This window comes from Platalea leucorodia (assembly GCF_965183815.1).
Source record: "Platalea leucorodia genome assembly, chromosome: 8".
Classification (NCBI taxonomy): domain Eukaryota; kingdom Metazoa; phylum Chordata; class Aves; order Pelecaniformes; family Threskiornithidae; genus Platalea; species Platalea leucorodia.
The window spans coordinates 37,090,159-37,200,894 of NC_138830.1; the positions used below are offsets into that span (position 1 = coordinate 37,090,159).

The 110,736-nt window shown below is 38.6% G+C and overlaps 4 protein-coding genes across 11 annotated transcripts; 3 read left to right on the forward strand and 1 right to left on the reverse strand.

The window, feature by feature from the left end:
- Positions 1–9,727: 9,727 nt before the first annotated feature.
- LOC309594273 (receptor-interacting serine/threonine-protein kinase 2-like) lies at positions 9,728–30,016 on the forward strand. Of its 3 annotated transcripts, XM_082319810.1 has the most exons (13): positions 9,734–9,833; positions 12,324–12,489; positions 14,739–14,892; positions 16,333–16,488; positions 16,630–16,778; positions 18,645–18,694; positions 19,833–19,994; positions 20,753–20,838; positions 22,411–22,479; positions 23,274–23,439; positions 24,336–24,491; positions 25,833–26,134; positions 28,991–30,016. In XM_082319810.1, exons 2-13 carry the CDS (start codon positions 12,338–12,340, stop codon positions 29,009–29,011), a joined length of 1,623 nt encoding a protein of 540 aa, XP_082175936.1. In that variant the 5' UTR covers positions 9,734–9,833; positions 12,324–12,337; the 3' UTR covers positions 29,012–30,016. The 3 variants fall into 3 exon arrangements, with proteins under 3 accessions (XP_082175938.1, XP_082175936.1, XP_082175937.1); XM_082319811.1 differs by lacking the exon at positions 28,991–30,016 and having other exon boundaries at positions 19,863–19,994; positions 25,833–28,868; XM_082319812.1 differs by lacking the exons at positions 12,324–12,489; positions 28,991–30,016 and having other exon boundaries at positions 9,728–9,833; positions 25,833–28,868.
- Positions 9,827–106,312, forward strand: PRMT7 (protein arginine methyltransferase 7). 4 transcript variants are annotated; one of them, XM_082319808.1, is made up of 18 exons: positions 9,827–9,837; positions 86,525–86,755; positions 87,575–87,611; positions 89,560–89,709; positions 91,161–91,269; positions 91,628–91,740; positions 92,998–93,239; positions 93,382–93,559; positions 94,684–94,811; positions 95,608–95,749; positions 96,265–96,348; positions 97,584–97,631; positions 98,796–98,885; positions 99,551–99,712; positions 102,163–102,237; positions 103,029–103,189; positions 104,343–104,439; positions 105,019–106,312. In XM_082319808.1, exons 2-18 carry the CDS (start codon positions 86,661–86,663, stop codon positions 105,175–105,177), a joined length of 2,070 nt encoding a protein of 689 aa, XP_082175934.1. In that variant the 5' UTR covers positions 9,827–9,837; positions 86,525–86,660; the 3' UTR covers positions 105,178–106,312. The 4 variants fall into 4 exon arrangements, with proteins under 4 accessions (XP_082175934.1, XP_082175932.1, XP_082175931.1 ...); XM_082319806.1 differs by lacking the exon at positions 9,827–9,837 and adding an exon at positions 85,926–85,974 and having other exon boundaries at positions 86,582–86,755; positions 105,019–106,311; XM_082319805.1 differs by lacking the exon at positions 9,827–9,837 and having other exon boundaries at positions 85,994–86,755.
- SLC7A6 (solute carrier family 7 member 6) lies at positions 42,006–78,540 on the forward strand. The gene is made up of 10 exons (XM_082319175.1): positions 42,006–42,065; positions 47,600–48,172; positions 51,925–52,050; positions 53,868–54,012; positions 56,569–56,692; positions 73,807–73,910; positions 74,968–75,064; positions 75,321–75,470; positions 76,202–76,385; positions 77,784–78,540. Exons 2-10 carry the CDS (start codon positions 47,641–47,643, stop codon positions 77,876–77,878), a joined length of 1,557 nt encoding a protein of 518 aa, XP_082175301.1. The 5' UTR covers positions 42,006–42,065; positions 47,600–47,640; the 3' UTR covers positions 77,879–78,540.
- SLC7A6OS (solute carrier family 7 member 6 opposite strand) lies at positions 79,899–85,893 on the reverse strand. Of its 3 annotated transcripts, XR_014229003.1 has the most exons (6): positions 85,711–85,893; positions 84,407–84,784; positions 82,317–82,517; positions 81,309–81,438; positions 80,637–80,849; positions 79,899–80,191 (listed from the first exon to the last, which is right to left on the reverse strand). XR_014229003.1 is itself a non-coding variant. In XM_082319841.1 (5 exons), exons 1-5 carry the CDS (start codon positions 85,867–85,869, stop codon positions 80,728–80,730), a joined length of 987 nt encoding a protein of 328 aa, XP_082175967.1. In that variant the 5' UTR covers positions 85,870–85,893; the 3' UTR covers positions 80,612–80,727. The 3 variants fall into 3 exon arrangements, 2 of the variants coding, with proteins under 2 accessions (XP_082175967.1, XP_082175966.1); XM_082319841.1 differs by lacking the exon at positions 79,899–80,191 and having other exon boundaries at positions 80,612–80,849; positions 82,317–82,514; XM_082319840.1 differs by lacking the exon at positions 79,899–80,191 and having other exon boundaries at positions 80,612–80,849.
- Positions 106,313–110,736: the final 4,424 nt, after the last annotated feature.

Sequence of the window (110,736 nt, forward strand, 5' to 3'; positions counted from 1 at the left end):
GTGTATTTGGGTTCAGCCTGGTATCTTGCTGATTGGGATTTGCCCTCAGACTTGCCCCTTTGCTCAGGCCTTGCATGTTGACTACTAGACTTGCTATGTTCTGCTCTAATTGCTTGGGTACTGCAGTCTTTTCTGGTAAAGACATGGTCCCTGCCTGCACCCTGTCCCCCATGGCTCCTGCTCACCTTCCCTTGCAGAGCAGCCTACTCTTGGAGCTCTCTGATGCTAAAAATCATGAACATTGACTAAAAGGAGCAACACAGTAACTTTCTTTTGGTTAAACAAACATTCTAATGGATATAGAATAATATCAATATAGGATAAATGATTATGGTAGCCTTTCTCTTACAGTTTGTTTTTGTTTCTCTGAACAAAAGAAGTAGAATCAAGATCATGTGAAGTTAGGTGAGACAAAGAGCAGCTGGGATTGACAGAATTGAAAACTTATTTGAATTATAAGTAGTTGTATTGGTGTTGAAACTAATATAGCATGATTTTCTGAAGACTTGCATTTTGTGCTTAATTTTTTCAAATTCTGGTATATTGAAGCTGCAGTATGAACATAGTGACAAGTAGGTATCTCAAGTATGAGACTCTTTAGAGCCTCATAAGAACTTATCTCCTGCTGTAAGTCTGCTGACTCATCTTCATGTGTGCTCTCTCTTTCTGTCTTCTACCAAGCTCCTTATTTTCAAACAACTTTGGGAAGTCAGTATCTTTGGGAATCTTCTTCCTGAGTAAAACATAGTTTAGACTTCTAAAATTATTACAATACTATGGAAAGGGTACAGACTGAGATGTGCTATGATGGCTTTAGCACTGTGTTCCTTGTAGACCAAGCTTTAGGGAAGCTCATGAACTGTTGCTTGTAAATTCTGAGAATTCAATTATACTTAGAATTGCTATTAATAAACTGTGATATATAATGGTAGGACTTAATATTTCTGTCTATCGTTGTCTGCCTTTCTGATTGCTTCATTCACTTCTATTTCCATCTATGGTATGTTTCTAACACATGTATCACAACATGACACTGCAGAGAGACTCTAACTGCACTTTTGAAAGCATCAGGAACTGAGCTTTTACAGTTAACAGAAGCATAGTGAAGTTGCTAGTTCCAATAATTTTTGACTCTACTAAAGACGTAGGACAGGAACATTAAGCAACTGCTCTCTGCAGGCAAGCAAGAAAAGGCAGTGATGAAATTCATGTGAGCCTCTGACCCCAACTTCCTCATGACATTGTGGGGAGGGAAAAAACCCTATGGAAAAAACCCTTAGATAACCAAAATTAAGGTTATCTTGATGAAGCCATGTGTAACAACTCAAATTGGGTTGACAGGCCCAATTTACCTCTTTATTATGTATTAGTGACAACAGGTATTATATGTAATTTAAAACTTAAACATTTAGAAAATGATAAAGCTAAAATTTAGGTGAACCTTTGCAAGCTAACTGCCTGTATCCTACTCTATAGTCTGGAGAAAATAAGTACAGAAAAACAATATATATTTTTTTTCTAGACAATACTGTATCACAGGAAAGTTAAAAGCACAAGACTAGATAAAATTCATGATGCTAGTATAATACTTCAAAAATATATATGGCCATAATATATAATATTTAGTACCTAATAAATTATTTTTGAGTTTGATCTTTCTGATGGCTCTGCTTTCTAATATTGTTAAGCAAGACAGCAGCTAGTGATGCAAGTGCATGTACAAATCTGAGCCAGCTGTGGAAATCCCTGTTTTAGATTACATTAATAGTCTTTGTAATCAAGACTAGAAGGCAAAGATACTAAAAAAAAAAAAAAAACAAACACACACCAAAACAAAAAAACCTCAGTTGCTTAACCATGAATATGTCCATATTTATTTCATTATTTTTATTACAATGTTGTTTGCATGTATCACTTTTCACTTGGGAGGTAACAACAGACAGGTTTCTGGAAACAGGCAGTCCGAGCAAAAGCAAGCAATTTAAGCAGTGCTACTTTTCTTGCTATTAGATTTGAATGTTACACATGTAAAACTATCTGTAGAGAAAATAATCTCAAATGGGCCTCCCTTCCTCTTGATGCCTCTTGAGATAAATTTCATCTCCACCAACCTTCTTACCTGAATGTGTACATAGCTAGCCAGACTCACTAGAAGTCCTTCGTCTTATATAATAAAATGCACCAGATTGTAGCAAGTGTTTTCCACACCAAGATTTAAAATATTTGATGGCTTTGTGTGGCAGCCCTAGCAAAAGATCTAAAAAAAAAAACCCCTCAGTTTACTTTTCTTAGTGGAGATTTTTCCTAATTTTTTCAACAGTGTGAAGCTAATTAATAACAATGTTAAGCAGTTGAAAATGTTTGATGTCACGTCCTTTCTTAGAACTACATTTCACAGTTATTTTGCAGAAAGTTTTTGGTTTTTTTTTTTTTCCAAAAACCAGAACAACTGTAATCAAGCTGTGCTTATAGGACCATATCCAGCTGGGCTTTAAACATCTTTAAGGATGGAGACTTCAGCCTCTCTGGACAACCTGTTCCAGTGTTCAATCACCTTTATAGTGTTTTCCTATGTTTAAACAGTTTCCTGTATTTCATATTTCTGCCCGTTGCCTTTTGTCCGTTCACTGGGCAACACTGAGTCTTGCTCCATCTTCTTTACTTTCTCCCATCAGGTGTTTATATACATCAGTAAGATCCCTCTAAGCCTTATCTTGAAGCTAAGCAATCTTCATTCTCTCAGCCTCTCCTTCTATGTCAGATACTCCAATTGCTTAATTATCTAATAATCTTCCTGACCTTTTGCTAGACTCACTCCAGTATGTCCATGTCTTTCTTGTACTGGGAAGCCCGGACCTAGGGATGCAACTCCAGATGTGGTCTCCCTGGTGCTGAGCAAGATGTCTCTTGACCTACTGGCAACATTCTTCCTAATGCAGCCCAGGATGCTTGTTGTCCTTCTTTGCCACAAAGGCACATTGCTGGCTCACATCCAGCTACTTATCTACTAGGGACCCCAAGGTTCGCTTCTGCAGAGCTGCCTTCCAGCTGGTTGGCCCCCAGCATGTACTGGCGCCTGGGGTTATTCCTGCCAGGTGTGGAACTTGGCATTTCCCTTTGAACTTCATGGGACCCCTGTTTGCTCGTTCCTTCATCCTGTTGAGTTGCTTCTGAGTGGCAGCACAACCACTGCCTATTAATCCAGAGAGTCACTAAATTTGGTGTACACACTGCCAAATGTATGCTGTTGTATTTTGCTTTAAGAGGAAAATATTATCTGGAGACGTGCATACCACTGTGCAAATATACTTAATGCCAGCTGCTTCTCACAGTCACGAACCTGAGCCTACATCTACCATCTACGTAAGCTGGAAAGACCATGGCTTTTCCTGAAACCTGTCAGTGTCAGGGGTCATCAGCTTCTCTTGCACAATTTCTAAATGTTTCCTTTTTAATGATTTCCATACAGCTGCCTGTTTTGCTACCTGCTCTCCTGTGCTACTGAAGCCCAGAGGAAGCGGGTGGATATGTCACTTCAGGACATGGATAAGCCTTGGCTGTTTTTTGACTCTCTCAGTACAATGGGGGAATTTGCAACAGGTAATTTTTTTTGTTGCTACTTCCTGGAAAGAACACAATAGAACAAAGTCCACTCTGTACAGCCTGTTTTCACTCATGCCACACTGCTATTTTCAGCTTTAAAAAACAAAAGGCAAAAAAGTACTTAAAGTGATATTATTAGAACAGTTTACTTTTCAGTTATGTTCATCTGCCTGTATTAAAATGGATAGTTAGATAATTGAGAAGTTAAAAAGTCAGAATATCAGTCCCAAAAGAAGATTATGCTGCATTATTGCGACATTTTCTTAAACCATGTGACTATTAACTATTATATTTTTGGCTCAAGTGTCTTTGCTACAGATGAAATGCTGGCTTCCAAAGAAAGCTAGCAAGATAGCTAAACAGGCAACACACTACTGAGGACAGACAGCACCTGGGTTCTCCAGCCTGTTTGGACGCTGCCTCCACGTCTCTCTCGCTGTCTGTCCCTGTTCTATCATCACTTTCACAGGTGAAATTACAGTGGTCTTCGTGGGCTAAACAATTAAAAATTTACTGAAAGAAAGTGCTAAGCAAAAGCCAAAGATTGCAATGTTTAGCCTCCTTTGAGGAGTTTGTATGCCATGTTGCCATCTCAAAACATTCAAAAATACAGCGTCTCAAACTAATATGTTTTCAATGAGACTATGCGTAATAAAAACCAATGTCTTGTGTTCTTTTTAGTTGTCTTCCAAACTGTTGGGTCTGTAATGAATACAGTTTCACAGGGTTTTGATCTGGCAGCCTCCAAATGAAAGCTCAAACTTGCACTTAGCCCCTTGATTACTGCAAGATCTGTTAAAACTATTTTATCAACAAATTTTGAAGTTCCATATGTAGATTTTTTGGTATAAAAAGACCTGCTTTCTCTTTTTTAAGGTGCTATCTTTTCATATCACTCATGCAAGTCATGGATTCTAGCCTGGCTAAAATTTCTCAGGTTGACAAAGGCTTCTTTGATCTGCAAAGGGCAATGACAGTTGTGGTTGCAAAGACTGTTGGGAAACCAAGGTAAATTTTCCTTTTTTTTTTTTTTAACATCTTCTGTGTTAGTTGACTGCTTTCTACAGAAGAGAAGGAAGTACTCATCTCTAGCAGTGTTGGACTTAATTCCAGTTTAGTGTGTTAATGACCAAATTCAATTAATATGAACTCAACAGAAGTCAATTTTAGTAGAGCACAGTTTCACCATAAGCAGAGTGTTCACCCAGATGACTGAAAATCCACTGATGTTTACTGCAGCAATTCAGAATTCTTCCTCCATGTCACTAAATGCAAGTGGCCTACAAGCAGACTTGATTATACCAACACTTAAAAGGACCAATCTGATTTTTCAGGTGCCTTTAATATACGTGTTGTTACAACTTTGAAAAAAACAAACAAAAAATCCCAAAACAAACCAACCCAAACCAGCCCCACAATGGGAAAACAACATTTAATTTAGATTTTGTTTTCAAATTCCTTGCTGATTATTTGTGCTCACTTGCATATTTTCATATTTCAGAATTGTCAGGTAGAGAAAACACAACACTTACGATCAAGCCAATTAAAAAACTTGCCCACTTTCCAGTGGAAAATCCAGGAGGCAGGCACGGTGTTGGTAAAGATGTTAGTGCTGTGCTCTTCTATACGATGGGCTTCTTTTGGAGATTTGATGCATATGGATGTGCTCTCTCCTTGGAACAGGTATCCTTAGGGGAGCAAGGAGGGAGTGCATGCTATGCTCCTTTGCAGTTTGAGTTTTCCTTGGTATGTGTATAGGCTTTGAAAGACTGCTTATATTCTCTTACATTGCTATGCTGTACATTCACAGCAAGGTCATACAATCTAGGCCTCTGTCATTTCACCATTAGCTTACTGGAACTATTTATCTGCAGGCACATAATTGATGCACCTGGAGGTTTAGCATTTCTCCACCCTGTCTTAATACTGTTTAGTACATCATGTTCCAAAACAGATCACAAATGTTTGGGATGTGGACTAGAGCACTTTTTACAAACCATTTAACAAGTTGAGGTACGATACCCTAAGCTCTCTGAAGTCTAGGAGTTCTTCATCTTGTTGTTCATATTTACATGAATTATGATTTGTGTGATACCTGTTTGATTCCACTATTTAAAACAGTTTGGCAAAGAATTAATAAATTTCTGTGGTACAATTTAATTAGCAGAGGTGCTTGTCAGTGCTCATTTTACAGAAACTGCCTAAGGCCAGCAGCTGTGATACTCTTGTTTAGTCATGACATTAATGACAAGGTGAATGTTACAACTATTTTCCAAAATAGCATGGTATGGGTGTTTGAGGAAACAATTTTCTTAAACAAAAAAAGGAAGCCTTAGTTCAACTGCAAATCCATGAAATGGACACCATAATTTTGTATTTTGAAGTATCCCATTACAGTGGGCAAGCATTGTGCCTGTTTGGAGTCCTATATTCTAGAGCAAGATGATTATATCGTTGGCTGCACTCAGGCACTATAGCTTAGGTTTTATAAAGGTGAAATACAAAGCATTTGAATCCCACAAATTTGAAGCCTAATGACATTTTAATATACACTTCTTGCAAGACCTCCTGAAATACACAAGGTGCCAAAGAACCAGCACCTTAGAACATACCTCTTTGCCAAAAGTTATCCTGTACAGATGCTCAACTGGAATAACCAGATTGAGAAATGATGATGCAAACTCTTCTGAAATATCGAAGTGTGGTATTTACTGAACATGCATCAGAGGCTTTGGTATTTGGGTCATCATAATGCTTCGATCTTCTGGTACTATGTCATTCTTTTATTGCACATACTCGCTCTATTAATGCTTTGTCTTATGCTGTGGTCCTTTAATGCTGCTTCTTGTAAAGCTCCCATTTTGTTTTAAATTTGACTGTAACTGGGTTCACTCTGCATGACTATTATGAGGGGGAGACGTATAAACCACTCATGTCTTGAACTGTGTTATCCTTTAGGCATCACTATTATTCCTACTTTCAGGATGTTAAGAACATGTTTCTATTCCCTATATACTATCCGAGGTTGTGAGTGAGCCACAAAAACAAGTTTGGAATGAAAAAGCAAATGCTCTAGTTCTTCTTGCATTGTTATGGTTAGATTTTAAAAGACCTTCTTTGGACACTTTGAAAAGTTCAAATATGGTGTTTGTTTCTGTTTGTTCTTTGATGCTCAGAGGCTCAGAGTTTTGTTTGTCTCCTGAATGAAATAAAAACTGGTCTTTGTTTTTGAGATCCATGGCTCTTCTGAAAGACTTGTGCTGTCATTTAGCATGAACAAATGTACATATGAGAAATAACATACTGTGTCTGAATTCTTCCTGCAGTTATAGTCAGACACTGTCTGCTGTGTGTAATTCCAATTGTGCTGAGATGGCTGGATTCATTCACTAAATAAGGAATCCTGCAGACACTCACATAATGGTCATCTTAAGTACTCTTCACATTACCTTCCTCTTCATTGTTGTTTCCCCTTGCATATGGTCAGAAGTGTACTCTCTGGCATTTCTGTTAAGGTCTCAGTCTTTCCTGTCCTAGACAATAGCATGCAGTCTCTAGGCATCAAGCAGCTACTGTTTTTGGCAAGACTTGTCTGTACTTCTCCAGTATCTATATATTTAAGTATCTGTAGGGCAATGAACGAATCCTATGCATAGGAGATTAGAAAGATTCAGTGTCTGTCTTACCCATTATTCCTTGCTGCAAGGTTTTCTTCCAAGTATTTTCCATAATTAAAAAAACCCAACAACTTACAGTCAAACTAAACTTTAGTTTTCTTAATTTTGTCTAATTACTGCACAAGACAGCCCTTGTGTGAGCCTATAAAGTTTTTTTCTTTGCCCATTATTTATAAGCTTTCATATTATGTGAGAGGCTCTAAATTTCTCTGGATAAATTATGTGTAGGTAAAATACTAACTGGTTCTTTCTAATTAACATGTTCAGTAATAATGATGTTTAATTAGTTCAGACCTGCACTGCAAATTGGCCTGTATGTTTCTGGTTTCTCCAAATATGGATTAAAATTAAGCTTTATAGTTTTATACTGAGGTTTTTTTAAGCTGAAAACAACAGTCAAAAGGAGTACAGAAATGCAGGATTGTTCTAGTACTCTGCTTCCCCAGCATGTGATATTCTAAAAATACAGAAGTACCTAAGACTACTTTAAGTGTCAAAGAATTTCTGCAAAATTAAGTCCTTCAAACTGTCTACAAAGCTCCCCTTAAGAAGTTTCTTTAATTAGCTGTAAGGATTTTGAACAGCTGTGATTCTGCTGCAGTACAGTCTAAGCGTGACAGGGTAATACCTTAAGCAAGGGAAAACATTTTTAATGTACTTTTAACAGAAATTTAGACTATGGACATAAATGAATGCATTGTTGATAAATCAAAGCCAAGGGGAGGAGCATCCTGTGGCCACAACAACTTGACATGCTTCCAGCCTTCTCCAGGACTGTTACAGCCCACTTGTTTTACCTTTGCTACTTCAGCTCCCTCACACTCATTTCACTCTTGGAGGGGTGTGCTGGGCAGAGAAAGCTGATGCTGGTCAGATAGCTACAGCTGTCAGGAAATAATGCATTGTACATGAAGGTGTACTCCACACTTCCTACTGTGCTTCCTCCCAGGCCATGGAGCCCTAGCCACATGATTTTTAGATATAAGGGACTTTCCTGTGATCACAGGAGGATTAGGTAACTGCCCTACTGCTTGTTCCTTCCCTCTTGGGGGGTTAGGATTTGATCCAAAACCAACAGATGCCTGTGGACAGAATCTCATTGACTGACACTGTTTTTTAAAGTCAGACTCTATAAATAAAGACAGTCTTCACAGAGTGGAAAGTCTGAATAGATGTGATCAACTGAAATGACTGCTTTCTCCTGAAGTCTCCACTCTACATCCGGCAGTCCCATCAGCCTTCAGTGTGAAGGTATATGCCGGGGCCTAGCAGGAACACATTTAGGCCTTACAGAGTTTTCACAAAATTAAAGATATTCTGGACTTTTGGCATTTTCTAGCCCAGCCTCCTGCTCAAAGCAGGACCACCAGCAGTACTGAATCATGTCAGCCCTGGCTTTGCCTAGCTGAATCTAGAAAACCTTAAAGGATGGAGACTCTGCAACCTGAGTGGCCCATTCCACTACTGCATTACCCACCTGGTGGAAAAAATTTTTCTAGCATCTAGCCTGAACCTCTGAAGTAGACATCTACCTATGCCACTGGTTGTTATCTGCCACTATGGAGAAGAATTTGGCTCTGTCTTCATAACTGACCTTCAAGTAGCTGCAGGCTTCTAGTAGACACACACACACACACACACACCCCCTTAGCCTCCTTCACCTAACTAAACCAGACTGGCTCCCTCAACCTCTCCTTGTAAGGTATGTGTTCTGGGACCCCATCTTGGTAGTTGTCTACTGCACCCTCTCCAGTTTCTCAACATTTTCTTTGAAATGAGGGCCCTAAAGCTGGCTACAGTATTTCAGATGCAGCCTCACCATTTCTGAGTACTGAGGCATAATGACTTCTCTCACTTTGCTGACTGCATTTCTAATGTAGCCTAGTATGCAATTTTCCCCACTTGCGATGAGAGCACACTGTTGGCTCATGATCAACTTAGCTTCCGCTATAACCCCTACCTCCTTTTCAGCAGGGCTACTTGAGAGTCAATTGTTCCTAACTTCTTTGCAACCTAATGTTACTGCTATGCTTACCTACTCTCTAACCAGAAAACCAGCATTTTTCATCCTGTTTTAAGATCAACTTGACTTAAAGTTTAAAGGGATTTTGTACTTGTGCGGTTGGCTTGATCTGCTGTAGAGATAAGCATCAGCTGCACGATCTGCATACAGCTCTACACACTTCCGTATCTGGGCTGTATACAGTATGGTGTTTTTCACTGTTACATAGCTTTCCCTCTTGGCATTCCTCGTTGTGGAAAAAGCAGCTATCCAACCTTTTTTTCTGTAATTGCTCTCATTAATTAAAGGCAGTTAATAAATGAGCCTGTGAAAACCTATCTGCAGTCACTAAAGAGTTACAGTTTGTATACCCGACCAGGAAATTTTAGATGTTTGCAGGCAGCCAATAAAAGGAGAGATCAACCACGCAGCTGACTCACGGGCAGGAACGCTTGAGCTGTGTTTGAATGCAGTTCAAAGCCGACTCGCACTTGGTATCTGCAGCAGTTTCACTCCATCATTCCATAGTTTTTATGCCCATATTTCCAGAGGTAAGTTGATTTTTGTTTCCAATTTCTTTTAGTGAGACATCTGAATATTAACACAACATAGAGTTTCTCTCATACAGAGGAAAACATCTTTGCCATAAATTATTTTTTAAAAAATATCTTTAAAATTAGAAACTTGAAATAAATGGGTTTATAGCAGTCTCCCTCCTGCCCCTGCCTGTCCAACTAGGGGAAGACAACAAAGTTGTCTGAGCCTTTTAGTGTCTTACTAAAAATAATATGAAACCTTTTATTGCAAAGGTCACCTAAGAAATATTGGTTTTGTGGTTTGGTAGCGAGTTTCTAAAAAGGGTCTAGGAGAAAAAGCACTCAGAAGAGCAGAACTATTGAAAAAATGGCTTTGGTACCAAACTTGCAATCTAGGGGGTAGAGAGAGACTTTGTTATCTGTAATTCCATGATAGTCCCATATTCCATGATTAGTGCCTCCAACTTAGGAATCTGGGTAGCACCCTGGATAAATAAAAATCTCTCATATTAGGGTTAAACTCTTCTGGAGATTATCAGCAAATCACTCTAAGTCTAGGTGTGGAAAAAGATGTACAAACTCAGACACAGGGACAATGGTGCTTGGCATGCCATGGTTTGTAACAGAGAAAGATTGAAGTGGTTTTAATTTCATTTTTTAGAAAGTCTCTAGTTAAATCAGGTTTTGCAAATCCAAAATAGGAACTGATGGCTAGGTTTTATTTTTATCTAAGTAGTTGGTTAGCAAGAGTTTGAACTGTTATAGCTTTACTTGACTCAATTTTAAATAGAAACACATACTTTCAGGAATGGTTTAGATACTACATTCATTGTTTGATCTTCCTTGTACTATGTTTGGAGATAAGTAAATTATTTTTGCTATTTAAATGATTATTTATCATAGTATATAAGAAAAATGAGATATAATTTTGTTCCTGCCAGCCTTCTGATTACCTCCTTTATATTTAGGATTTGTAGATCTGTGTGGTCTGTCTTTGCAACTTTAAAGGATAAATGGCTCATTTGGAAATTTCTCTTCATTCAGAGAAATCTTCTCAAATTTTATGAAACTCTTAACCTGCCTGTCAGCCTCATACTATATTGGATCTATTCTGTAAGGAAACTCTAAGTGAGGCACCTAAGGTAGCTATTGCTTTCAAACTACAATAATCTAACAAAAGCAAAAAAATTCAGTTGAGCTTTCCTATCAAAATCAAATACTGTTGAAGCTGAACTGGTAAATCAGCAGCTGAATTTTTATTTGCATTTGATTGTGGCTAGATGCAAAACTGAGCTTAGTACTTCTCTGGGATTGTGAACATGCCTGCATGGCACAGCTTAGTTACTGAAACTAACTGAAAATAAGTTGGTCATGAACTAGAAGCAGTTCAGTCATGAGCATAGGCTAATTTATCTTCAGGCTTTTGTTTCTACTTTACTTATGGAGAACAAGTGATCTGCTCAAAGTCAGAAGACTTTCAAGCCTTCTGCATCCCAGGAGCTCTTTTTGTAGAGCTCATCTTCTAGAAGGACACAATTCACACTCAACAGTCCTTACTGGTTACTTCAAATTTTTCGCCCTGTTACTTCAGTTCCCTCATGTGTTTTCTTTTCTAGCCCTGGTCTACCGGACCCTGAAGGGAGTATTTCAGTTTGAGTTCTTCTGACTCACTGACCACTGATCTTGCAGTAATCCTTACCAATGGTTTTATCCCATCTGTTTTCTTTGCGTGCTCATTTTCCTCTTTCACCACTGACTTCTGGTTATTCTCTAGTCTAATGCAGCTTCACAGATATAATTAAAAATGTTAGTCATGTAGTAACACGGTGATGCTTTGCAGAGGTTATCTCTAATCCATGTGCATTGCCATGCAATGTGTCTGAAACATTCAGATGGCCCTAGAGAGTTACAGTATAGACAGAGTATTGGCCAAATTAGTGGCTGCTATAAAGACACAGCTTCATTTAGCAGAGTTCTGCCAGCTTACAGCAGCAAGAATTTTGTCTTTTACCTTGCTTTTCTGCTGACATGTGATGTTGTATTAAAGAAGATATGCAAGAACGATGCAGAACAGACCAGACTTGCATGAGTTACTGAATTGCATTTTTTCATGAGAAGCAGGAAAACTGTATTTCTGTCTAGTATGTAACTGTAAGATACTAGTTTGTTGTCTATGTAGTTCAGTATCACTTCAAAATCACATTTTGTATTATAAATAATGGCCCCACATTGCAAAGTCATCAGATGGAAATAATAATGAGCAATTAATTAGCACCTTGCAGCCTCAGATGGCAAGTTATGGCCCAGACACTCCTTTGCAATTAGTGCATTTTTCCTGTCTTTATAAGGAAAGTCTGACACAGAGTGGTAAAAGGAAGCCTGTTGGATTAGGATAATAGTTATTTGGGAAGTAAGGGGTGGTGCAATTTCACTGTGCTTTGTTAGTAGTGACAAAAAGTAGTTCTTAAAACTGTTTTTTTTCTTTCTGCCATTTTTTCCCCCAAGCCAGCCATCAAGAAATGGCCAAATCATTACCTGTAGTAGCCCAGGAAGATTTGGATAGCTTTACCTTGACCAAGACAGGCTCAGGCTTTGCACTCAAAGCCTTTCATATTTCTTGGAACACTCACATCTCAGTGAAGCTGCTGACCAGCCAGGACACTACAGAGAGGTATGTGTCTTATTTGGCCAACTAACCACGCAGATGGGCAGCACAGACCTGCAGCAATGGCACCAGAATAAATTGTGGCATGCCCAGGATCATCTGATCCCTAAACACATCTCCATTCCTAGAAATCCCAACTAGCCAAGAGGCAACTTGCAGGCAGTTATACTAAGAAACAAGCTCTATTTTTTTTTTTTACAATTTTTTATAAAAGTAGAGCTTAATCCTGAAGTCACTAATTATCTCTACTATAATAATGTCTACAAACCCCGATCAGTAATACTCAGCATGCTATGATATTACTTCTTTCTGGAGGTCCCTGAAGAGATCTCAGTTGAATTTAATCTAAAACAGCATGTACAGATGAGAGAGTAGAAAAATGGGAGGAGGGAGGGATAATGGTCAGGGTTACAGGGCAGTGAGATGTGTACATGTCCTAATTATAAAAACAAATGAGCAGTAACTGATGGGCGTCAGCCTACTGACAACACAATTCCACTGTGTGACAAAAACACAGAAAGTTTCCAAGAATAACCACAAGTTACTTTCGATGAAGCAAGACCAAAGCATTTTAGGGAGTGCACTGACCTGACTGTTTATCAAAAAAGGAGTGTCTGATGTGCATCTACGGACTAATCACTCTTGTTAACTGAGAATGCTGCCATTCAGGTGGCTTTTGTTACAAGTGAAATACAGAAGTATCCTACTCGAATACATAGTGTCTAATTTGTTCCATTATAAAGGCCAGGGAGGAAAAAACAGTATTTCATACAAATATTTTTAAATTGACAGTTTAAATTGTCAGTGATACTTCAAAAACCAAATGCCAGAATTTGGGAACAGTTAAAAATTGTAAGGTTTTTTTTTTGTGGGTGGGGGGGTTGCTTGTTTTTTAGACAATAGATGTCCAGTAATTTTGTAATCATAACTAGTATTTGTTTGGTAGCTTGTCTAGAGAAAAAAGTTGCCTCTGTCCCCTGTCCACATTTTCTTTAAATCAAACAAACAAGCCCCGAAACAAAATAGTTAAAGTTACAGAAATCAACATTTTACTTTGCTTTGAATTTAACATGCTATCCTGATTTGGCATCTTTTGATTCAAACCTGCTCCCTAAAACTAAAGCCACTGTTCCGCTTTTCTCTTTCTACCATTCTGATCTCTTGTTTACACTACATGGTGTATAGGAAAGCTGAGAGAATAAACTCTGTTTTACTGCAAAATGTTTAACTGTGTGCTGATGATAAATATTTAGATTTGTGGAAGTAAGTGTTAAAACAGGTGGGGCTGTGAATTACTTCTAGTGATTAGTTTACAGGCTTGTGAATCAACACAGTAAATACGAGAAACTGAAACTAAAGTCTCAAGGTAAAGGCAGGTTAGAATAATGAGAACGAGCTCCAGGTCTGTTGAAGTCAACTGAATTTTGAATGAATTTCAATGAATTTTCAGCTCACAAGTACCATACAGTAGAGATAATCAGATCTTTAAAATCAAACATACAATTAACAAAAATTGAACCTGTAGCAGAAGTTCAGTTATTTCCATGAAAATGCACAATTGAATTGCCAGTTCAGTGTTTCCTGTGCACGAAGAAGTAACTGCTTGAAGTCCTTAGACAACAAAACTTTATTCTTCTGATCATGATCAAAGCAAAGCTTTGTTATCTTGGTAAATAAACTGTTTGAACTCAGGTCTACAATCCAACCACAGCTAAGCTTGAATCAAATTTGGCAAAGTCTCTAGAGTGGTAGTACTTACATCAAATCTGAATTTGGCTTCACTTTTATATCATGCTATGATAGCATATATCATTTATATAACATGGTCCCATTAGATAAGCTTGGAAAATCATAATTTCCTTGTAAATGTGGATCTCACTAATAGCAAAAGGATACAATAGAAGTTCTTGGGGACAGTAAGGAGAAAAAAATTGATTTTGCTTAATCTAGCATTTCATATAATTCAGCTTTCTCCTGCCTTCACACTTCAGTCCTGCTTTAAACTGTGCTCTTATGCTCATATAAAAGCATCCAGAGGTCTTTCACATTTTATTAGAAAAATACACTACACAAGGGATTGCTTCATTTTCTTAGAATTGTTTGGAAGAGAATATAATATTGGTTTTATTGGTAGAATTATATTAGCTTGTGTTCAACCATATGGTTATCTCTCATTTCCATATCCTACACTATGTCATCTCTAGCTGAAATTCCCTTCAGTCTAATCTGCCTCTAACCCTTGCTATTTTTTACAGGGAGTGGAAGTTGCTACTTCAGGATATAGCAAATGTCAGGCGCTATGAGTCTGAACGTCTCCTGCCTTCTCTTGGGATTTACCAGTACCATGGACTAGTGGGGATAGTGACTGAATGGATGAACAATGGATCCCTCCACTCACTCATCCATGAGGTACATAAAAGAAGTCATCTCTTATAGGACTGTGATGGTTTAACACCAGCTAGCAACTAAGCACCGCACAGCTGCCCACTCACTCTCCCACATCACTGGTGGGATGGGGGAGAGAATCATAAGGGTAAAAGTGAGAAAACTCATGAGTTGAGATGAAGACAGTTCAATAGTTAATAGTCACTGAGAGCTATTGTAACTAGCCTGGAGGAGAAGGTGAAGGAGCAAGGGAAAGCGTCCCTCCTTGCCTCCCCTATAAACTGTCCCTCCAAGGAGAAAAGGTAAAGGGTGTAATTATTAATAGTTTCTAAGAGATGATTCCTGAAGTACAGAGATGACGGCAATGCTGAGTAAAAATACCAGATTAGCCTCACGACCAGTAATTGTATCATCTCATAAGCCAGTGTTACTCAGTACAGCAAAATAATAACCTTGACCCAGCCCCCCGAGATGATAAACAGCACAACAGGGAACATGTACAGCAAGTAAGGCATTACATAACACAACTCTGAGACCAAGCACAACAACTCTGAGACCAAATGAATCACCATTGCGACCAGCGACTATCAACCTAATAATGAATGCTTATCATAAATTTGTTTTCACATGGTCTGGTCAGATCTGTCGTTATCTCAACCCTTCAAGCCCCATGCTGGGTGCCTGAAGGAGCAGGGGAAAATATATTGTCCTGGTTTTGGCTGGGATAGAGTTAATTTTCTTCCTAGCAGCTGGTGTAGTGCTGCGTTTTGGATTTAGGATGAGAATAATGTTCAGAACACACTGATGTTTTAGTTGTTGCTGAGCAGTGCTTACACTAAGTCAAGGACTTTTCAGCTTCTCATACTGCCCTGCCAGTGAGGAGGCTGGGGGTGCACAAACAGCTGGGAGGGGACGCAGCCAGGACAGCTGACCCAAATGGATATTTCATACTATATGACGTCATGCTGAACAAAAAAAATGGGGGGAGTTGGCCAGGGGGGATGTTTGGAATGATGGCATGTCTTCCCAAGTAACCATTACGCGTGATGGAGGCCTGCTTTCCTGAAGATGGCTGAACACCTGCCTGCTGATGGGAAGGAGTGAATGAATTCCTTGTTTTGCTTTGCTTGTGCATGTGGCTTTTCCTTTACGTATTAAACTGTCTTTATCTCAACCCATGAGTTTTCTCACTTTTACCCTTCTGGTTCTCTCCCCCATCCCACCCAGGGGGGAGTGAGCAAGCGGCTGTGTGGTGCTTAGCTGCCAGCTGGGGTTAAACCATGACAGTGACAAAATTAATTACAAGGTCAGCCAAAAGAGAACAATCAAGCATGTAAATTATGGACAGTAGTCACAGTCAATCTGTTCTTTAGCTTCTGTATTGTACTTCTGTTTATTGTCAAATGAAAATGTGAATAGTAACAATTTCACACTACCAAGTGACCCATATTTTGTGTTAATTAGCATCAGCTGTATCCAGAACTTCCATTTCCCTTGCTCATACGGATCCTGTTGGATGTGGCTGAAGGGCTGCATTACCTTCACAGCCTTGAGCCTGCTTTCTGCCACTGCAGCCTGAAACCTCCCAATGTGCTTTTGGATACGCAGTACAGAGCCAAGGTGAGAGCTTCTACTTTTAGCCTATTAATGTAAAATCCAGTGATTGTCCTATTGTTGCATGTATTTATCCTAATAGTGAACATTTAATACCAAGACTTGAGGTATTGTTACTAAAATTTACTTTTTCTCCCATCTCTGTAGATATCAGATTATGGTCTAACCAACTGGAGGAAACATCAACTGAGGTCAGACCTGCAGAACTGCAATCAGAGAAACTGCCAGGATTTAGTGTACCTCCCTCCTGAAATACTTGAAGGAGGCCTTCCTTCCCAGGAGGGTGATATTTACAGGTGAATGGGATTTCTAAGGACAGGTCATACCTAGTCCTTGCTACATTCTACAATGTTGCCAAAATACATATTTTCAAAGACACTACAGTAAAAATGCCAGATCTACATAATGCAGTATGATAGTGCTCCGCATGAGGCCAATTACAGCAGTGAATTAAATTTGAAATTCCCTGTATTTGGTGAATACCAAGGTTAAGAATTGTTCTCAAAGGTCATCATATAAATATTTATATAATGGACTTAAATGTTTAAAAAGTGTAACATAGCTGCAAAAACTTTTTAATATACATTTAAAACCTAATAACTACAATTCACATGGTTTCTAAGCATGAACTGTTGTTGGCTTTAGTTTTGGGAAGAACTGTTGATGCCCAGATGAGGCCCAGGTAAATACAAGACCTTTCTCTCAATAGTGTCTCATTAAGGTCCCATGGAATCTCTGCTGGAATAACTTAGTGAGCCACTCAAGCATTCATACTTTTTAACTAAGGTGATTTATACAAAGGAGGAAGATGATTACCTACTGCCACATGTCCCTTTTGGATATGTTACATGCTTCGTAGTTGCCTCAATAAATGAGACAACCTCAAACCGCAACTGTTGTCTGTATGGACATTCATCTTTACAACCGGCATACAGAGCCTGTGGACGAACATTATAAATAACTTCTAAGCATGACCACTCTTCTGCTCTCAGAGCTTTTATGAAGGCAACAAATTTAAACTCCTCCTTTATTGTCACAGAGGCAGGCTCTAAGATGAGTCAATGCATACACTTGAGGAGACCTATAAATGATATGACTAATCTGACGTTGTTCATAAACATAAGATTTTTGTGCAGGAAGAGTGGCGGCTTACTTTCAGGTGGCATAATTAATCTTCCAGCATGTCATTCTTGTATAATTTTAGATGCTCAGATGTGATTCAGTGCATAAGATAGGTGCATGTCTACACAGTGGTGCAACAGAGAAAACAAAAGTACGTGTCATATATGAAATATTACTTAAGTACATGTAAGTTACATGTGTGTCCACATCACATTAATACTTTCCTAGAGAGTATTTAAGTAAAAGGACTTTCAGATTTTATGTGGAAATAACGCAGAAGAGCAGGTTCTTTTAAACACTGTAATTCAGCACTACAGCAAGATATATGAGTAAGCAGATAAATTTATCCTAGAACTGCTTCTTTACCTTTTGATTGCTTTGCTTCTAACTCATCCACAGACTGCTTTCTCTCTTTTCAGCAGCCTCCTTGCTTCTGCCTCTGATTTTGCAGATTGAGCTTTTAATCAAACTGTAATTTATACCATTTGAGTTGTGGGTTATATATGTAGATCTATGGTATCACTGGAATACTTGGGATGTTAGAAAAGGAAAAAGACATTTGGAGCACCATCAAAATTTGCTGAAGAAAATAGACACACAGTGGCTCAGAATCAAATTTTTGCTGGATTAACTGATGCACTTGTCAGTACCTGCTGAAAAGTCCATCTCTTTCAGTTGCTATTTAAATTACTTGAAAACAAAACAAAAATGATAGAGAAAGGAGAACAGAAGGTTCTGAAATTCACAAGAGCAAATGGAGATAAGGTGGTAACCTGAAGTGTAATTCTAATTGATCCTATGTTTAAAGAAAATTTAAAACAATTAATTCTAAGTGATTTATTATTTTACAAGAACAGTTCAGTTGAAAACTGGAACTTAATAATGCAGGAAAAAGGATCTCATCAAATTAGGAAAGATTTGGATAGACTTTGTCTTGAGAACCTCCTTTCTCTTAAACCCATAAACTTGCTCTTGGAAATGAGAACATAGATATGGATTGCAAACTAATGAACGGTCCTTCACTGTTCTTTTTTTTTCAGTTTTGGAATACTGTGTTGGGAGAGCCTAAGTAGACGGAAACCTTTTGAAGGTATTTCTCTCTCTTGTTCACGTCATGTGTTGCCCTAATATTTTCCACAAATTCCCTTATTGTAGGGAAATTATGATACAAACAGCACTGTCTTTTCAGATGTCCCTTTGCCTTATACTACTGTTACAGCATATAGCTCCACATTATGGGATGTAAAGATTAGAATCCCTTAACAAATCCTCAGTGTTTCCAAAGAAGCTGATCTTTCTGCAGAGGAAAGGTGTAGCTTCTTACCCCACTTGTATCATCTCTCTCTGCTTGCTGAAGCACTCTGTTGTTGAGCTGGGTTTTCTGGTTACCTTTAGTGAGAAAGAATACCACTTCATATTTGACAGTTGTAATTTTAAAATCAGGGAACACTTTAGTGACAAGCAGCTAACTGGATGAGCAAGAATGCTAATTTTTAAAGTTGCCATGAGTTTCAAATCCCGATCAAGAACTGCCAGTTCACGCTGAATTCTCTTAAGTAAGCAGGGAATCTTACTTTCTTAGATGACAGTGTGAGCAGTTTTAAAGAACTTAGTTTGCAAAGCATTGTATAATAATTGTCACAGTCTAGGAATGATCCCTGTTTCATGGAGGTGGAGATCAATGAAAGGCTGCTTTGCTATGGGCTCAGTTCTGCATGGCAAAACTGACTGAAGGACCCCTGTATTTTACAGGCTGATGACCTTTTAGAAATACTGCATAGAATAGTACCTTAATGTTCTTACAGCTTCTGGCTGCCATCTCGTGGCAGCCCAAAGTAGACTTTTTTTTTTTTTTTTTTTGTACAATAGGAGTTATATTCTTATAATACAGGTGTAAGGCTTTATATAAAACTGTGTGCTTAGAATATACCCATAATAATTACATGTATTCCTGAGGTATCTGTGCAGGTAGTTTACAATGCGTGTTTACGTATCTATTTGTGACTTGTTATTGGGACAGAGTTCTTTATCCTGAAATGTCCTGTTGCAATAAGTAGCTATATTGTTACAGGTTAGCATATCTATTTACAAGACTGTTGACACATTTTTGCTTTCAAAAAAGCAGTCTTTGTTTTAGAATATACAAAATAACTTCTGCTGAATATCATTTTAAGAGAGTTCTGAGGTCTGTAATATTTTTTGCAGTGACGTTTTCCTATAAATTGCAGGTCAAACAACCCTGCTGGATGTTTTGACAGGAATCCACAGCAGTTTGCGGCCTGGCATTTCAGAAAAGTTTATACCAAGCAATTTGCCTGAGAGGAATAGACTGTTGCACCTTATCGCTCTGTGCTGGCATCAAGAACCAGACTATAGACCACGTACCGCGGGTAAGGTTCAGGATTTGCTTTCTTTGCAAGATTTGTAATGGAGACAGTCTTGCTGGGAACATTGCTTTAGCACTCTAAATCAATGACAGAACAACTGAAGTGGAAGCAGTTTTTAGATCATCAGAGTACTGTAGATGGTTTTTCTAACTGAAGTTTCCTACCAGAAATGGCTTGCTTATCTCCAAAATTGTGTTTAGTATAAAGTAAAAATGAGTACAAATAAAGGAAGGAATATTATCAGCTATATATACTAGTTTAACAAAGATCAACCTGTCTTCAGCATTTCTTGACTCCAATGAATAACCAGTTCCCTTTGAAGTGTGCTATCATGGTTTACTTTAGTGGAACTGTTATGTTTATCATCTGTTTCTAAAAAGATAGCCAAGAAATGTTAAAATTGTAATATTTGAGGACTTTTGAGCAAATTCTCAACGTTGAAGTGCTGAGTAAGCAATTTGCTTATAGCTTTATTGTGATAGATTTATACAGTCATGTGTAAATCTTTTGCAAATAAGTTCACTACATTTGTATGAACATTTAAGAAAATGTGATTTTAATGTGCCTGTAACTGTTCTTTAAAATCAGTTGAAAAAGGAAACCAAGAGGAGATATGAGATGCAAGTTGTATTAAACTAATTTCATCTAGTTCATCCAGCTACTCAACATAATAGTAAAGGTAGCTGCAATATGCTGATGCCTTAATACATACACACTTTCATATGCAATGTGACATTTAAAATGCTTTATTACCCCTGCAGAATGTGTAGACCTTCTAAATGGAATTTTTACTAGTATAAATAAGGAGGCAATTTCCACTGCAATCTACAATCTGATGGATGCAAAGGTTAGTGCAAAATTAAGTTTTGTCCTCCTACAAGAACATTAATTGATTCTTTCAATTGCAATCTTTGTGGTCCAAAACCAGGAAAGGTTTTGTCTTCGTTGTTTTATTGGACATGCCAGAGCTGAAGAGTACCCTTTGGCACTTCAGGTTCATTCAGGAATTATAGAAAATAGATATTGCAAGGTTCTCGAGAAACCATGTAAACTTCTACCTTGAGATTATAAAAATATGATAGCTTCTTTCCAGTCACCAGCTGTAGTCAGACTGGTGAGCCTATGTGAGTGAGAACAAATATCAGCCTCAAGCAGATCAGATTAGGGCTAGAATCAAGGACAATTTTTGTTTTATGTACTGACAAGAAGATATTTATTCCAGAACCTGGACAGTGTTAGTACCTGCTGCAGCAATACTAGTACCAGCACTTTTTTTATATGCCTCACTGCTGCTGACTTGACGTGCTTCAGGCACAAGACACTGCTTGTCCTAGGGTCTAAGAGGGTTCTCTGATACCACAGGAATGGATGGGGAACAGCCAACAGCTGAGGGATACAGCTAACTCCATATATGTCTACATTGCCATGGGAAATCTGGCACAAATCTGATCTGCCACAAATATAGCTATATCCTATCTAGTTAACTTAGTCATAGTGGGAAAACTAGTGACACATGCTTCAGCCCTTGAACAAGTATTCTGACTCCATTTACACCCATGCTGTGCTTTCGATTTCATTGCTGTGCTTTCGATTTCATTGCTGTGCTTTCGATTTCATTGCTGTGCTTATGTGAATTGTTTATGTTAATACACGCTAGATTATTTCTACATGTTGCAATCACATTCTGGGATCATAGAACAGAGCTGATCAATATTTTAATAGGTGGCACAGTTATAGTCCAAGTCATTTTTACTACTGTTGAAGTTTATTTAGGATTGTACTGGCAAATATTCCATAATCTAATGCTTCAGTCTCCCTTGAGCAACGTTTTATTTTTCTACTTGCCAAATTAGCAAAGAGCACTATTTATTGTTCAAACAACTGAAATGATATGTCCAAAATGACTGTGAAAACGCTACTGGAGATTCTTGAAAATGGATTGATTCGTAAGTGTTGAAGTATATAAACTAAAAATAGTTGAACAAATCTGCTGCAGATGTACAGAATGGAAAAAAATTACAAGTATTGACATATCCTTATTGCAGACAGTTTGGCATACTAAACACAGGATGGCCCTGCTGTTTGGATACTTAAAGGAAAACATGTTATAGCTAGCCCAATCTCTCTCTCTCTCAATACAGGGCTATTTTCACCTTCCCCTGCATGATTCAAAATTGGGTTTTAAAATAAATTTGAAACAGCAGAAACGGTAACAGAGTAGAGTTGTGTCAGATTCTATGCCCACTTACATGCGTTAAAATGCAAAATTGCTCTGTGCAATTCACTGTTACTATATATCAGCCTACCTGAGAGCATAATATATATTACCAGCATAAATTGTCAGTGTCTTGCTCCTGACAACTGTGAATTGAACAAACCATATGTATACTTACTAGAGTTACTGTGCTATTTTTTCCAGGAGACAGCACTTAATGCAGGCAAAGGTTCAGAAATATACACACTGCAGACAGGCATATGCAATTCAGAGGTGAGTACATGGCATGAGAGTCTTACGAGAGTACTTCATAAGCCGCTTGTTTCTCCTGCCAGCCCTGACAATGTATAATGCAAACACTGTGGGGCAAAATGTTCCTAACCCTTTTTATCCCTAACCAGGATAACTCCGTCCAGTTAACCAACAAAACCCACTATTTTTACCTTCTTCCAAGCAGCTGACTCTGATGTTTCTCTTGCAAAAACAACCTCCTCCACTTAAGAGTTGCTTTGAACCTCTCCTTCTTGAAGAGGTCCTAATGAAATGGCAAAAATCTAACCTTTCTTGTGATGTGTTCAAAATGATGGCTGGAAAAAGTCCTAGGCTGAATTCTAGCCTTTTCAACCAATTTTCTTAGATCAAGGCCAACTGCTTTGTGATCACTCCAAAATACAGTTAGCTCCCATTTTCAAAGTGATTTTGGCACTTGTGGCAGGCCTGCCAATACTGAAAGACACAGAGACAGAACTGAAGCTCACATGCCTAGACCAGAGCGAGCTTTAAACAGTCTGGTGACACCATGGCTGCCGGCAGCACAGGCTGCAAGAAGCAATCTAGGACTGCAGTAAACCCTAGGACAGTTAAGCCTATGGATCTCTGCTGCCACAGTGACCCAAGGTAACCAGTTAAAGTTGAATTAAGTATGTCTGTAGGCTCAACAGCTGCATACCCACCCTGCCCTGCAATGTGATACTACTGCCTTATATTCCAAGAGAAAACTGCTTAGAAAAGGTTTTGGAACAAAAGTTTCCAAGAATATAATTCTTCTCTATTTTGATCTTTTTCAGGTCGTCTGTTCACGAAAACCCAACCACATAATCAGCAAGAAAACTCCTTTTGTAGTGCCAAGCTTGTCAACTATTCTACTTGATAGCAGTGCAAATAATGCAAAAGAAAATATTCTTGAGACGGGTCTGTCAAATACTGTCCCACAGAACACAACAACAAAGAAGGGTCTGTACCTTGAAACATATTCAGCTCCAACTATTCTAAGAAAAGGATAAATATTACTAGTTGTTCCATATACATGTTATTTTCCACATAAAACTGTTCCTTGTCAGAGTACAGCTGTGCCCTCTACTGGTATTATCTGAAGCATGAGTTCACTGCAGAAAACCGGAGGTGCCACAATAGCTTTTGATTAAGTGTATAGATCAAAAAGCCTCTTTTGTTAAACTTTTTTAGAACTCTGACCTGTAATGTACAACTGCCTTTCCCTCACATATCAAATATTGCCTGTTGCTTTTGGCAGAACAAGTCCCTCCTGGGAATGACGCTGCCTTGTGCCACCAGGAATAACGGGTTTTTTGTAATTTGCTAATAAGAAAAGGAGACGTTTCAAAATGACTGTGTAGCCAGGTACATGTGAATGATTCCTGGTAATCCTACGTAAATAACTTCCTTTTCCTTTCCGATGTGGATTTGTCCTGTCAAAGTGTTTAAATTTGCGTCAAGTTTTTCCTTAAAAGCTTTTTCTGTACTCCTCATGCCTTTGGATACAAAAGTTGAGCCATAGAAGTCAATTCACTTACAGCAACATCTGCATTTCCAAGTATTTTAGTTGCGAACAATGCTGTCAGACTTATGGACAGAACAGAATGTTCCATAACTTCAGAAACAAATTCCTACAGACAGTCTGAAAAAGTCAGATGTGTGTAGTAATACATGCCAAAATCTTCCTAGGAATAATTATGTATTAACAAGGGCCCAAAGAACAGCTAGTAATAAGTAAGCGCTCTCAAGTTAGTTTCCACTTCAGCTCCAGTCCTCTGCAGTGGCTGACATATGTATAATGTTCTGTTGTTGTTCAATTCAGGGGTCTCATCTTACTCATCTTAAACTTTTTCTAGGTCACCCAGGCTCTGACAGTAGAAAATCAAATTCCTTTTGCACAATTCCTTTAGCTGGTGCCACTACAGGAAAAGAAAGCAGTCAGCATAAGGACCCACCACTGGCTCTTAAGCACAGACCACAGCCTATGCATCCTGAACAAGCAGCAGTGACAGGTAAGACCCCATTTCCAGTTTGAGGTAGCAATATTCTCCTCAGTCAGATCCTGGTGATTAAATTGTTTAAAGTTTGGAGGACACAGATCTCTCTAAATTTTGTGCACATTTTCAGGTATTTAGTGTAACAACTTCTTCAAACTTGATACAAATGTCTCATGAGTCTATTTGCATATAGCTGCTCCTATGTTCTCAGAAGTTCAGGCATTGGCCACTGAGAACATCAGTTTGTTCTTCTCCAGGGTCATATTCAGGCTGAAAACAGTTACGAAAAAAACATAATAAAAATACAAAAGATATAGCACACATTGAATGTGAAAGACAGTAGCTGTTTATGTCTGGGATTTTTTTTTTTTATTTTAAGCTATGTATTCTATACCTCTACAGAAGTAGCTATTGACTACAGAAACAGGTGACTAGGAGGAAGGAGGACCATTCATTTCCTTATTTACATGGTCTTAGTTTTTCCTACTGAACAGAGGCAGAAAAAGCCAGCTTCTGATTTGTGAAGCCTGCCTCTGCCTTTACGTAAAAAGCTCATAAAGCTTCTTGCTAACTTTTGCAAGCTGGCCTATGACAGCTCTCGCATCTAGCTGGCCATCCTTCCCCACTTCCATTTCCTTCTGAATGGTGACGTAACTTCTGGATAAATCAACAGATTAGTTCATGTAGGAAAAGTTCATCACAGAACTCTACTGGCAACAATCAGAAATCAGAATGACAGAGGCATGGTCTCCAAAGCAACAATGGCTTTTGGTTATTAATTTTCTCTTGGTGTATGGTATTTACTGCATGCTAAAACCCTAATGGCAGTACTAAGTATTCTAATCCGTTTGTGAAAAGAGACAGAACCCAAAGTTCTTGATCATTTTGCCAAGAGTATTACTTTTGTTACTAGTTTGGCTTTGACATAGATTCAAGTTCCCAGTTTCACAATACATGTTTCAAAAAGTCCTGCTACCCTGAACTACCTATTATCTGTTCTTCCACTTTCTGCAGGGCAAAGTTTTCTCATCTATGTTGAGCCAAGCTGCTTTGCATAAAGTTTGATGCAGATGTTAGATGAACAGCACGGGACCTGAAAACCTATTCCCCTTACACAATCTGAGCACTTAATAATCTTTAGAAACACTTATTTTCTGTAATCTGATCTTCATGAGTTTTGAACAAAAGATGAAAGTACATTGGACTAGTTTTAAACAAAGAATGCAAATAAACTACCTCTTCCTACTCCTTTCCTCTACTGAGGTTGTATTTCTGGTGTTGATGCTATCACTTGCTAACAACTTCTGGAAGAAAAGAGCACTTAGTTTATCTCTTTTTTTTTCCTTTTCACTCAAGATCCTTGCTGCAAAGGACACTCCTGTCAAATACTAGCCTGCCAGAGACAGACCATACTGAGCTGCATGACAGAAGGACGTCTCAACCACATCCTTGATGTCCTTCGCTCACAGCAAACGTTGTCCCGAATGGATTATGAAACAATTACCTCTTACCCCACAGTGACTGGCCGTGCTCGGGCATTGTTGGACACTTGCCTTTGCCTTGGAGAGAGTGCAGCACAGGTTGTAGTGACTGCACTTTCAGTGACCAAATGTAGTCCTCTGGGACGAGGCAGCTGTTGCCCAGACTGTCCTTCTAAGGTAAATAGGCTGTTGTTATGACTTAACTTTTTTGCAGCTTATTACATGGATCAGAGCACTGGTAATTTGGAATGGCAATGATTCACATTAATTCCTCATAACCCACTGACTGAAGTCAATCCTTCCTACAGCCCATGATTTTAGTCCTCTAGTGGAAAAAGCTAGCTGGATTAAAAGGTCAAGTCAACCACTGCCTGCAGGAATTATCGAGACTGGTTTAACAAATTCTAATTTGGACCTCAGAGATGGGAGGAGTGCAATGTGTGCCAGAGCAAATATAGTTCAAGTCAGATGACACCTTATTTCCTTGATATTTTTTTTTTTTAAGAAGGGAGGAAAATGCATTGTGACCTTTTGGAGGTCACACTATGGAAGAATGGCTGTTATGAAATCCTTCCAAATAAGGATAGCAAACAACAGGGTACTGGATGAGGAGAAAAAAATTACTGCCTTTCACTGAGCTCATATCTGAGCCAGCTGTTAGAGTGAAAGGCTTAAGAGAATCGAGAAATATTTCTTCAACAGGGCCTTAAGTAAGACCTGGAAATTTTATATTATGCATGTAAATTATTTTATTTTCACTCACAAATGGTCATACACTCTCAAAATGGGGCACTGAGAGCAGCACTTTGGAGAGGTGGGGCTTAAAGTATATACTAAACGGAAAAACGTTAATACCTTACATCCGTGTAGTTCTCTAAGTATGTCTGCAGTTCAAATGTAAAATTAAACCAGGAAGAAGAGGTGCCAAGCTGATCATTTGAAACAGTGGTTCTGCTGAACTGCAAAGGAAAGTAGTAAGATTATTTTGATTATAATGAAAATGAGGTTATATAAAATGCTGTTTTTTTGAAGGCACAGTGGGATTCTTTCAAGCTTCATGGCACTGGATTAATATGAGAACTTGTTATACAATCCACAAGTATATCAAATGTAAACCCACATTACTCTGTTTCCCTATGTTGCATTTGTTCTCCCTGCAGTTTCAAACTGCTTATTGAAGACAGGTTGCAATTTTAAATACAGTGACGATGTGTTTTCTAGGCACATCTAACATATAAGAAATTTGTCATATCACATACTACAATGCTGCTGGAACCATAAACTTTTTTTTTACGTAAATTCATTAAACTTTAAGACTGCCTTGAGATAATATACTGTTACGATTAAAAGCAATGTCTATCAGAATATGTTGAAAATAGTTTTGCCTATTAAAGGAGCTAAACATCTACTTCACCGTTGAGTCTTTTTCAATGTACACTTTAAATGGGAACTTTCAAGAGACTAGATCAGTTTCTGCTAAAAAAGGATGTCTTGCTTGTGAGGAAAATAACTGCTGTCATGGTGTTTTGCCTGTTTAGAAGGCATAAAATAATTGGAGTAAAACAGATAATCATTCACCTGTGGAAATATTTACAGACTTTTAAGAGGAAAATTGGCAATATTGTTGAAACTTAATTATCAGCTTTCAAAAATTATTCCATTCAGTTGTTCTGCTGGATGCTTTATACTTCCATGAAAGATGTGCCAGCTGGCAGGCTACGCTGATTTTTGTCATTATGCTTTTGACACAGAAACAGTTTTGGCTCTTTTCTTGAAACAGCTGCCTACTTGAGAATATCATTTGATGCCAGACCTAAGCCCAGTCTTAACTGTTAATTGCAGAACTGGCATCAAACCAGTGGGAGCCCAAGTCATCTGTTTTTCCAGACAGATTTTTGTTCTCCTCATATTTAGCTTTCCAATTTAAGTATTTGTAATAGGATGTGACCTTAGAGTTAGATTTATTACTATCATGCTTACCCAAATTTTTAAAAGATAACCCAAGAAGACGGTTTGTAACCAATTACAAAACAAAGGCAAATTTGTTACTTCAGGCACAAAAGAGCCTGAATAGAATTCTTCAAATATGTTATTTAATAATTAACACTATCCACAATCAGATTTTTGCCACCTTGCTCAACTGAAATCAATGCATGAGTTTGAGATTTTTTTGTACTGATACTTTGGCTAAAAGCATTGTCATAACTAGCTATGCTACTGCCAAAGCCTTGCTATAAACATACTTAAGCTGATGTAGCCACATGCATAGACTTCATAACTCTCCCTTGTGTAATATCAACATTTAAATTTTGGGGTTTGTTGACAGTTGCAGCTGTTGGGAATCTTTACGTGTAGTATTTTGAAGGGATGCTACTAGTTTATTGAAATGAAATTGCTGTTGATATAAAAGGTTTTGATACAAAACTAGAATACGGTGACCTGAAACTAACATCATTTCATTTCATCTCACCAAAAATACATACTCTCATAAGGCCTAAAATGTGTTGACATTAATGTAATGTTCACTGATGTGAAATATCAAACTGCTTAAAGCTTATGGCATTCCGCTTGTATCCAAGCTAGTTCATTAGCTAAGATTTTTATTGCCCTTGCCTCTGTTCTGCTGTTCTCTTGATATCCCAAAACAATATAGAATAAATGACACTGAGCAAGAGTAAAGATAGAAGCAGCAAACTGTTCTTTAGTATCTATGGGAAAGAAACAAGGCGTGAATCTGAACACCATCTAGACTCCCAGGAAAGAAAGATAAAACATGGGTAACTCTAGAAAACAGCAAAGGTAATAATAAAAAGAAGTCACTTCAGGACTGACCATACAAAGTCATTAGGAAAACTCTCTCTTGCACTTACTCAGAAAAGACAAAACTAGAATTAATAGATGTTAAAAGTGATAAGTCACATTCAAATTCTATGAAGCTATTTAGATTTATTAAAGGAACAGTAAGTGGAGTAGGTAGATGGTTATTTTTCTGTCTTGATTGTAATATATTTTTCTTCTTTATGCTTGTTGCAGCTCTCTTTTGCTGACTTGTAAAAAGACGACTGTCCCTTGACCTTTTTCCTATCTATATAATACCTTTATCTTAGCTGGGATACTTCCTGCAATGTAAGAACATCTACAGTAGAAATTGTTTGAGGTTAATTTGTGGAAAATTAATCTGAGGTACTGGAATGAAAAGCCTAAGAGATTAGTCCTTCCAGTAGATAGCAAAGCAAACAAAGCTATAAATACCACTCAATAGTTGTCACCAGTGCCTGTTAAAAACAGAGTTCCAGAGAACAACAAAGGAAGACAAGAAGTGCATATTCATAAAATACTAATCTACAAAATTTTTAAAAGTGCATTAATGGACTGCTAACGTACCCAGAAGAATTTTACACCAGGTAGGTAGTCTAAAATGTACAAAAACTAAAGCACTAACCAAAACATACTAAACCTCAAGGATTTTTATTTTATTGTTTCAAGTCTGAATTCTACATAACCTTGTAACCATTTTCATGCTTGCACAGGTTTACTCACTTGAGCTAGTCATGTAAAGATTTGTAAGGAAGGTTAAGTGCATATATAAATACTTGTGGGACTGGTATGTTAAGGAAGGACCCAACCATCATCAAGGCAAGCATAGAGAATTTAGGTTTCTTTACTGCTATTTATTGATTATAGTGCTATGCAGCTATTAACTATGCTCTCCTCCAGTAATAAATGTTGCCTCTAGGACTGCTGGGGTGTTTTATGCATGAAGAAATCTTGTCTTGTGCTACATTCCCTTTCATTCTTTTCCTGTGCCCTTTTCAAAATATTATACCGGAGCTCAAAAGGCCTTAGGATAGTTTTGATTTTGTTCTTTATCAAAGGAAGTAATCCCTTGCTTGCCTTGCCTGGAACTACATTCCCTGTACTTAGTGCACAGTTGACTTGACAGCTGGTATGTCAGCAGAGTTAAACAAAACTCATGGATTTTGAAGGTAAGTCCACCATAAATTAAACTACCTGACAAGGTCTGCAAAGAACATATTTAATGAGTTATGTTGTATTAAAGTTAGCGTAGCTGCAAGAATACATTAATTGTACAGTTAAATTCAGTATGTGTTAAAGAAAGGCTGCTGGTAGCTGCAGCACTGCATTTTGCTCAATCCCAACATGACAAAAATAGCATACAAGAAACTCAGATGTACTATTTCCAGCTCTTGTGCTGATATGACAGAAATTTGTGATCAGTATTTTGTTATTTCCTGCCTTTATTTATCTTTGCCAAGAATACATCCCAAGTAAGAGATCTACAGTGTCAAACTGCCATCTTCACTGGGCTTTAAGGTTGACCTTTCCTCTTCCACAGAAGTAAGAGATGCATGAGTTGAAGAAACTGTGGACTCCTTCAATTCAGGCTGAATTAAATGGCAGTGATTTAGAATAAAAACTTCTGCACCCCTTGAAATGTGATAACATTCCAAAGTATTGCAACACCTATTTCCAGCTGTTGGTCTTGAACTTTCCACATAGCAACAGCAATATCCATACAAGCAGAAAGCACAGCTGAATTTCACCCCTTCAGAAGTAACCTGGCTGTACTCCAGAAAGTTCTGTACAGCTAGTCCTTTTTTAGATTTCAAGGAAAAGCGTTCATATTAGGTAACAGAATGACTACCAACATTATCTTTCTTTTCCTTTCACCAAAAAGGGCTCAAAGCTTTTTTTCAGCTCATTAGAATGCTACCTGGGGAAAAAAAAGCTGAGAGAAGTGACTAAGGAATACATCTGGAAAATAACAGAAAAAAAACCAAATGTATGAGACTTGACCTTGGAATAGCTGCAAAATATGTTCCCAACAGAATTGTCTTTATGCCCCTTAAATGTGCTGTGATAATGTCCTGTCAGAAAACAACAGGAAACTAGAAGGAGAAAACAGTGAGGTGAGTGCCTGCTGTGTTCACTGGTGTGTGTGCAAGGTGCTGAAGTAACGATTGTTTTCTATTCCACGCTGGCAGTAATGATTGTTTTCTATTCCATGCTGGCAATGTTTTAGCTGGAAAACAGTATTCAGCTCTAACCACAGACTGAGGAGAGCCTAGAGAGAGAGAAAGGCTGATAAGCAGTGAGGAAGCCTGATGTGTAAGGACAAGTTGCTAAAATTGTGTTTGTTTGGTCTAGCAAAGAGGAGGCGAAGCGAAGATATGAGAGTCTCGAGCAGAGGTAGCGAACATGCAGTGATGAAACAGAGGACCTGGTACCAACCAGTTGTCTATTCGTATGGCTTCATGATTCTGGATTGGCTTTCAAGAAGCAATTAGCAATATTAGCAATATTAGCAATATTAGCAATTATTAGCAATTAGCAATATTAGCAATTATTAGCAATTAGCAATATTCATGGAACTTTTTTACCTGAACAAGAGCTCTTTAGTTGACAAAATTAATATATACAACAGTGATTTGCTAAGCCTTTTTCCTCAGCCTGTTCAGTTTATTTATGCAAAATACAAATGTTTAAAGTGATTTAAGGGAGAAATGAATGCCTTTTTGCTGGGAGTTACATAACATTAATATTTATAACTGCCCTGTAACTCCATCACTATTTGTTTCACTAAAATCTACCTTTGAAGTCATGTGACTGTTAGTAAGTCCGCTATCAGGAAGACGGAATAGAGAAAACCTGAATTAAAGAGCCCTGGGGATTATTTCCACCCTCTACAGTGTTTCCGTGAATTCTAAAAAGAAAAGAAGGCGCTTCTACATTTTTGCTTCTCTGCAGATCATGCTTGGTCATCTTCCCTCAAATACAATAAAATCTTTTCCATCTTTATGAAAAGCCAATCTTTATCAAGCAAGATTTCTGTCAATCCCTTAAATGTTTGCTGAAAGTGCCACTAAAACATGTAATCTTTTTCTTTTAGAAAAATTAATTAAAACTATTTCAAATTCTTTATTACCCTGAACCTTCTCGTCTTCCCTTTGTCTATTTTTACAGTGGGATTTTCTTCGCATTAATGTATTTTCCTCCCTCTTTTTGCATGAAACCACAGGAACATAAAGAAAAACTTACAACATACAATGTTAAAATGCAAACAAAATCGGGGGAGGGGGGGGAAACATTATTTGTGCTGAACTGCTATGACCTCACACAGAAATTTGATTATTTTTCTGATAGACTGCATGTCTCAGACAAGTTTTACTAAACCCTGTATGAGACAAAGATCTACAGCCAAAGAAATATTTCAACTCAGGGAAGATTTCTGCAAAATGAACAAATACTCCTGTCTCCTCCCTTCTGCTCTGACTCCTGAAGAACTGGTTCAAATGCAGTCTGGCATCTCTGGCTAAAACCTGTTCTCTCTGCTAAAATCAATTGTATGCTGGTATTCAAAGCTGCAGATTTGTTTGTTTTACAGAGGTCTCTCACTTAGGTATAGAATTAATGAAACATTCAAGAGAAGAGAGATTTGGTTGCTGTTTTATATTATGTCTTCCAAAACCAAAATTGGATAGTCTTTAATTTCATTTTCTATATGAGATAAATAATAGGGTTTGATCTCCTCAGCTGCTGCATTTTATTTTATTTTAATGTGTTTAGTAGGAATGTTTTCTGCTATTCCATTACTAGTATATCAATATAGCAATTTAATTTGTTCTTAGCTGGTCTGAGACAATTTTTTTTTTAATCTGATAGCAGCTTTCAGTTTCTTCACCCAAACTAGCCCCCAGCAGTGAAAGCTGCAATTTCTTGTTCAGTGTTCCTTATATTCATCTTCCGTAGCAAGATAAGGTACACCACACACTGTGGCCAGGCCTCTCCTGCTTATAACAGTGCCATTTAACTGTACCAATTACTGTGCACAGTGACAACTGCAGAGGTACAGGTTCACGGATTTGTTACTTTAAGGTATGCTTGGGCATGTAGAGAGGATTTTTCTTGTCTGTTTTCACAGCTATTTAATCACAGATGTTTTTTCTTGGACAAAGTAAGCCTGTTTAAAGAACAAGATAAAATATAATTATCAGAATTTCACAGCTGTAATTTTACTGTACAGTATATACTGGATTTAACTCCAAGAGCATGCAATGCAGCTGTCTTCTGATTGTTTCAGTACAACCACCCAAGGTAAAGCTGTCTGCTTTTTATTTTAGTGACATAACATTATGGGAAACTATAACGTACGGTATTGCAGCATAGAATAATCCAAAAGAACAATTTCTCCAGTGATACAACACTTCAGTAATAAAATTTGTCCTTTGCAGTAAGAACAAATACAGAATTGCTGATGTACTGTGACACTGAGCAGTCTACGTGATCAACTGACTTAAGCGGGAGGTGAGGACGCTTACAGGACTCTAACCATAAAGTTTGTTGCATGAGATGACACTGATGACCCATCTTAACAATTAACCTGGCCATCTCCTATAGTTTCAAAATAAGCTGAGGTCTTCCAAGTTTTCCCTTACTAGTGACATCAAGGTAAAAATATCTCCCTGACCTCTACAAGCAGTAATGTGACACCCATAACCATGAGGTTTAGTTTCTGTTATCATACTGCCTGAGCTCCGACATAGAAGCCCAAGTGCTTGCTCTCACTTCACTTACTCTTCCAGATTCATGTGAAAGTAAAAACAACACTGTTACCAATTTTGCATAAGTGATCATGTCTCATTAAATCAGTGTTACTGGTATTCAAAACGCTTAGCTTGTGGGATGTAAGCTAATAAAAATAGTACTTAAAAAAACAGCAGTAAACTTTAACAAAAGTAACTACTTTCTTCTGGAACTAAAATATATGTATACATACACACAGCACAGCTTTGAGTATTTTCAAAAGTTTGATTTATGGTACTTCACAGTACGCGACTGGGAGGCTGAAAAGGCCTTTCATAGTTTTGTGGATCTTGCGTAACTTGGGAAACTCTTGGTAGTTCTTAATTAGTCCACTATGATTTGCTCTGTGGGACACTATGCACCAAGTAATTGAGAGCCAAGTGTGGAACAAAGGAGCAAAGTGCAAAACACACACAAATAGACTGCTGAGAAATCATTTCTGAAAAGTTAGCAAAGCCAACCATAATTTTAATTTTAGGGCTGAATAACTTCTAATATTAGCAAAGAATGGATTAGAAATTGGAACAACTGTGCTGGCAGCCAAAAGACTAAATCCATTAATAGGGCTATCCTATTTATTGCAAAGGCAAGTGGACTGGCTGGCAATAAATCCTCCTGTGTTTCAATAAAATGCAATTTCCCTAAGCTTCAAGACTCTCTTAATGTTAAAATATTTTACATCTCAATTTTTAAGGTGTATTTCTAAATACTGAGACATTACGAAAATCTTACTCATGGAACATGCAGTCTTCGGCAAAAACTTCAAGGGGGTTCTGATCTTGTATTTGTGAAACAACATGGTTCTGTTTATTTTACAAGGAATGCCTATGCTATATAAACTTAAGAATTAGAACTTGTTTAATTGTCACTATTCCCACATGTTTAAAGGAGTACACATTAGTCTCTTCACTTTTCAGGCAAATCACTTCACTTAACAGGTCCACATACATAGGCATATTTGATTTGCATGCATCGTGTGGGAATCTATACAGAAAGGTCTTTGGGTTTATGTTTGGAAAACTTTACTTTTAAAGACATCCGAAATTTGGAGCAAGTACAACTACAGAATCCTGCAGAAGTCTCAAAGTTTTGGGAATAAAGGCCGTCCTTATCATTTGTTTACCCAACAATTGTTCCCACCACTGCAAAGTATTGTGCTATTGTAAGTTTTCTAAATAAAATGTGAGGGAACTCTTTTATGAAAGGTACAAATTTGTTTGTATTGTACAAACATTTCAGGGTAATTCAGTAATTAGGAGAAAAGTAACAGGAGTGCACTGAAAGCAAAGATGCATCAGTGGGGTCAGTAGTGGTGGAGTGGTACTGTAGCATCCTGAATTCAAAGTAGCTCTGCTAAGGAACATCTGGTTGAATTTAAATTGCAAAGTTTGGACTCAGCATGATAATACAAACGAAATTATGACATTGGCTTCAGCCTCTAGTAACTAGCTGCTTGCAAATAGGGTATCAATGTAACTACTGATGAGTATTATCAGAATCTTCTAAGCTTCCATACTCCTGCTTTTAATCAGAGAGAGAGACAGGCACCACAAGTGAAGAAAGTATATCAAAAAAGGACTGAGAATAATATAGCAGAATCTGTAACAGAAAGGAATTTTGCTGTTTTGAAGAAAGTCTGAGCAGTCGTATTAGAAGGCTGAAAGTTGCATAATATAAAAAACCAACAGATGTCTTCAAACTGTCTTGTCCAAAAGAAATTTATCTAAACACTGTGAAACTGGGTTACAAATGCTACCACTAAGGACTTCACAATCTATGCATACCCACATACTAATTTGGGACCTGAAACAAGAAAAAAATGTTTATTCTTCAGAAGCTATTTTTTACAGCTAGAAATCCTCTTTAGCTTGTTTTTATACATAATCACTTTTATTAGCCTTCAAAACAGACCCAAGCAAAGAGCATTATCTTTAAAAATCCCTGCAGCTTTTTAAGTCTTGGTGAAACAATGATTCTAACTCCTATGTTGTTTTGCAAGAAAATTAAGCCAGTGATTCACCCACTCCCATTAATAAATAGCCAGATCCTTATGAAGGTAATTCAACATATATAAGACAATTTGTATCATCAAAGGGTAGGGTCTCAGAGCTGAATGATTTAGTTGTCTAAAAAATTAAGTCAAACCATTTCTTTAAAAATAAGTATAACTACAAAGGATTGTTTTTTCCAAATAAACCCCCAAAATTGACTGGGAAAAACATGACGTATTGTACGTTCCACTTGTAATAGAGACAATTACAGTAGCAAAAAAAATTAAAATGAAAACAGAAAGTTTGGGGCATTAATCAAAATAATGCTGAAAAAATACTGGAGTCCTTTGAAATTTATCTGAAGATTTGGATTTTTTGCTGTTGTTTCTTTGCTCTCCTAGCAAAGTTTTACTGATAACATTTGAAAACTTGTCCATGCTTTAGAAGATATCTATTCCCACTTCTGCTTTGCAGCACGGACAGCGCTGAACAAAAAGAGCTTGTAATCATGTGCAACAAAGATATGTATAAGCAAATAATAAACTTTGATGAGAGTGGATGAGGCAGTAAAAAGGAAAAGTACTTGAAAGTCAACAGAACCAGATAGGAAAAATAAAATTAAAAGATGGGATGTTAAAGCTTATTTTACAGTCTGTTTTAAAAAACTTGCAGTACAGAGAAGGCAAGTTTTCCATAAAAGAAGGTTTAATGGTAATCTTCAGAGTATTTAAATGAGAGTACAGTTGGGACAAGACAGAGCCATCCCACAGTTTCTGGTCCTTAAAGGGACATTTTCCACTACCTCCTCTTCCTTTTTCTCTGCTCCTAGTTTACTCCACATTTCTACTTTTGTGATTATGATAGTAAAAATTATTGTTTTCTGCCAGCTTAGTGAGCAGAATTGCCTCACAGAGGGGGCCAGGCGAGTGCCAGAGCCAGTCAAATACTGAAAGCCAGTGGAGTAGGAGGAGATATGCAGCTAGGAGCAGGGGAAGATAAATTTAGAAGCCTAAATTTAGACTTTTTTTTTTAATTGCCTAGCATTTTGGTGCTTGTAGTCACTCTCATTTGTAATATTCTGCTTAAATCACCTATGGTACAAGTTTGTATAATGGGAAGAGGAAGATAAAAAGAAGGGGCAAAGTATCAGCTAACTTGTTTTTGTAAACAAAGTCACTCAGCTTTAACCAATGAAAAGAAACAGAGGCACTTAGAATCATAGAATCATTAAGGTTGGAAAAGACCCTTAAGATCACCAAGTCCAACCGTTAACCTATCACTGCCAAGTCCACCACTAAACCATGTCCTCTAGCACCACGTCTACCCTTCTGTTAAATACCTCCAGGGATGGAGACTCAACCACTTCCCTGGGCAGCCTGTTCCAATGCTTGACCACCCTTTCGGTGAAGAAGTTTTTCCTAATATCCAACCTAAACTTCCCCTGATGCAGCTCGAGGCCGTTTCCTCTCGTCCTGTCGCTTGTTACTAGGGAGAAGAGACCAACCCCCACCTCGCTACAGCCTCCTTTCAGGTAGTTGTAGAGAGCAATAAGGTCCCCCCTCAGCCTCCTCTTCTCCAGACTGAACAACCTCAGCTACCTCAGCCGCTCCTCGTATGACTTGTGCTCTAGACCCTTCGCTAGCCTCGTTGCCCTTCTCTGGACACGCTCCAGCACCTCGATGTCCTTCTTGTAGCAAGGGGCCCAAAACTTAACACAGTATTCGAGGTGCAGCCTCACCAATGCCAAGTACAGGGGCACTATCACCTCCCTGGTCTTGCTGGCCACTCTATTCCTGATACAAGCCAGGATGCCATTGGCCCTCTTGGCCACCTGAGCACACTGCTGGCTCACGTTCAGGCGGCTGTCAACCAACACCCCCAGGTCCTTTTCCGCCAGGAAACACTTGGCCTTGTTGAATCAGTATGTACTTGTATGAGTACAGTTGGTCCCAGCCCAATGATCCAGCCTGTCCAGGTCCCTCTGTAGGGCCTTCCTACCCTCCAGCAGATCAACACTTCCACCCAACTTGGTGTCATCTGCAAACTTACTGAGGGTGCACTCGATCCCCTCATCCAGATCATCAATGAAGATATTGAACAGGAGGTTCAGCATGGGGCACCTCCCCTGGTTGGCTCGCTTACCAGCTGCGTCAGGAAGTTACCTTCCACACCTTCCAGGAACCTCCGAGACTGCTTTCTCTCTGCTGTGTTGTATTTCCAGCAGATATCTGGTAAGTTGAAGTCTCCCACGAGAACAAGGGCTAGAGATTGTGAGACTTCAGCCAACAGCTTGTAGAAAACTTCGTCTGCTTCCTCATCCTGGTTGGGTGGTCTGTAACAGACTCCCACCAGGGTATCTGCCTTATTAGCCTTCCCCCTGATCTTTACCCATAAGCACTCAACCTTATCATCACCATTGTTGAATTCTAGACAGTCAAAACACTCTAACGTACAAGGCTACCCCATCACCTCTCCTTCCTTGCCTGTCCCTTCTCAAGAGCTTGTAGCCATCCATTGCAGCACTCCAGTTGTGTGAGTCATCCCACCATGTTTCCGTGATGGCAATCACATCATAGTTTTCCTGCCACACCATGGCTTCCAGCTCCTCCTGCTTATTGCCCATGCTGCGTGCACTGGTGTAAATGCACTTCAGTTGGACTATTGATCTCTTCTCCAACACAGGCATGCCACCCCTAGGCTCATCCCTAACAAGCCTCGTTCTATCCCCTTCCCCCTTCGCATCTAGTTTAAAGCTCTCTCAACTAGGCCACCTAGCTCCTGAGCCAGAATCCTTTTCCCCCTTTGCGACAGGTGAACCCCATCTGTCTCCAGCAGGCCTGATGCCATGTAAACTGCCCCATGATCGAAAAACCCAAAATTCCACCGCTGGCACCAGCCTCTGAGCCATGTGTTAATGAGATGGGTTAAATCCATCTTACTTACTTACGCTCCTTTTTGAATTGTTTATGTCGCTCTCCTGAAAGACTACAGAGTACATGGTTGACAATGTATGGTTTGAGATGATGAAGGTTGAAAACCACTAAAAAGAATGTCTGCTTTTAAGTACTTATAAAAATTGTCATTTGCTGGGATCTGGCTAAAGCCACAGATTTACTGTCCCAAATCATTTTACGATCCCTACAAACAACTCCAGTGTCCACAGAATGCACATTTCAAAAGAAGCATGAAAGTGGTCCCAAGACTCACTCTGTATGGCAAAATTTCAAAAGGAACCAACATAAACCCTCAAACACATGGCTGGAAGCAACATCTCTATGACAGTTAATAGCATAAGTTCCTTACATATACACAACACACCTTCAATGCTGACCTTTAAGGAGCTTAGTACACGCTCATTCTTCCATGAATTAAGTGCATGAGCAACACATTCTTGGGGGACTTATGCAGTAAGGATATGATTAAACTCACCCTGCACACCAGAATTAATTTGCTAACAAGCATAAAGCTGATGATTGGACTTCAGATTCACTTAGATTTAACAGCAATTTTTACCTTGGCTCTGTCATGTTCTAAAACCATTTAATGAATATCCTGTGGATTCGGTTTCCTTTAGTCTGATGCAAGTTCAATTTTGGTTTGTTTAGGCGTATTTAATCTGTTTATTCTTCAAGTTTCTTTCAGTTGAATTACATTTTCTAAGATACATTTAAGTGGAAATATTAGTCAGACAAAAATAAACCAGATAGGGCAAAACTCACAGACTTACCAAAACTCAGTTTGACTTTTTGCTCACTAGCTAAAAGAGATGTGATCTTAACTTGATAAATTAGTATCAGATAAAATTCTAGTGGAAACAAAGTCTTTTTTTTAGTTTTTCTCTGCTAGTGCTTAGAGAATGCACAGTCCTGTATAAACATAACTTACCAGTGGCTATTTATGGAGGATCAGGGATGAGGTATACAGTTTGTAGAGGTAATCTGTAGCAAGAAGAGAAGTAAAGTAAGGAGTCCAGACTTACATTTGGCTTCCACAGTAAAATTGAAGAAGTAATTTATAAAGTTATGAACCTTGCCAAAATGGACAAAAATATTTATTTGGATGATCATTGTTAAGTTTGCTCCTAGTCACTTGCAAACACTTTAGAAGCATTGTCTAGCCTTATGATGATGTCCTAACTTGGGTCTCTCATACCAACCTCTACAGTATTGTAAATTTTCATAATTCAAAGAGTGAACTTCTATTTTGAAATCCCCAAATGGGCATTTTTTCCAATAAATATTTTTCAAGGTTCTAAAATAAAACGTCATCATCTGTACTTCCAGCATATGCCTAATAATTTGTTTCCTATGTCATTTCAGCTCTCACCTATTTCTTGGTCCTAAAGGCAATTTTATAATTAGCTCACATTTTATGAGTCCATTTTTTGGAGGAATGAATATTGTCTCCAGTAGATTCAATTTATGAGAGAGCTTAAAAGGCAGTCTAGCAACAACTGAAATCAGCTGCATCTTTTACATTCAATCAATTTTTTTATTAATGTGCGAGACAACCGTTGGTTGCAAGTATCTGTCTACCTGAAAGAGGCTGTGTTAGTATTACAGAAAATAGATCACTATCAATATTTGTAACAATGACTAAACTCTATTACCATCTAATAACTGCTCTCTGGTTCATATTATCTTTATAATGTCAATCAGTTAGTTTCATATTGTACAAATCTGAGTTATTTTCCAAGGATGTCTTCTACATTTTTTATCTTTTATCAGTTCCGTATAAGTGGCTTAAAAACAAAGAAGTCATGTATCAGGGCTGTTAAGCTCCCAGAAGCAGGCAGACTGGTTTTGTTTGCTGCTTTGCAACATTGTCAGTAGTTTCAGGAGGTAATAGATTTAGTGTAGTTACCTCTACATGTACTTGCACAAGACCCAAACCCGACAAAAGCCAAACAAAGAGTTGAAACAAAGACAATTAAAGAGTTGAGATGATCAGGCTCCTTCAGATTATGACCTGCAAATGACAGTTTGTTTTGCTATGGTGCTGCATAGTTTGGAAATTAAGTCTAATGTTGTTCTCTCCTATATGTGCACTTAAAAAGCCAACTTTTAACAAAAAAGACTTTCTTTACTCATTGTTGTCCAAACACAATGTGAGGACTATCTAGAGATACACAGGAGGGCAGCAGCTGCTTTGTATGTGGATTGTCTCTCTGACAATGAAAGCAAAAAAAACCTGCTCGGTAAAACAAGTAAGCTTTGAGAGAGGAAGTAGTAGGGAAATTAGAAATTTAAGCCTCGTGGTAATAGAACTGGACTCCACCATCACATTTACTGGCATGTTTATGGGTATTACAGTGCATAGCTTGCCTTCCCCATTCTTTTACAGCCTTATAATTTTTATTTGCCTGTAAGGATTTTACCCTGGTATATTCTATTAAAAAGAATTCACCTCTGACTCATCTATTTGAGACTGTAGATAATAATCATGGACTGGGGGAGGGATAATTAGATTGTTTTGAGCCAGACAAAGACTATCATGTCTCCTGAACCCCCGTTGTCTTTCCAGACACTGGCTGACCTTCTCTTTGCCTAGCAGGGAACAGCAAAAAGGGCAGTAAAAGAACATTAAGAGGGGACCGTAGCCTGTAGTTCACTGGCTTAGACATGCTAAAACTATTAACCTGATAGAGGAAGGCAAACAAGAAAGCCTTTCTTACGCTATCCCAGATTAGCCTGCTGAACAGCAAACTGTTTACTCACTGTTATTTTCAGATACCACTGGGCACTTCTAATCACGATTTTGAGAGATACATTAAGTGTACTTTATTGAAGCCAAATTTTGGGTGTGGCGGTGCCCCTCTTGAGGGCAGGAACAAGCTAATGGTAGTATTTTAAGGGTTTCCTTTTTATTTCCATACGCACTATGGCTGGTGCTTACCACCTACTAGTTATACCCCAAAGTATCACCAGGTTTAAACGCTTCGACCCTCTTAGGCCCCTCATTTTGGAGCAAACTCACGTGCACATAACTTTGTGCCCTGGGGTTTCACAGGAGCTCCGCGTCCCCGAGGCCCTCAGCTCCCCTCGAGGCCCTCGGGGTGAGGGCTGGGCCCGCCTCCACCTGCGGCAGCCCCGGGGGCAGGCCGCGGCCCACGGCCCCTCCCGTGAGCCCGGGGTGGGAAAAGGCGCCGTTTTCGTCAGCGCTAAGCCGCTTCTCCATCTTGTGCCTGAGGAAAAGGGGAAGGATGGTTCCCAGCCCGGCAAGGGAGGGGGGGGAAAGCGGTCGCCCGTTCCGCGCGGGGGCGAAGGCTCCCCGCCCTCCTCACCCGCAGGGCGCGGCGGGGCTGAGGTAAACCCGGCGGGGTCGGGCGGGAGGCCAGGCCCTGCAGCGTCTCCCTCAGGCACCCGAGGCGGGAGGCAGCGGCGGTTTCCTGGCGGGGAAGCAGGCGACGGCGGGCCCGGGCCCGGGGCCGGGGCGGAGCGGAGCGTCACGTGTCGTCTGGCAACGAGCGAGCATCCCCGGGACACGCAACGGCGCGGCCGGCAGGAGCGGAGGTAACGTGGGCGGCCGTGCCGCCGCAGCAGCCGCTGGGGAGGTCCCGCGGGACCCCCGGGGCCGGCACGGCGGCGAGGCGCGGTCTCCTTCCCACCTCGGGGAGCCTGCCGTGGCGGCGGGCGGGCAGCCCGGCTCGGCGTAGGGGCTGCCGGGGCGCAGCTTGCGCCGTGCGCGGAGGTTTCCGGCGCTTCTCCGAGCCGTCGCCTGCGCTGCGGCATCCGGGGCTGGCGGCCGCGGCGTCCCGGGCCGACTGCAGGTGTGCAGGGTGGCAGTGCGACAAATGCCGTGTTAGAGATATATATAATTTTTTTTTTAAAGGGTGCCTCAGTGGCAGCACGTGCGGGCGCCTCAGCCCTGAGGCGTGGGGCAGCCGCTTCCCTCCCGAGGCTGTCCAGGAGGCGCGAAACATGTCTGAACCTCGCTTATTTTGTAAGGAGAGCGGGGTAGCCACGGCTTGGGGAGGGAGGAGCGGCCACCGAGGGGCGAAATGACCGCAAATCCTCCCTCCTGCGGCGCGACCCTGAGGGCCGGTCTCCTCACGCCGGTCCCGCCGGCGACAGCCGGTCGTGTCGCTCATATCCCGACTTGCGGGTGGTTTTCTGGAGCCACGTGTTTTATTTAGTTTGGCGGCAGGCGGATATGAGGGTTGGTACTCAGGTCGGGTTGTAACAGGATGTTTTTTGGTGGCGGGTGCGTGTGATTATAGCTGCTCTGCTAACTAGCTGTTGCAAGGAATTGAAGTGGGTTTAGCAATACCCTTAGGCGGGCGTGCCTCTGTTTACTGGCATTTGGTAGCGATTTTGATTGTTTGATTGTTTATGTGTTTTTTAAGTGACATGTCTTAAATGCAATCTGATTAGGTGTGACTGTAAGTTACTGCTGAAGAGTACTCATGGGCATAGATTTGTAGGCGAGCATGTGCTTTCTGGCATTACCTTTCCTCTTTTTGAGAGGTTTCTACTTGTGTGCCCCAGCATAAAAAATAAGATAAATTATTTGAACAAACTCTGTTATTGTCCCTTCTGTCTTTACCTGGGGCTTATTGTATAAATTTCACCAGATGTTCCTCTCATTGCAGCTGCTTCATGCACTCCCAACCTCACTTCTGTCTAAATCCAGACTGTCTACCACAAAGTCCCTTGTTGTGATCTGGCTTCTATTTTTTCCCTTGGAAATATAAAAATAAATGAGAAGTGTGAAGGATATAGTGGCATGTTATTTTCCACTTGTAGTTAGTGCAGTTCCCTAACTTTAATGTGACTTGGTTTAAAGTCTAGGTTAGTATTACTGAGGTGGATTTGTCTAGGATTGGTACTTCAGGAAATTTTGAAAAGTTCCTGAGACGTTGTAACTGAATATCTGTTTGTGAGCTGATTATAGGTCTTTCCCTCATTTAATGTTCATAGTCTTATTCAGGATTTGTCTGAACATGTGGATAGTATGTGTATTTGCTACCCATCTCTTGTGCAGCTGTGTCACAGGTGTGTATAGTCAGGACTTACTGCCATCACTGATAGCCTATCGAGTGAATAATTGGCATAGTAACTTCTCTTTCATACCTTTTTACATGATAAACACACCTTGTGCTTTTAAAAAAAATGGTTGTTACAACCAATTCTATTTGAGCAAAGCTTTATTTTGTTTTTTATAGCACTAAAGATGGTGTGTTTGCATATGCAAACACAAAAGACTTTGTTGAACAGATTGGATCTTTACATTGGGAATTGCTTTTGTTGCAAGGGCTTCCTGTCTGCTAACTGTATGTATGGCAGGGAGATGACTCTTCTCTCACCAGAAACAAGAAAAACACATACTAGACCACTCTAAGCCTTTCCCACTTAAATGTTCAGACTGTGAGGTGCCTAAATATATACATTGCAAGGAATAGGCATTTCTGGGACTTACTTACAACCTTTGCTCTGTTGGTGCTTAACTCCCTGAAGACCTTAATGGTGTTTGTCTGTATAGGGCAATCTTGACTCTTGCCCGAAGGGCTGATCATTGTGTTCAGAAATAGGAGTTTTACAGCTGGTATATGTGAATAGTGAAAGTATGTATGTAAAGCTGTATTACAACAAGAGCTTTTTTATGCAGTCAAGACAGCTGTGGAAGACAGAGGCAAGAACGCTAGAAATCTTTGCAAATGAGCAGGTATTGTATACAAGTATAGCAAAACATAGTAAGCTTTTAGCAGTTTGGTATTTCACATTGGTCATTAACCCGCTTGCAGGTTCACTCCAAGTTGAACAAATGACAGGTCAGCTGCCGTCCTGCTCAGTGGGAGAGAGGGGATCTTGGCTGATGGTTCCTCTTTCCCTTCTCTTTAAAGGAGGGCCACCCTGTAATGCAGTGTTAGTACTTTGCTAACTGCACATTAACTTTCATTAGCTCCTTTGGTACATGGCCAACATGTGATAGGCCTTATCAGAATATGTATTTTTGGTGAGACAATGAAGTGATCCTCGTTTCAGGTCACTGTGTCCTGGTTTTGTATTGAAGCTTTCTGTATCAACGGCAGTGTCAGTTCAGTAAAAAATCCTATGCATATCAGCAAAAAGATTCCTCCCAGCTGCAATGATCAGCAAAAACAAGAGTTTCAGACTTTGTGTTGCACAAGGGTGAATGATGAGGAAATCCATGTGTTAGCTTGTGTGAAGGCATAAGCCTGCATTAGCCTTAGGAGTCCTGTGGCAAGGCTGGCAGCATTAGAGATTGTCCTAACAGTGTTTTGAGCTGGAGTATTCTATGATTGTTGTATTTTAGAAAATATATACTATACCTCTCTGCTTCTTCTCTTCCAAGCCTGTCTTCTGTTTCCACAGAAATAATGGTCTTGTGACAGAATAATGGATTTTAATATATGTGGGTTTTTTATCAATATTGCTAATCTTGACATAGCTTCAGTTTTCTCTAGTCTCTGCTCTCCCTCTTCCTATGTAGGTTGTTTTTTTTTTTTTTCCAGTTGGTCAAAGCTGCTGAGTTTAGTTCCAGTAAAGATTAAGTGAAGTGCTTGTAGGAATAAACCTGCCAATAGTTTTGTTTCTGCCATGGAGGTGGTGTAATAAGACATGCGGCTCGGCAAATAAGCAGTAGTCTTGAAGTCTTTAAGGGTATAAAACAAACAAGGTTAGAGAAGAGAATGAAGTGCCAAATCTTGAGTGAGCTGTTGCACACACCTTCACGCAAATCCTAGTTGTCAGCAGATACTGAAGTTGGGAATAACAAAAGCAGACTCAGAGAGGAAGAAAGAGTATTGGGAGAAAAAAAAAAGCTAGATTGAGAGGATATTACGATGGTTCTTTCCTGGGTAGGGTGGAGTAGGGCAAGAAACAGTCAAGGTCATCAGTAACAAAATTGTATAGAACTGCAGTCACATGCTGCTAATTGAGATGGAGACATTTGAACAGTGACAGGGTCTGTAGTTACAGGTAATTAAATGCACCTCTGAACTTCAGACCATGAGGTGAATTACGGTGACTTAGTCCAAAACGGCCAGTGTGCAAACAAATCAGATTTGATTTGAATGATTCAATTAATTTGAATCAAATCAAATCATCAAAATGCCTGAGTATTCGAAGTCATGCTTGTGCTTCTGAACAAGTCATACTTTGAAAGGTGTTCCAGGAAGAAATGGGAATGATGATTAGGGTATGTGGAGTAAGAAATCGTAAAGCTGTGTAGTTATCACCAAAACGTTCTACATCTATGAGTCAATTCTTAATATACTACTCAGTTTTATTTTTAATTTTTTTATTAAATACAAATGTAGTTAGTAATTAACCATCTCTAAAGTGTTTCTTTGAAATATTGAGGGGAAAACAGATCAGAAGGCATCTGACTAAACAGATTGAGGATCTCATTTTGCATTACTTAAAAGAACACAGTCTCTATTTTAATGTGGAAAAAGCTAGAAGATTCATGAGTTGGAGATGAATGATGTAATGTGTTCCAGTAAATGATTTGTACTCCATTTCAGTAGAAGTTACTTTTTTATTGATTGAAAATAATCTTTATCATTTTCACATCTTTAGAACTATTCTAGTTCAGGGATGTCAAGTCAGATTTTCTGTACTATAGTACACAGTTGTTGGCTTTATAATAAAGGAAGAGTACTATTATTAAGTTTCCCTCCAGAAAGGTGTGCCTCTAACTGCATGAGCAAAACCTTGTATGTTTGTACATTACTAGATGCATAGATACATATGTAGTTTGAGTGATTGCATACTTTCAAAATCAGCATACTCAGGGTTTTTGTTCTCTTAGTTGACAAGTTTATTGATGGAATAACAAAACTATTTGTAAAATTAGTGTTACCCCAAAAAAGCGCAAAACCTATTTTTTTTTCCCCGCTAGATCAGCTGCTTTATTATTTATTCATTTATTTATTGACCAGACTTTTAAATTTTTCTGTTCTATAGTAAATGGCTGAAGTATACACTGAGGGTTTAACGAGGGGCAGGACAAATGAATGGTAGTGCATTCTGGTTATTATGTAGAGCCTATTCTTTATCCAGTTGATAACCCACTAATCAAAAGTACCTTTGCGTTTTAAGCCGGTTTCCATACAAGACTGTTCCTTGAATAGATTATTTCTTACTTGAACTTCTATAAACCAGGCCTTATACAGAATTACTGCTAATTACCAGTATATTCTCATGCTAATAAATGTTATTAGCAGTAACTTCCTTTTGGAAGGCATGGGAGAATTTCCTGGAGACTTGAGAAGTAAGTGGTTCTTTTCCAAATGGTCAATTCTGAAGCAGAGGAAAATATTTATTTAATTTCTGTGTTCTTAGGTACTGTTACATACAGTTGCTAGTGGAAGAATTTGGATTGAAACTACTGTAGGTTTTTTCATGTACAGCCTGCACTCTTAGATAACTCCGAGAAATGAGGGAGTGGGAACTGGGAACAGTTTCATGGAGGGGGGAGGGAGTGAACTGTAGTATCAGTTGAAAGTCAAGAGTTGGATCAAGGGGATTCTGAAGTGAGTATCTCTTCATATTGCCCTTGGCAAGAGCCCACACTGCATTAATAGAATGTGCAACCTTCTTACTGGATCACTCATAAATTACATGTGTAAGTACAATAATTTGATTAATTTTTTTCGTACTGCAATAAATCTATGTTCGTGCTTAGAACTTCCAGCTTGGTCTTAGAGTGCTTGCTTTTCTGTGTCACCTCACCTTGCTTCTATCTGTTCTTTCTTCCTTTTCAACATTGGAATCCCTCAGTTCTGTCCTTCCAATGGTTTTGGTTGGTTGGGGTTTTTTTTTTCCCCTAAAGGCAGAAGTTCCTTTCTCAGCTTAAGTTATATTGGAATTCGTCTCTTGCTCTGCCTGTGTTGGTTTTTCTGTTTATTTTAACTATGTATGGATTTACCTTTGTGTAAGAACACATAGGAAGTAACAAAAGGGAATTGATCAATTTACATTTGTAAATCGTAGGGTAAAAAGGTGGAAAGAACATTACGCAAGAAAGTCCTGGGATAAAAAATTTTATAATGAACTCAGCTGCCTATATTTTGTTTTAGATTGCAATTTGGAGTCGTGGAGGATTCACAGTCTTTCCACAATGGGAGAAAGGACAGATTGTACGAAGTCGCATAGCTCAGTGGCTGAATACAGCCCCGTCAATAAATCAGAGAGGACAGATCCAAGTGACAGCTGTGAAATGCAGGATGGAAACCAAAATACAATGCAACTGAAGAAAGAAATATCTTTGATAAATGGGATAAGCCTTATAGTAGGCAACATGATTGGTTCAGGTATCTTTGTCTCTCCCAAAGGAGTTCTCATCTACAGCAAATCTTATGGATTGTCTCTAATAATTTGGGCAATTGGAGGGATTTTTTCAGTCTTTGGAGCTCTCTGCTATGCTGAACTTGGAACCACTATTACGAAGTCAGGAGCCAGCTACGCATATATCTTGGAGTCTTTTGGGAGCTTCATCGCTTTCATTCGTTTGTGGACCTCACTCCTAATTGTTGAGCCAACTAGCCAGGCAATTATTGCCATCACCTTTGCTAACTACATAGTTCAACCCTTCTTCCCTTCTTGTGATCCTCCATATTTGGCTTGCCGTCTCATAGCAGCTGCTTGTGAATGTAAGTATTTCTTGAAATTTACTACGGTAATTTTTTATCCAGGGTTAAGCTTTTATTAAAACAAATCCTACCAAGTCCCAGAGTTGTTGCATACTGAATCTGCAACGGTTTGAGTTACAGTGACGAAAAGAACAATTTCCAGCACGTGAATAACTTGCAGGTACTCAGTCAGTGGATTACCATTTTCTCATTCAGAAGCAGAACAAAGTATTTAACTCTTCCAAGTTTACTTACATGGGAAAATGGAGGAAAAAGTTTGTTTCCCCTCAGAGAGGTATATTAAATCAAACCTCAAGATACTCAACCTCAAGTTGTTGCAGAACAGCTCTTATGCTATGAATTCTGCTGTAATTTATTTTACAATAGTTTCTCAATGTAGACATGCTTAAGTAATTACTCTCGTAGGGTTTCAAAAGATCATTCATTCAAGATTATTCTTTATGCTCGTGATTAACATAACATCAAAAAGTTTTACCTGTTGTAAAGCTTTTTTTGAAAAGCAGAAATTTTGTGTGCACATAAAACATTGAAATATTTGTAATCAGATAGCTAGCTCAGTCAATATGAACAACTGTCCACGTGCTTCAAATGAGGACTGTTCTGCTGATCAAGAGAATGAAGCTGTATGATTGTACTGTATGTGTCTTAATTTTAGGTATTTCCTATTAAAAGTGTTCATATGCATATTTACATTTCCAGTAAATAGTGAAAAATATATTTCAGAAAGTCTGGATGGCAATCCTTTGTCATGTACTTATCATCATGTGCTGTAGAGTCTGCCATGCCTATTGACCTGATGCTTTTATCATAATGCTAATACAGAACTTGGGCTTTTTATTGCCAACAATAAGCTACAGGGAGGAGCTGTGCTGCTCCTAGCTGGTTCTTTTTTGAGGCAACAGGGAGTCTGTTGAAATAGCTCTAATGTTCCTTATTACAGTTGTCTATGTAGGACTAGAAGAGGGGAAAGACAGAGGGAGCAGTAGTGTGTGCTTTAAATATTTGACCTCTATAACTAGTTCTGAACATAATAGCTTCCTCTTCCATTTTTGTAAGTTAATTTGTTACTGTTGGGAAAGCACTAATGTGCTGGTCCAGGGCCGAATAGGAGGAAGAATAATCGCAAACTTCTTCCAAAAAATCTGTTACCTTACTCAGTTCTGTTCCCTCCATCTCCCTCTTCCCTTCCAAATGTGCATCCACATTTTGTTGTGACAACTTCAGGAAAGAAATGAAGAACTTGTAATGTCATGTTCACTTTCTTTAAACAGATACTGTCCCAAGGTCTCCTGGCACAGATTCAGGAGTGTGGGGGAATCTGCTCTTCCGTTTAAAGTATCTGGCATCTGAGGGGATTTAGCCCTTATGAGAAGCAGTTTATCAAAAGGCAAGAAATTAAGACAAAGTGATTCAATTAAAGTGATTATAGAGTAGATGTAGAAAGACAATGTCATGTCCTCTACACTTGCTGCTAAGAGAGGGGATTTAGCACCTTTTTCTTTAGTGGAGACATAAGAGAGCAAGATCACTCTCATGTAGGTGGAACAACTTCAGCAATCCATTTTATGGTTTAAATGCTTGTTCTGCCCTGCTCTAGGTGTCAGTGCGGAGACTCTTCCCCCTGCTCTACAACTTCATTTAGCTGTTCCTGTTAAAGCCTACACTTCTCCCTGGCCTGTCAGGGCTGATGTTGTGTGTCAGATCCTTAGCTCTGGATACGATTAATACTTTGTTAATGAAGTTGCTGGGAGTGGAAGTCTGAACATTGGTTAGGTACAGATTGTATGCGAGAATGGGTGGGTTTGTTGTGGGGTTTCTTTTTATGTTTTTTTTTTTTTTTTTTTTTAAACTTTAGTAATAATACTAGATCTAGTGTGAGATCAGTCTTAGTGTTATACAGCATTACTTTGTCAATCATTTTGGCAATGGTGTGGCATCTTGTGCTACAGAACTGAATTTGACAGTTCTCAGGAACCTGAAGTAGCTAAATGATAATTAAGTTGAAGAAAACATGAAAGAATAATTTTAGTAAAAGAAAGAGGGAGGGGATGTGGCTTATTCAGGTTTTTGATTATATTTTTTTTTTCTTCTAAGATATCAGAGGCAGAGTAGCATTTCATCTGAAGTACAGACCAAGCCCTGACTCACTAAAATAAGGAGTTAATAATAATTACTCCCAATGAAAGTTGCTTAAAAAAAATGAAATTAATGGCTGAAATAAACCCTGTGAGCAAATACTCCATAGATAATACTGATTATTAATACTGAAGAGCAGAGACTTGTTTTTTTCCTGAGGGCTCTTTGGGAGCTGCAGCAGCCCTGACTTTTGAAATTTGATACGACTGTTTTTTTCCCCTCAGCTTGCCAAGCTCAGTGGAATCTTGTTCAGCTATTCCACTTGGCCAGACTGTCTAGTATACTAGTGTCATGCTTTTGAGATAATTTCCTTTCTTTTGTTATCTTTTTAAAATTATTACTTTTCTATTTGGTAACTGTGCTAAGTACATTCTTATCTTAATAGTATCACATTATTCTTGGATTATGGGAAAGGAAATAATTTACCACATCTTTTAATTTAATGTTGATTTTCTACTACCTTACTCCTTAAACAATCAAGTTTAGTTTTTATTTATATGCATGCTTGAAATACATAGTACAAGAAAATTGTTTGGGCATAAAAAGTGCAGTAGAATATAATCACATTTTTACTAGGTAGAGAAAAGTGAGATTTGGGGAAAATATTTAAACTTCCGGGTTGGTATCAGTAATGTAATGGTAATCTAGATACGAAAAATATGCACTGAATTAGTCTTTTGTTCAATAAAGAATACTGAAGATACTGAATCCTATTCAATATTCAGCATTTGAGGTCAGGCAGAAGTTGTCTGGCTCTCCACTTGAGGAAAAAGTAATAAATGCAAAAGCAAAATGTTGAGAGCCATGAGAACAACGTATTTCAACAATAGCTTGAAAAGTGTTTATTGGGGAAGTTGATCATATGAGTAAGTTTAGTCAGACACTGTTACCAAAATATTTGTGACATCTGAAAGTCTCACTTCAAGTTCCATTACAATCTTGTGAAACAGGTCTGACACTGATTTATTTTGGGATAGAGGGAGGAATATATTCAGAATACTCCTTACTTACTACCAGTTCTTAAAAATGCAGATTAATCTTGAATTAGCTGTAAAGCATATGTTATTTGGTCAGATCTGTTCTAACCTCTACTTAGTAATAGTTTAATACAACTGGAAAAGAGTATTGAGTCACTTGTGACCATATTCAGTATTGCAAATACTCCATGGAGGTTGAACTCATCCTCAGACTAACAAGGAAGGGGAAAAAACTTCTCACACACTATTTTAATATGTTTGCCTAAAGGAATTTCTAGATAATCTTTAATTTATCAGAACAATGTTGATACATTGAAATTAATTATGTAATGGTTTCTTTAGCTTCAGGATAGTTGCAGAGTGCAGCTGATGAGGGGTAATGTTAGGAAAATGGGCATGTAATCAGAGAAGAGGAAGATCTTCCATCTTTTGAAACAGTGTGTTTAGAACATCTGTTTCCTCCTGTTTTGTTTAAACCAGTGTGTTTTCAGTACTGGTGTATTCTGTTTAGTTTAACCTAAGTATTAGTATAACAGGTAAGTGCATATTTAGATTACAATTTAAAATCTTTGAAAAATGAATTAAACTGAATATTGTTCAAATAGTCTTTTCATTTTTCTTTTTTTCTCCCCCCCCCAGGTCTTCTCACATTTATAAATTGTGCCTACGTTAAATGGGGAACACGAGTGCAGGATATATTTACTTATGCAAAAGTCACTGCTCTTATTGTCATCATCATAACCGGACTTGTTAAAATATGCCAGGGTAAGCGTATAAAATTAAAGCAAAGGTTTGTATTTATCAGTTAAACTGAGTAACTGGTCTAAAGACTGTGAAATACCTCTGTATGTGTTATCAAATCCCTCAGTACAAGCATAATATAGCCACTTTGAAAACACCAATAATACCAATGTTAGGCATTATCATGATATTGTATCATGAGAAGCTATCCTATCTCAGTTGACTTTGAACTGGGTAAAAGAAGTAACTGATTGCTCAGCAATGTTGTTCAATTTACAGCCTGCAGTATGGAATAATAAAGGAAATGAAAACAGCAAAATACAGAGCTAGCAAAGTACGATGGGAGTAGAGAAAGCTGTAAATTTCTGTAAGGAACATACTACTTTAGAGTGAGATCAACTGAATATTTTTTTTACAAATGAATTTTGTGCAAGTCTGAAAGTGACTGAACTTAAAGTAAAAATAGATTTGTAAGAACACGTAAGTAGATTTGTGAAACAGCAGCTCTTTTGCTCAAATCATGAGTTCTATTATAGCTATTGAGAATTAGAAAGTTGCTGGGGTTTTCGATTTTTTTTTTTTCCCTAAATTTGTGTGTGTGTTGGGCATTATGTCTTCAAGTTAGAGGAATTCTGAACTTAGTTTTGTTCTTATCCCTTTCTTTGGGGAGAATTTATTGGTGTGTTAGCTTAAAAAAAATTACCCTGCTTTCAAAGCTGCCATAAAGGTCTTTCCTTGGCAGTCTGGCAATTTGTGTCCTTTGTTCTAACCAGTTATTGTTGAAAGTCAATGAGCAAGGTAATTATTGTGAACGGAACAAGAATATGCATATGCAAGCACCGTGCTGGAGTGTTTAATCCTTAGCACATCTGCCCATACCTCGTTGTGTAGATACTGAGCTTGTTCACTACTAACTTCCTTGACATAGTCTCCCTTCTGTGTTTCTAACTCAGCAGTTACTCTGCCCGTGTCTGAGCCAAGGGAATAGCAATGTCTGTTTAGGATAAAAAAGAGAAAGAAGTGAGGATATTTTAGAGGCCTCAAATATTTGCCTGGCCAGTTTTGATGAAATCTAAACATTTCAGGATGCATAGCACAGGGCACGTTTTCGAGTTACATAGTTACTCACCTCTCTGTATTTGGTGTTTTTGTGTGTGTGTCTGCATATGTTAAATAGTCTGAATATATAAAACTGCCATTGATGAGCTTGTCTTGACTTGTTTAAAGTCAAAAGATGGCACAAGCTCTCGCAAATAGCGGTGCAAAAAAACTATACACTTTTTCTCTTAACTTGGGAAAATTTTATCTCGAGTAACAATATTTTATGTTCTGTTAATTGTTCTCAGTTTTCTATTTTAATAGCTAAAACTTAAACATCCATTTAGTTGCGGGGGTTTTTGGTCATAGTTATCTAAAATTAACGGTAATCTTTGTTTTCCGCATAGGCTATATGATTGAAAATTTAAAAGGATATAAAAAGATAGAATGGATTATTTTATAAATATATATGTTATAAAAAAATACCCTTAGCCTGAGTACTGTCATTACCAGTTGTTTGTAGCTTTGTCTGAACTTAACATTACTAAACTTTTTGTGCCATTGTGGACAAACTAGTGTTTACGTATAGAACAGTATCATCCGTAGAGCATAATTTTTACTGGTTTAAATGTCATGCTTATTCTCATGGCTGAAGCACAGACTAGAATTGGTAAAAGGGCTTAATAAGCAGCTTTGAAGGAATTAGGGTTTCTGAGTTTTTTTGTATTTGTGTGCCAAATCGAAAAAAAGTTACTTGCTGTATTTTATTATCCTGTACTCCATTGCATCTCTTCCACGCTCAGGACATTCATCGCACTTTGAGAACTCTTTTGAGGGATCCTCTTTTGATATCGGCGACATTTCCCTCGCACTCTATTCTGCCTTGTTCTCTTACTCTGGTTGGGATACGCTCAATTTTGTAACGGAAGAGATCAAGAACCCAGAAAGGTAAACGATTTGAGCTTTCTAAATCTGGATAGTTCCCAAGTTGCTCGTTTTGTGACTCTCTTCACTAAGGAGTTCTGAGCTTATACAGAAACAAGTAGAACTGCTCTATACTTAGATGGTAAGGCTGTGAACAGCCACTAGCAAAGATTTACTGGTTTTAAACCCCATTAAAAATGGGAGGGGAAAAAAAAAAAGGTAAGAATAAATAAGTCTGGACGATTGCAGGATGCTGTATTCAGTGCTTGATAAGCTTTCAGTTCAAGATGTTGCTACGGTTTATTACAATAGGTGTTAATGTTTCAGTGAGAGTTACATAAGTGTAGTCTGCTGTGTTTATCTATGCAATAATTCTGATTTAATGTTTGAGAATGTTATCTTTTCCATGAATTTATCCTCTAAAAGTGTGACTGACTAATCTTGTTCAGTTGCGAGTCTGTAAGCAGACATCTTTATGTTAAAAACAGGATCCCATTTGATCATTTTTATTTCCTATTATAAGCAACAGCTCAGATTGCTACAACTGAAGATAAAGAATGGAAGAGAGATTTTTTTTTTTTTTTTTTTTCAATTCTCCCAACTGATGTTGACTTTTGCAGTTTGTTCTGTTAGCCCTGAGTTCTATGCTGTGCCTTTATTTAACCAGGAAAGTTATCTATTAAAAAGATAAAATAGCAGATAAGTATTTTAACTCTAAAAATAGCTCTTTTTAGTCAGACTGAATTTCAGATTGACAGTGTTTCCTTAGATTGTCTTGCAAAGATCTGTTACACGTATTCAGAAGAGGCGTATGTTTTGTGTTTGCATCAGTCATTTGGTCCTTCAAATTGGTTTGGTTTTTTTTTCTGCTGAAAGAGCTCCCCCTTTCAGTGCTGTTGCAATGCCTTTTCATCTTTTTAAAGTGTATTGTACTGCGTTATCAGTTGGGTAACTCTCATATTAGATTTATTGTTTTGAAAAATAATTTTTCTCACAGGATATTCAGCTGATGAAAATTTCTTTAGATTCATTTGCTATTTATAGGCATCAGTGCCTAATCCAAGCTTTGTTCTTGGTAACGATTGTAGCTAATACAACCTTCAAATTGCAGCTTTCTACATTGACAATTCTTGGGAATAATGAGATGTTCCAGACTTCTATAAAATTACTCCAAGAATTACCTATTTTTTCATATTCACTTGATTCGTAGTGCTCTCATGCTTATCCAGTCAAAAGTTGCAAGCCACAAGTTAAATTTGAAATAGTCCCTTGGCTTTAATCATGGGTGATGTAAAGTCCTTAAAATGCCATTTCAGCTTTTTGTTACATTATGTAACATTTCTGAATTAATTTCTAATTGGTTTTCTAATTCTGTTTCTTCTGTGTGCTGAGGTTCACAGGTCTCTTACTGTGAGCGTGCAACCTGGAAGCAGAGTCAGAACTCCCAGTTACTAATTTACTGATTTATATGGGGGGGGTGTGGGTGTGGTGTGTGGTTGTTTTTCTGCTTACACAGCATCAGACAGACCCAGCTGGAGTTCCAGGCCTCAGGAAATTTTTGAGGAAACTTCCAAAGTGCATTTCATTTTTCTGCTTTGTTGGGTTTTTGTGGTTGTTATTGAAAACCGTGTCTATGGCAAATGTTCATCCATGTCACCATGCTGTGTTTGATTTTAAACTGGACAAATGTGAGAGTAACACTCTGAGTTCTGCTTTCCCTTTTGAGACATTCAAACATGTGTGCAAGCTTTGGGGAAGGAATAAGGCTGAGAAAAGTCAAAGCTTGAAATTAAAAGTTTGCTTCTGCTTCTGCTCTGCAGAGTTTCTCCCTGTGGAGCAGCAGACTCAGGGCTGTGAGTTTATCTCAGCTTTAAACTAAATCTTATCTCTTTACCTCTAGAGCTTTGCAGTGTTTCCATGTCACTCTAGACTTTTTTTGTATTACTTTCTAGACATGTGTTTGCTAGTAAGATGTACCACTTCCAGAGATTCACCACTGTGCAGCAGTTTTGGATCTGCCCTTTGCACCTCTACTTTCTGCAGTTATGCAGCCCCATTATTTTGTTCTCTGCAGTGATGAGTGCAGATGAGAAGATCAAGGGTTTCGTTTGGTTTGGTTTAGTGGATCTCCCTGCATCTGTTCTAGAAGTAGATGCTAGAAGAACAGCAGCATTCCCCAGGGAGAATGAATGCCGTGACTCAAGAGCTCTGCCCCTTTGTGTTCTAGTTGTGGTAATTAACAGGGCCAGTAGGAAATATTTTAAAGTGTGTAAATTTGAAGGCTGTTATTACTGATCTGGAAACCCTGAAGTCAGGATACTTGAAAAGCAGTTGTATGGAATCCCTTTTTACACTTAACTTAGGTTTTAAGTTATTGCAAAAAATTCTATTTATTCCAGTATTAGAATTTCTAGTTTTAAAAGAAACCAAACTATTCCAGAGATTCCTATTTTGAAATCTTTATTCTGTCTTCATGCCTTTTATCTCTAAGGTAAAGGATGTAAATAAATAAGTTTATTCTGTTATTAATCGATTTTTTTTTCCTGGCTTGTGGGTTTTGGTTTTTTTTTTGTCTTACAGGAACTTGCCACTTGCTATTGCAGTGTCTATGCCAATTGTGACTGTTATCTATATTATGACCAATATAGCTTACTATACAGTGCTGGATGTCAAAGCCGTTCTTTCTAGTGATGCTGTGGCAGTGGTAAGTTGACCATGCGGTATTTGCTATATTATTCACTTTTCACCTTTTAGGGATGCATTTCATTTTGAGGAACAAAACAGGAAAAATCCCTAGTTTCTTATAGTACTTCACTGAATACAGGAGGACAGAACAACTCATCATGAATAATTTAATCTTAAATAGAAAAGTAGGTAATGAAATTACATATAATAATAATATATTGTCAGATTTATTAAAACAAGCACAGATCCATCTTGTTAATGTATTTTGCGAAGATGCTAATTAGACTGGTGCACTTTGAGACGATTGTAAATTAGGCTTATTAGTACATAATTGTCTTCTCTCATCCTTCATGCTGCAGTATTTAGAAAGCTGGAGCAGTATGCAGAACAGTGTTGCACGGAGCTATGTTCTATTGAGCTAATAATTGGTGTGATGCATATCTGTAAATGGATGTGTTGCAGCTCAGCTATGACAAAGTTTAGCGTTGTATCTCTTTTTTAATAATAATAAATTAATAAATCAAGTCACTATCTTCCCAGCTTTGTATTAATTCCAACAAATTTTAATATTTTTAAATTCCTTATTTTTGTATATGGAGGGAGGTTTGAATCCAGTTAAAATATATCAGCTTCTTAAAGTAAAAGCTGGTCACAGCATGTTTTATACTTTAAGCTAATCATTAAACAAAAGTGAAGGGTTTTTTTTGCCCTGTAGCTAGTGAATTAATTGGATAGTTCTGGTTACTATATGCTTTAGACTTAAGACTTGGAAAATTTAATCTTCTTTTTGGTTATTTAAATTGGAGGAAAATAAATAGCTATCCTCCCTTTTAGATTCCCAAGTGGCTTCTAAAATGTAAGTAGTTAGACTATGGACAGAGAGTTTTAAATACATCAAAATGAAGGAGCTATTCACTCTGTTCCCATAGAGGCATGATTAAAAACTGGCTTAGCAAATCAAACTCTTGTTTCAGGTATTTAGGCAGATGGTTCCACACAGGCACTTACTTGACTTTCTTTCAAACTTGAGAAATATTTATATTTAATGTAAGCTTTCAGAATAGTTTATGGTAAATGTGGGATATAACTTGTTATTTCAAATGTAATTATTCAGATGTTTATTTCAAAATGTATTGAAAGTAAATACATTTTAATTATTTGCCTCTTTTTAGCTGGAATATGGAAATACAAAGTTTTCATAAAATATATTGTGAAAAACTTGGTAAAACACTTCAGAATGAAACACAACAAGACAAGGACAGAAAATATTTAATTTTGAATCAGCATATGCTAAGGGGTAATAAAATCTCCAGGAATATTTATTTCTGTTGTAGGCTATGCTATCCCATATAAAGTACCTTCCAGTGACTCATAATGGAATTTTAATTCTTGTCTAGAATTAATTAATCCAGACAAAATTAAAAGCCAATACACAGTCCACCGTCAGTCCCAACTTCTGTAAAGCAATGCACCATCGTTTTTTTCTAACAAAGACTCGGAAAATACACTCCTTTGACAGCAGTGAAATTCTGCAATCCAGCCTATCCTCTAAGAGTATTCTGTGCCTACTCTACTGCTTCTGGCCTTTGTCATCACAGAGGTTTATACAGCCATTTGGTGAATGGGATCAGGAAGACTGATCCCCCCTGGGAGTTTGGGGGAATGACTCACTGTGGGCCTGTCCAGTCTATGTTGCTGTACACATCAAGTGGCAGCACTGCAGTGGCAGTGGGTGGCCAGATAAAGGAGGGACGATGGATGCCTGAACCTTACTACACACGTGAAACCCAGGCCTAAATTTTTGTGATTTTTATATAGACTTCATTTAGTTGTTCTTTGACATTGTTCTTGACCAAAAGTGAGTATATATTTATTTTTGTGTGTGTGTGTGTACGTTTATGTATATACACATGCTGTGTAATTTTACATGAACTGGACACATCAGATCTTCCTCTCTAGTATAGGATGCATCTGGACATGGAGGAGAAAAAAGGAAGACTTAAGAATGGTATAAATCCGTAGTCAATCTAATTGCATGCAGAGATATTGGGTGACCAGGATAAGAATGAAAAAATATGTTTGCAATTTCCGAAGTTGTTAGGGGATTTGCTTCTTGTGCTAATTTTAATGAAACTTAACCAAATGAATGACTTAGAAGTCTAGAGCTGTGCTTTTTCACTAGATCTCAGGATTGCCAAATACTTCCACTTAAAAGTTTAACTAATGTTCTATCTAGAGGCGTTTTTGCTGAGACATCTCATCAGCTGGCAAACAGTGGTCTTCTGATTGCCACTACTTATATCCCTTTTAGAATGACAAGGTGAAAGTGCAGCTGAAGTTTAATATTTAACACATGACTTATTAAAGATTCCTTTTCATTGCTGATATGAATTTAATTGCCCCGTTTTATGACACCAACTTTAAGCTTGATCTACCAATACATTAGCAAGTAGTGTGGACCACTGGAAAGGTGTCTGTAGAGTGGAACAGTTGACACTGAGGACCTGACATACACAGTATACATCCTTCAGGGGTATTTTTACTTTGGACTACCTCTAGTGAGGTCCCATGGACTGAATGCTTATGTGTGGTTGGATTGCAGTAGGTATGCTCTTGAAGTGCATCTTTCAATTTAGCCGGCTCTAAAAGGGAAGCTTCCTTTACCTCCCATGCTAAACAATGTGAACCAAAAAGCAGTAAGTGGCAGTAATTGGGAGAGTTGCTTCAAAAGTGCATTTGCGGTCCAAATTAAAACACTCATAATGCACCTGTAGTTTTCTAGTGAATAGGGGAAAAAAAAGAGCTAATGATTGTAATGGTCTGTATTTGAAAACCTTCCTATAATACAGAAATGTAAAAATCTTCATGGTGAAATTTCTCTGGGTGGTCGAAGAGAATTTTATCCTCAGTGGAATCTTTAAGAAGACTTGGGGCATTGTGGTCAGTGGATGAATGAAGAAAGGAGATGAGAATTAAGCCATTCAAAAAACTAATCTGATGAAAATGAGCCACTTTGATCTGCTCACATGTTCTACATGTGATATATGATACAGATTGCTGTAGTTTCCTTATTGCCCTCTATGTAGTTGTAGGGTGAAACTTAAAATAATTTTTTTTTAAAGAAAAAAAGTAGTAATATTGCTGCATTTTAGAACCTTTTGTGTAGTAAAGCAGCAGTTAAATTTAATCTTTCCTTGCTGCTATTCTGGGAAGGAATGGAGTAGCTTTCTCCTATTCATTTCAGTCAAGAGGCTTTGAGCTGGAAAGGGGGGGGAAGCTGTTTCCAGTTTCTAAATTATGAGAGTAGAAGTTTTAAGTAAAAGAAATACTGCTAATAGTGTATCTTTGGACATCACATTGCATACTGTTTTTCTTGGTGGCTGGGAGGTGAAAGAAGTCTTACCGAGGGAAGATATGGAACAAAATGATAAAATGTCCTTCTTTTACTTCAGTATTAGCTTCATTGTGGTATAGTCCCAGTGTTGGGGCTAAGAAACTCTTTTTTTTTTAAGCTCTTTCTTATTGAAGTAATTTAAGTAATACAGCAACAGCTAGCTTAGAAGTTCTGCAGATGCTCTTCAGACGGTTGCTGATCATGTAAAAATCGCTTCCTTTTTCAAAGATTCCTGTCAGAGTTTCACAGTTGACTTCTCTTTTACCTCCTTATACAAACCATTGCAACCCTTACTGTTAAGTTTTATGCATATGAAGCAGTTACTCTGTAGCACAAACACAAATAAATAAAAGCAGAAATTTTACCTCGCCGTCCCCTGTCAATGAACAAGTATTTTTTTTTACATCAGAGAGAGCCACTGTATTTTTTGTTTGTGAAGAGGGCAGCTGGCTCCACAAGCACTTTTTGGGCTGCTTCATCTTCTAACAGGAAAGAACATACTGGCGGCGAGTGCGTAGCTTCCAGTTACCTGCTTCCTGTGCTTAGTCATGGCTGGGGTTTTTTGACTGAGTTCATACAATGGGTGATATTTGGCAGCTTGCTTCTTTTACTTGGAAAAGCTAAAAATGATTCCTGGTTAAAGCAAATGGTTGCCTTGCATAGCTGGCTGTCATCTTTCTTGGGGCGGTACAGCTTTGTCTGTAGATTGGGGATAAAGATGACGACTTCAGCTGCATCTTTGAATACCATCTTGCGAGTCCAGCATTGATCGATCCCATTTACCCTGGTGTACTCATATTCTAGAGGAGACTTACTTTGCTTTGACATGTCCTCTTCCGCAATGAAACAGGAATGTGGGAGGCTGTGTGTTTTCAGCCGTTTTATTCTTCTTTGGTGTATAGTTGAACAAAGGATGAGTCTCTTTCTTCTAACTGAATTCAGCCAGAAATTCTCCAGTTACTCTTAGACCTTTTGGGTATTACTTCTCTTCCTTCATTTGGCCAGTCACTGGCTTCGTTTGTGAAGAGGAAAATCTGCTTGTCTTTGGCTGCCAGTGTCACGTCCACCTTCTTTGCTTGCAGTGGCACCTCCCAGTGCGGTTCCTTTGGACAAAACTTACATTCTGTAACTTATGATGGAAGAACTTTTCATTAGGGACAGGCAGTTGCTTTTAGAAGAGAGTAAGTAATTTGCCTTCTTTCTTGGGACTAGCCGTAATTCACTACCAATGCAGCATTCCTGTTGCCAGGTATGTAGCAGTTCTCTGGCTTTGGAGGCCAAGCTGAAAAGTTGAGCCAGAACTTAGGAGTGCTACATAATATTTTCAGTATGAGAAAGATAAGAGACTTTGGAAAACACTGATCCCTTATACTATAGCTAGCTATTAAAAATGCTAAGAACAGGATAAATGCCTGAGAAGATTTAGATGAAGTATCTTCAGCACCTCTGTGAAGACATAAACGAAACTGTTTTACTGTTGGAGCTGGCTTCTGTAAACTTCATGCGGGCCCTGTGGAAGAGACATGTTACATGCAGTAGACGTGCAATATATTAACGCAGCAGAGTAGTTCTGGTTTCTCTTACCATAAGATTGTATTGAGTGACCAAAAGATGAGGAGAGAATTTCATGCTGGACCTTGCGCTGCACTGAAACCTTTTTCTGCAAGAAAAGGCATTGCCAATAATACAAGGAAAGAATTATATCTGTTGGAGTAGAATCAATCAACAGAATGGTGGTTGAAAGAAGAATTACAGGAAACGTGAACGTTTAAATTGCTTGCTTTTGCACCTTTACAATTTTCTGACTCTTGTTTTGAGTTGCTATGCGCTCTCTTTCCTTTCTTTAATATACGTGACGTTAAATCTAATTTGGTCAAACTGAACAGATGTCATACGGTATCTTGACAAATTTAAGCTATGGCAGTGGAAGAAAACTTCATCTGCTCAGTGGCTTTTTTGCATGTGCGGCTTCCTGATTGCCATAAATCATAGCTTCTTTGTTTCCTTTAGGAAGGTAGCTCCTTAAAGGCCTGAGAAGCTAAAAATTGAGAAAACAGACTGTAGTTCTGATTGCCCAATCTTCCTGTACTGCGGGAATGTATTACACTCAGCCTCCAGAGAAAAGCCAAAGCAGAATTAATTGCACTTCCAAGATACTAGTCAGGTTGCTCATGTATGTTAATCTCCTTATACTGCTCTATATGAGTTTCGGGGTAAGAATGTTCTAGGACTGAGCCTGGAAAAGCGCGCATGTGCAATAGGCTCTTGAAATGAGTTACCTAAAGAGGCTCTGTAGGTGCCTTTTAAACGTTCCTAACAGAAACCCCTCCTAATCTTTGGGTATAGTTTTGTGTAAGTTTCTTATTCATGTTAGCCTACGTTCCCTTTGCATTTATCCATCTGATGAACGCTGTTTAGTGCTTTGCCAGCCTAGCACGTGCTCGCAGCTCCATATGCTGTCAGCGTAGTCTGACATTTTTTGTGGGTCTCTAAGTGCAGTAGGAACATTCCAATAATCATTCTGCTGTTTCTTTCTTTGTAGTTGCATTGACCAATTGCAATATGGGTAATGTCCTACTGAAATATTACCCATTCCAGTCTTGTTTGTCGTTACGCACTTGACATTTGAAAGATTAGGGTTCCATACATCCCAAATTTGAAGGTTAGTTTCATTCTTTTTGGTGAATTTGGGATTTATCCACAAATTATTCCAGGATGTATTGAAAGGAATTGGTATTCCTGTTAAAGGCACTCCCTTATTGCCGCTTTTGGGAAAATAAGTACACACCCAACAATCATTTGTGTGTAAGGTTTGAGCATTTTCCTGGGTCATAACAAAGTGGAGATTTTGATTGCATTGTGAGTCCGGCCAAATTTGGCTCGTGGTTACTATGATTGTCATAGATGAAATGTAAAGTCCAATCATAATCTTTTCAGTTTCAGTTTGAGGGGAGTCTGCTGTTCTATTGTCCATGGAGCGCGAGCCTTTTTAATCCTGGAATAGTGGATCCAGGCAGCGTGCTTCTCCAGCTTGACCGCAGTGTAGGTCGTGAGCAGAACTTGGAAAGGGCCGCTCCATTTTTCTTCGAGGGAATCACCTGAAATATTTTTAACATAAACCCAATCTCCAGCTTTAAACAGATGTATCGGGGAGTCTAAACCCCATGCTCTATTGGACATCACTAATTCATTTACCTTTTGTAATTGTTTCCCTAATGCTGTTAAATATTGTTGCAGATTAACCTCTCCCACCTGGGTAAGATCTTGCCCCTGATACCTGGTTTGAAATGGTCTCCCATATAGGATTTCAAAAGGGTTTAATTTTTCCTTAGTCCTTGGTTTGGTTCTGAGTCTTAGCAAAGCAATAGGGAGGGCTTGATCCCATCTTAAATTGGTTTCCTGACAAATTTTACTTGGTTGTGTTTTTATTAAATGGTTCATTTTCTCCACTTGCCCGCTTGCTTGCAGGCGATAAACTGTATGTAATTTCCAATTGATTCCTAAAAACTTACTAACTTGCTGGACCACTTGTGATATGAAATGTGGTCCCCTGTCAGATGACATCGCCTCTGGTACTCCAAATCTAGGAATAACTTCCTTTAATAGAATTCTTGTTACCTTTCGGGCTTTATTTGTTTTGCAAGGGAAGGCTTCAGGCCATCCAGAAAAAGTGCCAGATAATACTAGCAAATACCTATATCCCCCTTTTCTGGGGAGTTCCGAGAAATCTATCTGCCAATTTTGACCTGGAACATTTCCTTTGCTGATATTTCCAAATTTCATACGGTTTTCTACTTTTTGGTTGTTCTTTAAGCATGCTTCACATCTATTAACTACAGTCTTTAAATTCTGATATAAATTTCTAGCTACAATTTGCTTAATAAGAGAGTTGTATAAGGCTTCAGTTCCCTAATGAGTTTTGTCATGCTCTGTTTTCATAAGTTTCCATAATATGCTAAAGGGAACTATTATTCTGTTATCTTTCAACAGTGCCTGATGGGCCGATTTCAGCTCCTAAGTTAGTGATCAGCTTTTGATCCTTTTCATCATATTCAATTGTTTCAGGTGGCAAAGATTTTTCAGGAATTATACTTAATACCTCACCTTGTTCTGCAGCTCGCCTTGCCTCGTAATCATCCAATTTATTTCCCACTTCCCTGTCAGTGTTACCTTTCTGATGTCCTTTGCAGTGCATAATTGCCACTGCTGACGGAAGTTGTACAGCATCTAAAAGTCGCAAAATTATATCGGCATGTTTTATACCTTTCCCTTGAGCAGTCAAGAGTCCTCGTTCCTTCCAAATTGCTCCATGGGCATGGACTGCACCAAAGGCATATTTTGAATCCATCCAAATATTTACTCACAGCCCTTCGGCCAGCTCCAGCGCTCTCACCAGGGCAATTGTTTCAGCTCGTTGTGCAGATGTGCCCTTAGGGAGTGACTTTGCTTCCACCAGTCAGTCTGTGGTGGTTACAGCATATCCTGCCATTTGAACTCCATTCTTTACGAAACTGCTCCCATCAGTATACCACGGTTCAGTTGGCTTCCTCCAGTGGCTCCTCCTCCAAGTCTGGTCTGCTCGCATATACAGTTTCTATAGTTTCTATACAGTCATGCACGAGTCTTCATTTCCTGTTTATCGCTTAAAAAGGAAGCAGGGTTGATAATTGTAGATATGACTTTTTCTGTGTCATCCTGTTCCATCAAAACTGCTTGATATTTCAAGAATCTTGATGGTGAAAGCCAGTGTCCCCCTTTTTGTTCTAAAACGGAGGGTCCCACGTCTCTTTCCGAAACCTCCTCCTCACTGTCTGGGACCGTTGGAGAGGTTGAAGTTGAAGCTGGTCCCGGACCCGGGGGTGCTACATGGTCCTCTATCCTTTCCTCCGGCTTTCTGGGTCTCTCTTTCACCTTCAAACACCTCTGTCCAATACTACACGGTGAACAACACCGCTTCAGCTTCCCTAACTCTTTCTGATTTTCCAAAGCCAACACCGTGGGATCTTGGGGAGCAAAATTAAAACCACAATCTTTCTGCCACTCGGGGTGATTTTGGAGGGTGAAAAACATATCCGCATACAGAGCTTTGTCCCATTTTCCCTCCCTCCTTAAAAATAACAGGAGTTGCAACAAGGTATTATATTTCAGAGTCCCATTCAAAGGCCACTTCTCTTCATCTTCTAATTTATACAATGGCCACCACTGATTACAATACTTGATTAAAGTTTTCTTATTCACATTTCCTCCAGGAGAACCCCCTATGTCCTTCCAGTGATATAAAATGCAACCTCATGGAGTTTTCTTTGGTATCTCTTTACTTTGCTGTGACCCTCTCATTTTATTGGTCCCAGTTCTCTCCTGTATTCCCGCAGTATCTTAACAGTTAGCTCCACGGTTCACACTTTACCACTTAGAGGATTACAGAATTACTGTTTTACATCCATACAACCTTTTTCTTTTGCTTCATCTATCTCCGGCTGTTTCCCTCACGGGACAACGAAACCACAGATCAGGACTCCGCACTCACTTCGTACTAAGAGTACGTCTCATTCACACATGCACAGGACAGTATACACACTTTTGACGACAAAACACTCAAATACCAATACAATGAACAAAAATCCTAAAAGCAAACACAGAGCAACTACTTGTCCTTATAACATGCCAAACACAATCCCAAAATCAAATAACCGAGTTCCAAAGCCAAGATCCAATATACCCAAATGCAAAAGGTCCAAATAACCACCAAATGAGCACTAAAGTGCTCCCAAGTGTATCCCTTTAAGGCACTAGCAGTCTGGTATACTCTACCAAGCGTGAACCACTCATGGCTTACAGGGGTTTCCAACAAATGGCTGGTCTCAAACCAAATTTAAGAAAGAATACCTTTTTCCGAAGATGGTCCTTGTCTGCTCCCGCAGTGATCCGATTGAGGCAAGGAGTCCCTCTGGAAATTTTCCAGGGGTACCCTAGGGAGTCCCGTTCTCAAGGGGTCCTGCAGCCGAACAGAGATGGTCCCATCTGGGTCGCCAAAACTGATACAAAAATTCACGGATGCTTCTCCTCACAGTCCGAGTCTCCCCAAGGGAGAAACGGAGTATTCAGAGAGTCCCTGAAATGAAACTCAATAGCAATGAAGTTACTATTAAGCAGGTATTCTTTACTGCAGTGCTGGGCAGCACTGGGGATTCTCCACCATAAGTGCTCCACCGAGTTGATGAATTTTTAGAAAATATATACTGTACAATCATACATATTAAAAGGATTTCCGGGAATTCGTTTATATAAACATGAGGTTTCTAGGAACTTATTAGCATACGTAAATATCCAATTTGCATGTGCAGTCATCTCTCATGGTGGTCTTCAAGTAGTCTTTGGGGGTCTTCAGATGATGGCTCATAGTCTTCTTCACTGTGCTCGCTGATTGACCCTTGCTTCTGCGCAAACTCAGTCCTAGGATCACGTAGACGTTGTCCTTCAAGACTATTGTTGCCATTCTTCTGTTTCTTCCTATCTTCATGTTTCCATGCATCTGTTCTGCCAAGGCCAAGTTGTCTGTAACGAGATTATGCCAGAACCCCCCTTATCTTATAACTATTTTTCTAGCTACTCCCTAAATCACATCAAACTGTAAGGCATTCACAACACCCTTAAATCACACCAGGGTGTCTTCTGATCTAATTAACTAAGGTATTTACAACATCTTTCTTGCTCTTGTGGTTTTTAAACCTTTCAAGAGGGCAGCTGGCTCCACAAGCACTTTTTGGGCTGCTTCATCTTCTAACAGGAAAGAACATACTGGCGGCGAGTGCGTAGCTTCCAGTTACCTGCTTCCTGTGCTTAGTCATGGCTGGGGTTTTTTGACTGAGTTCATACAATGGGTGATATTTGGCAGCTTGCTTCTTTTACTTGGAAAAGCTAAAAATGATTCCTGGTTAAAGCAAATGGTTGCCTTGCATAGCTGGCTGTCATCTTTCTTGGGGCGGTACAGCTTTGTCTGTAGATTGGGGATAAAGATGACGACTTCAGCTGCATCTTTGAATACCATCTTGCGAGTCCAGCATTGATCGATCCCATTTACCCTGGTGTACTCATATTCTAGAGGAGACTTACTTTGCTTTGACATGTCCTCTTCCGCAATGAAACAGGAATGTGGGAGGCTGTGTGTTTTCAGCCGTTTTATTCTTCTTTGGTGTATAGTTGAACAAAGGATGAGTCTCTTTCTTCTAACTGAATTCAGCCAGAAATTCTCCAGTTACTCTTAGACCTTTTGGGTATTACTTCTCTTCCTTCATTTGGCCAGTCACTGGCTTCGTTTGTGAAGAGGAAAATCTGCTTGTCTTTGGCTGCCAGTGTCACGTCCACCTTCTTTGCTTGCAGTGGCACCTCCCAGTGCGGTTCCTTTGGACAAAACTTACATTCTGTAACTTATGATGGAAGAACTTTTCATTAGGGACAGGCAGTTGCTTTTAGAAGAGAGTAAGTAATTTGCCTTCTTTCTTGGGACTAGCCGTAATTCACTACCAATGCAGCATTCCTGTTGCCAGGTATGTAGCAGTTCTCTGGCTTTGGAGGCCAAGCTGAAAAGTTGAGCCAGAACTTAGGAGTGCTACATAATATTTTCAGTATGAGAAAGATAAGAGACTTTGGAAAACACTGATCCCTTATACTATAGCTAGCTATTAAAAATGCTAAGAACAGGATAAATGCCTGAGAAGATTTAGATGAAGTATCTTCAGCACCTCTGTGAAGACATAAACGAAACTGTTTTACTGTTGGAGCTGGCTTCTGTAAACTTCATGCGGGCCCTGTGGAAGAGACATGTTACATGCAGTAGACGTGCAATATATTAACGCAGCAGAGTAGTTCTGGTTTCTCTTACCATAAGATTGTATTGAGTGACCAAAAGATGAGGAGAGAATTTCATGCTGGACCTTGCGCTGCACTGAAACCTTTTTCTGCAAGAAAAGGCATTGCCAATAATACAAGGAAAGAATTATATCTGTTGGAGTAGAATCAATCAACAGAATGGTGGTTGAAAGAAGAATTACAGGAAACGTGAACGTTTAAATTGCTTGCTTTTGCACCTTTACAATTTTCTGACTCTTGTTTTGAGTTGCTATGCGCTCTCTTTCCTTTCTTTAATATACGTGACGTTAAATCTAATTTGGTCAAACTGAACAGATGTCATACGGTATCTTGACAAATTTAAGCTATGGCAGTGGAAGAAAACTTCATCTGCTCAGTGGCTTTTTTGCATGTGCGGCTTCCTGATTGCCATAAATCATAGCTTCTTTGTTTCCTTTAGGAAGGTAGCTCCTTAAAGGCCTGAGAAGCTAAAAATTGAGAAAACAGACTGTAGTTCTGATTGCCCAATCTTCCTGTACTGCGGGAATGTATTACACTCAGCCTCCAGAGAAAAGCCAAAGCAGAATTAATTGCACTTCCAAGATACTAGTCAGGTTGCTCATGTATGTTAATCTCCTTATACTGCTCTATATGAGTTTCGGGGTAAGAATGTTCTAGGACTGAGCCTGGAAAAGCGCGCATGTGCAATAGGCTCTTGAAATGAGTTACCTAAAGAGGCTCTGTAGGTGCCTTTTAAACGTTCCTAACAGAAACCCCTCCTAATCTTTGGGTATAGTTTTGTGTAAGTTTCTTATTCATGTTAGCCTACGTTCCCTTTGCATTTATCCATCTGATGAACGCTGTTTAGTGCTTTGCCAGCCTAGCACGTGCTCGCAGCTCCACATGCTCTCAGCGTAGTCTGACATTTTTTGTGTGCCTTTTAGCGCACTTTTTGTGTGCAGCTAAGTGTGATGAAATGGTTCTCATCTTGTGATTTGTAACATAAATGTGGGTCTTTCTAATCGTCTGTGTGCCTGAATTACTGGGTGTCAGGCAGTATCCTGTGTATTTTGTTGTGGCATCTCTTTATGTGGGGCAATTCCTGCTGCTTTTAGTTCAACCTGTTTGTATAGAACTGTTGCTTGGACCTTTAAAAGGACAAAAAAGTGTTCTTGCAAACCATTGACAAATTACCAGCTGATGATCATGAGATCAAACTAATCCAAGATAAAAATAAAATGTAGTTAAATCAGTCATTCATGTCTTGAAACAAAGCTGTAATTCAGTTTTTGACCATTCTTCTGGGAGTAATGTAACATTTTAGTCATGATGAAATGAGGTCGGTTTAGCTGAGAAGCGTATGCCTGGAAGCTTCTTCCTTCATTATTCTTCCCTGTTGATACTTTGGAAAAAAAAAAAAAGAGAACTAAGGGGAACAATTCCAGGTGCATGTCTTTCTACAGTGTGTGTGTGTATATATATATGTATCTCTTACATGTCCAATTGATGGGAGGGCATAAAAGGACTTTATCTGTAATTGCAGGTGCTATATCAGCCACTGAATTCTCCTACTGTTTCCTAGCTGTTAGAAGCAAGTTATAGTTCAAGTCTGGACTGCAGGACTTGTCAGACTATAGCAGAGATGACAATTTAATCTCTTAATCCTTCTTGCTCTTTAGACTTTCTCAGAAGAAACCTGAGAAGAAATCCATCCCCATAGTGGTGGCTTTCTCCTGTTATGGTGGACTAAATGCTTCTGCTATAGCTGCCTCCAGGTAGGCTCCTCTGTCCTCCTCCACATACCCTTGTGAATGCTCCATTCTTTCCCCTGTTGCCAGCTCATTTGTTTTTATAAATGCACTTCACTACTCCCAGAAGTAGTGGTAGTTAAAGTGGAATTGGTCAAGTGCTCAGTTCAGAGCCCAGGTCTAGCTCATTTGTGGAGGATCCATGATTGTACAATTGCGGTTTTAGCAGAAAGCAGCCACTAACTCTCCTCCCTCCCCCTTTTTTTTTTCCTCATGGTACAGTGCACGTGGTGTATGTGCTTGATAACCTTGACTACTTTTTGCAATTTTCTCTGCCCTTCTTTCTTAGCAAAATAACCCTCTGACATATGCATACAGTTGAATGCTTATTGTGGCCACTTCTACTTACACTTCAGTAACACTTTCTGCAAGAAACACTGTAGAGATCTTTGGTTTTGTCATTGTTCACAAGAGAGTATAGCTCAGCTTTGGAGAAGACATTTCTTGGCATCTGTTAAGATGGGAGTGTTGAACAGTTTATAAATGCGTACTCTGAAGTATAGAAGTGTGTTCATTGTCTGATTAGTAATACACGGACTTGGCTGATTTTTATGTCAGAAAACACCTTCATAAAGGCAGGTGGGTCTATACTTGTCATGTTAAGCTAGTTAATATCTCTAGAAAGTTTAGCCAACCTTCAGGTACCTCTCAGCTTTGTTTTGCTGAAAGGTCATTTGGAGGCAGATCTGCTTGGCAAACCAAGCTGAACTTTCTAGATCATTCTCAATCAAAATACTCTTTTGCCTTACTTCACTTAAGGAAAAGTTAGGTTCTTGAAGTTAATGCTCCACCCTTTGCTCTCTCAGGAATCCCAACCACAACATTAGAAACTACATTGGACGTGACAGTATTTGGAAAAGGCTATGACTAGGTTACTCTCTCTTTCGATGAGTCTGACTCGTACGGATCTAGGGAAATTAATTGTTTTACTTTGAGCTGGATCAACACTTGTTATACATCATATAGCTTGCATCTGGAATACATTGAATCTATAACGTCTTGATCTGTGTATAATTTGTGGCAGTGATACAATGGCTTTGCCTTAACTGTTTGTGGTTTTTACGGCTCATATGAGTGATTTCTGTTTTTCAGGATGTGTGAAACAACATTAGCATATCTTAGAAAGACTGGATATACATTATAGGCTGGAAATGGCCTTGGAGTTAGTTCCACTTCTGGCATTCCACAGTGGCCTATTACTAGATGTTTCAAAAGGAAATGGGAAATGCTTGCAAAGAACAAACACCGACCTGCCCTTTGAGGGGAAAAAGTTTCTCCAAATGACATTATCTAATTTGCATCCTGCAGCATAAGATTACATTCATACATTTTCTCTCTCTCCTTTAACTTTAGCTGTTAATATACTTATCTAAATGCTTGTAGTTTAGGCAACCTTACTAAACATCTTAATTCTCTAACATCTTGTTGAGTGAGTTCTGTATCTTAGCTTGGTATATTTAAAAAAAATGCACTAGCAGTTTTAAGTTTGGTGTCTAGTAATTTCACTTGCTGTTCGGCTTCGGAAATCAGCAGTCCAGGTTTAAATCATCCTTTAAAGATATTACAACAATTGCCTATTAGAATTTTCATCTTGTCCTCATTCTGACTTGTCTGGAGAAGTCATCTTAATTCATTCACTGGATCATTATTAATTACATTCTGCTTTGGGAAACCAGGTTTCTCACAGCTGCATTTAGATCCAATAAGGATCTGAGAGAAGCACTGTGGATTCTAATAATTATTTATTCTTGAGCAGCAGAAATCTTTTATATACAGTAACGTAAATGAATTATTGCTTGTTCAGTTTCAATTGACTGCAAATGGGTAATCCATGGTATACAGAACACATTTCTTATGGCATGGTCTTTTGCTAAATCCATGTTCTGATTTCAGCATGAAATAGAATTCATACATGGGTTAGTTCTTTTATACTTTTCTCGTGTTAATTTTTATAATTTCTGTGGGAATCTGTGTATGTGCATTTCTCCACCCCTGTGTTGAAGCTCCATTTTGAGGGAAGCTATGACTAATATGTATAAACTAAAAGAGCTCCGGAAGAGATGTGCTTTAGTAAGAATCAAGGTGACTAACACAGTTGATGCATTGACTTTGAACCTTTTGGCAAGGTTCCCGTTGAAGTGATTATACACTTCTGCGTTGTCCCTTAGCAGCAGGAAATCCTATCTGCCTTTGCTGAGGCTCAACTAAATTACACAAAAGGACAGAATAAATTTAGCTTTTTAGTGTAGATGATGGTGTACAGCTAAGCAGAATTGGTTTCTGAACCTTAACCTGGATACCATGCTGAACAAAGCACTTTGTCAACCCAGATAAAGAATAGGAAACTTTAACTGGGCAAGCTTTGTTTCATGTCAGTAATTTTTTCTGGATTTTATGGTTTAAAGATTGATGTTATATGCAGGGTTTTGCCTCGTGAAAATCAATCACTCATTTAATGAAAAAAACCCCTATATTAAGTCATTTAGGCTTTTTTGACCTACAGAAGCATTCAGAAAACAGATCATAATGCATTGCTTTTGGTGATCATGTTCCTGGAGTAATTAAATAGAAATTTGACCACTGTAAAATCCAGATAACTTTATATGCTGGAAACAAAGGCCAGTTCTGAATGTTAATCCACTTTGACTGAACTTCTTAGCTCATAAATGTTAAGGTAAAGAGCAGTAGTTTAAAGAGGAGGTCAAGGGGGAGGTGTTTCAAAATACTAAAATATTAAAATCTGAAGAAAATTTTTGTAATAGAAAAGACAGACCTGCAGAAAGCTGAACTAGTATATATGCTTTTTATGTCTGAGGATCTTGAAATTGATAAAGCAAGAGAGAGCGAGAGCTAAGAAAGTGATTTAGAGAAAGGTTCATAAAAAGGTTTAGATTACTGCTACCTGCTGAGGTGTAAAATATTCTAATACCCACAAAATCTTTGGGGTTTGTTTGAATACCACTTATACATAAGTATGTACCTTTCTGTTTCTATAAATAGCGATCTCATGCTGTCTAATGTAGACATGATTCTTTTGCTGCCATGACTGTTAGTTTGCTTCTGTAGAAGAAATCATGGAAGTAATTTAGCTATCAGTAGGTAGAATTGGGATAGGGGGGCTTCCACCCACATCCTCTGAACACAGCATGAGCGGATTTCTGCTTAACTCCAAACATGCTAATGTTCAGACATGTACAATGCTCAGACTGAGGTGGGATTTAGAATAACTGTCGGTCTTCGTGTATTAAATGTCTTGATTTTTCAAACATTTTGTCTGATATTCTAAGTCTCTCTCCCTTTTTTCTCCATCCAGGAGGCTGAACAGAGTTGACCAGGAGAGTATCTTGCAAATTACTACCCATTTTCATTATAGGTCCCAGATCACTGGCAATCGGTGACTTACCACTTGCTGTGAAACTTTGATGCTCCTGGCTTCTTGGTTTCAGAGCTCTGTCTTGGAAAGTCACCACAGCTGGCCTGCAGTATTGTCTAGCAACATTAACAAATGACTGCTAATAAGATACTTGCTCTGTCATTTGCCATGTTGTGAGAGCAGAGCCCAGAGGCCCTGCTGATGGAGCTAAAGGAAAAGAAGATGTTGCTTAGGAAATTGAAAAAGAAGGAAAATAAAATAGATTCCTAGAATAGTGTCTATAAACAGTAGGTGTGATGGTGGCTGTTTATCATCTGCAATATGGCACTTCCCTTTTTGTATATGTAATAATATTTTTGTCCTTTATTCTCTGTAGTCGCTATGTTACACTTGAGTTCTGTAGTTCAGATAGTTAATAAAATATACTAGGATTGGTGAGAAAATTCTAAAAACACTTTGTTTTCCTTTGCGAACATTATTTTTGTGAGCAGAAAATGTGAATTCGGGTGCTTGGCTAAAGAAGTTTGTGCTTATTTAGAATCCATAAATAAATAAAAAAGCTGGGTGCTTCTTTGTGCTGCATTATGGATGGTTCTTACTATATTACTATTTTTCCACACAAACTTATTACAAAAGCTTTGATGTCATTGTTTTACATACGCTTTGTTGAAGATATTTTCATGTGTCCTTTTTCTTTTCCCTTTCACTAGACATTTGCTGACCAAGTATTTGGTATCTTCAGCTGGACAATTCCCATTGCTGTAGCCTTTTCTTGTTTTGGTGGACTTAATGCTTCAATTCTAGCATCATCAAGGTAGTGCATATCTCTTTCTGTTTGACAAATGTTCCTAAGTATTTTTACATGTCACTGTTACGCTCATCTGTTATGAGAGTGCCAAAAATACTTTTGTAACCGAACCTATAATGAATAGCCACAATAAAATAACAGACCTCAATAAACCTCTGTGTGTGTACACACACCCTTAACACTGCCTTACTTCCCCAAGGCATTCCTAGCTGTATGCAGAGTACAATTAAAGGTCAAATGAAGTCTGTGTGGTGAGTCGTCAGGCCTTCTGATTATTTGGATTGAGTTATCTTCCATTTTACTTGATACAATAATTCTAGAAAGTTCTTGTTTTCAAATGTATTTACTTAAAACTTACTGACTTTTTAAAATCAGTATCTTTAAATTTTTTTCCAAGTAAAAAGTTTTAAAAGTTGCTACTGCTGTTAAGCTGCAGTTAAAAAGCTTATGATACAGTATAGAGGCTTTCCTCTGAGCACTGATTGTGGATGTGACTAGTGACAGTTTTAAATACATTTATTCAGGCATTTCAATACCCTTCCTGTCCATTGAATGTATGCACAGTGCCTCTGTACTGAGAACAAATATGAACATGATCTGGTGAAGTAGTCAATATAGAACAATTTGCAGTTAATAATAAGATTATGTGTGTTTGTTTTTTGAGCATGTGGTTGAGTGACCTCTTTTTAGAGACCTGGTGATCTCTTCTGGTTGGCATTGAAAACTATTCTGCTATAAGCTGGAATGTTTTCAGCGCTAGCTTTTAGAATTTTTTAAAACAATAGAAATTTATTTCAGTTACTGTAGATATTTTCTATTTTACTTGTAGGATTGTTCTCTAAAAATGGGTGTTAACAGCGTGTTTCTAAAACCTTATATATATCTTTTAATGGTTCTTGTACAGTACATCTTGACCAGAAGGGCTCAATCCATGTTCCAGTTCAAAGGATGGAAATTCAGTGGTGTAAATACTTACTTTGACGGGTATTGTTGTTTGATTTTCTGTAATACATTCTCTCTCGCCTGTGGCCTCAACATCTGTTTTCTGATTTGTGTTTTTCAGACTATTTTTTGTAGGATCTCGAGAAGGTCACCTTCCTGATCTGCTGTCTATGATCCACATAGGGAGGTTCACTCCCGTGCCAGCACTGCTCTTCAATGTAAGTTATTATTGCTTTTCTTTTCAACTGTTTGCATGTGACTATATGAATTACTTAAAGGAAGACTTTAAAAAAAACACAACAGAGACCTTCAGATTTACTGTCATTGAGGTGATTTCTGAGAGAGTGAATTTTGAGAGGCATAAAATCATGCCAAACACCAAGGAGTAAAAGGTGTTACTTTCATGCAAAAAGCAGCATAAACAATAATTTTCAAACTTCTGTTGTTCATCTCACTCCTGTTCTTTTTTGACAGTGTGCTATGACCCTTGTTTACCTGGCTGTGGAAGATGTCTTCAAACTTATTAATTACTTCAGTTTCAGTTACTGGTTTTTTGTTGGACTGTCTATTGCTGGGCAATTATATCTACGTTGGAAGGAACCAGATCGACCCAGGCCTCTTAAGGTACTATTTACTTATTACGGAATTGTTTAAAATCCCTCTCTTCAACATAATGTAAAAGTGCTGTCTAAAATCTGGACCATACCTGTTATGTCTAAAGGTTACAAATTGATTGGAACACAAAACATGGCTCTCACTTTATGTTGTACCGTGAAAAGCAGCTGGTCTGCTAGATAAGAATAAGTGATTATTGTAATAGTATACTCTTTCACTGTATGTTAGTTCAATCAGTAGCCCTTCTCTCTGTCAACTGGAGAATGTCTCAATAGGCTAACATAGTAGTTAGCCTTTTTTTCTTGGATTAGAAATCTCAAATTAGGAATGCTTAAGTTAATTCTATCAATGTGGACCACATTTAGCTCTGATGGTGTTTCAGTTCAATATCTGATCCTCTTACCACCTTCTCATACTTCAAAGCTGATACACTACATGAAAAAGTCATTCTTGTTTCCTGGGATTTATTTGATTTGTCTAAAAACACCTCATACTGTTATACAGTTTCTTTCAACACAGCAGAGTTACCATACTTGAGTACTTTTGCAATTTTTAGCAGCAGTTCTGTTCAAGAATTATTCTGCAATTTGCTTATGGTTCCAAGTAGCCAGATGTATAAGAGAAAGATAATTCCACAAAGCGGGGTTGAGAGGGAAAAGTCTGTAATTCTCACCAAAACATTTGTAAGTGTAGACAACAAATTTTTCAGTAACATTCTGTTCTGTTTTTTCTGTCTCCAGCTGAGTGTGGCTTTCCCAATAATATTCTGTATATGCACAATATTTCTGGTGGTAGTGCCACTCTATAGTGATACTATAAATTCATTGATTGGAATTGCCATTGCTTTATCTGGAATTCCATTCTTTTTCTTGGGAGTCTATTTACCTGCATCAAGGAGACCTCAGTTTATCAACAAGATTTTAGGTAAGTTTCTTTGTAGATGAAGATGTTGTTAGGAAAGAGGAAAATTAAATAAGTGAATCTCGGTTTGTTGATGAAAAGAGTTGTGGTCAGTTGACCCCAGCCAGCAGCTAAGTACCCACAGAGCCACTCGCTCACCAGCACCCCCCAGCAGGGTAGGGAAGAGAATAGGAAGAACAAAAGCGAGAAAACTTATTAGTCAAGATGAAGATAGTTTAGTAAGTGAAGGAAAGGGGGGGGAAAAAACCCTGCTGCTGCAAATGCAATCGCCACCTCCCACAAGCAGACTGATGCGCAAGCAGTCTCCAAGCAACGGCCACCTTGGAAGACACCCTCCCACACACATACACTTCTTCCTCTGCCCCAGTTTTTATGGCTGAGCATGACATTATATGGCATGAAATATCCTTTGGCTTGGTTTGGGTCAGCTGTTCTGGCCATCTCCCCTCTGAACTTCCTGCCCATCTGGTTGCAGGGAGGGCAAAGTGGGAGGGAAAAAAAAAAGCCTTGATACTGTGCAAACACCGTTCAGCAATAGTCAAAGCATCGGTGTGTTACCAACCCTGTTTGAGCCACAAATCCAAAAGACAGCACCGTATGGGCTGCTGTGAAGAATGTTAACTGCATCCCACCGAGACCCAATAAAGGGTTATACTGGTTTTAGGTGTGTTTTTACACACAGATTTTATTTACTGTATATTTAAAACACCATCCACTTTCTACAGATTTTGTCCTCAGTTTTCATGCATTTCTCTTTTAACCAAGCCCATGAAAAGTCTTTTTCTTAAGCAAGGTTGATGACTGTAAAAGGGCTGGACATTCTTGGTAATGCAAGCTAACTGTCTTGCTTTACTGAATCAGTTGTTTGAAGATGGATAGATTTTATGTCAGTCACAGGTGGAATTTTGCCTTTTATTGAATTGCTGCAGTTAAATCATACATTTCTCTCCAGCAATACACTGTTGTCATTGTTACTATGTGAGAAAACCATGACAGATGTGGAAGGTTAAGTTTATAGCATAATCTTAGAATGCAACAGGATGTGGTGCTGTAGCAGCTAGTGAATAAGTAAATGCTTAGTAATCTTATCACTTTCCTGTGTGCTATTTGAAGTTCTTATTTTTTTTATACTACCAATTTTAGACTCTTAATTATAGAGAGAAAAGATTTTACTTCAGCTACTTGGTGGGGTGCCTAAGAAGAAAAACACCCTAGGATATCAACATTATCTGTTTAAAAAAATTGAGTGGAAGACACTTTTTGTATTAACTTTTATTGTTGGTTTCCCTTAAGAGAAGTGAGGCAGCATTCTTGACAACTAACTTTCACTAGTCAGATGCATGTTGTGTAATTAGTGTTGAGGTGGCTTTTCTTCTGATTTATCTTCAATTTCCTATGCAGGTGCAGTCACACGGAACATGCAGCTGCTCTGTTACTGTGTTTTAACAGAGATGGACCCAAATGAAGAAAAGAAGTTAGAAATCAAATCCAACTAAAATTTCAAAGCCATTACAAGAAACAGGAGGGAGGATAAAGCAATTATAACAACAAAAGGGAAGAGATCGAACTGGAAAAAACGGGAAAACTGTTCCCAGTGGTCTTTCAGAAACACTGAAAATGTACTTACTTGCTGCTGGATTCCCACATAAATCGTGCCCTTGCATCACCCTCCTAAACTGTGGCATGTTTTCAGGGCATATTTTCATTGGATAATGATTACCTACTCATTTCAGGCGCACAAGCTATACGTCAATACTGTTCCTTCTTCAGAATTGGTATTAAAATGGTAAGAGCTAATGGATCAAATTAGATTTCTGCAGAACCAGGTGGTGAAGTAATGCATTTTTAAGTTAGACTTCAGTCTAACTGGTTTAGTTAGTGGTTTTCAAACCATTTTGACTCAAAAGACCAAAAGTCATTCCAGCTTAATTCTGATGGATGTTTGCATGAAGTGATTTGCTGTGCTATCTAAGTTCTTATCCCAGAAGACAACTGGTCACAACAAACTACCTAATTTATCATTATTAGCAGAAAAATTAATAAAGTTGTGCTACATTATTTAAAGACTGAACCAACTTTTCTCCCTTAAAGATAAGTATTTTATTCTGTACGCTATGTGGAAATGTGATATCTGACTGGGGCAAGGATTTAATCAACAAAGGACCTTGGCAGTAAAGATTTGATTAACATTTGATGATTCTTTCCTGTTAGCTTGTTAGTACTTGGGTCAACTTGTGACAGGCTTTATGAAACTTTCAAAATTAAAATGTTCAGTTTGAAGCTGGTAAGCATTCGTTTCTGAACTGTTTCAATGAACACACATTAGGAGTGTTACCTCAGCAGTCAAAAAATTCCCTTCCTAATTTCAGTGCTGTTCACTAGAAAATGACCATCCAAAAACTCACAGAACAAACCACTTCCTTTTTTTCCTTTAATAGCAGAAGCAACTATATCTTGAAAGCTAAGTAGCAGGGAGAGAAAATAGGAATAAAACCAGAAATTAAAAAAACAGACCAATGCTAATTAGTAGTACTTGTAATTCCAAAGCCGTAAGCCTAGTATCAGGACACTTTTTGATACTGAGTTTTTGGTGCAGCAAAAGGTAACATGAAGCCAGCCTGTTTGGCTAGCAGAGTGAGATACACTTCAAAAACATACCTGAAATTTTTATCTTAGTTCAGAATGTTTACCTCAGTTGACCTGAGTTTGTCTGTGTGTGCATTTTATTATGCATTTAAGTTGAACTAAATCTTGTAATCACAAGAATGTGGCTGAAGCAATGCACACTTCAAATGCTGCACCACATTTGCATCAGCCTCTTGAATAATAGTGAGAATATTTGGATTCTTGATGACTCCCTGACCAAGGTTATCTTAAACAAAAAGCTACAGATAATGGCAAGTGGTAGTAGATGGTGAAAACTAATATAAAATGGACTTGGGCTACCTTTGTTAAGCAGCACGGGGACTCTAGATGATAGTTAAAATTCTAGGTGAGGAACTTTGTGCACAGTTGGCCCATAAACATGTAGGGTCTTCTCAGTATTTAATGAAAATTAGCATTTAGCTATTATAATACAGCTCTTTAGTCTATCATATGATTAGAATGAATTCAGCATCTAAGCTGAGACATCTGTCCAGTGGGCAGCATTGCTTTAACAGGCTAGGGTTGTGGCATAGGTTAATTGCCATATTAACCTTTCTGTGAAACCAAGGAAAAAATACTTTGCCCCCACTACCTTGACATTGCCAGCCGCAACTAACTTATCTAAAGTCATTGCTGCAACCTACAGTTCATGACTGACATAGATCTAACATCCTATTAGCTTTTTTTTTTTTTAGACTCAAGTAGGAGAGTGCTGAAATACTTTGTGTGTCCAAACAAATAAGATTAAATCGTTTTAAAGATGAATGCAAGTTAAAATGCTGACATAGCTTCAGCTGTACCAACTTCTATGACCTTTAAATGAGTAACAAAAACTTAAGTCAAAAATTCTTTATTTACAATTTAAATGCACATATATTGTAAAATTACTGGAGAGAGATCCAGCAATAAAATCGACAGGTCAAGGCATTTCATGTGCTCAAGCACTTGTAAACAAGGTAACTTGAAACTTGGGAACAAATACAGTAGAAAGCACTAGGACAGAGTGCCTTTTTCCAGGACTTCCAGTTGCCGTCACGGCAGACACGTTGATCTTCTTGTGAAACCCAACACATTAGTCGTGACAAGAAGGGCTGCTGCCAACAGCACCTCCATATATAATGTGGAGGTACTGTTGGTACAGGTACAAATGCTTGGGCATGCAGCTTTAAAAAAAAAAAAAAAGTTCCTTCAGAACCTCAGCATCACAGAACAGGCAGAAAAGTAATTTTAAAGCAGATAGATAGTATCTTTTGCTTGGAACAAAAATTTGCATTGTCAAGTCACATATTCACACCCATCTGTTTAATATCTACCAGGGGAAGTTGGCTGCTCAGATAGTAAAAGGTTTTAGCATTTACTGGAATCCCAATCTATTACCTAATACTCAAGCCTAGTCAGTAAGCATTAGGGTGAACCATGCTAGTCACCAACAGTTTCAGAAGGCCAGACAGGCAAAAATGTATCTTAAAGCTCATCCATGCAAAGATTGGTTTCCTGCTGGCCCAGTGAGCAAAACTTTTACCAGAATGTGGTTTTCCAGGGTTTTTTTGTGGTTTGCTTTTTTTTTTTTTTTTTTTTTTGGGGGGGGGGGTAGTTCAACATTCTTACAAATAGCCATCAGCAGCTGTCTGGATTTTCAGTTCTACTGCAACAGTAGAATTTCATCTTCAGTATGCATTTCATCTTCAAAAAAGGGCTGTTAGTCAGAGTCCAAATCCTGGATCTCGTCATATCCAAATTCCTGTAGAACCTCCTGTCGGTATTTGTTCCATGTTCTTCTCCTGTAACACTGGTCCTCATCACTGAAGCTCTCATCAGACTCTAAAGAAAGAGCACCAACACTTAGATTATCCCTTCTTTTTAGTAAAACTATCAGGTTAATCAGACTAAGCTTCTTGAGTAACTAACAAATACAAAGTCTGAACAAATTCTCTATTAGGTGAGGTCTGAATTGTGCTTGGAGTGCACTGGGATGGGGAGTTAAGAAAGCAGAGGCAGTGTTTCACGAGCACGTGGAACTGAGTCCTTCTCAAAACAAGCAATCCTTTGCAAGGACAGCAGCCTGAAATGAAGTTCTTAATTTTGACTTTGCAAAAACACTAAGATCCCTTGCAGTTCTAAGAAAGATCCTTCTCTAAGCAGATTTAACCCATTATAAGAGCAGAACACTGCCCCAGCAGTGCTCAGTTAGTCGCTTTTTTAGAAAGATGGCATGTAAAAATGGATGGGATTTAGGTATGTGCACAGCATGAAAGCAAACGATATTTATGACAGCCATACCTTTTTCTCCATCACCATCTTCGTCAGGTAAGAATTCATCTTCATCAGGATAATCATTACGCCAGTTATTTTCGTCATTTTCATCATCTTCATCTTCGTATATTTCCCCTGGAACATGATCATCATCTACCTGCATGTCAACACAAAACATAACATTCGCTATAAATACAGACACTCAGCACGAAGCGGTTTTTATCCACCTACACAATACTACACAGATCATAAAGAGCCAAGAGATACTTATCTACTGCAAGCATTAGTTATTCAACAAGTTGCACAAAGCACACTGTAGAAAAATTTGTGTTGTCAGTATATTCACCATAGCGTAGCAATCTGCTTTAGGTGAAAAATCAGTTAAGTCATGCATTTAAATGTTCCGGTTCAGCATTTAAATGCCACGGTTAATGTCTAAATTAATCCTACTCACTTCAGCAGTAGTGTAATAGATCAAGGAAAAGAAAAAGCAGCTTCAGGTTCTGGATATGCATGTCTATTGATCACAGTATCTATACAATGAAAGACTAAAGCTTACATTAACTTCCTCACTCACTGAAGGACAATTCTATTACAAGAAAACAATCTCGTGTTAAGATTGAAGTCCTCAAATACTGAAAAAGTTCTGTGTCCCCCCTTGCTCCTTTCTTTACCCAACTGTATTTACAGCTACATTCCAGTTGCTGCCTCCTAGTCACAAATAAGATGCGAGTTACTTAAGTTTACATTTGTGTGCCAAAATTTATTTGGCAATTTGAAGCCAGACAAATTCTGCTGAGTACATGAGCACTATCCCTTCAATTTTCATTGTCATATCATAATTTGCTTGAATCAAAAGTAACCTGGAGGAACACAGGCCTGGCAGTTACAAAAAGTCTCACACAGACGTCACTGAGCATACGTGTAGTATCTCAAAGCATCTTTCTTGGCATGGCAACTTTTAACGATAGGACTTTAAGCATGTTTATTTATGACTTCTCTATTTAAGATAGATCTGTTTTCCCACATCCTTACCAGTTCATATTCTTCTCTATAGGGCTGTACAGAAAGGATATTTTGGATCCAACCAGGGGCTGATGTTTCCATATAGTAAATGTCATAAACATACTCATCTTCTTTCTCACGATGTTCTTTTTTACCATCTTCAGAAACATGTAAACGCTCACGGATCATCTCTACTGCATTGCAGAGGATCACATCTGGATCAGTCTTCTGCTGATAAAAAATAGAAAATACGAAGTGCGTATTTCCACTGAAGCCACACACACAGAGTCTTAGTTACAGCCAACAGTTTTCTCTGTAGACAGTAGCCAACAGCTAGCTAAGGATGACAGTCTGAAATCTCAGACCGAAACACTTTCCCACTGGAACGCTGATATTTGGAACATTAACAACCTAGAACAGAAAGACGCCAAAGAATTTTCCAGTTAACTTGGTACAGCCAGCCATGCCTTGTTTCAGATAACAGGAGAAAACTTCTGGGACAAGTTCATTCAAAACTACGGAAAGGAATGTGACTAATGCCATAGAACCGTTCATTTGTTTCTGATGACATGTTGGCTGAAAAGACAAGTGTTAAGACGGCCTGTGCTTTGTAGAGCATTACACTTGCAACGTGACAGGAAAGACGTGTGTAGAGTAGCACTGATAACATCAAGATTACAGTATACAGAATGTGCAGGAGAAAACGAAAATGTGACAGATGAACAGGAAAAGACCGACAGGGCCTACAGATATGCTTTTTATTTCCTTTATTTCCTCACTTCAACTTTAACACAGAAGAAATTCCTTCATGCTTTCTCCTTCCTAATAAATTATTTGCAATGTATTTGCTTTAGTGACCTGCACTTGAAGGTCTGTCTACACAGGCAGGTTTTTGCTGCCAATTCTTCTCAGCTAGAGCTTTTCAGAATATCTTTTCCAATTCACAGCGGTGTCTCCTGAACTACTTAATTAATTCCGAGGAAAAGCTACAGACTAGCCTTTCATTCACTTCTAAATACTTACAGAATGAAAAAGCAAGCTTACTTCTTGCTTTCAACACTTACTGTTAGCTCTGAAAGAGTAAGAGGAAAATTATGATGCTACCTGAGTTTCATTTCTGTTTTTCTAATTAGCAGAGTGATAGACAACAGTTAACTAACAGATCTCAAACATCTATTTGAACTACTGGCTTAATAGAAAGTGAAAGTTCATACTAAAGTTTGATGGCAAAGCCCTGAAATAACCTATAAGAAACGCTGAAGGATGACAGCTGGTTGGGCTCTTCCTGAGTATCTTCTTTAACATTAAGCATTTAAGTGTTCGTCAGAGCTGTGATGGGCTGCATAAGTCAAGCATCCATGTGTACTTACATAGAGTGAAGGAACTACTAAAGAAAGCATACACAGCCCTCTCACCTTATTTTCCATATGGTTATGAGTCTCTCTTAATACCAAATCTTCATAACACACTGCATGCAGGGGAACCCTACACAGAAGGCAGAGCTTTTTCATACTTAAAGACATTCTAGATATTGAGCAGATATTCCTCCAACTGAAAACAGAAGCTTAACTCGTAATACCAATGAGAACAGGATGTAAGGGCTTAGGCAGCCTGTCAGACACCTAGAGTTCTGCTAAAAACAAAATATACAATAAAACCATATATTGGAATTCTAAGAAGGGGAGGCTCAAAAGTATCTTTTCCTTTAGTGAATCTTGCCTACAAGTGACATTCCTAGGCATCTGGGTGGATGAGAAGACATTGAATTAGATTTTTCCTTTTCTAGGTAGAGAAGTTGTTAATCAAAAACCTCAGAGATCCACCTGACAGATGAATGTGAGAATTTACATCAGAACAGGGTACAGAAAAAACAGGGTGGTACAAGCCCTTCCTATAGTAGCCAACTCCACACGGCTGTCTGTTTCAAAAACATTAGTGCGCTTAAGGTTCCTCATGAAATTTACTCCTTATACAATATTCCAACTTGCAAATATCTAGTTAAAGCTGTTAAATAGTGGAATACTTACAATGCAAAACAATTTTTCCACAGCAGTTTGCCCACATGTACCAGTCAACAGTGATATCTAAGTACTTCAAGTACAGTAAGTTCGTTGGCTGACCTGTGAGTTTGCAGCAATTACGCTGGAGTCTCCCACCACCTCCTCTTCTTGTTCAATATCAAACAACTGGAACTTCCCACAGCAGTCCAAACTCTTATCAACAGCACCGCTCTCCTTTTGTGAAGCATCTTCCGTTCCTTCAGAGTTTGATCCGTCACCATCAATTGATGCCTTGCCATTTGTGACCGGTGTAACTGTTTCAGTACAGTTAGGTCGATGGCTGGCTATTACACGGTAACGGTTTTCCTTCCTTTTCACTTGCTTGGAAGAACGGAGTTCCTGAATGATTCGCTGAGTGCTTCCTAAAGAGGGTCGCAGACTTTGAGCTGCTCTGTCCCGAGTGATCACTTCCTGAACATATTTCTGAACTGGTTCATTCTGGGTAGAGGAACAAAACGAAGGAGGAATATAATGACACCATCAACACAGTAAGTCATACTCCTTCCTAAAAGTCATTAAAAACTACTATTACTGATGCTTCCTATTTGAGGACTGCAATACCAATGTTCCTAACAACACTCAAGTAACTCCTACTACTGCTTTAAGCAACACAACTATCATAATATTCTCTTGATATGGGGAAAGTAGCCTAAGATATTTGTAAATTTTAAGACTGTTTAAATTTGATTTTTAAACAATATACTTTGTGGTACAGAATAATCCTCCAACCAACAACACATGCCTTTGGAAGGCTATGATGGTCCTAAATTTAAGGCACAATATCCTTACAGTCCCCTATAAAGACCAGTTCCCAAGAAAGACCAGCTTTATTTGATATAAAAGGCTGTACAGTGGATGAAAGTTGTTAACCTTGTAGGGCTGAGCTTCAGCACCTCAAACAGCAGAAATTCAGGCTTCACTTATTGACTATTCTGTAGTCTGTAAGTGAAGAGCAGCCTGTAAGTATAGAAAGGTCAGTGCTGAGCACAGCTTTTTATGGTGATCGCTCTGCACTATGTTCCTTAACTAACAACCTTAACTAACAGCCTGCTTTGCACGCAGGTACGCTGCTGCGCAACCAGCCGTCAGACAGGAGCGAAAAGGCCGCCGTACCCGTGTTTATCGCGACAGGCCGGCGTCTCGCAGCGAGACGCTACTCCCCCGGCTCCCAGCAAGAACTTCGCATCCACGAGGGATCCTGGAAGCCCCGCGCGGAGCAGCACCCTAAACCCGGAGAAAGCTTGCTGCTTTCAAAAGCCCCTTCAGGAGCACAACGAAATGCCCGGGCCGCATCGAACCGCCCGCGCCGGCCTGAGGCGCGGCCCCGGCCCACGCCGGCCCCGGCGGCGGCAGGGCCGCGGTACCTTGGAGGAGACGGTCGCCACCAGCTTGAAGAGGCTCCTCTCCACCGGCTGGGCGCCGCCGCACTCCGTGCGCAGCCGCTTGCAGGCGAGGAGCAGCGCCTCGGCCGGCTCCGTCCCGCCGCGCTTCCGCTTGACGCGCAGCACCGCCGCCCGCTCCATGGCGCCCGCCCGCCGCGACGGGAAGGGGCGGGCCCGGCCGCCGGCTCCCCCCGGCCCGCCGCGGTGCACGCCGGGCGGGTGGCGCGCCGTGAGGCGGCCGGAGGGGTAGGTGGTGGCGGCCGTGGCCACGCCGGGGGCGTGGGGGGTCCGCCGCTTCCCGGGGCCGCCGCGCTGGTGTCGGGCGGGGGATAACGACGGACGTTTCTCGCCGTCTCCCGTCGCAGCGCCTTCCGGGGCGGGGGGAGGCCCGGGCCGAGGCTGCTCTGCTCGCGGCCGGGCCTGTCCCAGGCTGACGCCCGCCCCGGCGGGGCTGCCGCTGCCCGGGCGCTTTGCTCCGGCCTCGGCCTCCCCACCGCCGCCCGGGGTCCCAGCCGGGGGGGCCCTGCGGCCGCCCTCCCCTCGGCTCTGCCGCTGCCCGGGGTGTGCGGGCCCCTCCTCAGGCTGTGGGGACCCCCTGGGGGGGGCCGTTCGCCTCGGGGGGAGGTGTTTTTCCTTCAGAATTTGCTGGTGTTTTTTTTTTTTTTCCTGGGCTGAGTTGATGAGCAGGGCTGGGGGACAGATGTAAGCTTAAAACATCTGTAGAAAAAGTGCAAGGCAGTCACCAGTGCTTCTGGCCCAGTCAGGTGTAATAGGGAAAGCACATGTATGTATCCAGAGTCACGTCTGTTGTTCTCACTGGAAGTTTTGTGGTTTTTTGGGTTTTTTTTCACAGCCAGTATTTTGAGTATTATACTGAAGCCAAAGCAGCAAAACTGCACATAATACATAAATAACACAAACTGAGATTGATCATGAAGACCTTTTGTGGAAGAGCTAATCCAACCACTGGTGCAATGGAGTGGTTAGAAGAGGATGAGAACTATGACTACCATCAGGAAATCGCAAGGTATGCTGGAAAGAATAGCTTGTTCCACTAAAGCTACAAAAAAGAGCAAACCCAACTGTTTTTATGGCAATTTTTGCATTTATTTCTGTAGAAGTTCCAAGGGCGCAAGATGAACAGACTGTAGGACAGTCTAAATGTTACGGTGCCCCGTGTCGTACAGGGCAGAACTGTAAATGCAGAGTTTTGTAAAGTATTCTCCAAGTAGTTTCTTTCTAAATTTTTTTAAACATTTTCTGAGGTGCTTATCGTAACGCTGACAGTGACTGAGTTGTGGCAAAATACATTGACTAAATTTCTTTTAAATCCCCAGTGCAACAAATGATTGCCAGTTGTCTGTTCCTGTAGTAACTTTTTAAGAGCTTAATGTAACAGCCAGAGAAGTTGGGAAGATTAGATTTTGGGGTATTTTTAAGTAGTGCGACCCATGAAGAAATGGGGACCAAAGAAATTTAAATCTTGGTAACAAATGATAGACCATTAGTAGGCTCTTTCATTGCTATCAACCTCTGTCTGTCCCAGCTGTTATTCACAGCTGTTTGTCCATAGGTCTATGTATTGGGTCCACTACTGACAAGAGGATATATGCCAGCAGTTACTGAGTTCAATTATATGCTGATGACCAGATCACTGAAATGACATTCTTCCTTAGATTTGGGAAAAAGTTCAGATCCTCAAAGAGCGTATCAGTTATCTGTGCATTTATGGGCTGTGGGGACCAGTTGCCTTAGTAAGAGAAAACAAAGGCAGCTATATAAGATGTAGTAGTTTTGTTGTGCTTTGCAGTATGTAGTATTTTGACTGGATCTTTTTTTATTGTAGGTCACGCTATGCAGATATGCTTCACGATAAAGACAGAGTAAGTACAGAAGCGAAAAACTTTTGAATTACGAGAAAATACTCATTTCCTTTCTCTTGAATAGCTGTCACTGCATGATTATACAGGTTTCTCTGAAAGATGAAATGATCAAATTTGTACCCTTTAAGATACCAGACCTGCTCTTAGATCAACAGATGCCTTCTTACATCTGACTCTAGTGTTCTGTTGTTTTCTGCAGAACATGATATTTACATTCAGTAGCTGATTTTGCTGTTCTATGTTTGACATTTTTGACTGAGAGAGCTCATTACATGATATTTCAAAGGCTGTAAATGTGAATCTAGGCGGCTTAGCTTTTATAGGAATGTAAGTAAATCTATCTTTATTCTTTTGTGGTATTTTTAGCTCTTATTTACTGCTTAGAATTGAGAAGAAAATTGAGATACCGTATCTACAGGCAACGATAAAGTCTGGAGCGAATGGTTTAAATGTTCTTTCTGCTCTAGCCTTTTAGTCAACCATTTTGTCAATAACCTTTTTAAAGGCTTTTATGGTGCCTACACTATGAGTCTTGAATTCATATTGAATTGAAACATGCCAATGGGATCAGGGATTTAATAAGCCATGTAGAGACAGCAAGTTGTGTCTAAGTAATTAAAACAGCTCTACTGGAATTATATATCAAATCATAGAATGGTTTGGGTTGGAAGGGACCTTAAAGATCATCTGGTTCCAACCCCCGTGCCATGGGCAGAGACACCTTCCACTAGACCAGGTTGCTCTAAGCCCCATCCAAGCTGGCCTTGAACACTTCAGGGATGGGGCATCCACAACTCTGGGAAACCTGTTCCAGTGCCTCACCACCCTCATAGTGAAGAACTTCTTCCTTATATCTAATCTAAATCTACCCTCTGTCAGTTTAAAGCCATTACCCCTTGTCCTGTCACTATGCTCCCTTGTAAGAAGTCCCTCCCCAGCTTTCTTATAGGTCCTCTTCAGGTACTGGGAGGCTGCTGTAAGGTCTCCCTGGAGCTTTCTCTTCTCCAGGCTGAACAACCCTAACTCTCTCAGCCTGTCCTCATAGGAGAAGTGCTCCAGCCCACTGATGATCTTCGTGGCCCTCCTCTGGACTTGCTCCAACAGGTCCATGTCTTTCTTATGTTGGGGACCCCAGAGCTGAATGCAGTACTCCAGGTGGGGCCCCATGAGAGTGGAATAGAGGGGGAGAATCACCTCCCTCGACCTGCTGGTCACTAGTGTTAACTGGAATTGTTCGGAAAGGGATCCAGCAGACCTTCCAAATTTATAATATCCAAAGATAGTGTGTTCTTTGGAGAGGCTTGATAAATCATTCGGAAAGGAATGTCTCACAACAGGCTTTTATGGAGTAAATATAAGCATATATTTCAATATGTATACTGTAGCTGACAGATAACAGCATTTGGGTATTTTCCTGTTGTTAATGCTGGTATGCTTGCAGCCCCACTTAATGGGGGCACATAACCAAAAGCCAGTATTTACACATGATGCTTCTCATGTATGAATGCTTTTCAGTAGATGTAAAGAGGAATCTAAATGCAAGATACTTTAGCTCTTGTGCTGTCACAGGCATCATGACTATTTGAGTGGTGCTGCAGGGGAAAAGTAATCAGAAAAACAGTAGTATCTCACATGGATCTTATTATTTGCTTGAGAAAATATATTACATTTGTAAATTATGAATGTGCTATAAATAGCTGACTGATCAATGACAATGCGAATATCGTGATAAAAATTGATGTACTTTAAATGGACTGATCCCTCCAAAAATACTTGCTTTTGCTGAAGATGGCTTTGGTGTGACTGTATAGCATAAAGAATGTCTGTAGGCCTTTTTCTAATTATAAACTCATAGTTGGAGAATGCAAGATTTCTGCACAAAAATTAAAAGTAGAAATGGATAAAAGGTTGCTGATCTTTTTTTTTTTTCTTTTTTTCTTCTCCACAGAATGTGAAGTATTACCAAGGTATTCGTGCTGCAGTGAGCAGAGTAAAAGAAAGAGGTGAGAAAGCAATTGTTCTGGACATAGGGACTGGCACAGGACTCCTGTCTATGATGGCAGCTTCAGCAGGTGCAGATTTCTGCTATGCAGTCGAGGTAAGCCTTCGTTACGGGTTGTGCAAACTTCTGCATGCATGTTCATAGCCTCTTTTTAGAGCTTCAGTGCAGTTGTTCTGTCTGCATGATCAGTGGAGTGGATGCATTTGCTGTTTTGTATTGTGGCTTCTGAAGTGCAAGCTTGATACTTTTATGTGTCAAAAGCACTTAGGTCTTACAAGAATACAGTTGAAAATGTATAGTACATTTTTCATTTTTGGGACAGTTTCTGTAAATGTACAGATTAAAATTACTAAGTCAAGTCTTATGGTATTCTGTCTTCTCTACTTCTTATCAAAACTCAAGTGTAATATGGAAAACTTTAACCAAGTTTTTGAAAAATGTGAGTATTCTCTAACCGTATTGCTGATCTTCATAAGTTTCAACTCTTGGAGATGGGTTCTCAGAGTACTTGATCATAACATCGACCACATTGTTAAAGACACTGTCTCATAAACTGATTTTTCCATCTCTTCATGGTTAGATAGAGCATCTCCTTTTTTATTGGCAGTTAAGAAACATCCTAATGGTTATTAGCAGCCATTACTTAAATTAAGGATAATAACAGGAACATTTTGGCCAGTTTAGCTTTTTTTTTTTAACGCATTTGAAGAAACAAAGAGAAGATTCACTTGTCTGTAGGTCATAGTTGAAAGACTGCTGTGTGATTTTTATCCAAGTAAAAATCTACTTTTTTTTTTTTTTAATCTAGGATTTTATCCTATGATCATTTTTCAGAGACAGTCCTGTTTCATGTAGACACAGGAAGCAATCAGAGAGGGTTGTGCTGATCTCCAAAGTGGCCACAAATGTCTTAAGTAGTCAGATTGTGTGGCTCAGTAGAATATTTAAAATTTTTGAGTTTAAAAACTGGATATGGACATTAAGCCCTTTCAACACATTCTTCATCGTTCTGTTATTTTCAAGCTATATACTCTCTCTATTTTTCTCTTCATTCTGAAGGAAGCAAAAATTCTCTTCACAGTTATGCTGTTAATAAAAGCAGATTTTTGGCATACTTCAGTGAAAATTTCAGTGCTGGTTGTTTTGGGTTTACTTATTTATTTATTTATTTATTTAATGTCTTGAGCACATATAAGTCTCTTGGGGCCTCTCTTGATGCATATGTATCTTTATTTTTAAAAATAAACAAGTTTCTTTAATGTAAATGTGAAAATATTCTTAATGTGTATTCTTGTCTTTCAAAAGTTAAATTGGAGTAGCTTTTGGAGACAGCTGATGCTCAGTTTGTAACAGTGACATTGGAGTTCTATGAACTTTTGAAGCAGACTTGCTGTTTTGTTTCATGGTGATGAACTTCAAACATAGGAAAAGATACAGAAGATGTTAAATTTTTGCACGACTACATATACTGCATTTTGTGTTGATGCCCTTTCATTTTTGAAAGCTAATGCTAACTTACCAGTTTGTTATACTCTTGCTGTTTACAGGTTTTCAAGCCCATGGCTAATGCTGCTGTGAAGATAGTGGAGAAAAATGGTTTTCGTGACAAGATCAAGGTAATCAACAAGCACTCCACTGAAGTCACAGTTGGCCCAGGTGAGAAAAATAGGCTAGGGTTAAAAAAATTGGCAAGTACCTCAAAACCATGAAGGAATATGTCTCATTCTTATTTTCCATATGTTTTTAATTAAAACAAGCAAATCCTTTACTCTCTAGAAAGGAACATTAGAAATTTACTTCAAAAGGAAGTGTTATAATAGTATTTCAGTAGTCATTTGTATTTCGTAGTACACTTCTAAAGGAAAATAACTTGCAGTTTTCAGCAGGTTCTCTAACAGGAATAAGTTGGGGTTTTTGTTTCGTTTTTTTTAATTACTTGTGTTTTCAGGATAGCATCTTCTTGAAAGACTTATATAAAAGTCTTAATATTACAATATTAAATTGTATCTTTTAGATGGAGATATGCAATGTCGTGCAAACATCCTGGTAACAGAATTATTTGATACAGAGCTGATAGGAGAAGGAGCTTTACCAACATATGAGCATGCACACAAATATCTTGTACAGGTAAGAAAATAGAAATTGAGAGTGTGTCACATTTATCCCTAGAGAAACTCTTCTGTCTTTTTTGGAGTAGGATAGAGATTATACTTGATTTAGTCTTCTGTATCTTTGTAAATACACAATCAGCTATGCTAATTTCTTATTCAGTGAATCACTTACTAGATTCATTCCTAGAATAAAGCCATTTGAGTTCATATTGTAAATCACAGGCTCTGAAATTACACTTAGTTACTTTGTATTAAAACCAATAACTTGCTGGTTAACAAGTGTCTTTCAGAAAGGCATCCAGTTCTGATCTGGAGCTTTCCTTAGATGCTTTTGTTCCAAGACGTTTTAAAAAATGAAATTCTCCTCCTAAATTTGATGGGCTTCACCTTCCAGGCATTGGTTCTTTGTTTGTTTGTTTGTTTGTTTGTTTGTTTGTTTGTTTGTTTGATTGTTTGTTTGTTTTCCTGAGGAGCTCTTGCTACGCTGTATGCTTTTTGCTTCTGGAAATACTTTAAACACTGTAATCAAATTAATATCCAGGTTTTTTGACATATAATCTATAGGTATAATTTTAGGGCTTTCTCTTTTACCCTTTGTAATTTTTTCTTTTAATTAAAAGGTGGATGCCAAAACTTTATTCAGGTTTCTAGGTTTCATTTCACCAGTTTTACATATAAAGACAATAGCACTCCATAACTTTTTACTGCTCTCTGTATGTAACTCTAAATTGTAATTAGTCTTTGTTGTAAAAGCATTGTTCTTGGACTTCACAGTTGGCTCTTAGTTCACAGTGGTTTTTTTAGAACACCTTACACGTTTTCTACTCTTTAAACATGGATACAAAGTTGTCATTGCATAAATATCTGAGCTATTATTTTTCTTATTTACTAATCGCATTCACAAACTGTTTTAATGTTGATAGCTTAGTAGTTATCTGCCTTGAGAAGCTCAAGATAGATCTCTTATTTCAGAATGAGAATGGAAATGCAGGTTTAACTGAGGCTAGTAAACTGATAATGTTGCATGGTTAATAAAGTCATCTGGCCTTGCTGAACCACACTGAACAGGATAGATACGTGTATCGTATTTCACAGATAGAGAGACAAAGTGCTCTGATGTTACAGAAGTCTCTGAAATAATTTGTGTTTAAGATTCCAAAGCTCCCGGTCCAACTTTTCTTTAAATTGGTTCACATTTCAATTGCTTTAATTCTCATGCATGTTAATAAGTCAAACTTGTTGAATGTGTTTACCCTTTATTTTGAACACTCAGGAAGGATGTGAGGCAGTGCCTCACAGGGCAACAGTCTATGTCCAATTAGTGGAATCCAAAAGAATGTGGTCCTGGAACAAACTGTTTCCTGTTCATGTCGAAGCAGAGGATGGTGAAAAAGTTATTGTCTCCCCTTCAGAAATGGAGAACTGTCCAGGTGTTCCTTCTGTTTGTGATATCCAACTGAATCAGATGCCTTCAAGTGACTTCACTATCCTTAGTGATGTGGTGACAATGTTCAGGTAAGGTAGGCATTGTTTTGTTCAAAACAAAATTTTCCTGTTATACCTTTTATATAAGTTGTGTATTCAACTTAGGAAGCTAGTGGGAATTTCTGAGGAATGCTGAACTATTTCTTTTTACAATTTTCATGCTTCTCTGCAGTGTGGATTTCAGTAAGCCAGTAAGGAGTGCTTCTACCTACTACAGAGTGCAGCTGGAGCCTATAAAATCTGGCAAGGCACAAATTGTACTTTCCTGGTGGGATATTGACATGGACCCCTCTGGGATGATAAATTGCACAATGGCTCCGTACTGGGTAAAATCCACTTCTGCTTTCCAGGTAAAATACTGACCCTTCAGATACTATCATCAGATGACTGTCAGTAATTATTTTGAGTAAAGGCCATACTGGGTATTTTAAGCAGCTGTCCCTTAAACTGTATAGGAACTTTGTTGATGTTTTATGTATTGGAAGATGCTAAATAAGCAAATCATAGACATGTTAACTATAGTATGTACCCATTTTAGCTTTTCTTTAATGTAAGCTTTAATGTAAAGCTTAAAAACTGAAGCTGTCTTCCAGATATTTTTATTTTATTTCTTTTCTTTTACTTTCAAGAAATAAAACAAAGATTTCCACATATTTTTCCCTAACTAGTCACTATCCCTGGTCAAAATACTAATCTGTGGTTTGCTTCCATGGAGTTATTCTATTAAATTTCCAAATAAGTGTTAAGTTTATGGTAATATATTTATACTCCCATAAAAAAGACTTGTGTGGGAAAGTGCTGGGTTGATACTGGATAATTAGAGGAACAGGAGATCACTATTAAATCAGATTCCTGTGTTTTTGTATGAATGTATTTACTAGTAGAATGAACTTCATCAAAAGGAAGCTACAAAATGATTGCACTTAACCGTGTTTGAGAACAAAATTTTCGACTACCAAGCTTCAGGGCATTCAGTCAGCTTAGAATGACTGATCAGCTTGGAATATTTGCAATGCAGAAAATAGCTTTTTGAAACACAAAATAGTTGTGCTGTCATATCAGAGTGACACTAAGTAACCTCATTTGATGCATAAGGCTCCAAGCACTGGTCGCTATCAGCAATTCAGTACAGGTTTCTAACATAAGTGAACGATAGAGGTGAAACAGCATTAATAAATGTAAAGTGTATTTTGGATTTGTTTTTCATTTGATTAAAATACAAGCTTAGCTAGTCAGCAAGCAAGTGGTCTCAGGCTTATTCTGTTGTAAGAAATCTATATAAAATACATTTATTCAATATATGGTTTTAGTCTTTATTCAGCCTTGCTAACACGAACAGGATTATTTCAACTAGTCGTACATCAGTGCTTCAAAGTCGTGCCCATTCTTACTAATTGATTTCCTGCTATTTGTTTACTTTCCATTTACTATTTATGAGTTACTTCCTAAGGTTTTGTTTATCAACCCTTTTCAGTGGAGAGATCACTGGATGCAGTGTGTGTATTTTCTTCCAAATGAGGAGCCAGTTCTCCAGGGTGAGAAGGTGTACCTGACTGCCTGTCGTGATGAGTACTCTCTGTGGTATAAGCTGCAGAAAGCCAGGTAACAATACATGTGTGTGAAAAAGGGTGGTATTTTACTCCAAGCTTGAGTATTTGCTGCTCTTAACAGTAGCTATTTTGTAGAAGAGCAAGATAAGAACCTAAAGACTAGAAAATTATTAAAAGCCACTTCATGGGCAATGCACAGGTGAAAAAAAACACGTTATGCGTAAAAACACAGTTGAGGCTTGGACTGCAGACTCCTGCCTTATACCTGGTGGCATTCTATGACAGAGAAACAAAAAACACTCATGGTTGGTTCCTGGAAATCCTAAAATATAGCTCAGCTGAGCTGGCATATAGGTAAAGGAGTGAAATAATTGCCATTCTGTCTCCAATTTCTATTTTCCCAGTCAGCAATGTCTGTTTGAGATTAATGCCTTTTGCTCAAATTAAAAGGAGCTTAGTCATGTCGGTTGTGATGACAATAGCAGCTAACATTTTTAAAAATCAGTGCCAGCTTTAAAAGTTAATGTTAATTTTATGTACCTTTTTTACTTAGGAATCCAAACAAGTAACTTTTTTCTAAAAGATCAAAGCCTAAAATACCTAATCATCACAGGTAGTGGGAAATTTTGGAGGGTTCTTGGTTTTGTCTTTTAAAAAAGCTGAAAATTGGCCCTTTCTCTTCTTTTCATTTGGAAATGCAAAGCTACAAAAATGTCCCTGGAGGACTAGTAAATTTGAACAAGTAACAGTGGAGTCCGTATGCATTAATGTGTGTACTAGCTAAAATGCATAAATGTAGCTGTTTGCGAAAACATGTAGTTAGTATTTCATTGAAATTTTTTTTGCAGGGGAGAAGAGGAGAATAAAGCAGACATTCGTGTTGAGAGTCCTGTTTGTAGGTGTCAGGCTCATCTTCTTTGGAATAGACCACGCTTTGGGGAATTAAATGATCAGAACCGAACACACCAATACATCAAGTCTTTGATGAAGGTGAATGCATGTTGCCTGTAGGTTTTTTGGCTTCTGTGATAGATGCGTGTATGGTTTTATTTGCAATAATTGTTTATGGAATTTGTTTCTCCCTTGCTAAAGGATGTTGCTCACAAAGTGTGTTTTATTTACATCAAGAGATGTAAGTTATATTTTGTCATGAGAACTTTGGCATTACTTTTTTTAAATTGTAAGGAGCCATTTTTGCATAGGAATTTGTAGCAGCTCTGTATTTTTTAGAAGGAGTATTGCTAGTTGAGTAAAGACACCCAATACATTTTTGTGCAAACTTTTTCTGACCTAAAACAAAGGGATTACATGAATATTTCTTACAGTATTTTGTTCTGCTTGAAGTGGTTATATTAATCACAGTATGTCCCAGTCTTTATTTGAAGTGTATAATGGAAGTGTATTATGGAAGTGTATAAAGTGGGAAAAAACACCACCAAAATGTCTAGAATTTGAAAACTTTTTCACCTGGAATAGGAATAACAATGACTATTTATTTTCTGTAGGTTCTGAAAACGGATAGTGTTTGCCTTTGTATCAGTGATGGCAGTCTGCTGCCTGTGCTGGCTCACTATCTTGGAGCAAAGCAGGTAAAGTACTACTTGTTTTTCTGATCTTTGCGTTTTAGCTTGGTATTTTTAGTTCTCTGGTATAGTTCAGCATTTCCAGCCCATTATTTAATTATTTCCAGTGCCTCCTCAGTGACAAGTGAGAAAGAGGCTCCCATTGTGTTGAAGTGGAGGTTAAATTCATCTCTGATCAAGCTGAAGTCTAGGGAGATAATAATTACCAGTTTTGATGTTACCAATGTGTAGCCTTGAATGAAAGCGGTGTTCCTCATTCCCCGCTGACTCCTGTTTGCCATCTTTGTAAGAGAAATACTCTTTCTACTGACCTAAATGTCTCGCAATTTTTTTTCTTCTTTTATGTTTGCAATTCCATAATTACATTTATTATCTAGTCTGAAGTTGAAGGTCTGTAACAGCAAGATAGGAAGCAGTAAGAATACTGAGTCCGTGTATGAATGAGAGCTGCCTGGCTGTCTCATTTAAGTATATACCTTACTTGATGTGTTCTCTCATGGGGCTCTTCAAGCTAAAATCTATTATAGTTGGACTGAATATCTGGAAATGTGTAATGTAATATAATTCTGAGGAAGATGCTAGGCAATTCATAGAAATAAACAAACACGCTGAGTTAAACCAGTGATCCATGGCCCCCGTATGTTTGTCTTTAGTAGCGGCTAGTCGCAGATGACTACTGAGGAGAGAGGAAATGAATAGGGCAGACAGAGATTTCCATAATGTTTTCCTAGCCCTGTAGCAGCATATTGCCTAACTGTTCACCAATTTTGAATAAAACCTATTTTTTTTCTTACTTCAAAAGGCTGGTGTGCTGCAATGCATATCTGAGCTCTTTCCAGCTGATCCAGTCAGATCATGTTAAATGATGCTTAGAAGGAGTAAGTGCTACTGGAGGTTGATTCAGCACACTCGCAATATGCTTGCATTTGTTCAGGAGTAAATATATGCCTAGAGCAAATGTTAATATGCTATGTGCATCTTGAAAATGGAAAACAAATATTTGCATTCTGTTGGATTTTTTCTTGTATGGCTGTGAAAACAGCATTATTTAGCCTGTAGTTATTGGGGGTGTTTTCGTTGTTGTTAAAAAGGTACATGACAGTGGGCTGTGGGACAGATGCATGGTTTTTATGAACTAGGTTCACTAGGGCATAAAAATAGTTCCTTCATTGTTCATTTACATATTCTTTTAATTAAAAATTATAAAGCTAGTTTGACTAAGTGTTGTGTATTTTCTTTAGGTGTTTACGTTAGAAAACTCTGCTGTGTCCTGTTCTGTCATGGAAAAAGTGAGTATTTAGTTTTCTGTTAAAGCACTAAATGAACTCATGGCGTTTCTAAGGCCAGAGCTGATGCCTTGGGTTGTTCTTGCATCAGTTGCTTGGAGGTTAAATCAGTGTAATGAATGCATTTGATCAAACAGTTTGACAAGACTGTGGGAGGTGGGATATGTTGCAGGGGAGGACTTCTTATTTTTTCCTAGTATTTGTACAGAGCTTTATGCAAATACTTGGAGGAGTACATCCAGTTGGAGATAGATCCAATCTCATAGCTTTAGCCACAAGCTGAATAGGCCACTGGGAAGTTGAGCTGAGCAGAGGGAATTATGGTTGCCAGTGCTTCGTCTCTCCTTGCAGATGCCTGTTGGCTTGTCTGCTTGAGCTGCTGCTCTGCTGCCCTCATTGAATTGGAGATAAAAGCCAACCTGTTTGTTTCTGAGAATTAGTGGAATGTGAGAGCATCCCCATAGCTTGCACCAGTCTTACCAGGAAGTGGCATCTAGCTGTTCTGTCTTCCAGCTGATACAAGTTTGGAATGCCTGCTCTGCTGTTTTGCTCTTAGGAGACAGTAAGGAGTGGGTCTTAACTGCAAGCGATGTTTCATCTGCTTCCTTGGGTAGAGTGCAGAAGGCCCTGCCAGTGGAGCGGGGGCTGTTCAGGAGAGGCAGCTAATGTCTGAGAAGTGACTGGAAGCAGCTTCCTGAAGTCATCGTTCGGCTGTGTCTGTTTTAGTTGGCACTACATATTTGAAAGAGGTCTATCTCAGCCTGTGGCTTAGGAGTACAAAAACATGAATGGTAGGAAAATTAGGACACAAACCTGGTCTCAAACAGAAGCCAAATATGCAGTGTATTTGTAGCTGAAGTAATTTTTGTCTTTCTTGGCTGTCCTTCCCATATGCTTCAAAGTACAAATGAATCAAGGTGAGGCAACTCTTGAGTTATCTGCCTTTTTATACACTTAATTGAAGGAATATGTAGGGCATGTGTCACTAGGTGCACCCTTCAAGAATAGACTTGTATCATCCCGTTAAGTTATGGTAGGCAGTTTTTTAAAAATTTCTTTTGGCTATTGGTTTCTTTTCGGTTTATTTTTAATAAAATTATTATTTTCATATGGGTTTGAGTCTCAGCTATAGCTTTTGATAAAGACAGTATGCTACTTTTCTTTCAGTTTTTTAAAGCAAATCATCTTGAAGATAAAATTAAAATAATAGAAGCACGTCCTGAGTTGCTGACATCTTCTCATTTGGAAGATAAAAAGGTATGTTACAGTTGTCCAATATTGAATTTCAGTGGGGTGGTGGGAAGCAGAAGGTGAAAATGAATCCTGCTTTCCTACTGTGCTACTGTAACCACAACGTATCCATTTATATCCCAATTCATACCAATGTAATGAGTAGATGGTTCAGACCTTGTCCTGCTAAAACTAAATGAGACTAAAGACTGGCAGGGTTTTCGCTTTGTTTTTGAAAGGGTATGACTTTCCCTTGCTGCATAATCTACATCAGTTGTTAAAGCAGTTAAACTGGTTTAACTGCATGTGTGCTACTAGGCTGTAGCTCTTCTTTCTCAAGCCACTCAGGAGATTGCAGTCTATTTGGAAGTACTCGCATCCTTAAATGAAAAATTTCAAAATTCTATGACTCTCATTACAAAGCCTTCCAACCTAAAACTGCAATGTTTTCTCTCAAACTTTGGTGCAGGATAATACAGTTTAAAATTTGCTAACGAAAAACACAAAAAGATGTCTGTTGTGCAGTATATGCAGTATGCAGTAATTAAATCCTTATAGAGCAGTAGAAATTTTTATCTAGATGACTTCACTTGCTACGTTGCATTGTCAACTACTGAAGATATAAACATCTTGTTTTATTGAGTTGTTGTTCTTTATTATAATGCTTTTTATCTCCTCCTTTCTTTGCCAAGATTTCTGTTCTTGTGGGAGAGCCATTTTTTACTACAAGTTTGTTGCCGTGGCATAACCTTTATTTCTGGTATGCTAGGACAGCTGTGACCAGTCACCTTACCAGCAATGTCACTGTCCTACCTCAGTCTGCTTCTTTGCACATGATGATTGTGGAGTTTCAGGTGAGATTGTTTAGAACTATCCATTTGATATTTACACAAATCCACTTAAAATTGAGTACTCTTCCAGTTTTTTTTTTTTTTTTAACAACGAGTTTCTCTCATCTTAATACTGTCTACTTCGACATGTTTTGCACTCACCACCTGGGAAAAGAATATTTGACATCTTGAAGATGAGTTTTGCTATTTCAGCCATCTCTTGTCAGAAAATTAACTCGGGTAATTTTACCATTTTAAGTGAAAGGCCTGAATGTTTTAAAATATTTCTTTAGATTAGAGAGAGATTGCTGAAGCATGTGAGAATTGTGGTTATTTATAAAATTAGATATTCTGCAAAATACCAGGTTTTAAAATGAAACTTTATGAGTATAAGACTGTAGGCAGGATTCATAATTGCATGTTCTTTTATTTTAACCACTTGAAGCTGTGCACAGTTCTAAATTTGAGCATAATAGGTGTCACATCTTAAAAATACTTTGAAAAGTCATCTTTCAGAAATTGTACAAAGGCATAAACTTTTTTGCTGTTATTAAGGACTTGGTCAAGTAAAGATTGTGAAGAGTTTACCTACAATGACAATGGAAATTAAATAAGTACTTTTATAATTAATATGGAAAGTTTTTGTCCAGTAGCTTAAGTGAGGGAACTCTGAAATTGTGTAACTCTGAAATTGTGTAACTAAAGTAGACATATCTATAAATAAAAAAAAGTCTGTAATCTAATGAATTTTCGCATAAAGATAACCTTCAGTTTATCTGCTAAAAATCCCAGGTCTTTTCTCTCTCCTTTTCTTCCCTCTGTCTGGTTCACCAGCTGTGTCGTCTTGTGTCTGAGCCTTCTCTCCCTTAACAGTTTCCTTATTTGAATGCTCTTCACCCTTGTTCTCTTACTTCCGCCTTTGATTTGTGCATGTGAAAATACATATGTTCTTTTTCCCTCTGGGACTAACCAACTACGCTGCATGTTTTTACATACCTTTCAGTATTTTCTTTACATACCTTTCAGTTTTCTGCAAAAATGTAGAGAATTTAAAAATATACTGAGTAAATAATGTAAATCTGAATCTTGTAATAGGAAGCAGATGTTTAAGACTAATCAACAGTAATCAGATTGAAATAAGCAGTTAATTTTAATTTCATGCTCTCTTTTCTAGAGGATTTACTTCCCTAGAACTCAGAGCATTTTGTAGGGAAGTAAGTATTATTCTCTTCATGTTCTGGATGAGGAAACTGAAGCATGCAGAGTGGTGACTTAAGATTATTCAGTGATCTAGTAGCAGAATGTAGAGTAACATTCATGTCACCTGAACCTCAGTTTTACACTTTTATGTACAGGGTTGTGTTCAGAGATGATTCCTCATAGCTATTTCAGTAGAACATTTAACTCGTGCTTAGTTCCATTAAGCTATTCCAGAAGCTATTGCTTTAATTTTACCTTTTCCTCTTTGTTCAGTGGTGAATCTAGACTCGAAGACTAGAGTCTGTGGGTTTTTTAAAATAACCTCTGCATTTACCAGTTCTTGGTTACACAGAAGGAACAGACATAGTGTTGTAATGTATTCTGCAGAACCGGGTCTGTAGACTGTTCTGTCTTGTCAGAATAGGGATATGTCATTACAGTTAAGCAATTAGCAAAAGCTGGATCCAGGAGAAAGAATTTGATGAAATGACTTCAGTTATAAACTTGTTTAGTCCATAATTGCACTCGGGGAGCAGGATGCTGCCTATCTAATTGGATAGTTCTGTCAGGTATGCCATGCAGAGATTCTTTATAGTCACTGTAGTTCATGCTGTATTCAGGCATAAATTATGACAGCATTCATTTAAATTTGTGGTAGTCCTGCTGCCATCTTGTAAAGCAGGAACATTTGAGGTCGCTAAGTGCAACAATGAACAGGTAACAAAATGTATATATCCACAGCTAGTAAATGTTCTTGTTCTATTGAGAGACCATTAATGCAGTCTAAGAAAGGGCAAAAGCTGAACCGAATCATTTTCTGTCCAGTGGACTGCTGAAGTCAGTGAGAGGCATAGTATGAAGTGCCTAAAATGATTTCACTAATCTTTGGAGTCCTGAAGGGAAGTATGGTGGTCCAATAGGCTGTAAGATGTTTGCAACTGAGAGCACTTACCTGTGCTGGGTAGTGGAAATGAGGGGGCTGCAAGGGTTTAATCTTGGGAAATCCATACCTACTCTAAAGTAAAGTATGCATAGAGATGGTAGGAAATGTGGCATATTCTTTAGAGGAGTTGAAAATTTAAAACAGTGGCTAAAGATTTAACTGACTTGCAAAACATTTTCCCAGAATACACTATCTTCTGATTCTTGCACTAGTTCTGATGGTTTAGGAATGTATAGATAGTAAAGAGACTTTATCTGACTTGTTATCAAATGTCTAATCTAATTTCCTGTTTCCTCTAATAAAGCCAAAAACATCCTGTTTTCTTTTTTAGGACTTATGGAGAATCCGGAGTCCGTGTGGCACCTGTGAAGGTTTTGATGTCCAGACTATGGATGATATGATTAAAGTAAGAAGACTGAAAATAGTTTCAGCACAAGTCTCAGCAAAACAGAACAAAACTCACCATGGCTTAAGAAAGTATTTAGTGACAGTTGAAAGACTTGTATGTTAGGCAGAACACCATTGTTTTAGTTTTTCATAAATACGGTGGCTATTTAGTTCTTGGAAAATGGTAACTTCTGTGGCATGGGTTTTGGGGTTGTATGTTTCTTCTCATTTGCCAAGCTCTTCCATGCTTTGCACTGTTTTGAAAAGAATTCTGTTCGTTCAAAAAGAAAAATACCATTCTCAAAATTTTGTTCTGAGCTTGAAATCAAATCATCTGGGAGTTGTTCATAGATGAATCCTGCTACCTTTACTTGCCCTTGCAGGTACTTTTGAAAGAGTAAAAGGCTTTTTGTCTTCTGAGAAATAGATACGAAGGGTGAGATTTATCTGTGTCAATTTCTAGAGCTGTATTGTAGATAGCCATATTTGAGTTAGCCATTTAGATTGCCTTTATAGTCATTGTGGAGGAGTGCAGGCAGTTCTAGAGTAGAATTTATCTCCAGGGAGAAGAAAAGTTAAATGCATTGTATTTTGAAAGTGCCCGTTTCTGTCTGACTGCTGAGGACCATAGTCAGCGATTTGTTCATGCAGGTAGCACATATTTTCCCTTCTGCCTAAGAAGTGTAGTCCTGTCCTCTTGCACCTTTATTGCTTTAAATACTCTGGGTTCAGGACACATAATTAACTTGAAAACAAGGACTGTTTGCCTTTGGATTGTTTTCAGATAGTTTTATTACTTTCTTTCTTCAGAATTCTCTGAATTTTAGGGAATCCAAGGAAGCAGAACCTCACCCTCTGTGGGAATATCCTTGCAAGTCGCTCTCTGACCCCCAGGAAGTTTTGACATTTGACTTTAGAAAGACTGTACCGCAACACTGTCTCAGCACAGAGGGTTCTGTAAATCTTTCAAGGTGAGTTTTCTCATTGCAATAGATATCCTTGTCACAATCATTTTTTTTGCCTCATATTCAAGCTCTTCGTGTATGTGCATGTGTATATATATATAGTGTGTGTGTATATACAATGTATAGTTAACTATAGTAGTTAACTAATGGCAACATACTTGACAGTTTCTAAAAATGTTACCTCAAGCTGTGGAAGTTACTCTGACCCGAATTCCTGTGGCTATTCACATTAGGCTATAACAATAAGGGTAATTTCTTAGATAATATGCCTGTATTTCAAAAATAAATTTTTTCTAGATGTTATCATGATTTAAAACTTAAACAGATTATAGTTTAGAGAAAATAAACCATTGTATGGATGTTTTTAATCTTTCTGTTTGTTCCTTGTTGCTGAGTTCTTGCAGAAGAAGCTCCTATTTAGCTTTCCAAATTATTCTGTTTAATAGCTTTAAAGTGTACACTATTCTTCCTTTTAGCTATAATTCTGACAATTTGTCACGTGTTTTCTGAGATATTTTTCATTATAATCTAACTACAGATTGTATTTAATTCTGTTCAAACTTGAAATGTTTTTTAGAAAAAACAGGGGAAAGTTATTTGTAACTATCTAGAGCTTATGTAGCTCAAACACTGCTGTAATTATATGTTTCTCTTTGTTAAACAAAATTCAAGGTTTCACAAAATCCAGAACCATCTGCGTGGGGTCTCTGTGTGTTTGCACCGGTTGTTGTATTTGCAGGCAACGCACTAGCATGACCTCTGCTCCTTGTGGAGCAGACACTTGAAGTGAAATGGGATATGTGGTAAATATTTTCTCAAAATTCAGAAACAAGAGAAGCTGGGGTCTGTGAAGGAAGTACTCCCCAAATATGCCGAATAATTTATGCCATGTTATTGAGTGCCTGTTAAATGACTGGTTCTGAGTAGATTTAGTTATGACATATTCTCCTCTTCCTTGTCTTTTTTAGATTTCGTATCGGCAAATACTTTAAAAGGTGCTACCCATTTACCAAATCATTCAGCTGTTCAACTTTTTTTCAAGGAAACAAGTTATTCATGCTTCTATAGCTCTCACCTAAACTATGTGAGGAATGGGTGCAGTGTTTAAGCTGTCAGTATTGTATAAAGTAACAGGTTTTGATCCTCCACCTCTCCCCAGGAAAGGAAAGAGCCATGGAGCAGTTCTGTGGATGGAATATCATCTTGCTGCTGACATCTCCGTTAGTACAGGACTGATGCAAATTTCAAATGAAAAGGTATTTCTTCAATGTAATTTATTATGTCAAAGTCTATAAGATTACAGTGCTGAAAAATGGGTCTCTGTTGGCCATGCTTGGTTTGTGTAGGGCTCTTTGTTAGACTGTTTGAATACTATGTAGACAGAACTAGTAGAACTATCTGCTCATATTTTCGGGGGGAGCAGGAGATGTACCTTAAAATGGGAGAGTCTGAATTGGATCCAAGTGCTCCCATAGTTTTGAACCACGTTCAGAACTTAAATATGATGCTAGCTCAAAGTAGAATTTATTCATACAAATCCCTTTTCTCAGTTTAACAAAGGCAAAAATTTTGAGGGGAAGAAGTATTCTCAGTATTCTATTTAAATATTCTTTGACCAAATCCGTTTTTCCTCTATGACTTCACTGTGCAGTGTAGCATATGGTATTTCAAATTATGCATTCCTATAATGGAATGGATGGCAATGGAAGTGATAACTATGTGATCATTGTATACTGAACTGGGGACAAGAACTCTTGTGCTCTTACTGCATTATCACTGTCTAGTAATAATATCGTAGAGTTTTGACTGCTTTCACTTTTAACTCTTTCCTGTAGGGAAACTGTGAATGGAATCCTCACTGCAAGCAAGCTGTCTATTTCTTCAGTTCTGTTATTGAATCAGAAACTCTGTCAGACCTTCCTAGTGCTGTCACATATGCTATAAATTTCAACACAAAGACAGGAGAGATTGCCATGGATTTTAAGCTATTATAAAATACTTTCCTTTTACTCATGTTCCTAAAATATAATAAACTTCTATAGTATTTTTTGTATGGCAGAGGGATTTTTTTTATTGTACCCAGAGAGCAAACTGACTACTCTGAAATATACTTTAAACCTTTTTGGTTTTGTTTTCAAAATATGTCGTTGGGGAGGTAGAGAGGAACATTTTCTTAAGGACAGGCATTCTTGACAGTGGTTATATACATATATACACATACTTGTTACCATCTGTTTCAGTGTGAAACTCTGGTATTTTGGAGTTCTGAATAATGTTATGGGGCTCCAAAACAGTTGACTTGGTGGTTATTGTGTGTCATATCAGCGGATGAAGACACTAAACCTTACACCAAGAGTAGATAAAAGTGAATGAAACCAATCTGTTTATAGGCTTTGCTCTTGTCACTGTAAAATGGGAAATGATCTCTGGAATGCACAAAAAGAAATCCCCAGTCAAGCTACATATGTATATTAATACACTTAACAGGGAGAAGGAAACAGTTTAGCTGCTCACAGACTTCTGTAAGTTGTGGCTAGTATTAAACTGAAATGGTCAGTGAATTAAAGTGTGATGCAGTGATGTTCTACTGGAGTCTGAGATGCTGCATTTTCTGAAGAGACGTTTGCTAAACAGTGACCAAAGTCTGGAAAGGCATAACTGCAGATTAGAAAATGTACATATTCAGGTTAATTGGAAGTGACAAACGGATGGTAATGTGACCAGAAACAAAAGAAAAAGAGCCGCAGTCTAAAAAACTTGCAAATCTGGAGGAGATATTTAATACACATTATATGATCAAAAATGTGGCCTTATTGTGTCAGAGGTCTAAATAATATCTGCCAGTTTAGCTAAGTTGCATGTTGTTCTGCAATAACACATGTCCACAGCTGAGGTTTTCTTAGTTGCATTGCAAATCATGTTGGCAGAAATTGTAGTGTGTGACCATGTGTGTGCAATTAATTCTGCTTTAGATGAACAATCAATTGGTGTATCCGTTTTATATGTGTGACCTACTAAGGGAAATAGAAAATCAATGTACTGCCAGTCCGAAATTATGTCAGCCAGCCGCAGGGATAACTCTGCTTACCAAAGCTACTCCTGTTTCCTCTGAGCAGCAACTTCAGCAAAGGGAAAGGAATGCCATAAAGAAGCCATGAGGGAGCAGGAGCCCACTCTACTTTACTTTCCTGGTCACCATGACATATAATTCTGGTGAGTAGGAACTTTTCTTCTTTTTCTTCCTAAGAGCGTTATCATATTTATAGACCTGGAAGTCATCTGAAATATAACTAGATTTTTCAGAAATATTTTCCTGACCAAGGTCTTAACACTTAATAGATGTAAGGAGGCGATGAAATACATGACTAATGTTTTTCACTAAAACAGAAACCCTGCAGCTCCTGCCGAGATCTGTGGATTTCACTTTTCAAAACTGTACCTTTAAGATGCTTAACTTCAGACTCTCATTTCTTACAAACTTTGCTGGAATATATAGGTTGCTCTTCATTTAAACAGTTGTTTCTAATTTTGATACACTGATCCTAGCCCACAGAAAGTATGGTGGTACAAATGTGTTTGTTACATCTTGGGAACATAAGCTGTACAATTGTAAAGAGAACAATAGTACAGCCAAGGCTTTTAAATGGTAAAGGCTTGGCCCTTTATTAAAAAAAAAAAAAAAAGAAAAGAAAAAAAGGCACAGAGTCAGTTGTGCAAGTCTGAATGCATAAGGCTTGCATTGTATAGCTTCTCTTCTCCTGGAGGAGATAACACAGCAGAAGAAACTCGGATGCTGCCTCCTGTGCTTGCTTGTGGCCTGACACAGAAAGCATGAGCTGCCGTTCTTGTTCTGCAGTAGGAATAGCTTCTGAAGATACTTTGCATTTAACTGCCCAAATGATTCTGGATCTAACAGAAGCATACAGTGTTCCAAAGGGAACACAGAACTAATAGACAGCAATATATTAGAATTTATAGGTATGAAAAAGTAAGATAGAACAAAATCACAACTGAATTTACAGTATTTTAATGTCTAGTGTTAACTTTCTCAAAGATAACTGTGTGTGTGTATATGCCTGAATCGTACTTCCTAAGAAAAAATAAAACAGATAAATTTGCTAAAATGCCAAAGGGAAGAAATCCACATTGATGGGAATTTGTATTTTGTTATCAGTGTTACGTATGTTGAAGCTATGTGGACACCGCAGTAGATAATAGGCATGGTGACTGAGAGGTCTCCTTTTTAAACCCTTCTGGTATTGTGAGACTTGGGACTATTGAGATTCTCAGCGGTGGGTGCAGTGAAAGCAAAGGGCATAGGCTAGATGTAGTAGCTAGCATGTCTGCAGAACTGTGCTTCCAGAACGGAACTGTGGCAATTAATATGAATCGTATTATCTGCATGTGAGGAAAAACATCTTATATTTCAATATACCTGGAGCAGTAATTGTGTTGCTGCTGTCCAAAAAAATAAGAAGGCTGGAAAGCTGGCATTCTGAGCGTATTTTAGCACCCGTTGGTTCCTTAGAGGAACAAAATCTGATGGATGTGCTCAGGAAACCTTGTGCATGTTTTAATGCACTGTGTGATCAACATTACTAATGCTTGCTGGTTATGCTTATGTATTTGGACAGACACTGAAACTGCTTTGAGGATTTGGTTAAAACATGCTGGAAGCTGTTATGTTGAAGGAAACCCTTACCACATGTATGGTTTGAATGTTTTCACGAGCCACACCACTCATTAAATTCTGGTACATACAAAACATAGCTGTGTTGATAAGAATCTGGGTGACTTGGGAAAAGATTTGTTCACGTGTATTAGGAGTATTTAGTGTATGTATCAGTCTTCTTGGCTTCTGTGAATTCTTCAGGTTGGACTTAAAAACCTAGTGTGATCTGTAAATCGTGTGGAAAACAGCTGCTTATAGGGGGATACCGGGCATTCCTTATATGTGTAAGCAAAACCGAAAAAAGTACTTCTATCTCTGCCCTCTTCCACAGGGCATTTTACTGCAAGCACACACATGGGGGAGGAAAGCTACTTTGTAAGAAAAACACATCTACCCAGTAGCAGCATTCAGGCTCCTGTTTGTTCCCAGACCTGACAGAAGCATTCCCGTGATGTGCTGAGTTGGAAGAGCTGCTGGTGACTGGCATCTTAATAAGCAGAGCAAGAATCCTGTTTTCTCTTGGAAGGAGCTTACTCTGTGCAGCTACCACAGGCAGTTTTTTTCTTAAATGACAACAGCTTTGATAGTGACTAGGCCTGCAGGCGTAGATGCATGTTTTTATAGAAACAGAATCCCCTGCCACCACTGAACTAACAGTATTACAGTTCATATATTGTATGAGAGCCAGTGTATAACCGACAGATTTTTTTTTTTAATGTGGCACAAGAGATTCTTGCACTAAAGATGCAAGTTTTAGTCAGGTATTACAAATAATCATAAACTACAAAGTTTGGCCATTCACATTTAACTTCCCTATTATAGTTTTGCTGCAAAAATAATAACTTTTCTGTAGCTCTGAATTGTGATTGAAGTTTTACTAATACTTGGTCGTTCCCACACCATAAATCCACAAGAGGGTGCTGAGAATCCACTTTTAAATTTCTCGTGCATGTTCAGATCCTGTTTACTTCTAATAAGGACTTGCAATGCAGCTGTCTCATCTGCAAATAAAGTGCTTGTGATATTATCAGATACGCCATACATACATGCACTGAAATGGAAAACTAGTACAAAAAGTGACAAGTGCTAGTAAGACTAATACGGACTTGCACCTACCATAAAAAACAGGCAGGGAACAAAGTTTCTCACGCTAAATACACAGAATGAATAATACTTCTAGGACAGTGAAATTGTCATGGCCCTAATGAAGGACAAGTCTTGCATTTAATTTAAAGGGTGTTTTCTGGGTCGTGGCAGCTGCAAGATTTGTTCCTTTATTTGCAAAACAGGTGCCTTTTGTCTGAAGCCTGGGCAATTCAAGGACCGAGATCCCAGGGCTTGCTTTTCTCCTTCATTAGTCCCTTTGAAACTACTCTGTGTAGGCTTCCTGCATTTAACAAGATCGAGGATGCAGTTCAGGACTAATTCATTTAGTCACTCATCTTTTGTATTCTATTTGTAGTTACAGCTGGTTGTTAGGAGGGGAAGAGGCTATTACAGCTTCCTAGTGTTAGATTTTTCCAGTGACGATTGTGAGATGAATACAATGAGTGCTTGTGTTGTCATTCTGCCTTATTGACTCCGATGCCATTGCAAAATGTTAATTTGGTTTCGTACTTAATCATTTTAAAACTTCACATTTCCGAGCATTTAATGCAGATTAATGATTAAGATGCTTCTCAGAGAGAGGTATGTGGTGTTATCCCCATTTTTCAGATGAGGAAAAACTAAGTGTGCTTTGTGTGGGTGTTCAAGTGTTTCATCTGCCCCAGGCTCACTATAAGATTAGGGCCTCAGAGCTAAAAATTACTTGCTCCAGGCCATGCAGAATAAACTAATCCCCTGACTCCCTTGCTCTGCTTTAATCATCTGTTTTCTTAGCACAGTGTGATTTCAAATGCAGACTTAGGAGGTTTGACCGAGATAGAGCAGATAAAGGCTCAGAGGCAGCAAATCCTTGGATACTTCAATAATTAAAACCATGGTTTTTTTCACACACACATATATATTTATATATTATATATAAATTATATTTTTAATATATAGATAATATTTACATGGCTATAGGGCTTTGTTTTTGTTTTGAAAGGCTGTCATGAAGATGACCCACTTTTTTTTTTCTTTTTTTTTTTCCCCCCCCCAGCAGGATTCTGTCTAGGATTTGAGAGCCCTTAAAGATGCTTCTCTTGTGGACAAGGGCACTAACGAAAGAATGAGAGCTGATTATCTTCCTGTATGCAAAGGGAAAGCCCTGCAATTGCAGGTCTGATGGCGCTCTTCGCAGTGGTGTGGGCACAGGCCCAGGGCATCTTAGCTCACGTTACACGCTAGAGACTGGCCACGTAACCTCCTCTTCTTCCTCAGGGTTTTGCTGAAGTGCAGCTGCATAACGTACTGCAGCAGCAGCCTGTCTGCTGTGGGTTTTGTCTCTCGCTCCCGTTACTTTCCGCAGCCTCTGCTCTTTCTTGCCTTGCACATCACTCTCTAGGTGAAGTGTTGCACTCGCGCTTTGGAAGAAAGAGCGGGTGCTGCAGTTCACTGGACTCCTGCTTCTCGAGGCGGAGGGATCCTGCTGTACCTGTACTCCCATGAAGGGGCCGCTTGCTTCATGTTAGAGAATCTAAGCAACCAATTATTCAGAACCCTGAGAAGCAGCAAGTAAACCAAGCTGCGGCAATGAATGGGGTGGGAGGGAGAGACACAGCCTTCGCTGCAGCACTTGAAAATGTCATGTTTCTTCTCAACTGCAGTATTTCTAGAACGGTTGAAGCGACTGTACTGCAGGTCTACATGCATCACCTCGTGCCTGCGACTGCCAAGTCATTTATAGCGAAGGGCTGACGATCACGGCCCTCGCTTTAGGTGGGAAGGGCCGTGCGCG

Excerpts from the sequence above, each read along its gene's own strand:
- LOC309594273 (XM_082319810.1), top strand. The coding sequence starts at position 12,338 with ATGGCCAAATCATTACCTGTAGTAGCCCAGGAAGATTTGGATAGCTTT. Across the intron at positions 20,839-22,410 it reads ACAATCTGATGGATGCAAAG|GAGACAGCACTTAATGCAGG; the intron begins GTTAGTGCAAAA and ends TATTTTTTCCAG. Across the intron at positions 23,440-24,335 it reads GAACACAACAACAAAGAAGG|GTCACCCAGGCTCTGACAGT; the intron begins GTCTGTACCTTG and ends AACTTTTTCTAG.
- SLC7A6 (XM_082319175.1), top strand. The coding sequence starts at position 47,641 with ATGGGAGAAAGGACAGATTGTACGAAGTCGCATAGCTCAGTGGCTGAA. Across the intron at positions 48,173-51,924 it reads CATAGCAGCTGCTTGTGAAT|GTCTTCTCACATTTATAAAT; the intron begins GTAAGTATTTCT and ends TCCCCCCCCCAG. Across the intron at positions 54,013-56,568 it reads GAGATCAAGAACCCAGAAAG|GAACTTGCCACTTGCTATTG; the intron begins GTAAACGATTTG and ends TTTGTCTTACAG.
- SLC7A6OS (XM_082319840.1), bottom strand. The coding sequence starts at position 85,869 with ATGGAGCGGGCGGCGGTGCTGCGCGTCAAGCGGAAGCGCGGCGGGACG. Across the intron at positions 84,785-85,710 it reads TGGCGACCGTCTCCTCCAAG|AATGAACCAGTTCAGAAATA; the intron begins GTACCGCGGCCC and ends TCCTCTACCCAG. Across the intron at positions 82,518-84,406 it reads TAATTGCTGCAAACTCACAG|CAGAAGACTGATCCAGATGT; the intron begins GTCAGCCAACGA and ends ATTTTTTATCAG.
- PRMT7 (XM_082319808.1), top strand. The coding sequence starts at position 86,661 with ATGAAGACCTTTTGTGGAAGAGCTAATCCAACCACTGGTGCAATGGAG. Across the intron at positions 86,756-87,574 it reads TACCATCAGGAAATCGCAAG|GTCACGCTATGCAGATATGC; the intron begins GTATGCTGGAAA and ends TTTTTATTGTAG. Across the intron at positions 93,560-94,683 it reads AATCCACTTCTGCTTTCCAG|TGGAGAGATCACTGGATGCA; the intron begins GTAAAATACTGA and ends AACCCTTTTCAG.